Raw genomic sequence first — 144,179 nt, 5'->3', positions numbered from 1 at the left:
ACAGGGACAAAAAGACACACAAGACTGTCTTCAGGCAGGCACAGATTCAAAATTATACCACAGACATACAAAGGATAAAAGATGCAGGAAGTGTGAAGTAGAAGATTCAAATCTAAACTTGCTCTTGGTTAAATGACTCCAAGGGGAGGTCTTTATATTTCTTCCTTAAATCAGCACTGATACATTATGAGTGAGTCAGAGTTAATCACTAATATTTTAGTCCACACATATAAATATGCATGATGTCTTGCTGTGCTAAATACTTGGTCCTTTACATGGGAAACTGCTTCAATGATTTATTTAGGTTTATACATAACTTTTTATTTGAAGACAATTTACATCTTTGGTTTCCTGTGAATATTCTAGAACTGCCACTACGTTTAGTAACTCACAACAGTTTTATGAAAAGAAAAAAAACTTTCAGAAATATTTTTCTAAAATATTTAAATCATTTAAGTGAATGAAAGGAGCTTTACAAAAGTTTGTCTTCCAAAACTGCATACCAGATATGAAACAGACAAAGCCAACCACTAAGAAAAACCCCCATGAAAATAGAAAAACATAAAAAGATTCAAAAGTTCACTATTTCCATTAACAAAACCAATACAAATATAATAGTGAATAAAACAAAATGTTAGTTTTTCCATTTGGAGCTATTATGTTCCAAACAGATGTAGGAGGGTATTCAGGATGAGCAGCTCACTCTTCCTGTTAACAACCCACAGTTAAATTGCAACACAATATGACAAAATATAATAAAAATATCATCTGAGACAGGAATACAAACTTAATTTTCATAAGTTACAACATATAAGAACCTATAACAATGTCATTTGTATATAACTAATAATTACTAAGATAATTCATAAGAAGATAAATTAGTCTACTAAAATCCCATCAAAATTATACCCTTCTGAACCATACCTATACCTAAAAAAAGAGATACACAAGGATGAGCATCACCTTTCATACCCAACCCAAGTAACTAAAAACCAACTCTATGCAGATTAATAATATCCCTATAGCAAACAGTAGGGAAAGGGGGCATAGTTTTCTTAAGATTATTTCATGCTGAAATGGGATGATGATGACACCATGGGATCCAGTAAGAAGTAAATTTTAAGCAAAAAAAGAATCTCGAGGGGACTAGCTGTAACATTTGTTGCTAGTCTCTGTGTGACAGGAAATGATTGAAGTTCTATCTGAAACTCCTGCCAGAGTGCAATAACAACAGGTGCACCAATTCAGCGAGCTAGTCTGGAGTTGTCTTGAGAATTACAGTCTCAAACCAGTTTTAAAGTGATGTTTGTAGTCCAGATGCATCAGGTTGAGTCAAGTGGAAATAATGAAGTAGGGCCCCATCTTTCTGGAGAGTTCAAAGATTGCTGTTAGGAATTGTGATTGTTCCTTGTGGAGAACATGAATATCAACATAAAAATTTCAACCTTTATAGGTATGCACATTGGGAAAGGCAACATTAAGCGTGAAAATGAGTATGAGGAAAATTAGGATTTCAAAGAGAAAACCGAGTGTAGGCAATTGACAGTCCCCAGATTTTGTTTTCCTGTCTTACAACAATTGGTTTCTTGATATAAGGCAGAAACTGTGAATTTAATTTTAACAGCATGCTTGAATTTAGAGGAGGAAAGCCAAATCCAACTCCAAAGCCGTCTTTGATTTACTTGACCTTGGACTAAAGGAGTGCTAGGAAGTAAAGAGAAATAGATTTCTGTATAGAAATAGGTCACTAGAATTAAATATTGGAACCACATATCAGATTCCTCTTCATTAGATCGTTCTTTCTGGAAAGCTATCTTCTCTTCTGTAGGTACCTTCACATTCAGTGTCTTCTGGATGTTTAAAGATGGGTATTTTCCATTTCCTTTAAAGAGATTAAAGAACACTTCCCCTACCTTTGAGAGGTATCCAAACACAACTCTTGGGAACTACTTTGGCAGATGACTCATCATTTTCCTCATTAACAGGTTTCTCTTGTTCAACTCCGATGTTGATCAACTTAGATGGTATCCAAATCTTTTCTTCTCCAGTACATACAAAGGCTAAATCTTTACCCCAAAGTAGCACATACTATGGTTTCCATACTAAGGTCAACATATTCTTAAGGTACACAGCCTGGTTTAGTTCAGAAATTTTTTTCTATTGTCCAGTGTTTTTCTGTGGCTGTTTATCCTTTCTCATTAAAATTAAGAAAATTTAATGTTAGTAAAATATAATGTAATCCGTGTTTGGATGTCTTAGTTCCCCATGCAAGTTTATAGAGAATTTCTTTTAAAGTACAATTAGATCTCTGAACTACTGCTTGTCCTGTAGGATTGTGTAGTATACCAGTTATGGATTTTGTAATATTCAAAACACAAAAATTTTGTAGATATGACCATAATGGCAGTTGTCACCATTAGGTGTATGATAAACAAATCAGGCTTTATAGAGCTCAGAGCAGTGGTCCATTGAAAACCTGAAAAATGTGTCTATAATATAGTTCACATATTTTAATTTTCCAAATTCTGAAAATTGAAACATATCCATTTGCCATATTTCATTCCTATTTATACCTTTAGGGTTACTGTCTGGTGATGGAGGAGCTTGGTTACAGAATGAACAAGTAGGGCATTTCCTTACTATTTCCTTAGCTGGTTGCCAAGTGATAGAAAAAAAACCTCTTTTAAACCTTTGCTATTCACATAATATTTCTTATCAAATTCTGAGGCCTCTAGCACACTTCCTGCTAATAACCAATCAATTTCATCATTGCCTTGTGTTAAAGGACCTGGCAGACACATATGGGATCTGATGTGGGTTATATACATATGATAAGTCCTATATCTCATAGCATCTTGTAATTTTATAAACAATGAAGTTAATTTCGTATTGTCAGAAATAAATTCTGCAGTCCCAATGTGTAAGATGACTCTATCATCATATTGTGAGTCAGTAACTATATTGAGAGGTTCTGTAAAATCCATAAGTAATATGAGGATAACATATAGTTCTGCCTTTTGTACAAAATTATAAGGGCTTTGACCTAGTTTACTAATATTTTCTGATTTATATCCTGCCTTATCTGATTTGTTTGCATCAGTTTAGAAAGTAGGAACTCAAGAGATTGGTGTTTTCTTACAATATGTGGAAGGATCCAAATTGTCTTGTGAATTTGATTCTCTCACTTTTGTGATAATTGTTGTTAATCATTCCTCCACAAAATTACTGCAAGCTCTCTGTTAATATTCATTATCTTTCCATAAGGAGGAAATTTCCTCATTAGTTAAAGGTACTATAATTTCTGCTTGGTCCCTTCCTGTCAGTTGATGAAGTCTTAATTTACTTTTTAAAATCAAGTCAGAGATGTTTTCTATGTATGATTTTAGTGTATGTGGTAGATATACCCATTCTAATATGATATCTTCCCTCTGCATCAAAATCTCTGAAGGATATTCTTCTCTACATAGTAATATATCCAGAATACTGTCTAGTTTTGGATCCACAATGTCCACATGTGCCTCTAGTATCCTCCTTTCTACCCAATCTAATTCCTTTTCAGCTTCAGATGATAGTATTTTTTGTCCCCTTTTAAGACCACTTTCAAGTTTTCCAAATCATGCCTTTCTACTCAAATAATGTTCTGTATTTGAGAAATCTCTCATAGTAATTTTTGAAGATCATTAAGTAAAATAAATTCTTAATTTAATTTAGAATCAACCTTATTTTACATATCAATCCCAGTTCACTTTCCTTCCTATCCTCCTATACTCCCCTCTGACTCACCCATCCCACTCCCCATCCACTTACCAGGGAGGGGGAGGCTTTCCATTGGTTATCATCAATGTCTGTCACATCATTTGGGGGAAGACCTATGACCTCTTCCCTGTATCTGGACTAAGAGAGTATCTTTCCTTTGGAATGGACTCCCAACATTCATTTGTCCACTAGGGATAAATACTGGTTTCAGTGTCAGAAGTCAATTAGACTTCAGGCCTCCTAACTGGTATCAACATGCAGAGGGCTTGGTTTTGTCAAATGCTGGTTCCCCAGATTATTGACTGGGGTCCATGTGCTATTACTTGGTCAGACCAACTGTTTCTGTGGCTTTCTACATGATGATCTTGACCCCTTTACTTATCCCTCCTCCCTTTCTAAATCTGGATTCAAGAAGTATGACTCAGTGCTTAGCTCTGGGTGTTTGCTTCTACTTCCATCAGCTACTGGATGAAAGCTCAAGGATGGCATTAAAGTAGTCATCAATCTCATTATAGGGGAAGAGCATTTAAAATAGTCCCTCCACTATTGTGTAGATTCTTAGTTGGGTTCATCCTTGTGGATCTCTGGATGTTTCCCCAGTGCCACATTTACCTTTAAATGTATAATGGCTTCTTCTCTTAAGGTATCTCTTTTGTTGCTTTCCTCTATTCTTTTCCTGGCTCAAACATTTTTATCCCTCATGTACTTCTTCCCTCTCTTCTCCCCTCTTCTGTCTCCTACCTTTCTCTTCCCTGGACTCTTGGTTCCAATTTTCTCAGTAGTTCTTATTCCTTTCCCTTTTTCTGGGGGACCATGTATGTTCTCTTCATGTCCTTGTTTTCTAGCTTCTCTGGAGTTATGTATCATAGGCTGATAGTCCTATCCTCTATGTATAAGATCCATATATGAGTGAGTACAATCCATGCTTGTCTTTCTGTGGTTAGATTACTTCATTCAGGATGGTGTCTCCCAGTTCCATCCATTTGTCTGACAATTTCAATATTGCATTGTTTTATTTAATTATTTTATTTTATTTAATTTTTGCTGAGTAAAATTTCTTTGTGTAAATATACCACATATTCTCCATTCATCTTTTGGGTGAGAGCCATCTATCTTGCTTCCAGGTTCTGGAAATTACAAAAATGCTGCTATGAACATAGGTGAACAGATGTCCATGTTTCATAAATGTATATCCTTTAGGTATATGCCCAAGAGTGGAATTGTTGGAACTTGTGGTAGACTGATTCCCATTTTCTTGAGGAACTGCCAAGCTGATTTCCAAAGTTGCAGCAGTGGAGGAGTGTTCCCCTTTTTTCACATCCTCTACAGTAGAAACTGTGTTCATTGTTTTGATTTAAGCCATTCTGACAGGTTTAAGATGGTATCTCAGAGTTGTTTTGATTTGAATTTCCTTGATGGATAAAGATGATCAGCAATTTCTTAAGTGTTTCTGCTCCACTTTAGATTTCTCAATAGAGAAATATCTATTTAGTGGTGATTATAGCCATATGAAACTATTGGCAACAGTTGGAACATCCACATAAATTACATAATGACCTAAAAACTTTATAAAAGCAATAGAAAAATCTAGCTATATAATTAGAATAAGTCTTACTGAGGTAAAAGTTTTGTGTTTAAGACTTTTCTTATACTATTTCCTAATATGGTATTTTATTTTAATATGGGATATTCCATTGGATTAAGAAGGATAACTAAGATGTGGGCACAAAACTTTTCTGCATGTTTTATAGTCTTTGATGATAATTATGATAATGATTTCATACAAAATTACAAAATAAGATCTTGGGGAAAGAATATCAGGTAATTACTAAATCAAATTCACAATAACAGTTCATTTCTCATATTTGAACATTGCAATATTGAAAATCCTGCTGGAAATACTAAGCACTAAAACCAGACTACTTTATCCTTGTTCTAAATATTCAAAATGCTTTAAAAATATTCTCCTATTATAACAGCACTTATTTCTCCAGATATTAACATATTATTTTCTATATTCTTGTATTCAATTTTTAAAGTTTTCATTTACCTTGATATCATTATTCTCATTATGCAAATGAAGAATTGGGACTTAAGACTATTTTCTTAAAATCATAATGTGTAGGAGAAATATAACCACAATGTAGACCTTACTTATTTAATAATATATATTTTATCTTCTCTTTTGTAGGTACACAGCTTTAGTAGAAAAGACATCAGTGAACATATTGGTAGTGTCAACCCAAGTAAAATATAGCTATATTGTTTTTGTTGACATGTAACATATGCCTGATAAATTAAGCAGATCCCTATCCCTAACAAATGCCATTATCCTCTGCTTTGTGACTTTCATCCTCAGCATTGGGATCCCTTACTGGAAAAAAAATGTTACATCAGGAAAGTAGTTTACTAGTGTTTGGAAGTCATTTCTTGTCATCACACAGAAGTTATATAAAATAGTGGCTCCTAAATATATCCAAAGATATATTTTATTATTTATTTATTTATGTTTAGCTTTTTTGGGAACTTCCATTTCTATCTTTTAAGACAAACTCAGTTATAGCACTGAAAATCCTACATTTCATATTTGCTTCCAGTGCAAGCATTGTTTCTAGCTTATTACTACTGTTTAAAGGTGAGGACCCAGAAATGATTCCATATTGGCTCTTTATCTCAAATAGATCACTAGACCCCTTCAAAGAGTCTTTGAGAGATGGTTATGTAATCTTTAAGGTAATTGTGCTGAAAACCAATTGATAGATATCCTGAAAATATATTATCATTACAGACAGATATTTTTCTCCTATATATGCCAGTCAACAATTTCAGGTAAATCAATATTAACATGTGTCATGTGAAGGAGATCAAGGAAAGAGATAACTTAGTAGAGGTAGTTATTATAGGCATGAAAAAACTTACACTAGAGAGTTTAGCGGGAATTCACAAGGATGACCCTAACTAAAAATCTAAGCAATAGTGGAGAGGCTACCTTAAATGCCCTTCCCCTATAATGAGATTGATGACACCTTAAATGCCATCACTGAGCCTTAATCCAGTAGCTGATGGAAGAGAAGATTCACAGCTAAGCAATGAGTGTATTCCTGGAATCTAGTTGTAAGCGGTAAAGACCATTCTTTGGAAATCCACAGAAAGAGCTGACCTGAGCAAGTGGGAATTCATTGTCTGGGGAATATCTGTTTGATATCTGGGGAATCTGTATAATATCAAACCAGACTCCTTGAATGCAGGTGTCTCTTGGGGTCTTAGGCAGCTTATGGGGTCTCTGACAGTGGAACCAGTATTTATCCATAGTGTATAAATGGGCTTTTGATCCCATTCCTTATGGGAGGATTTTCTTTCAGTGTTGATACACGGGGAGAGCTTTGGTCCTGAACTAAATGATGTGACAGGCTTTAATGATCCCCCATGGGAGGCCTCATACTCCCCAAGGAGTGGATGTGGGTGAGATGGGGGATAGATGGTAGAGGAATGGGAGGATGAGAGGGAGATGGAATTCAGATTATTATTCAAAATAAGATTTTTTTAAAAAATTTAAACAATTAATTTTAAAAAAATGTGCCATGTGGTAGATTGAATGGGAATGCCTTGAACAATTCCAGATTTTTTTTTAATATTTGATGCAGTCAGTCTTTGCTTGGGACTTTCAGAAGTATTAGAATAATGCCACTGAAATGAGTCTTTGAAAAGTTAAAGTCTTGAAACTGCATTTCAAATTTGCTCTATGTTTTTGTGCCTGTGATTCAAGATGGCAACTCATAATTTATTTTACTATCAATATTTCTTTTGCCTGTTCACATGATGTTCTGTCATTGTATACTTTAACACTGGAACCGCATTCCAAAGTAAATTCTTTCTCCTGTTAGTTGTGTCAGTTAAGATGTTCTACCAGAGCAACAAAAAAGAAACTCATGCAAGGTAGTCCCATGTATCAAAATATATGCATATTTTTAACTCAGTATTTTGTAATTTCATGTTTAAGAATAATTTATTCACTTTTATATTAGTATTAATTACCTGCATCCAAGATATTCAGTCAATCATAATCAACAATTGATTAGAAAATATTCTCTTTTAAAGTCTATCAAACTAATATTTGTTAACATTTATTTTTTAAAAATGCAAAAACTATTTTCTCTGAATCAATAATATAATTGTAGTACTTACACTAAATATTCCATATGAAGAAGTTATGATTTTGTATTAATCCATACCTTTATGTGAGACAGCATTTTCTAAAAAATAATTTCTAATCCATTCTCAAGAAGTTAGATATTTTCCTTTAATGTCAAATAAGTTAAAAAAAATTTTAAAGGTTATCTGAGTTAAAACCATAATTTGTAAACATTTTGATATTTCCATATATGTAGTTGTATATGTTTGAAATGTATATGTGCTTATGTATTAATATAGATACAATATATATGGAATATATATGTGTGGAGGAACGAGAATACTTTGTTGCTAACAACAAAAACAAGTCCAGTGGTCATATTATATGTTTAAAGCTTTAAATATATTAGAATTATGCTTTGTGGCCTCTGATTTCATGCTAAATATAGTACTATCATGGAACAGATATTAACTTCTATTTCTCTATGTTTGTTGGTATTTGAACACCATTACCATTTCATATGTACTCCCATATAATCCAAACAGATACTAATGTGAAAAGTCATGAATTATTTACAGATTCTAAGAAAATACCAAATGATAGATAAATAAATATAGGAAAGGCTTCAATTAAGGATACGAAAAGGTTCCTAGTGATTGGAAAACTATAGATTCTGGAAAAAAGACTAGATGGATTAATATATTTTCTTCATGTTTTCTGACAATTATTTTGAAAAAGGAAGGAATAAACCTACTGTTCTACAAAGACATATAATTTTATATAGACTTTTAATAAACATTTACACTTATCAGTAAGATGAATTACATAATCCACCCCCTAAGAAATATTAAACATATTAAACTGAGTGGTCCTCTTTAGTAGGGGGAAATAAACTATTTATATATGGATAACGATTAATGGATGGAACTATAGTGGACACTTCGAAGGGGATAATAGAGGGAATGTGTGGAGAGGCAACTAAATTTTATATATATATATATATATATATATAACCAATAAATGGAGGAGATAGAGGCTCAGCTGAACATCTCTCATCACCAAATGAAACTTCCAATACCAGAACTGAGTACCAACTAATTGAGTTGATAGTCAACGGGGTACCATAGAAACCCCCATATAACCCAGGCTATTTTCAAAGTTATTATTTTCTCCACACCAACTGACAATAACGCCCTACAGCACCACCAACACAAAATTCAGACACTATGGAAAAATCAAGCTTTTTGCCTATCTAGATCATTCATTATTGCAGACTTATATTCCTGTTTCCAGAAGATATTCTGCACAGTACCAACACAGAAATATTAAAGAAAACCATGCCAGTAAGAACCCCTGGATCTACAATGGTGACCATCCTGCAAAACATTATGGTGAGATAGTGTTATAATGGTATCTTGAAATTAACAGGCAAGTGGATGGCACTTGAAGAAACCATCCTGAATGAGGTACCACAGTTACAAAAAGAGGAACATAGTATGTACTCACTCATATATGGATATTAGACCTAAAGCAAAGGGTCACCAGCCTATAATTCACACCACCAGTGGAACTAGAATACAAGCTGTATTCTAAGAGATTCATATAAAGTCCCTCACAGTACCGGGAAGGGACAAGTCCCTCAGAGCACAAGGAAAGTTGGGGGGGGGGATGTAGAGAGAAGTAGGAGAAAGAGAGGGGGAGGAAAGGAAAACATGTGCGACCAGGAAGATTGAGTCCGGGTAGGAATAGAAGACAGGAGAGAGACAGAGACACACAGATGAGAGAGAGAGAGAGAGAGAGAGAGAGAGAGAGAGAGAGAGAGAACATAAAAGAGGGAGACAATATTGGATGGAAGATAAAATTGAATCCAAAGAAAGGAATAGAAACCTTCAAGTCTGCTGCCAACTAACAATTTGAGCAACCCTGGAATGGCTAACATAAATGCCCTTCCCGGATAGTGAGATCAACAACTAACTTATCCATGGAGCCCTCATCTAATACCTATTGGAAACACCCATACCTAAACACTGAGTCGAACTAGAACCCAGATGCAGATAGAGAGGACAACACCTGTCTGCAGAAACACATAGAGACAGCTGACCTGAACAAGAAGGAGCTAATGGGCCCCCAGACTGATAGCTGGGAAGCCAGCATGGGACTGACTCAGCCCCCCTGAATATGGGCCTCAGCCAGAAGGACTGAACAGTCTAAGGGACCTCAAACAGTGGAACCAGGATGTATCCCTGGTGCACAAAAGAACTTTGGGAGCACATTCCCACTTGAAGGGATAGATATTCCCTTAACCTAGAGGCAGGAGGAAGTGCCTAGACCCTACTCCAAATGACTTGACCTATTTTGATGATCCCTTCTGGAAGTTATCCCCCTCCATGTGGAGTGTGGGTAGGGATGGGATGGGCGGGTGGTGGGGGAACATGGGAGGGAGGGAGGGAGGAGTGGAGGGAGGAAGGAAGAGGGAACTGGAATCGATATGTAAAATAAGGAAAAAAAAAAAAAAAAAGCATTCTTGGTTTCTCCCTAACATTTGTACCACTATTATAACACTGTATCTTGCAGGTAGGTCACTGTTATAAGTAGCACAGTTTGTAGCTGTGTGATATTGGTGATAGTCTTTTACAACTCTAGTCAGATCAATTGAAGTGGTATTAATATTTTAAGTTAAAAATACTGTTACTGTTTAACAGTTTGATATTGACAGATACTAATCTAAGAGAAAAATATGTCCACTCTATATTTATACAGTTTTACACAATAGTAGATTATTCTAAAATGGTGGACTCTGCAAAACCATATTCCCCTTATTTTATTTGACAATTATATAAGAATAAGGGGAAATTAATTTAAATCAAATAACTTAATGGATTTAAAACAAATTGATTGAAAAATGGCATGAAGATATATAGATTTACACTCATAAAATTGTTTTGAACAAGAACCAAATTATTATCTTGTATTGGTCAGTTCAAACTTGAAATATGTTTTCAATCCAGTCCTACAATTACTATATTTTGGCACTTCTAATATAGAGAATATTTTTCTCAAAATCATTTAAATAATTTCCTCACATTTACATTTATTCATTGAATAAAATTTTACTCATCATTTAATATAATAAAATTAACTATGGCTTGTCTATAGAGAAAATGTCCATGAGACACTGAATAGTGGTTTGATGCATGAAAAACAAATACAATAATTAACTACATAATAGGTTCATTGTCATTAAACTACTCTTTATTTCTATGCTACCAGATATAATAATTCTCCATGTTTTTTTCCAAAGCACATATTAAATTTCATCCTGACAAATTTGGTATAAGTTGAAAGGCTGTTTTTTAACAAGAAGTATACATTCCTGAATTCTCATTTTGCTTTGTCATTTTAAATCATTTTCATAAGCTAGCACCTTCTCCTTAGGAAAAGCAACAACTTTTAATCTACAGAATATCTTCACCGCTCTGCTTCTGTTATTGCAAAATCAAATCCTTAGGAATGGTGCTTACTATCTAAATTAAATATATTAACTTTACAAATCAATGGAAGTCATTGTGGTATTTTTATATTTTATTGAAAATAGATTCTTCTCTCATACAAATCATCTTCACTACATTTTCCCTTGGCTTCACTACTCCCATATTTCCCAATCTCCCACATTGCTTCTCACCAAATCTATTCGTTTGTGTAATTATTTTAATTTTTTAGTTTTATTACATTATGTGCATTCTTATTTTACCAGGAAGTTTGTCTGTAGCACAAGTAGGGCTAATGATACCAGAGCCTGGGAATTAAATATGGGTCCTATTAAAGATCATTTAATATTCTTAACAATGGTATCTTTTCTCCATCATGATAATTGGGATGTTTTTGAAAATATTTTATTGTGTTTAGAAAACATTCTTTGATCATGTTCAATATTACATTACCTTGTCTTTTCACTTGATTCATTCTTGTTTGTTATATACCAGTTTCCTAAAATATCTTTGTTTTACTACAGAATTATTGTACTTTATATTACAGAGGAGGAAAATGATACTTGTATTCACAAATCTAGATAATATGCTTAATGTGCAATAAATTTTCTTTCATTGAAATTTTAAAAATATGGTCTTTGTGGATGATTAAGACTACATAATCTTCTTTAACTAGTTAACTATTTACTAGAATCAAAACATAGAAACTAGAGATATGGCTCAGCAGCTAAGAGCTCACATTGTGCTTTCACCCGTGTCTGAATGCTCACAGCCACCTTAATCTCCAACATAGAAGAAAATGATAATCTTTTTTGATTTCCACAGTTCCTACACAATATCCCTATTCATCATTTTGTTACTTTGTATATCCTATCTGATCTGTTTTGGTGGGTTTTATGTATCAAAGGATAATAACATTTTAAGTTTCAAATTTGTTGGAATACATTTTGTGAACATAACTTAGCCATGGAATGTCTCAGTGGGACCTGATAGATTTTATAATTTTTAGTTTAAAAATACATTATTTTGAATTTTTTATCTTGGTAAGTTTAATTGTTGCTGTATAAATGCTGTTTACCTTACCAAATAACATAGTCTTGTTACATTAATATTTGTAATGATATTTTGGTTTTCACTTCATTGATTTCAATATTTTATTTAGAAGAAAATTTATTTTACATATCAACTCCACTGTTCCTTCTTCTTCCCATCCTACCATATTAATTTTAGAATTTTTTCAATTGATTCTGTTTTAGCTTTTTGAAAACAGCATAGTATATCATTAGGACGTTAAAATGCATGATTTTTTTCAGTATGAAATTTAATTAATATAAATTAATTTATTGTAAGTATATTCAGTGTACACACATTTTCTAGTGCATGGTGAATTTATATTCATTCAATCATACAATGCATTTATTTCCTATCCCTTTATTTCTATTGTAGCCCACTGATTGTTTAAAAATAAAATTTACAAAATTATGCATTTGTACAGTTCATCTAGTTTATTTTGCTATTGGTAGCTATTTTTATTTTGTTATATTATAAGATACAATACTTATTAACTTGGTGACATAAATGTAATCTATGTTAGAAATGTGTTATTTTTACCACTGTGCAAATTTATGGCTCATGATATTATCTAGATTTCAGAAAGTCCAAATAACTGAAAGAAATTTTTATTTTGTATCTGATGTACTGAATATTCATTAAATATTTATTATTTCTAATTGACTTATGAGCCAAAGTGTAATATTGAAATTTCTGTAACAATTTGTTGTCTATATTATTTGTCTTTTAATGAGATGACCTAGTAAAAGTATTTACTGTTATTGTATCTGGACCTGGTCCATGGGTCCCTGTAAGTGTGACATAGTATTTAGTGCATAAATGTTAAACCATTTTTTTTTAATTTTAATCATTGAAATTTCTTGACAGACTTACCTCTATTTAAATGTAGATACTTTCCGCCATAATTTTCCCTGAGGATTTTTTGCTAGCTACACATTTTAATAGTAGTGCTCTCTGAGAGTCTACTTTGCTGTTAGTATCATTTTCATCCTCATTTTTTCTGTCTATGTCCGTCATTGTTATTGAAGTATTTTGTTGTTTCCAGACAGAAAAAATGTAGGATTTTATCCCATCATCCTATCTGAGCATTTTTATCTAAAAAATGCTGTATTTTTATGTAAACATATTCTTAGGTTGTAATATAAATATTTTTCTTGCTTAATTTGAGTACTTTACGCACTCATCTTGGATTTCTGATTTCTTGAGATGGTAAGTTTTAAATCATTTCTAACTCTCATAGGGCAGGGAGATGGCTCAGGTGGTAAATGCACTTCCTGCTAAGCCAAGAGGCATGAATTTGATCCCCAGCTACTATATGGTAAAAGGTGAAAACCAACTGTTACTGGTTTGCCACTAATCTCCACATTTATTACATAGCACGCACACACACACACACACACACACACACACCACACTCACACACACAACATAAATTAATTAGGATGTAATAAAGTGTAAAAATTCAAGAAACATTCTGCTGAATTCCCATTCTCCAAGAAATTATAGTAGAAACTTTTACATATCCCAAGATATAAAATATGCAGGAAAAAATGAGTTGTTAAAAAGATATAGGGAAATCTTTGTCAAACGAAAAAAAAATGAGTACTTTTTTTCTAATTTTGTGTTATGTTGCATAAAAAATACATTTTGCTGATATGAATTCAGTACAGTATGTAATGGAGTTTCATAGAAAACCATAAGTTTTATATAAAGATTTATATTATTGTAGCAATGAAAAAATAATTTAAAGTTACATTGCAAGAAATAATGAATGCATTTGTATCATGGTAAATACTAGGTTACAAAACTGTATAAGCAAATACTGTAATCTTTTTGAGTAATGATGGTAACTAGAAAGCAACATATAATGTGTAATAAATTTGAATGAACTCATATGCAGCATACAAGGCAAGGTAAATGTGAGTAAAATTTCATGTTATATAAACAGCTAAACATAATAAACTTTAATAAAATTTTTATATAGTTAGCTTCAGTGCATGCAGACAAACAAATATTTCAGTAAAAAGATTTCAAATGAACTAAAATAATAATAACAATAATATATTTTAAGGAATTTCAATTCAAACACATATACTGTACCCACTGATGATAAATACTAGTAAATGTTAATATTGTTTAAGCAGGAGTAAACAAATAAATTGATATCTAAAGTAACTGTTCATAAGAAATATCATTTTTAAGTTGTCAACATGATACTTTCAATACTGTCTAATATGTAAATCTTAATTTCCAAACCTTAAAGATAATCTAGGAATTGTGAGTATATATATATATATATATATATATATATATATATATATATATATAATCAGCCTCTGCAATCTTGGAATTTTTAACAGGTTATATTATAGCCCATCCTAGGCAGAAGCCCTTAGAATCCTCTGCAGACTTCTTATTTCAGAGCAACATCTTTTTATTCACCATTGTCCCTCAGTGTATAGGACTGGTGTTAGGGAGGATTACCCAGATAACCAGATAAATGTGAGTAAAATTTCATGTTATATAAACAGCTAAACATAATAAAATATTTGTAATAGCAATTTGAATATAGTATACATTTTATCCCTTTCTTCCTGACTCAGACAAGATTCTGTTTTGGGGGATGGAGGATTAGTTGCAAATGACATTCTTAACATACCTCTCATAGTTTAATATTGACCCATTTCTTTTATTCAAATTTAAATGCTTAGGATATAGAGAGTAAAGGTGTGTGCCAACATGTCCTACCCAGAATTTCTACCGTTAATTTTTGCACCACAATTACTTATGTTTCACTGAAGGAAATGTCTAGATCTTAATATATGGAAACATTTTTGCATTCTTCCTGTGATGGGGAAAAGGAGAACACTATTCATGTCATAATACTAAATAACCTATAAAGATTTCAGGAACATTTATTCTTTGAATTTAGAATGTGTGTGTGTGTGTGTGTGTGTGTGTGTGTGTGTGTGTGTATTTGATAAGGATAATTAAGTACTAACATCTACTGTCTAAGCCCTTAGCACTCTGAAGTACACAAGTTGTTACTGTAGAACACCAAGATCAGCACCATTTTGCATATTATGTATCTGCAACATTTTCATTAAACCTACAAATTTCTTACTCTCTATTTCTATGCATTTGCTTTCATATCCTTTCTATACTTTTATAATTAAAAGCCAATATTTTTCTTTTATATACCTATTAAATGTTAATTTATTCATATGTCGGGATCCAATGGACAGAAAGACATGTTGACAATCCATTCTCAGCAGATGATGCCTGAAGTTTGAGCTTTTATTTTACTTTTTTTTTTTCTGTGCCCTTAAGTTTTGATAATCTAGAAATCAGGTTCGCAAGAAAAACAAAAAGCTCTGGAAGAGAAAAGTCAATCTAATAAATTGGATTAAATTGTCCCCGTCACATTGGAATTTTATTGTCATCGAACCAGCAGAAAAATAAAAGAAAGTGTGATTATAATGCTTAGATGGTTGATTCTTAGAAAGAATAAATGGACCTTGAACAACCAATGCACATTAAGCTAAGAGCAGTTTATCTGGAATGTAGCATACTTTCTTAGGATATCTGTTGTAGTCAGTATAGGCAGACAAAATACAATGTCACAGATATGGTGGTTTTGTGTAACGAACAGTAATTTCTTACATTTTTTGGAGAATAAGAAAACCCTAACCAAGATCATAACAGATTCAGTTCCTAAAATAATTGTCTTGCTTGGTTCTCTTATGAGTAGGTAGAGTGACAGAAGAAGACATGCACACACACACAACGCAAACACAGAGCAGTAGTGAGGGGGAAGGAAGTGAGGAAGAGAGAAACTTTGAGTTTCTCTTCTTCTACAGACATGAACCCTAATTTCATAACCTCGTGTAAACCATACAGAAATTAGAACAAGTGTCTACATGCATTAAATCCATAATCAACAATTTTCACTTCAAAAATGTTTGTAAAATAAATAAATAAAAAAAGAAAAGAAAAAAAAAGTCATAATAAAAAAAGTTTGTAAGTTTGAGGTTCAAATATCCTACAAACATGTGATCTTATAACATACTGTTACTACAAAGGTTTCCTAATGGGATGAACAAGAGAGGGTCACATGATGTACTTTTGTTTCTAGAGAGAGATAAGAGAGGTTCATGTTTGTATCCTGCTGTTTGCTTATATAACATGTGGTAGTGTCCTAAATTCATAATTACTTTTTAAATATTTGACATATATATAACTTGGTTATATACCCTTTGCATCTAAGTATGCTTCTTTTATATCTTGGGTTGGAATTCTTTTATGAATACACTTGCTTTATAATTCTACACTAAATATATATATGGAGAGCTGGCAACTTATAATAGATTGAACCCATTGAGGTTTATTAGATAGACCCACCTGTGGGAAGCCAAAGCCCCAAGGTGGCACCTGGTTGGATGCCAGGTAGTCTGAGTTTAGCTATAAACAAGCCTTATTTGGAAGTGCTTGATCGATCTGGCCCACTACCTCTTTCTGTGGCCTATCCGGGATCGCCAGGTGGCATGAGCTGATTGGGCAGTGAGCGCACATTTAAGGGCTTACTGGGGCTTGCGGGGGGGGGGGGGCAGAAGCTGATGTACAAGGTTCCTGAATAAACTGCTTGAAGATTGAAGAAGAGTTGTGGTCCTGTTTCCTTGCTAGCCCAGGTAGATGTGATGCCCGCCCTTGTGTCTGTGTGGAGAATAGTAAACAGATGGGACTACCCTTTTCAAATTTCTTCCTTTTTAAGTAAGCTGGCATGATACTTCTGGTTCATCGGGATTACTATTAGATTTAATGGTAACTAAATATGGAAATTTACCTTTAATTCTTCTTATTGAATTTCTGAGTCCAAATGAGGTACAGGTATGTGAAAATCTGGGGTTATTTTGATTAAAAGTTCAGTGAAAAGTTATTTATTTATTTGGGACATCATTCATTATAAGCAAAATAGTTACATATGTGAAAAGAGCATCATTATAAGACGCAAGGTTAAAATAAACTGTAAAACATTTCTGTCTTTTCTGCCTCTGCATGACCTCTTTATTCATTCTAGTGGCATTGAGTGCTATGGTGTGTCAAGCATTGTACCCTTTTGCTCAAATGTTCATTGTTAATAAGTTGGTGGTCTGTTCCAAGACCTCTTCTTTCCTGTACAACGTCAATATTGTTCTCTCACTATAAGTCCTCTCTGGTAGTTTGCTATAGCTCCAAGTCACGGAGATCCTGTGTTTACGGTTTTGCAAGAGCAATCCCTTCCCAAATGCCAGCAGGTCATAGATAGATAGGGTGGGCCTTGAATCAAGGCCTTGAATGTGTATCACACAGAAGAGTTATGTGCTGTGTTTATTAGTTTGAGCAGTTTTGATTCTTTTTGTTGATTTAATTAATATTCATTGTTTTGTTTTTAATTTTCCTTTGTGGGGGACACTGCAAGTGAGAAGGGTGGATATGGAAGGACTGGGGTATGAATGAGATTGGGACATATGTAAAATTCCTTAGCAAAATTATTAAGAAACATGTTAAAGCAAACACAGACAAACAAACCATAAAATCCAAAAGAAAATTGGAGAAAATGTGGAGAAGAAACTTAGAAAATTAATCTATCTTCCCTCTCTGAAAGAAAAACCTTCAGCATGTTCTTTTCCCTGAACTCCCATTGCCTTCTTCCCTATCTGCCTGAGACTAAACCCCAGAGACTGAAAAAAAAATAATATCATTTAGATGGGGAATCCGTTCTTCAGGAAATTTCCCTAGAGGAGGAATATGGAATTAAATTTATAGATGACAAGTGATTAAACCTATGTGAGAAGATTAGACTATATATTCCAAGTTCATAGATTTACCATTCAAGATTCCCTTCACAAGCAGCATAACTAGAAAACTGCTGGAGCAAAGGATTATTGAATACCTGGTAGAAGATAGTGTAGGTGCAAATATATCTGTACTGTAAGTTATTGCAGTAACCACTTGAAAAATTAGATTTGCAATAGTGGAAATAAACACATACACACACACACACACACACACACACACACACACACACACACACACACACACCACTGATTAAAAAAAAATCACAGTGTCATTTAATTATATACACTTGCAAAATTCAAGAAGCATACCTTTCCATCCAGTCTTGTGATTGGAAATTCATCTGGGATCAAGGGATATCTTACAGGTCAATATGCCTATGCTCTTTCTGATGTCATAAGTTTAAGACTTCATTTTAAGAAGTACTTCAAAAAGCACTTCATTGGTCAATGATATTAATCCATTCATATGCATCTTCTATACATATCTTCTATAATCAAATAACTGCTCAGAGACTTTAGCTTGCTTATTGCTTCAGACTATATCTAATCCTTTCAATAATAGGGGTTGTAATAGTATAATTAACAATAAAGACATTACTAAGAGAATCAAACCTGTCAAATATTTGGAGCTGTACTTAAAACTCTCTGCTAGTTTGGTGTAGTACATCAGGATTTTCATGGGATAGGCAAGATCCCAACTAAGGTTCAGGAGTGGCTTGGTAACCCATAAGCAGTCCCCATGCAGCCTACCCTGCCTCAGGTTTTTTTTCCAACTACCCCAAGTGAGATATTTTCCTTCATTGTATTTTACTTTTTTAATTTTATATTGGAACTGCTTATTGTGCATTGTCACTGAACATTCTCTTTTATTATCGGTGTGAAGACAAAGGCAAAATGTTTGTATTTGTCCTTTGCTTTATTGTTTTTCCTTTCTCTCATGGCATTTATACTAAAAGCTATATACTATGACCAAAGGGTATGGATGTTATTTTGTCTTTAAACATATATGAAGGACTGTGACCCAATTCAAAATTTACATATTGCTTTGAACAACTGCAATGGTATATGTGGCATTTTCTAGGATTTTAGTTTAAGAGGAAAATATTTAGGGAAAAAATGGAAGTCTTTCATCTTTATGGAAGAAACTTTTTCTTTAAACAAAGCAATGTATCATTATGTTCTCTAGGGAAAAATAATAAAGATATAATGACAGGTGTTGACACTATGAAGTGCTTTATGAAAATGATAATTTATTGCCATATCTAAATAGACATTAAGCTCTAACCAAGTTCCTTTACCAAGCTTTTAGCCACTTTGAAAAATGACACAAATGCAAAAGATGTAATAATTTGTATAAGTAAATTTTCAATTTGATTGCTTTTATTTTTTTATATTAGTTGAGACCCATGACACTGAGAGGTAGCCCACGCCCTATATTACCTGGATGGCCAGGAACAGAAAACTCGATAGCCCAGATATCTAGAATAAAAAAAAAATACTCGAAATAAAAAACTGTACCAAACAGCAACATCACAAAAAAAAAAAAGAAATGGTTTGTAATATTTTACTCATAGCTGGGTGACTTTGTGCAGTCATCATCAGGAAGGTTTCTTTTGTCAGAAAACGGGAGTGGGTACACAGACTGACATTCAAAAATGATGTGAGATAGAGTCTAAATATCTCTATTGGGTACCTACCCTCAGAGATTGGGGTACTCCGTGGAAGAGGTAGAGGAAAGATTGTAGGAGCCAGAGGAGATGGAGGACACCAGAATAACATGAACCACTGATCTACTCTATAAAATAAACCTCTGCCAACATGAAAGTTGGTGCAAAATAACTTTACCAACAGACCCAGGCAAAGATTCACTTAGTTGTCCCCTAGGCTCCTTTTAGTTCTATAAAGTTACCACACAGTTTTAACTCTAACATGCATATAATATCACTATATACAAACTAATCAATATTTCCCTGCCTAGTTTTTCTTTCCTTTATTTAAAACACAGGAAAAGTGTTTTTATCATCTTCAGTAGCTGAGATGCTATATAGTTTTTTTTTTGTTGTTTTTTTTTTTTTATAATGAACACAGCTTAAAGTTTCTTCTCATCTTAACTTCCTCTGATAGACTCATTTCTAACTTTGGTATAAAATAAGAGAAGCACATATAAATCAAATTAAATACTTTTCAGTATTTTTCAGCAGGTACTTATTATTCAAAGAATCATATGAGCTGCACTTTCTTCCTTTCCCTTCATTTTTTATTGGTATTTTTGTGTTCAAGATTGTTGATTATGCCAAATTCACAACTCTCATTAAAGAAAATAAGAGAAAATTTATTCTCGAGCTATTTTGAGTGATCATGGCCTGGAAACAAATATTTGGGTAACCCTAAATTCCATGTTCCAATACAGAAGTAGTTTCATTAACTTTTTGTAGTTTTACAATAATAATTAAAGCCTCAACATTACAAACCATGCAAGTTTAAAATTCATTGTTACAGATACAAGGTAGAGAATGCTCTCCTATGGGCACAAGTTACTATCTTAAGACATTCTTCGGTTGAGATTAGTGGAAGCTAACAGTCAGCAAAATTAATGGATTCCAAATAGTTTCAATCTATTAGTCACAATATATTAGCACCTAAAAAGAGGTGGGTAATGAATGGCTATTCTAGAAAGCCAGAACTAACCCAAGATAAGGTAATCAGTCTCTGGACCTGCACAAGTTCAATCACTCCATAGTTCTAAAATTATAAATAAGATAGTCTTCTAAGTTACAGAAGTTTCAATTCACAAGTTTGACAATAAGGCATCAGATGTGCTAAGCATTTGTTCTACCACTGAATTCCAACCTCAGTCCCTTCATTCCTTTGGAATAATAGTTATTTAATGCACTTTGGAATTTCCAGTAGAGAGAAAAAGCACATCTCTTACTTTGATACATTCTCTTCACAGTGTTTCATCAAATTAATTAATATTCCTTATTTAATTTGTTAATATATAAGATGGTTATATTTAATGTAATAAAAGTTTAAAAGATAATCCACAAATATATTTATATTATACAAATGTAACATCAGATAATACAAAAAACTATTTATATATTGTAGCTGAATATGTATATATTTATATATAGCGATACACCTGGTAGTTTAGTGGCCCAAAATGAGTACCATAAAAATAGTAATTATATTAATTATTATTGTAGATTTCTTCATTATTATTGTATGTTTCTACATTTTTACCATTTGTGTTATGTATTATTTATTACCTGTTTTCATAGGTTATTTATATAACCTACTAGATTTTTTAATATTCAAAGACAGGAGTCATCAATTTTTCTTGGTGCTATTGAATCAAATACATATCATAATATTAAAGTAATGGGTGGGCATTCCTAAGCATTTCATAAAAGTCAGATAGAGCTGTCATTATTTCTTATGAAACCACAAAACAAAAAGGATCTGAAAGGACATGAAAATATTTCTAATTGCATTTAGTGTTTTATGCATAATATTTAACTATGTGTTAGGTTGCAAAACATTTTATTTTGATTTTCAAATTTTAATATGTATTATAGTTAAAACTACATGGTTTGTTGAAGGAAAGTCAATAATAGCTTTAATCAGATAAAGCACACATCCTTTTTTATTTGCATTGTTTTAGTGTGTGCCCAGTTAGTTTGTCATCTATCATAACAACATGTTTGACTATTTGTATTTTTGAAAGCCAGCTGTGATTGAATATAGAATGGTACATTAGAAGAAAAGACAAGCAAAAGATTGCTATTGTAGAATTCAGGACTTTTTCCAGGGGTTATCTTGTAGAAGTTACTGATTGGGCCAAGGGTTTTTGAACTCATAGCAGATATATTTAACATTAAAAAAAGTTACTAATTGCTGATATATTGTTTCTTAAGTAAAGTGTGATGCACATCATTCCATATCAATTGGATGTTATGTAAAATACATGATTTATTTTTCTTAGAGTCATTTCCGTATTTTCTGAAGTAGCTTTAGATGAGGAAGAGTTTAACTGTCTTTAGAGAAATCTAAAAACTTACAATCTTGGATTGAAATCTACAGCCAAAAAGTCATCTAGTATCCTTTGTTGAATCAGAAAAACAAAATTTTATGTGGCAAGTTGTATACTGCTTACAGATACAAAATGTAATCATAGCCAGTATTTTGCTGATTACAATGCAATCAAAGTAACTTTTTATTTGAAAATTGATGATTGATTTTGATATTCATTGTGGCTGAATTTTATTGTGTCTAATAACTTTGTTTACAAGATATGCTTAATGGAAGATTTTTTGCTCAATAGTCGACAACAAGTGATCTATTACTTAATAAATAATTGGGTAGCAATTTAAAGAATTTATTTATAATTAAAAATTGACTTTAAAATCCATATAAATTATTTTAGTTTACTACACTGAATTGAACATTGACTGAAGTTAAAAATGTGAGCAACTTAATTTATTTAATTATGACATTGAATAGGTCCATGAGTAAATCTGCTTTCATATATCAAGACATGTGAATTCACTAAAATTGTTTCATGTAGAAATATAAGTAATTTATCTTCATAAGGTTAGATAAACCAATTATTTATTAAGTTTCTAAATTATTTACCTTTATGAAATGAAGATCAATATATAAGTGCAATGATATAACCACAATCATATAGGTATTTTATTTTCTCCAGCTACTGTAAATGGTAGAGACAATTTTACAAGTTGCTCACAAAGCTCGATTTCATTTGTGGTTTTCTAATGTAACTTGATTTTTTTTTTAATGTAGTCTTTCAAGCTCAGTAAAGTCTCTCTTTCTCACTGACTCTTGTCTCTGCAACTATTTTTCACAGTAAATATTCTAAAACCCCAGGATTAGAAAGGACAAATTCTCCAAGGAAATCTGGGGATTTTAGCTAAATGCTTTTATTTAAAATTTTAATTAATGTATAATTAAATAATTTTCTTTTCTCCTCTCCTCCATTAACTTCCTCCCATTTCTTTTTTCTCAAATTTGTTAAATATTCAGACCATCCTCAAACTGATAGCCTTTCCATGGTTATTAATCATATATATATATATATATATGTCAGAGTATCTGCTTAATAATCATGTTCATAGCTATAGAATTTTCCTCTGACTATATTTGGTCAGAATTATTTCTTTTACAGTGAGTAATGTAGGCCCATGTGAAGAGTCTCCTAACAATTCAGTGTGATAAAATTAAATTTCTGAGATAAGACAGCTATATTAATATAAATACTGTTATTCAGCCCAGTAACTGTCTGAGATTAAGGCAGATAAACAAGCAAAGTGAATGTAGGAACTGAAAATAAGTAGGAGTGGTACAAAATTATGTCTTCTCAAATGACATGTTATTACACATAGGATCTCACAAAAGCCATGGTTACCATCTGCCTTAGTTAGGGTTTCTATTGCTGTGAAGAGACAACATGACCCTAGCAAGTCTTAAAGGAAAACACTTAATAGTGGTGCCTCACTAACAAGTCAGAGGTATAGTCCATTACCATCATGGTAGGAAGCAAGTCATCTTGCAGAGAGGCATGTGCTAGAAAAAGAGCTAGTTTTTAGAGCTTCACTCAAGGTAAAAAAGAACTGGTCAGAGACATAGGACATGGTTTGACCATATAAGAGGCTCCAAAATTTACCTCTATAGAGACACATTGCGTCCCAAAAGGGCGTATACACCCAATACAACTATACTTCCTAATAGTGTAAACCCCTTTGGGGACCATTTTCTTTTCAACCACCACAACTTTATGAAAACTACACAAAATAAAGTCCGTTATAAAATCCATCATTGAGCCAGTCAGTGGTGATAAATGCCTTTAATCCCAGCACTTGGGAGAGACAGAGGCAGGCAGATCTCTATGAGTTTGATGCCAGCCTGGTCTACAGAGTGAGTTTTAGGACAGGTTCCAAAACAATACAGAGAAACTCTGTCTCAAAAAAACAAAACAAAACAAACTAACAAACAAAAAATCCAGCATTGAAGGTATCCTATACACTATTCCTTAGCTTGTTAGTTGGAGTCATCCTAATAGATCTAGTGCTAGATTTCCCTTTAAACCTATGATGGGTCCTTCTATTATGGTAACTCTTTTCTTTTTTCCTCTATTCTACCCTCACTCTATCTTCCTGTTCCCTTATGTCCTCCTTTCCCTCCTATTCTCCCCTCCTTTTTCTCCTAACTCCCTCTCCCCTCATCCCATGCTCCCAATTTGCTCAGGAGATCTTGTCCCTTTCCCCTTCTCAGGAGGACCATGTATGTCTCTCTTAGGGACCTCCTTGTTTCCAAGCCTTTCTGGCATTGTAGATTGTAGGCAGTGTAACCAGGATGTATCCCTTATGCAAGAGTGGACTTTGGGAGCCCATTCCCCTTTGAGGAATACTCCCTTAGCCTAGAGATGAGGAGGAGGGCCTAGACCCTACCCCAAATGACTTGACAGATTTTGATGATTCCTCATAAATGGCCACACTCTCCCTGGGGCGAGATTGATGGGGGTCATGTGAGAATGGGAAAGAGAGAGAACTGGGATTGCTTATGTAAATTAAAACATAAAAAATAACTTGCATTTGAAAGACATGATACTAATGAGTCTTAGTGACCATGAAAGGAGATTAGGATTTTAAAAACCAACATCAACAACAAAAAAAGTAAAGGAGATAAGTTGGAGGAGTGTAGACATCTGAAGATTCTGGTATGCCTGAAGTGGGAGCTTGTTGATTCTTTTAAGAGAAATAAATAGATTCTCTACTATGTTTTAATTAAATTGCTACTTGCAGTTACATACTTAGACTGTTCTGAGTATGTTGTGAGTCATTTTCCTCTCAATTAAGACTTATATCTTGATTGCTGAGGAGGCACACTTGACAAGGATGGTAAAAGGGAGATAAAAAAAGGAAGTGTTCTACAGAAGCGAAACATTCCCTCTTTCTGTGAAGCTGCTAAGCTAAAGTGATAAACAAATCAAAACCTTCAAAAGTTACCCATACTGACAGAACACACTAGGAGTGTTCCTCACCAAGCTTATATTTGCAACGAGGACTTAGAAGCAATTTCAGACAAGGTTAGCTGCCTAGCAGAGCCTCAAGAATCAGAGCTAGTTGAGGGAAAGAGGAAAAGATCAGATGAGCCACCTAGAGGAAGAAGAGATGAGTTGACCTAAGTGGAAGAAATTTGGAATACATTACTTGCTGAAAGAGATAATCCCTAACATGTTGAAATGTTCAAATTTTTTTAGTGAGCTCAAAAATTTCAGCTTTGTCAGTTTTTACCCATAATCTGGTTGGCTTTTGGTGTTACAGCTTTTTTGAGTCATTTTTTGATTGTTTCTTAAGTTTGATTTTATTACCCTTAATATGATGTACCATCAGTCTCTGTGTTAGTTAAGATTCCACAGCTATAATAACAGCTATGTGCAAAAGCAAATTGGTGAGAAAACTTTGTTTAATTCAGCTGATAAGTGTAAATTCTCATGAAAGTAATTCAGGTTAGCAAATGAAGGCAGAACATTGAGGCAGGGAGTGAATCAGGGACTATTAAGTATCAGTGCTTTCTGGCTTAGTTATTATGGCTTACATAGTCTTATTTCCTATCAGCCCAGAACTACTAGCACAGGGGGTAACACTGCTAACATTTCTTGGAATCTCCAGAGTTGTGGCATCTCACCTTGCCAGTGAAATCTTTGTTAGTGCCTACATCCCCTTTGGGTGTGGTTTTAGGTAAGTAATGATTGAAAAGTGGAGAAACATGGGGTGGGCTTTCTGTCTCTCTTGGGTTGTGGATCTGATCTGAAGGGCAGAGACTGCATCTTTTGGAGCAGGAAGGCCATGCCAGTTCTTTATTATCTGTGTAAGTTGTTCTCAAATAAAACACTCATTTATCTTGTGTCTAGTGATATAAACCATTAATTAATAAAATGACCCACAGACATAGCTACAGACTAGGCTTATTGTGGCATTTTAGCAGTTGAGAGTGTAACATTCTAAATGACTATGGCTTTTTACAAACTGATAAAAAGTTCTCAATCTGGTATGTAAAGACTTTTGTTTATATTTCTCCAGAAAAAGCATCACAAAACAGACAGTAATATATAAATTTCTTACCTGCAATTAGTTGGTATTACGCAAAATATTCCTTGTTTTTCCCATTTACCACCTACTATAAACATGCTCAATATCTTTTGCTACTTAGCACTTTTAATCTTGACCTCAACAATGTTTACATGAAACTGGTCATTCAAGAGAATAGACAAATCTTTCTAGAAACACTCTGAAGAAATTCATCTCCTCTTTTTCTCTATATTCTCTAATGCTATCTTACTCTGCATATCATCCCCTTAAACAGAACACCTAGAGATTTCCCTTAACTTCATCCTGCTTAAGAAAATTTCATCTTATGAAATTGTCTACTTTTGTCCTACTTTTTTAAATATAATTCCCAAAATTCTGAAAAACTTTCATGTGTCTTGTGCTTAGGCAACAAAGAGGTTATATTTCAATATGTTTACAAGAATTTGTTGCTTTCTGTTTTTCCACTGCAAACTCAACATGACCTCCTGTTTCATGCTCCTTTGACCATGACTTCTCTACATTGATGGACTTAAAGTATAAACCAGAACAGTCCTGTTTCACTTAAATTGCTTTTGTCCTGATGCTTTCACAGCAACAGGAAAAGAATCCAAGACAACTGTCTCTGATTAACTCTGATTTGTCTAGTCTATGCAAACATTAGAGGCTTCAAATGTTGTTTTTATAATAGTTCAGGATATCAAAGCAGATTACTAGATAATCTAGGCGAGGAAGAATTATATAAGGTTAAAAAATAGGCAAGTAAAGCCTGTTTCTACAGTATGTTATAGTGCATTTATAGAAATTATAATAGTATTTGACATATTGATGTTTTACATTTAAGTACAAGTTTTAAAAAGAGCTGAGAAAGCAGATGCTCTGTGACATCTCCATTCTTTTTGTGTTCTCTACATCCTGGATTTTTTTTTTAGAGAATTAATTTCAAAGACATCATATTTTGTCTCCTTAATTCATAACATTTACATCTATATTTACAAGAAGATTAAAAAAACATTTTTTTCCATGTAAATCAGGTCAGTTCTCAGAGAACACTGTCCACAGTACAGCACACCTGATTGTTCTCTTAGTAACAAGCAGGGATTACAGGTGAAGGCTTGATAACATTGAAATTTTGAAATGTGTTTTAGGTGACCCTGCTTGAATACCCCTTGTGGGAATGGATGAGAAGAAGCAGAACCAAAGACTCAGGCACTCCGAGTACGTGAGTAGCAGAGTACACTGCACATGCCTTTATTGTAGCTGATGGAAGTGGAAGCAAGATTCACAGCTAAGCACTGAGAAGAAATCCTGGAATCCAGGTGTAGAGAGGAAGGAGTGATGAGCTGGAGAAACACACAGAGACAGCTAGCCTGAAAAAAATCAGAGCTCAATTACTCCAGTCTGACAGCTGGAGGACCAGCCTGAGACCAAACAGGATCCCTGAATGTGGGTGTCAGTTGGGTGGCCTGTGCAGTCTATGGGTCATCTGACAATGGAACCAATATTTATCCCTACTGCACGACTGGACTTTGGGAGCCCAATCCCTATGGAGGGATACTCTCTCAGCCTAGTACCTAGGGAAGGGCCTTGGCCCTATCCCAAATGATGTAACAGACTCTGATGATCCCCTGTGGAAGGCCTCAAGCTCCCTGGGGAGTGGATGGAGTTGGGATGGGGGTTGGTGGGAGACAAGGGAGGATGAGAGGAAGAGGGAACTGTGATTGGTATGTAAAATAAGATTGTTTTTAATTTAAATGAACATTTATAAAAAAGTGGAACTTAGGCCTGTCTTATACCCCTTCCAAGGTCCCATTGGCTCATTCTGTTGACTTTGCAATGTTGTCCTTTCTTCATTGGTTTCTCCAGTCACCCATCTCGTCATCAGCTCTCTCTGCACATAGAGGCAGGCACTTAGGGAGGAAGTGCCTGCTATGCATGCTCATGCAGGCTGGTCTGAGCACTTGGGCAGTGCATCTGCAGTTTGAGTAGGCTGGCTGGAAGTTTCTTCTACAAATATGATGTAATATAATGATGTTAGGTGGAGTAAGGTATACTATGTATTGAAAGCAGAGTGCGTGGTCCATGCAGTATGTATTAAGCCAGTACATGTACAGAAAAAGAATACAAGATACCATGTACAAAGTTGTCAGATGAATTTTGAATGACAAGTGATTATTGTGTCAGTGATGCAAAAGTTTGAGATAACAATAGCAGCTGGGGATATCAAACACTGACAATTGTTAGTGTAATTTGAAAGACATAGAAATAAATCTGAAGCTCCAACTTTTGATAACCATATATACAAGTGCCAATTTTTACCTGAAAAGCCCAGTGGTGGTGGCCCATGACTTCACCAGCACCCAGCAGTGACAGTCAGTGGATTTCAGTGAGTTCAAAGTCATCTTAGCCTAAAAACAGAGTTTCAGAACATACAGAGCTGTTGCTCAGAGAAACCCTGTACCTGACTTGTGTTTACCCTGCTCTCTCTCGAATCCATTGCTGCTCATCCCACATAATGTCACCTATTATTTTTTAATAGTTTTAATGTTACTTGTTATGTTCATAGTTGGGGCTGACCATTATGAACTAAATACCAAGAAGAGCATGTCTTTGTCCAAAGTGCTTATGTATCTCTAAGAAGCCATTGAGTCCTTCTCTAAATGTGGAACCTTCTGAAATTTGTTCTAATCAAATCAATATGGCTACTGGTGTTATCCTTATTCATATCTTATTTAAAAAATAATATTGGTGATAATTTATTGGCTTATCTTTTCCATAATGCCAAAAAGAAACTAATTAACAGCTGTCCTGGTTCTATTGCTCCTATATTGTTCTTGTCCCTTCAGAGATTATTTTCCTTTGCTTTGTTTGTGGGTTTGCATTGTAGATGTATCCCTTCATGCTATCAGCACGTATTCTCTTTATTTTGACCAGTTGTGTCTGTAAGAGTCCCCATCTCCAGTAAAATGAACTTTATTTTAATGAGAAGTGATCTGTAGGTATAAAGATAAATATTTAGAACAAATCTAGCTTTGGGTATAAAGACAAGTATTTAGAACAGATCTAGCGATTATACTGAAAATGGAAGCAATTTATTTTCTACTAGGTCTCCTGATGAGTCTTCAGAAAAATATTCAAATATTAAAAGGAATGGTTACAAAAATCAATTTGCATTGAACCAGTCTCTTCAATAACTGTTTTCATTCTTCAATAAGTGTTTTCATTTCCATGCTTTCTCAACTGGAGTGTTGAGGTATGTTGTTTTGACAATGCAATATAAAGAGAATTCAACTTCATGGACATTTAGGTGAGAAATGCGGTCCATTTCAGCCATCTGTGGAATATTCTTGGAATTTATACTACAATTAAGCAACTACTGGTTCCTTTAAAATTTAGTTGTAAAGCAAACTCCAAAACATATGAACTTTCTAAATACCATTAAATTTAAATCCATAACTTCATGTTACACATATGAATTTGCAAAGTTGTACAGTGCACATTGGGAAACTAAATGCTTACTTATATACATGTGGATAAAGTTGATGTATATTGTATGAGAACTTAAAAATAACAGAGAAAGATATCATTACTAACTCATTGGTGTTGTCTTTGAGTTTGTTGAAGCATGACTGCAGAGACATTTATCCAAAAGTCTAATTTCACAGGACTGGCTTATTTCACCATTTGAAAACAATTGTTTTGAGATACAGCGTAAGGAATGGAAAGCTAATGTGGGTTATTTTAAACAAAACTCTGTTCTTTGCTTAAATTTGAAAGCAGTGTTTCTAGACGTTGTTATTGCAACCAAAATTGCTTTACAAAAAAGATAGCAACCAATTGTTTGGTGAATTCAAAGAAAGACCTTATATTCCTGAATAATCAAAATATATTTTTTGTTTCAGGAAAGGTACCTCTCTACCAGTTTATTGCATAGTATAATAGAATATAAGAAACCTATTATCCAGTTGGATGTAATACATATATATATATATATGCATATTATATACATATATAATTTATTTATACTGTATATATATATATATATATATATATATATGCACACAATGATTACTTCAAGAACAAAACTCAATATAACTGTTTTTGTCTTTTTTTGCTGGTAGTGGTTTGTCTTCTCTCCAGTACCTGTTCTTAGAACTAAAAAAAGTCTATGATCAGTATTCAGCTTTCTGAAGTGTTAAACATCTTTGCCTTTCTATTCAGTTACAAGCAGTCCTACATACTGATATTTTGCCTCATAGGTGACTATATCAACCTGATTACACCTGAGCAGTTGTAATATGAAAGCATTTTGTATCACACAACACTGCTGAAATGGCAAACATGTATGCAAAAATTTACAAGATACCTTTAGAAAATTGATACTTGGTTGTATATGCAGTCTACTAATTGTCAAAGTAGTTTACTCAAAATATCATATTGAAGGAGAATGATTTTGTTTCATGTGAATTTTTTATTTTCATGGATAAATTTCTTAAACAAAGACTGTTCTGTACTTAAATTTCTACTGTACCTGAAGTTTGGCATATCAAACAGCTAACTGCCTTCTATTTGGACTGTGTAATTATGTGTTAGGAAATCCTACACATTTAATTTTAATTAGTTTTATTTTTTTTTACACGAAAATGGTAGAAAACCAAATATTCTTCCTATAGGAAGAAATGTGCTAAAGAAAGAAACTTACTTTAGGAAACAATTATTAACTTAAATTTTAGAATTACATTTCTGAAAAATCAAATAATCAGCATATCTTGCAAATACTGATATAAATACAAACATGTTTAAAAGTGAAAACACAAATGTAGTCTCTGATATAACTGAAAATGATAATTTATAATATCAAATTGATAATCAGTTAGTGAGTCCAACTCCATAAGTTGTTTTATATGATAGGCAATGAAAGGGTTGTTTGAATAATATGTTTGGAATTTTATATCCTAATTGATGTAGTATATTTATTCTAATGTATATTCATGCATATGTGCTTTTATAGTTTGATTTTAAACAGATGATTTTCTAAGTAATATAGAATGACATTTGCAAGTAAAAGTCTTTTATTTATTTTTATCTACAATAGAACCAATTAAATCAGCATTTCTCTTTAAATATTCATAAGTATTCATCTCTGAGCAATACTGAGAAACAGAACATATCACAGGATGATTTTATGCAGCTCTACAATTAAAATAGTTTTCTCTGTTTTCACAAACCAGGAATCTTACTACCTCATTCTTTGTAATTTCATCTAGACCCCTAGTTTAGAGAAGCAAGACACCTTTACTTTTTTATTTAGAAATAACATAAGGATAATAAAAACAAGTTTACATTAACTGTAAAGTAGGGTCAAATCAAGATTAATGTGATAATAAAGAATTTGGAGAAATAGTAGTGAATTCATGTTTTCTTTTGTATTTGCTGTTCAATGTAGTTATTTCTATACCTCAAAAATAATTTGAGTTTGCTGTTTCTCTACTGTTCAAATTATCATTTGAAGTTAGATTTCACTAAAATGTTACCAATACATGAGTAACATTATTTGTATTTTATCTGGTAACCTCTGAAAATTTTATATCATTAATACTTGTCAGATTTTTAAAACCTTGCCACCATATTTCTTCTTAATATTTTACTATTAATATCTGATTCACAATGACAACATAAAAATCCTATTCTCAACTATTTTAATTTAAATTAAAAACTCATGAGTATTTAATAGCAAAATTATTAATTTTTCTTTCTTCTACATTTAGGAGGCATTGAGAGAGGATTTCTCTCCATAACAGTCTGGCTGTCATGTAACTCTCTCTGTAGCCCAGACTGGCCTCAAACTGATAGGATCCTCCTAATTCTTCCTCCTCAGTGCAGGGAATAAAGTCATGTGCCACACCAACTGATTTTAATCTTTCTTTTCAACATTTTATGGGCAGGGAGTAAAACATGAAAAAAATAAAATAATTTTTTCATGGTGCTTTTTCATTAAGTGGCTATTGAATTCCTACTTAATGTCAATTTCTTGGAATATAATCGATAGTTAAAAACATAATGGAAAACCATACTCACAAAAAATAATGGTAAGAAAACACATTTAGAGAAAAAAGCTATACAAATATAGGGAATTAATACAAACTTTGACTTTGAACATCCCATTTTTTTAAGTCATATAAAAGTGGTGACTAATATTAGCTTGGTTGATGTGTACTGAAAAGGATATTATCTTCTAAACCTAAGCACATGGGACACATTTTTTAAGGTAATTAAACTTTTAACAATGTTTTCTTCTTTAAGAAAACTTAAGATTCTCTCCAAATACTTTTGATGAAAGTTACAAAAAGCAATGATTGATACTTCACTAAACAAAACTACCATACATCGGGTAAATAAACCAATCAATGGTGGTTAATTGTGCTATGTCAGGACAATAACAAGAGCAGCTACTCATCAGATTGCTGAGCCCTTGAAATTTAGCCAAGTGTCAAGAACCCATGCAAATTCCTGGCTTTGGAGAATTTCACCATATCTGATGACCTCAAAACTTGGAGCAATGTTGATTTTTAGCATAGAGTAGTGTCATAGGTATGGATAACAAACTTGTATTAAACTAAAAAGAAACTTTTAAACATTCAATATTAAAGAAAGTTAGAGCTAAGAAAAAACATATTAACATTGGGAAAGGTACATGAAAAGCATTATTTATTATTATGATTGCAGGGAAAATAAAACAAAACCTGCTATCTTCAGCAGACTTATTAGTCTTATTTTCCTTGCAGATTTTGTGAGTTTCATAGGAAGAGCTGAAAATCATAAGGAATTCTGAAAGCATAAACCCAGGAACTGAATGTTCTTTCTCATGCTTCTGAGGTTAAACACTTTTTGACATTTTCTACTTTGGAATGTGGAAACCTTAGAATAATGGATGAATCCTATTTACACTGGGTGGAGAAGATTAATGAAATAGTGTTTCAGAAACAGAAGGTCAGTGAATATCTTTTACAACTACACAGGCACAGGCTTCATTTTCCAAATATAAAATGCATTATTTTGTTATTGTTTTATACAAAAGAAAAGTTGTGGTAAATAAGAATAAGTGCAATTATCTAAAGAGATAAAAAATATTCTAGTGTAATAATATATGTGATTTATGAAAGCTATACATTCTGAATTAGTAAGTTTTAGATGTATAATAAGACTCAATGGAAACACAATTCTAATTGTCTTCTACCACTTATGAGAGGTAATGGATATTTATTATTTATTAAATGAGACAAAGGATTGTACAATTTGATCTGTTATTGCTTTGTAAACATGGTCTATGACATTTAGAATGTGTTAGACAAAACAAAACAAAAATTTAGATATAAATAAAAATTAATATATTCACTTGCTAATTTTAGGAATATATCTATTAGGGTGCAGGATCATTTCAGTTAATTTTGTTTCAAAAATATTAACTCAAAATATAGCAGAAAATGTATGTGTGCTTATAATTGTGTTTATGTACAGTTATTAATACTTCATTAGGTTTTTAAAAGTTGTTAAATAAAGCATTTTCTTTGCATTCAAAATAATACATGAAATTGATGGTTGTACAAATATACAGAAGTAACCCATTATATTGTGTACATGTGTTGGGACATCATCCCATAAATCAAGAACAATAAACTAAAAAAAGAAATTTCAGAAGATGTATACTCTCTATTTGTTTAAATCAACAAAACCACAAGCCGTTTCTACTTTTATAGTCTTTCAAAAATTTTGAGAGTCTTGGATATTTACTATATTTAATTGTATATTTTTCAGTGCTATAAGAATTTATAAAACTAGTTCATTGTTAGGAGTTGAAAATATGTGTTTGCAATTAAGAACTTAGGTTGGTCTCACAAACAATCTTGGTTTGGTTTCCTGCAACCACATGGTGGCACATAGCCATTTTTAACTATAGATCCAGGGTATCCACTTCTTTTTCCCTGCATGAGCATCAGATACACAGATGGTGCAAATACGTAGAAACAGGCAAAGGTCTCATATACATAATATAAAATAAATAATCAATTAAAAATCAACTAGTTTAGTGTCACAAATTTTGCAGATCTGACCAATATATACCTTCTAGAAGTCAATATTTTCTTCACTATTTTTAATGCATAAATACCCTTAAAGTCAAATTAATCAAAATTTTGACACATATCCACTATGTAGCTTTAAGCTAGTCATAAAACAGCCACTAAGTTTGGAAGAAGGAATCAGCAATTTCAGTAGCCTGATACCGCCAAATGAATATATAAATTCAAGTATCAGTAAACAAGAAGTCAGGTAAAATAAAGTGTCCTGATGACTTTAACATAGGTACAAAATTTTCCTTGTTTTCATATTTTCTTTCTTACTTTTGCAAGTCTTTATGTGTAGATGTGAAACAACATTAAAATATATAGCCCTACCTGGCCAGAAATTTATCAATCTAATATCAAAAACATGCTATCTTAAGAGATGTATTTATGTATTTAAGTTATATATAATCTAACCCCCATCCTCCAGTTACTCCAAAATAACTCCCAAATCCACCATTCTTTTTAACTCAAAGAACTTATTTAAAGATCTCCACATGTGCATGCATATATGTCATTAAATTAGTTTGTGTTTCTATTGCTGAAATAAAACAACAGGACCAAAAGTGTATAGTGCATCATTGTGGAGGCAAGCTTTGATGTCTCATATATGTTCAAGGCATGCCCTGTGACTCAGACTACTTCCTGTTTTCTGTGCAAGGTACTCAGCTTCCTCTCCAGTATCATGTCTGACTGTACATTTGTGTGTTCCACCATGATAATGGATTAAAACTCTGAACTATAAGACACCCCATTCAATGTTTTCTTTTATAAGAGTTACCTTTGTCATCTTGTCTCTTGCCTGTAATACAAACCCTAAACAAAACAGATGTTGGTACTAGGGACTGGGATATTGCTGTGACAGACCAGGAGGACTGTAGAAGGACTTTCAAACTTTGGGCTTGAAGATATATTAAGTGTTAAGAAATCTATGAAATGTTCTGTGGAATTTGGATGATAACAATGTTAAGAGTAGTGCATAGGATGAACACCTGGCTCGTGAAGTTTCAGACAGAAGTTTTAAAAATCCATAAGGGCCATTTGTTATTTTGATTTAATATTCGGTAGCTGTGCTCAGCTGGAGCTGAAGAATCAGCTGTGATTAATTTGATACCAGAACTACTAAAGCACAGTTTTGTTTTGCTACGGTACTTTATGTTGGTCACATGGAGCTAAGAATTAGTGATGATTGACAAGAGAATACCATTATGAAGGGGAAATCTTTTGGCAAGTGTTTCCTGTAAGGACAGGGAAACACTTTTCCAGAGATGGTCAAGGTTGTTTATTGTGCTGGTAGCTGGATTTAATAATATATATGATTGTTATTGGTTTTCAAGGTATGAAGAGGTTGGCACTATGAAAGGTCTAAAGAGGTCATTGGTAAATGTACAACCTCAGAGGCAGTTGAATGCCCAGAACTTAATGGCCATGACAAGAAGTTGAAACTTGGCAGCATGAAGAGAGCCTATAAGAGGATATTGGTGAAAATGCAGCCTAGTTGCAGCAGAAGATCCCAGTATTTTTGAGATGAAAGTATCATGGGATGACTATAATGACGAGATAGTAGGATGGAGCCAACTGGAGCCTATAAGACAAACTGCTTATTCTTGAAAAAAGCAGAGATAGAGAAGTGACCCAAGTCCTTTAGAGGAATCTGGAAGATTGAATCTGGATCCCAGATAATTAATTGAGCTATTTACACTGTAGGAGTTTAGCTTTTTGTTTGTTTGTTAGGTTAGTCATTTGAGTATGTTTTCTTTGTTTGTTTTGTTTTTGTTTTTGTTTTTCTGTTGTTGTTCAGATTTTGACTATTCCATGTTACTTTCCTCTTGAAGATGCCATTTAACTTAATTTTGATCTTTTAGATTTTTATTATTTCTTTGTAAATTTCCTTTTACATTCCAACCAAAGATCGCCCCCTATCCGTCCTCCCAGCCCCATTTGGCTTCTAACCCCCCATCCCCAGCCCAATATTCAAACACTTCTTCCAACAAGTAAGGGCTCTCATGGAAATTTGACAAAAACTTCTCTGTGAGAAGACACCATGCTCAAACTTCATGTGGGTGTGTGGGGGTGGGAGGGAGAGGTGTGGTCCTGCCAAATCTTAATTTTGATTTTTAAGCAGCTCACTGATAAGATAGTTGAAGTTTTAAAATAATGAGACTGAAAATTTTAATTGTTTGCATTTGTAAATATTGTTAGACTTTTAAAATTATTTATGATTTTAATGTGAGAATTTGAGAATGAATAAGAAAGAAAGGATTGTGATTAAGTAGTGATGTGTTTGTGTCTCAAGTTGACAGGCAGTCAGTTGGTTATACAGGCTGGTATGTCCACTTGACACAATCTGGAGACATCAGAGAGGAGGAAGCCTCAGTTGAAGGAAATGTGTCTATGAGACCCACCTGTAAAGCAGTTTCTCAATTAATGATCAATGTCAGAGGGCACAGCCTATGATGAATGTTGGCATCCCTCTGCTGGGGGCTGGTCCTGGGTTCTACAAGAAAGCAGGCTGAGTAAGCCAGCTAGTAAGCAGCTCTACTCTATAGCCTCTATATCAGTTCCTACCTCTAGGATTCTGTCCTTTTAGAGTTCCTGGCCTGACTTCCTTCAGTGAATAATAGCAATGTAGAAGTTCAAGTTAAATAAACCCTTTTTTACCTAACTTACTTTTTTGGTCATTGTGTGCTGGGAACCATGGAGTTGGCCTGGCCCAGCTGCCTTAAGAGGTATAGTGTTGTGTTTTGGTTTGGTGTGTTTTTTTTGTTTTTTGCCTAGAAGCCATGACTTCTGGGGCACTGTGTGCTTCGAGTTCCTGAGAGAGTAATGCACTTCCTCTGGCAGTGAGGTGTTCAGTCTGCTTTGTGTTTCTCTATTCCCTTCGTAGTCAAATAAGAATGGAAACTTGATAGGACAATTGGTCTTAGGTAGTAACCTTTTATACCATTGATGGCTTGCAAACTTACCTGTATCCTAGCAACTACAAATGTATTGACCTTGACAATTGCCATTCTATCCTGTTTCTTTTTCATTTTATTTTTTATATATTTTTTCTTATTTTCCATATCCATCCCAGTTCCCTTTCCTTCACATCCTATCATGCCCCTACCCCAAGCACTGTCCCATCACTCATCCACTCCCCAGGGAGGGTGAGGCTTTGGAGGAGGGATCATCAAAATCTTTCAAGTCATTAGGGGTAGGTTTTAGGCCCTCCCTAATGTCTCTAGGCTAAAGGGGGGGTCCCTCCATGGTGAATGTGTTCATGAAGTCTTTTCATGTACCAGAGATACATCCTGGTTAGACTGCCCAGGTCTCCTAACTGAGATCCATGTCTGGATCAGTCCTAAGCTGGTTTCCCAGCTATCATTCTGGGTCCAAAATCTCCCCGTTGTTCAGGTCAGCTGTTTCTATGGGTTTCTCCAGCCTAATTTTGACCCCTTTGCTCATTTCTTCTCCCTCTCTTCAACTGGATTCCAGGAGTCCTGTTCAATGTTTAGCTATGGGTGTCTGTTTCTGCTTCTATCAGGTTCTGAATGAAGGTTATAGGATTTAAGGTAGTCATCAATCTCACTATCAGGGAAGGGCATTTAAGGTAGCCTCTTCACTATTGCTTTGATTGTTAGTTGGTGTCATCCTTGTAGGTTTCTGAACATTTCCCTAGGGCCAGATTTCTCTTCAAAACCAATAATAGTTCCCTCTATTATGGTATCTCTTTTCTTTCTTTCCTCTATTTTTCTCCCTACTCAATCTTCCTGTACTCTCATGTTCTTTGCTCCCCTCCTCTTCTCGATTTCTCCTAACTCCCTCTCCACTCACTACCCCCAACCCCTGCTCTCAATAAGCTCAGGAGACCTTGCCCTGTTACCCTTCTGTGGGAGACCATGTATATCTCTCTTAAGATCCTCCTTTCCTAGTTTCTCTGGTGGTATGGATTGTAGGCTTGTGATCCTTTGCTCTATGTCTAAAATCAACATATGAGTGAGTACATACCATGTTCCTCTTTTTTGAGACTGGGTTACCTCACTCAGGATGGTTTCTTCTAGTTCCATTCATTTGCCTGCAAATTTCAAGATTCCATAGTTTTTTGTTTGTTTGTTTTGTTTTTTTCTTACTGAGTAGTATTTCATTGTGTAAATGCACCACATCTTCTTTATCCATTCTTCAGTTAAAGGGCATCTAGGTTGCTTCCAGGTTCTATCTGTTACAGATTTTAAAAGTCTGATTTCTCTCAATTAAAAAAAATATGTCACTGATTTAGTTGTGCAGTGACCCCTCTACCTTGGTCTGATTTCACACACATACTAGGTGACTCGACCCAGGAAGTAAGGAAATAAGTTCAGATGCTTTCACTGGGTGTTTTGTTGCAATGAATACCAATTGGTACCAAGAGTCAGGTACTACTTTGATAGGACACACCTTGTTTTTGTTTATAGTAACATGGACATTGGGAGTTTGGATTAGGAGAGAATTGGAATGCTTTATGTGATGCATATTGAACCATCCTAGAAGAAGCAGGGAAGATAGTCGTGCTGAGTGTGATGTGCAGAGTGGGTACCCAGAATAAGAGGGTTCCGAGTTAAAGAATGACAGTATATGGCATTTTACTAATATTGTTAAGTTCTGGGGAAGAATATGACTGAATTTCCCTTACACAAAGTCTGGCTGTGGCTAAAGTGAAGTCTGGTATTAATTCAAATTGCAGAAGAAGTCTCCAAACAGCCTAGTATAGACTCCCTCCTGTCATTATTAGTGACAAATCTAATGAAGACATGTAATGAAAAGGAGCAAGCTAAGCAGGATAAATTACCAAATGAAAAATCTGAGGAGAAAAGAAGCACCAAGAGGTGGGATGGAGCTTAGTCCTATATTCTATAGGATACACAGACTAAGAAAGGGAATAATAACCTCAGGGCAATAATCCAATCAGCTATATTGCCAACTTGGAAAAGGAACTGAAGAAATGCTTAGAGAAGAGTGTGGTAGTATACCTTTAATTTCAGAACTCAGAACACAGAGGCTGGAAGATATCTGTTTTTGAGGCCAATCTGGTCTACAATTAAAGTTTCAGAACAGCCACATTTAGGGAGTGAAGGTAAACATCGAAAATAGTAACTTGTTGAAGATGTAATTGAAAAAGGGTGTTTTGCCTCAGCCACAACAAGAACAGAAGTTAGAAGCTTTGGCCACATGGCTCTGACTTTAGCATTAAGGACAGAAGCAATGAGCTATAGAACTTGTATGCATGAATAAGGAAAACCCCTGAGGCTAGACATGTGTCAGTGGTGTTTCTGAATGGAGGCCTAGAGAGGCCATTGAATGAAACTGTGAATCTGAAGATTTAACTTTCTTGGAAATCCTAATATGTTTGAGAAGCCAGAGCTTTGGGATACCCCCTGAGGAAAGATACTAACAGGAAGAGGAATCAGTCCAAACAAAAGAAGCATGTTGTAGTTAACAGATCTGAAAGGACTTTTAGTTCTGAAGAGTGTTTTAACATCAGACATGGAGATGCAGTTTGGAGTTTATCAAGCTGGTTTTCAGTCTTATTTGGTTTAAGTATTTCCTCACTATACTCCATTTCTTATATTTTGGAACAGCAATGTATACCTTTTGCCATTATATGTTGGAGGTATGAGATTTGCGTTTTGATTTTGACTCTACAGGGGATTACAGTTAAAGAGATCATATGAATTTCAGAAGAGATTTTGACTTTAGACTTTTTAAATAAATTTGAAACTCTAATAGATTATGGGGGAATTTCAAGTTTGACTGAGATCATTTTTGCATTGTGATATGACTATAAGATGTTAGGTACAAGGGAGAGGAAAATGGTTGTTTGAAAGAAAATGTCCTTCCAAGGGAATGTCACTGTTTGGAGGTTTGATCTTGTTGGATTAGGTGTGGCATTGTAGGAAGAAGAATGTCACTATGGAGGCAGGCTTTGAGAACTCATATATGCACAAGCCATACCCAGTTACTGAGACTATTTTTAGTTTCCTGCACGAGATGTAGAGCCCACAGCTACATCTCGACACTCTGTCTGCCTGCATGTTACCACATCACATCATGATGATAAAAGACTGAATCTGTTAATTATAATCAATCCCATTACTTGTTTTCCTTAATTAGAGTTTCTGCTGTCATGAATTCTCTTGTCTGCTATAGAAATCCTAAGACAAATACAAGTTGGGGTTGAAAGGCTTATGCTTTCATATCACTGCTAATTATTGAAGGGAATCAGGACAGGAATTCAGGCAGGTCAAGAACATAGAAACAGGAGCATAAGTAAAGTAAATGGAGGAGTGCTGGTTACTGGCTTGCTTAACCTGCTTTCTTGTAGTACCCATGGCCACCAACCCAGTGTTGAAACTGGTTGGATGAAGATGGACCATCTTCATCAATCATTATCTAATAAAATCCCTTACTGATGATGGATCTTATGGAAACATTTTCTCAATTGGGATTCTCTTCTGTCAGATAATTCTAATTATCTCTGTCAAACTGATATAAGTCTAGCCAGCACATTGGCCACTTTTCAGCTTGACACACAAACACATAACTATTGAGCCACACCTTTCGATTTGTCATCAACCTTAAATTTTCACATTAAAAGAATAAATAACTTTATAAGTCTTACAGTCTTTAAAAATGTAAGCATATTAAAGTTTCAGTCTCTTTAGAAAATTCCATGTCTCCAAAATTCCAAAATCTCATTAAAAGTTTGAAGTTTTTAGCTGTGGAGCTCTGAAAAAAAATCAATTTTATATTAAATACATTTTTCAAGAGGGAAGAACCATGGCAAAGTCAAATCTGAACCAAGATAAACCAAATTCCAACAGTATAAATAATTCAATGACCCATTATCTAGGATTCTCTCAGAATCATTTTGGCTTGCCCAAATGAGCTTGATTTAGGTCTCTAATCCTACCCCTGTAGCACCCAGTGTTTCTTCTAGACTCTGGCTGGCTCCACTCCCATCTGTCCCTAAGTTTCTTGTTTGGTGACACATGACACTGGAATTTTAGAAATGCCAGTGTCTTCTGATGCAAGTCAGCTACACTTCCACAAATAGCATCTTATATAGAGTCACTTCATGCTTTGATTCCTCATTAGTCCTGAATTTTTATCTGCCACCGAGATTGAACTTTCTCCAAGGTCTCTCCAGAACTTGAAAGTGCCACTTCTTAGATGCTCTCCATACTATGTCATTCCTTCAAAACTAGTGCCACCTGAGTGCCTCATATACTATCAAGTTCAGCTGCCTGAGGGAGGCCCAAACTTGGTTACCTCTAGGAAAAGAGCTTCTATGTGCTTACTATCAGGAAACAAATCCCAGATGATTTCACCTTGGTGATGCTTATCTCTTCATAATCACCACTAAATTCTGTTCTCCAGGGGACTAGGATCATGCATCGAAGTAAGGTAAATAATCCACATGGGTAGTTCTATCAACTTGTTAATCAAAGATAACTAGGACATCAGAATCTTAAATCAAATAGCAAATGGCCCTCATTTAGATTTTACAATTGTTTCCAGAACATCACAAATCAGGACTCCATCTTCCAAACTACTCTCATCAATGTAATCAATCTTTCAAGGTCCCATGTGACATCCCAGTGAGCTCTCAACTCTCAATATTTTTCTAGCACAATGTTCAAAATTCTTTCCATAATACTACCCTAAATATGGTCAAGTGTGTAAGAGAAATACTCCACACTCCTGGGACCAACTTGACTCAGTTAGGGTTACAATTGTTGTGATGAAACACCATAACCATAAGCAAGTTGGGGTATATTTGGCATACAGCTCTATATTACTATTCCTCATTGTAGGTAGATAGGACAGGAACTCAAACAGGCAAGGAAGCAGGAAGCACGGACTGAGGCAGAGGCCATGGAGTGATGTTGCTTTCTGGAATGCCCCTATGTGTTACTCAGCCTGCTTTTTTTTTTTTTTTTTTTTTATAGAGGCTAGGCAGTACCACCAGTCCAGGGATGGAAAACTCAAAAAAGCTTGGGTCCTCCCCTATCAATCAATCACTAATTAAGAAATGGCCTCACAGCCAGATCTTATGGAGGCATTTTTAAATGGAGACTCCCTCCTTTCAAGTAATTCGAGTTTATTATTTCATCTTCTCCACTTCTCAACACCTACCCATTATTCTATTTCCCATTTCATATCAGCTATATCCTGTTATCCTTCTATTAAGTCCTCCATAACCATGACATGATTTCTTCATATGCACATGGTTTTTGTTATTATTCCAAAATGTTGTTGTGTGACAACATTTCCCTGGAGTTATTTAATACACCCAATTATTCACCCTAGACAGGGAACCAACTAGATTAAGGCCAAAAGTGTAGATACTTAAAAAATTCAACTTGGTGAACAAACAGTTTTATTGAAGTTACTTACAGTAATAATGGTGAGTGCTTACTTACTGAAGCAAAAATGATTCAAAAACAGTTGCATCACAAAAGCACACCCCAGCATTAGTGACAGCTCACAAAGCTGGAACCTAGAACATAACTGCATGGAATTCAGGAAGCACAACAAGTTGAAGAATGCCCTTTCCAGGAGCCTCACTTGGTATATAATTTTTCTAGGAAGCTCAGAGGGTTTCTGCTTCTATGGTAGCTGGTCTGGTCTCAAACTTTTTTGAAATTTACTTATGTAAAAGACTTCTTTATAGCTTGGAGGAAACTTAGCTTTTCTTGCTTACTGTGTCAGGCAGTGGCCTGAAAATTCTGGTCAGTTCCAGGAGCTTCTGAAGAAATTTTGAGATTTTGTCTTCCAGTTTAAAGAAATTTTATTAATTCAAAAACTCACAATGGAACACTTTAAAAATATATCACAATAAATTGAGCAAACTTAAAGAAATTCTTGAATTTATAAATAATTTGAGTCACCAGAGTTTAAACCAAAGTATATCAATATTTTAAACAGAACCATAGTTTACCAAGAAAATAAGTGAGGATAAAGTGTGTTCAAAATAAAAAATAAACAAACAAGTAAATTCTATGTATAGGGAGATTCAGAAAAAAAATTTTTTTTCTAGACTTTTAAAATGGTTTCAAACAATACTTCTCAAAATTTTCCAAAAAAAAATATTAATAGAAGAAACACTTCTAAACTTCTATTCAAAGGTGATATTACTCTATTACCAAAATGAGTTACAGACACAGCAAAAAAGTAATACTTGTCTAAAACAATATCCCTGACCTGCAGATATACAGCAAAATGCAAACTAAGTATGGACATACATTGAAAAGAGGCAAGGCACTGAGCACAGCTCTCAGAGCTGTTAGTGCTGTAACACTGCCATTTTGGAAACCTGAATTGAGTGTAGCCTGTGGTGTCTTTAATCGTATCCAGATAGATTATACACTCATGTGGTCAGAAAAGGAGAGCTATACAATAATGATAGATTCAGATGAAGAAAAGCCTCTAAATATTCTTCAGTGTGTTTAAGAATATATGTAGGCTTGGGAGAGAAAAGAAAAAGGATAAAGTCCTTAAAAAAGAATTAGAGTAGCTGGGTGTGGTGGAACAGGCCCTTAATCCCAGCACTTGTGGGCAGATATAGGCAGATCTCTGTGATTTCAAGGCCAATCTGGTTTACAGAATGAATTCCAGGACATCCAAAGACACATGGGAAAACCTGTCTCAAGAAACCAAATGATAAAAGTAAAAGTCACCTTATTACTACTACTACATAAATATCAACCTTCCCACATATTTAGAGTAAAAGACAGGTCACATTCATATCTACTCAGTTTCTTACCAATTGAGTTAGAATTTCACCCATTTGTGAAAAATAGCATTGGATTGTTTTAAATTCTAGTAGTTGTTTGAAAGAATTATACCAATCCTAGTGGATTGAACAAGGAAAATGTATTATTCAATAGTCCTATTGGCTGTATTGTTAAAACAAGTTTCTAATTCCCTGTATTAAATTCACAGAGAGTGTTTGTGTTTGCAGGTTTCTTTGGGAGGAGGTTCATGCCCTTGCAACTTTTGTAATTTCTTTCAGTAGTTCTGACTATGATATCCATATCCATCTCTGTTTGGCAGAATCTTTACATTTTTCTTAGATTCTGATTCTTTTGTCAAATCTATTTTTCTGACTCTTAAACCCATGTTACATTATTGAGTTGACACACTTAATCTAGAATACTAGGTTTTTAAATTATTCTCTAACATCACTTTTGCTAAAGTATCTAGTGAATAAAATGCCAGGATTATGATGTAAGCATGTTTAGAAGGATATTTTTCTGTATATCAGAAGTATTACATCATTTTCTGTTTTAATGTAACACATTTTGTTCCTAACATAAAATAAAATTATGAGTGAAAAAAAGGGCTTATGAATTTTAACACCTAAGTAATGAAATCTCATTAACAGCATACTCATTATCACTTTTTCTTTAATAGTCAAATCTGTTTTTCATTTGAGTACCTTGTTACTACCTCTTGGTATCATTTTAGCACCTTTAAATGAACATTTAATTTGACTATGCATACATGTATGTGCACATAGATGTAGATATACAGACAGATGCTGATAGATTGATTGACAGATTCATAAATAGATACATAGATACAATGATAGATACATAGTTGTTGGGATCCAAAGAAGTGGCTCTGTTCCACATTAACTTCAGAGAGTTTAAACCTATCCTTGTTCTCTTAATGTTAAAGGCTTAAGGCAAAAAGGTCTAAGTTATGACTACTGAAGGATGTTTGGTTTAAGGTGTGATCACTGGATGTCTTGCCTAGATGGCAGAATACTTGATCTAAGGTGAGCTTATTAGAGGTCTTAACCCTCAAGACCAGATGACAAGATGTTTGATCAAAGGTGTGTTAACTAGATGTTTTGAGAATTAAGGAAACAATTTTTGCTTCCTTGTATCATGGTAAAGAAGACTTTTGCACTTCCCACCTTTTGGTTGGGTGATATAAGAACTTTGAACAACAAATTAAAGTCAGATCCCTGTATTCCCTGGAAGCCCTCCCCACTCTATCTTCCATCTCTAGTCTATTTCCTTTTTCAGACCCACTAGCCTTCACAGGTGTGGAACAGACTCATATTGGATAGACCTGACATGGAGAAAAATACATGGAGAGAGAGAGAGATGCATGGATGGATAAACAGATACACAGATATAAAATGATAGTCATGTGTTCACATATTTCAAGTGAACAATTTCAATTTTTTTTACAACATTTTCCTTATTAATCACTGGTTCACTTCATGATATACTGATTTGGGGTTTCTACTGTTCAGCATACTCTGTTATATGCCAAATAATAATTACTTTTTCAGGAATCTCTTTTCATAGTATTGGTTATCTCATATTAATCTATTTTAGTCTCTTAATGTGCAAATACTTCTAATTTTCTTCCAAACTTATCTTATATCAATTTGTATTATCTTATAAATTTATAAGGAGGCATGAAGTACATACCATTATGTTCAAAGCTTCTTGACTTAAAATAGTAGTACCATATTATATGGAAAGGAGTTTGCCATTTAGTTATGGAAGATATCCATAATCCACAACAATAGCCTATAATGTATGTTGGGTCATTATTAAAGCAATATTAATAATTTATACTCGATGGGCATGAACTTGCATTCATCCCTCAAGGTTCAGTTCATGCAATAAAGCAAATAATATTAGAGTAACCTTTTAATCCAACTGGAAATACTAGTTAGGAAGCAAGGGTGAAAACCATGAACGGGCTTCTTAACATTTTTTTCTAGAAAAAAAATACAAGATCTGATTCAAAACTAGTTCAAATATGCCACCATGCAAATGCCAAAATATGCAACAAAATGATATTTAAGGATCATTATTTTGCTTGTTATCTAGATCTGCATAAGTAGAATGACATTGCATGAAGTTATCATTTTTAATTTATTGCACATAGAAGATTGTTGTATTTAATTGATATGTTGCTATTATAGACTGGAATATACTTTTAAAGAATCTGCATTTTACATTTCATAGGATATCAAGAGCACTTCAGTATATTTTAATTATTATTATTATAATTGGTTATGGTGGATCTGCCTGATTTCCAAACACTTGATCACTACTTTGAACCTATAAATATTTAAGATTCTGTCAAATGTATCTTTCACAGTTGATTTATATGTACTTACTTTTCTAGGTCTGTGGTGTGTTGGGAAATTCGTACTTGTGCTTTCTGATCAACAGAATAAATTTCATGAACTTTAAATGTTACTGGTCCTCTGATTTTATACATAGGATTTTCAATGAAGTACATATTTGGGCTAGGTGATCTAGTCTTATATAGTATGTCAGTTTAGCCATGAATATATCTCTGCAATATATATATATATATATATATATATATATATATTGAATATATCTCTGCAATATATATATATATATATATTCAATATATATATTGAAAATAGAACATTGAACCTTTCAAACTTTCATTTAGAGAGATAAATAAACTATTACACTCCCTCCTAGAAAACTGTTAGAACTCTATATTTTTATAACATGGGAGAGATTATACTACAGGAAAAATAAAAGAAACTAATACCTCTTCAAATTTGCATAATACTAAAACAATTTAGATATCTCATCTTAGAATTTTCCTTAAGACAAATTTTCGAGATCAAGAATTAACCAGATACAAATAAATGCACAGTAAGGAAAAGAGACGGTAATTGTTGGCAATCACCCTGGTTTTACAAAGTGTTTGTTAAATAGCAAAACAACCAAGAAGGAAACCAGATTATGATAACAAGACCAATCATGTAACTTGCTCATGAAATGACTTGATGTGAAGGAATTTCTTAATTTGAAATAAAATCTTAAAAGAATGAAAATATAATGTGCATTGTCTGGCAGTGTTTTTACCACACTGGAAAAGGAGATTGGAATGTAAAGAAGTTTTAATCAAAACATATATCAAGAAAGTGGAGGTGGAATATTGTATAGTAAATATTGCTAATGTTTACAAACAATTAAATAGAACTTTCTAATATTTCCTACCAAACAAAAATGGTTTCCATTGCTAACAAATACTTTGGTATGAAAAATAGATGATTAAAAAATATATGAACAAAAGTCTCACACAAAAATTAAGAGAGATTGAGGAGATGGCTTAGTGAGTTAAATAGTTGATTCTTAAGTAGAAAGACTTGAGTTTGGATGCTCAACATTAACAACAAATGTCAAATCCAATGGAATAAGTGTGCTTTCCTAATCCCAGCATGAAAAGATCAGGAAAGATCCAGGCTCAGTGACACACCCTCTCTCAAAAACTGAAGTAGACAACAAGAAAGAAAATTGCCTCGTGTTGATTTGCCACATGGATATTTCACACACACACACAAACTCACACTTATTCTATCATGAATTGGAAATGTTAGTTAAGATAAATTTCAAATACCTATTTTATATGGATTTATGTTCTTTCAAAAATTTAGGCTTTTTATTTTTCAAATCAATTTGAGAAGAAATATTCCCAATGTAAGTGGAATGAAGGAGGCAGTTATCAAACCTAAACTATACAGTTGGCAGAAACATAATGCACTGAGACCTAGTACTTGCTTTACATATATATATATATATATATATATATATATATATATATATATTAGTGAAATCTCTAGCCTTTGTTTTAGTTTTAGGCAAAACAAAACCTTCAAGAAATGGACTAATAAACATAGTAACATTTATGGGAATGTATCATTGCCAACAGTTATTTGAAATATTCCACAGGAAAGCCCTAGGTACAATGAATATTCTATATTTTATTGTTTTAGGCAATGTGGACAACTTCACTACATAGGAGCATCACATTACACAAGCATCTTGTAGTTTCTGCTGTTTATATCTTTCATAAAAATCAATGGAAAATCCGAGTTTTACTTTCTGTATATTGTATAAGTTTGAGAAATAAAGCGTTTTCTCTATTTTGAATTAAAATTGGTACAAAGAAAATGCATTTAATAATGTAAAGTATTAAGTATCAGGATCTTAGAAAATACAAAATTTTTACTTCATAAATATTGAACACCTTGGAGCTTTCCATGTAATATCTGACAAGTTTTTCTACTTCTGTACTTAGATGGTACTATTTAATTCAGGGGGAAAAATCAGTGCAATCCTATCATGGTATATTACAGTAGAGTCTAGGCAAAATTAATGATGTCTTTCATTTGAACATTATTTTTACTTTAAATTTTAGAAATTGTGTATACTTTTTCTGTCTTTCTACGAGGATATTCTTTTTTATATATTTGACTATCATTTAAATTTGAACTCACCTAATGTGGCAGTGTTCTTTAAAGGCCCTATAATAGCACTGCATTTCATTATTCTTCAACATGCAAAGAATATAAAGCACAGAACAGATTTTAAAAGACCTGGTGTTATCAATAAACAAATAAGTAGGGTATAAAATTTAACAGTTGTTTGCATTACTCCACCTTATATGTTATAGCTGTAGAAATATGTAAGTCACATTGGCATATATATATATATATATATAAATACATATATATATATATATGTATTTATATAGTGATCATTCAAGTATGAGGTGAGAAGAATACTCAACAATGAGATGTATAAGCACCATTTTCAGAAGAGACCAGAGCAAATGGAACTGGAACTGATGGGGAAGACTAAAACTAGAGAATGTGATCTCTGTTTTAAGGACAAATGCTATAATTGTATTAATTAACAGTAGAGGTAAATTCCTGATTATAGACCAAAATGGTAGGCAGCTCACACTTCAGAAAAACATTTGGTGTTACTGGCTGAGAGTGAATTTTTACCCATAGAATGAGTATATTGAAAATAAACCAAGAGAATCAGAGGTTTTTTTTTTTCCAATGAAGTGTCACATTATACATTGAGCAATTAATAAGACACATCAGTTTGCTTGTTCTTCATTCTTTCCTTCCTTTCTTCCTTCCTTTCTGTCTTCCTTTCTTTCTTTCTCTTTTTGAGTTCTGTAAACATTTTTATTCCAACATCTCATGCTTACTAATTAATGGTTGGGAGGATGGTATTTTTAAAAATAATATTTTATTTTACATATAGTAATTCAGTTTTATATTAAATAATTCTCTAATTGTGTAATTGAGTACACTTTTTCAAAAAATATGAAGAGTGAAAAATATTTAGGTTATGATTCCCCAAAAGAGAAGTTTTGTTTTTTGTTTACCCTTTGATGCTGTGGTGTTGTTTGTATCAGAAGTTGTTTGTGTATATATATTTCACTAAAGAGATTATAAAAGTTTTCTCGTGTCCACCTGTCTCTTCTAATATTATGAGTTTTATGTTTAGTATAATTTATTATTCTCATAAAATTGCCTTTTAGAATCAATAATTATATTTAATTTTGAAAATATTAAATTTTACCCAATATCCAACTGTATGGGGAAAAAGTGGTAAGACAAATAACAAAATAATAAAATCAATTACTCTTTGAGTAATTGCTTTAAGTATTATTTTCCATGTATTGAGAGAACACTTTAGAAAATAAGATAGCTAGGAGTTTAAGGTAGCTCTTGGAATCCTTTCTCTTTGAGTAATTGGAGTACTACCCCAATAACTTATTTCTTAGACAATCTTCTTGCTTGCTTCACAAACCAGACATGTTTAAAATACAAAGTACCGAGAGAAATACTATTACATCCTTTTCAACAAATACTTTATAATTTCACAGCAGGCTACAGAATTCTACTTATGAGTCATAAGTTCCTCCCACTATTTAGCGTGACAACTTTATAAGATAGGAAAAGGTATTCTTTTCAGGATTCAACACATTTTCATACATTTACATTATGTTTGTGTTATTTGCGTACCATGGAAGCAAAAACACTCACAATATGCCCAATACATGCAAACGTGCATTTCCTGATAAATAATTAACAAACTGGCACATTTCATAACTACAATGATGTATGAAGAAAATAAAACAACAAATAAAGTATCTTAAGAAATACTGTTTGAGGTATAATAAAGTTTGGATATTTTGAAAAGAAAACTTGAACTATGCAATTGCATATGTCAATGTGTGTAAAGTTCCTGTTATTTATGAGAATCTGTAGTTTTTTTTCATTTCTTGTTAATTCCTTATGACAGCTAAGAGTTAAAATATGGATTTGTTATTATATAATGCCAGGGAACAGCTGCAGTGCAGTCTGCTTCTGCTGATGATCTTGACAATGTGTCTCCTAATACCCTAAAAACAGCCTCTCCTTGCATGGTTGTAACTTCACAGTTTCAGGCTCCAACAATTGGCAAAGTGAAATATTCAAGTTACAAGCTGAGGAAAATCCATTTCCACCCATTACAGATAAATCTGTATAAGGAAATTTGCAGTAATGACTGAGAAACAATTGCTGACAGTTCTTACTCTCTCCTTGACTACTTAAGCTAAAATTTAACATAGGAAATTTATCATCTTAACCTAATAGATATTATAAGGATAAAATTACTAATCAGGTTATTCCACAAAAGGAAATTACGTAGGACTTGAGAAGTTATCAATTTATGGCATCATAGTCTCTATTTCCCCTGGTGATATTATAGCTAGTTCTCAAAGAAATTTTATTTACAAACATACTTTTAGTTGAACAGATTTATTTCACTTCCCTCTTCTATTACATCCCTCCAGCCCCTCCCAGAAGCCTTTCTCAACCCTTGCCTTGTATCCTCTTTCACTTCTTTTCCATTTCCCTCATTCTCAATTTGATAGCCTGTTTCTTTATTATTTTTCCATACATGCTTGCATATATAAATATGTAAATATACCTGCTAAGCCTATTTTTGTTGTTTGTGTGTATTTCATTTCTACGGCTAACCACTATGCATTGGACAGCTAGTGTGGGAACTCATTCCTGGAGTGAGTGAATTGTTTTTCTCTAAGCAGTCATTAGTTACCTGTATTTCTGTCTATTTGTAAGACATTGCATGATTTTTCTGTCTTACATGATATTATGTCCATTGATACTGGCATTGTCCTGGACTTGTTTATGTGAACTATTTTATAAAAACCTTTCACAGTAGGGTTTCTGATATTCTTGCTCTTGCAATCATTTTGCCTCTTGTTCTATGATGTTCCCTGAAGCATAGATGCAGAATTCGTGAGATAGATGTATCATTTGGAGCTGTGCTGCCACTGTCAATTCATCAATTGTTTCCAGTTGTGGTTTTCTATATTTATCTCCATTTGCTGTAAAGAAAATCTTTGATGTAGGGTGTTTTATACCATCACTTCATGAATAAGGATAATATTTAAGATACAATAAGGAATAATGCTGGTCTGGCAAAGTGGTTGCAGAAGATTAATTTCTATTTTCTATGACATCACTAGGTCTGGTGTGCTGGCTGGGGTCCTAATACCAGGAATGATATCTCCCATGTAGAATGTGCTTTAAGTACAATTGGATAGCTGTTGGATAGCTGTTGGTTCCAGAAGACATTTGAGCTCAATTTATTGCATATCTATGCATAGTTTGTAATACTGATCATTGTTGCGGTTAGTTGGTTTTGATGCTGACTAGAGTTGTTTAATTCCTTTACTCCTTTAGTAGCTTGTATGTTATCATCTGGTACCATGGAAATGATGCCACAAGTAAGACACTTTTAGTACAAAATCAGATTGCAGAGTCTTGTTTCCTAAATGCCTCCTTATTTATCATTTTATTTTAGTCTTCTATCATACAATACATCTTGACTGAAAGCGTCCCCTTGGTGAAGTCCTGAATTTTTCCCCTACCTCTTCTTTCCCTCAGATCTACTCATTTTCCTTTTCTGTGCAGAAAAGAGAAAGCCTTTCAGCTTTATCAAATAAACAGAGCATGAAAGGATACAATGAGACAAGACCAAGACCCTCATATCAAGTCTGGATGAGGCAACCCAGTAGGAGGAAAAAGGTCCCAAAATCAGGCAAAAGAGTCAGAGACATCACAACTCGACTGTTAGGAGTGGCACAAAATACCAAGCTAACGAGCAGAATATATATAACAAGAACCTAGTGCAAACCTATGCAGGCTTAGCGATTGCTGTTTTAGTTACTGAGCTCCTGTGAGAATTGGTTGGTTGAATCTGTGGACTGTGTTCTCCTGGTATCGTAGATGCCTCTGGCTCCTACAATTCTCCCTCTCTCTTCTGTGGGGTTCCCAGAGCACAAAGGGTAAGACTGATTGGAGATCTTAAATGTGGGCTGTTTGTCTGTTTGGCTGCGGATCTGTGCATCTGCTTCCATCTGCTGCTGGAGGAAGCCTCTCAGATAATAACTGGGCTAGGTGCCAATCTATGGGTAGAGCAGAATATTATTACAACTAATTTTATGGATTGTTTTTGTATCTTAGGTCTCTGGGCTCTCAGCCTCTGGTTTCCGGTTATACAGGCAGTGTCTGATAGGGTCTCCCTATAATTTTGTCTGACTAATACACTTTTCTTTATGTTTCTTTCCTAGTACAATTAGCTCATAGGCTAATGAATATCAATGTTTGGTTCACTGTGCAAACTCTCATGAAATCTACAAACATTCTTTCATAACTTATATTCTTCATAGTTACTGAAATTTCTCAAAACCTTTCCCACATTCGGTGGTGATAAAACATCCACTGTAGAACAACTAGAACTTGATATATAATCTACCTTTGCCTCTCATGAACTAGTGTTTCAATATGTCAATATATTGTATTATCACTATTTGCCTTTTTATATTTGCTTCCCATTCCTAGTAACCATTTTCCTCCTTTCACTGTTATAACCTTTCTTTCCTGTTATAACCTTCTTCTTCTATGCCTTCCTTTCACTCTCTCTTTCTCTCTCTCTCTCTCTCTCTCTCTCTCTCTCTCTGTGTGTGTGTGTGTGTGTGTGTGTGTGTGTGTGTGTATCTGTCTGTCAATGCTTTTAATGTTGCAAATTAACCAGGTCTATTTATTACTCCAATCCATTGTGAAATGACGTATTTTGCTTACTGCTTCAAATTTTCAAACGATAATTCCTAATGGTTGTTAACTGCAAAAAACAACCCTACACAAGGTTTAAAATAAGTTGTATTTCACTCTCTAATTTTCTGATTGATAAAAACTCAAAGTAATTTGCTGCCCATTTATAAATAGTGGAATCTTCAAAAAATTATTTTTGTATCAGTTTTTAAAGATTTATTTTATTTTCCCATTGGGCATATATATGTCTATTTATGTGAATGTTTGCACTATGTGGACTGGTGCTTGCAGAAACTAGAAGATGGTATTGGATCTCCTAAAGTTAGGGTTACAAGTGGTTTGGAGCCCACCTTTATAGGTGCTGTGAACCAAATCAATTTTTTTGGAAGGGAGTGTGCTTAAACAGTGAACAATATATCCAACTCCAGTAGTATTCAATTTAATGTATATAATTTCTGTAATACATAGATGTTGTTCCTTTTTTAATTTAATTTTTTTAGGGGTCAGTTTTCACTTGGGATCTCTGGGAATACTGAAAGGAGGGACAGAGTTATATAGGAACATAAACCAAAACACAAGATTACAGGTACTCTGTGCACAGTGTCTGAAACAGTAATGATAAACTTTGCAAGAGGACAGGTCAGGAACAGAAGCTTCTGAAACATACCTATGATTTATTTGAATAGATAACATTAGGAATTCTCAAAATAATGTGAAAATGTGAATAGACAAAAAATATATTTTGTCTATACTGTATTTCATTTTTCTCCACAGTTCTTTCAAATGTAATAAATAAAATTATATTCACATCCATGTGCTTCAGACATTGATATGTCATTACTAATAGCAAAATAGCAAAATGCTAAATTTAAATTAGTTGAATTTTGATTTATTATACATTTATTATTAGTATGTTTTCTTAAATAATCAATTAAGCTACATACCATGTTTGATTTAATTTAAATTTATTTTCACTATCATGTCTTTACTACTTAACAGTAGGTACTAAGTACTTTGTTAGAGGGATAGCTATGAATCCTCTATTCTTGCCTATTTTACTATCATGTGCTCTCAGCTTTATCTGTCACATTTTCCCACTACCAACATATTTAATCCAAACCTATCAAATAAGAAAATATGTTCTCAGTCCTCTGAAATTTTCATTTCTTATTTACAATACCAAGAGTTTTATACTGATAAAAAATTAACATTATATTTTTAAAACATAAAACAATTCTTTGGATCTATATGGTTAAATATATGCCAATATGTTGCAATTTGTAAGTCCAAAGGGCGGGTAAAGAGTTGGAAAGAGTTTTGTTGTAGGGAAAGTAGGGTTGTTAATAGGGTTGCTGATTATTTAATATCATTGTTATATATTATAATTTTACATGTGTATATTTGTGTGTGTGTGTCTTTATTTGAGATTTTTCCATTATTTTCATTTGTTTAGAAATAAAATGAGCTTACAGGTATATTCACACAACTTATTTGCAATTAATTTTTCTTTATTAATTAGTAATGGTACAGTATGAGGTTGACATTTATTTTTTTAATTTCTTACTAGATAAGCAACACAGACACTGTGGAAAATGTTTTCAAAATCATACATACATAGACTTTGTATCAATTCTACAGTTGCAAAAAAGTAAAGTTGGTATTTAATGTTTAACAATTTGTTTAAATATTAAATAGAAATTTGTCCTCTGATTAATTAAAATGAGAAAAAATGCTAAAATCCTGAATTTTTAATGCATGCAAACGTCTGAAACACAGCATGAAATATACATCATTGGTATGATGACAGTCACTAGATTGTTTTCTTCATTGTATAGTTTTATTTTTCATTCTCTTAAAATGTATTCCTATCACAGGATGAAAAATGCTTATCATTCAGGATGCTCCCTGCTCTCTGACAAGCAGAATGAAAGTTAAGGACTTTGCTTTTTACAATTCAGTTGGTAACTGGCTCTGGTCTTTATTTGTCCTTGGTCAGGATAAGAATACTAAAGACACGAAAGAAGAATCCTTTGTACTCCAATGTCTCTGAAGGGTTCTTTAAGAAAGCGTCATACTCCATGAGTGTTCCTTTTCTCTGTTTTGTGTAAGTTTTGTCAGCTCTTTCATTCTTAGAATGTAGTGAAGGCAATAATTTATTATTTTTCTTTTTAGTTGAGAAGTATATAGGTGAAAATGTGAAATGCAGAGATTATGGAGCTGGCAAGAATTTACTTTTGTCAGTTTAGCTAAGAATTTCTACTGTTCAGTCTTCTTAATTGTTTTTGAAAAACTGTATCTCTTCAATCTTAATCTAGGTTGTGTGTGTAAGTAGAATTTCATATGACCAGAGATATTTGACCATTTGCATAGTCATTAACCTATAATTATGAATATTTATGTGGTAGATAAAGATAAATATATGAAATACAAATAAATCTATGTATGCACAATATGGTCAAAACCAAAAATCATTTAACTATTTTTGCTTTGTTTAGCCCCAGATATGGAAAGTGAGTCTTTTTTTTTTTTTTGATGAAAATATAATTTACTACAGAAACACAGAGATCCCTATAGCTGGAATTGATCTGAATGTCCCCTCTGTGAGTACTAATATTCATGATACCAAATGTGTTATGCTAGTTACAAAGGAGAAAGGTAACCAACATTCATACCTATCTGTAGTGCCTACTAAACATCAACATCCAGCATGGTACAATAAGCCAAAGGCTGTAGCAGTGACACTCATACCTTGATGGTAAACAAAGGCTCTCTAATTAGACTTAATACTTGCTCAGAAAAAAGAAAACATGTCTGGTGCTTGAAAAGTTTAATAACTTTTAAGTTGCTGTTTCCTCCTGACTTGAGAAAGTCTGTCATGCAAGGAAAACAATAACTAGAACTCAGTAGAGTTTTAAAGTACAATACATTTGAAATACCTGAGCTTTCCATGGTTACTTGTCAGTTTTTAGTTATCCAAATGAAAACAAAAAGTTATAGTGATTTAAAAATTAAATAATAATTCTTTAATATATCTACATGAAATGATTGATTCGATATATATACCATAAGCATTTTTTTTTTTTTTTTGCAATAGAGATACTTAAAAACCCATTCCTATGCTGGTACTGAGTCAACTATCTACACTTGTTAGTACAGCCATCATACTAGGCTATACATCTCATGATTCCTCTTTTCTACCTGAGATGTTCTCATTTATGAATATTCCTCCTCCTTCCAATTAAAACTATATAACTATCATTTTAACTTTGGACTTCTAATTCATCATTTTAAATTCTACATATCAGCAGACTCTTACAATATTATCCTTTCTGGTCTGTTTTATTTTACTTAGCATCAAGTCATCTACATCCAGCAGTGCTGAATATGAGAAGAGTTCCTTTCTCTACAACTTAAAGGTATTGTATTGTGTATGTATGTTGTATGTATGTAGGACACTTTATTAACTTATATATCCTTTGTTTTCAAATTCATTTATTATCTATAAGGAGTAATACAATGAACATAGTAGTACAGAGAGATATGTACTTTGATGACTAAGTTTATTTTACTTATATAGCCAGCAATGAGATTCTGAACAAAATTGTGGTTCAGCCTTTAATATTTCCAGAGAACCTCATACTGCTTTGCATGATGGCTAATTTAATATATATTCTGCTAAAGGTATTCAAATACTCCCTTTCTCACCATGTCCTCACCAACACTTAGTAATGACTTTTTATAAAACCATTGATGCCACATATAATTTGGATCTCTGTGCTTATCTCAAATAGATTTGCATAGTAGAGTTAAGATCCTAGTAATTCCTTCCCTTCCATTTAGGAAGATATGATCATTGATCAACTTATATATATAATCCAATGAAAGCAAAGTGAAATATTCATCTTGAATAAAAATCATGAAAACCTGAAAAAAAATTAAAATTAATTTTCAGCAATAGAAGACAATCCAAAATTGTCTTGAATACTTATAGGCTCTCTTCTTGAAATCAATAAATTCAATTTCAAGTGGTAATTATATTACTTCAGACATTTGAATAAATAGAATCCCTATAGACCATGAGGATTGGGTGGTTTGAAGTTTTTGTCATTTCTATGCTTTTGAAATTATGATGTAATTACATTATTTCTCCCTTCCTTCTATCCTCCAAACCTTTCTCTATATCTTTAATTGCTCGCTTCCAAGTCTGCAGTTTATTAAATTAGTTGTTTTATATATTGTTATCGCTATATATATGGCATGTTTTATTACTTAAAAACTTAAACATAATTTGAATAATTTATAAAATGTTACTAATACTTTCATGTGTATTTTCAGGACCAACCATTTGGGATTATATAAGCAAGGTTATTACGGGAATAATTTGAGTCGTATTTCTCAGGGAAGATGACTTCTCCCACTCTCATTATCCTCAGTTAACTGAAGTTCTTTGTATGGAGTTGTCTTCTTGGACTTTTCCCTTTCCATGTTTGAAGGTTTATTACTGTTGTAATTGTTCATATCATGTTGAGCAGTCAAGTTGTTGAGACTTAATTGGTGTAGCTTCTTTCATCCTTCCCTTGATTCTCTCATCACCTGAATTTTGATTCTTTAATACAGAAATAAATTATGTGGTGATAAATAACGAAGGGCAATAGGAGACTGATGCAAATGTGAATTTGGATGATTCCAGAAAAGAGAATAGTCAATTATGTTTTTAGAAAATTAGGCTTAGGTAATGTAAAAGGAAATTAGGAAAAGACTATTAATATTTGGGAACTAAAAGAGTTTTGCTAGTAATGGCAGAAAGTATTCCTTATTTTTAGAAGAACATATGTACTAAACTTTATGTAGCTATGGAAATTTTTAGGCAAAACGTTGAAGCACATGCTTTGTTTCTGCATACAACTTACAGTGCAATGTGACAAAAGAGATAAAATAAAAGGAAATAAATATTTAAAAAGAGAGAACATACCTTTATTAGACACTTCAAATTCAAAGGAAATCTAAATAAAATTAAATATAAAGCAAAACAAAAAACTGCAAATTTTTCCTTTTGAGATGAGATCTATTCCTTAATAATAGGATAATCAAAGCAATTATTCTATCCAAGTCTAGGATTGTAAGCCACGGTAGTTGGTTTATTTACCAGATATTAAAGGTAATGTTATTGATGAATTATGAAGGAGTTATGTATCAGGGCCTAAGTAATTTAGAAGGGGACATTCTACTGAAATCTCTTTTTCAGCCAATGATACCCACCATTTTGGACTCTATTGTCAGGCAGCCAGAAGATAAAACTATTTATTTGAAAATATGTGACACATTTAAATACATAGGATGTCTGTGAGTGTAGAAGTCATATTGTACAACTCACTGCTAAAAGTAAAAGAAACTTATTCCTAGGATTTAAAACATAATTACAGTATCCACTACACTTGTCAAGTTGCATTTTCTAAATGTTTGAGAAAAGTAGAACCACTGCTTTCCACCATTTTTAGCTGGAACATTTTGTAGCTTTTATTTCACAACGTATGTGTGCTTGTATGAAACAATGCGGGAGAAGTGGAGTATGGAAAATACATCTAAAATGATCCCAATAAGCTTCACATATTTCAGAAAGTATTCTACTCATAGGGCTTAACTTGTTTGTAGGCAGCATTCTGTTGGTATGCCAAAAGCCTCTTTAGCATTCTGCCTCTTAAATCACACATCCAAGTTCAAACTACATTTCTTACTGAGTATAGCTAACAGGTTTTCATGTAAGCATTTTTTGAGAGGGTTGGGATTATTGTTTATCCTGAAACCTACTTGAATATTTTAGCCTGTTCATTGCTATTTGCATACTTAGTCTTGACATTTTCTTAAAATGGTATTTCATTTTATAATGTTTAAATATCTGAAGGAGATACTGTCATTATTAGCATAGCTATATTATCACTCTTCTTTATGTATTTAAACTATATTATATATATTGTTTTTGTTTTTGTTGGTTATTCGAGACAGAGTTTCTCTGTGGCTTTGGAGACTGTTCTAGAACTAGCTCTGTAAACCATACTGGCCTCGAACTCTCAGAGATCCCCTGCCTCTGCATCCCCAGTGCTGAGATTAAAGGCATGTGCCACCAGTGCCCAGCTATTATATTTTATTTTTTAAATTAAACTATAATTCCATTATTTCCCTCTTCCCTTGACCTGATTTATATTCTTGTATATATATCCTCTGTTCCTGCCTTTCACATTCAGTGTTTCCATTTCTCTAATTATTATATGGATATCCCTAAATAATGTGTATTTCCAAACATATAATAAAACATGCTTACTCCATATAATGATGTTTGTATGTATATGATTCCAGAGATAAACATTTGGTTTTCTGTGACTCACATAGGGGCTCTTCCCTGAAAAACAAAAACAATTTTTTTTTCTATAATCTCCATGCCTTTATTTCCTGGAGTTTTTGTATAACTTTGACAATATGTGAGATTTCCTCTTTTTATGTTGGTATGTCTATTCATGTGGTCTTTTGTTCACTTCTTGTTCAGGCAACTATATTGATCAGAAGTTATGGGTTTCTACTCTGGCATTTCTAGAAGATAATTTCTACCAGTCTATGTGTTACTTCTCTGCCTCTTACAGTCTTTCTGTTACCTTTTTCCTTCTGTTATGACTGAAATTAATGGTAATGGAAGCCTAGCTAAGTACTTGAAATTAGTGAGTTCATTGTTCTTGGAGGAAAAACTAGAAGAACTAATTAACTTAACCAGTATAATCCCTAACTACATTCTAAATATTTAATCGTATACCCATAAATAAGTAGAGCTTTCACCTCCACCACAGAAAAATCTCCATGCTAATCAACATAGAGGAATGAAGATTGTTTTAGCAAACAAAAGCTAATCAAAATGAAGCTAACAAGCGACCATGAAAAGCACATCCCTCCTGACATATCTCCTTTACTTCTTTGGGATCAACATTCCTGTAGAATTACAAGCCTTTTTTATAGAATCCTTTGTGATAACTAGGATTATATACAATAGATGTTGGGTTGAGTGCTTCTGGTAGATTCTTTCTGTCAAAATATTTTACATTATTACTCAGAAGTATATTCTAAATTTGAAATTGTAATGCAAGAATGGTGCTTATGTTAGTGATAATAATTAGAAGAGGTTATTGTTTTTGTTTGTATCTGTCTTATTTCTTGGGATGTTTCAGTCCATTTACCTGGGTTGACAACTTAGTTATGTTCCTCAAATACCCTTACAATGAAGACTGTTTATATATAATTTATACCTAAATAGTCATCATGGGCCTAAGGATAACACTTATTATTTATTTGAAATGGGAAAGAAACCTTGTATTCAATTTACATCAATGTGGTGACCAGCATACACTTTTTTTTTCAGAGACAGAAAATAAGTTAAAATTATTTTTAGTACTTCATGATATATTCTCAAGGAAAATGCAAGACTCCAAATATTGTGTTCTTGGTCTGCTTCCCCTTGATAAAAACAGTATTTTGGTATTATTATGAAAGTTCAAAAGCTTTATATCTTTCTAGCTAAATATTTGTGGTTTGGGGGAAGAAATTTTCAAAGGAATTGGAGACTGCAAAAAGAATTCTCTTAAAGACATATTTAAGAGACAACACCATATGCAATTTAATATCTTGGCTCTTGTTTAATTTACTATCAAATTTAAAACTTAAAATAATAGCATGAATTGAATCATGTTCCCACCAAATTCATAAGCATTCATTTCATTACATTTGAAGATATAGTCTTTAAATGATAGGTAAATAAGACTGGGCTTTTCCTAATGATGGTGACTTAATGTCTTTATTTAATGAATGTTCATGCCACCACTTGAAAACTTAATCCTCTGTAAAAAGGTAGTGGTGGATGTCACTGTTGACAATTAGTAAATGTATATGTTGCCTTGTGAATTGATAATTTACTGTTATAAAAGGGAAAATATTTTCTCTCTTTTCCATCATGTGAGTACATCCTCCAGTGGTATCAGTTTTCAACTATAAAGAAACTCCTAATTAGAATATCACCCTAGTAAAATATGCATTCATAATATCAAAAGTACAAAAATTTTGGAAATAAATTTCAGTTCTTATAAGGGACTTATTTCTAGGTGACAGAATTTAGAATTTTTAAAAGAGATACTTACAATGTTTCTATTATGCCTGTCAAAGGAGTGTTTTTTTTTTTTTTGTTTTGTTTTGTTTTGTTTTTTGTTCCAAATTATAGTGAGCTTCTAGAACATAATTTTAACTACAGGTTTCTGCTTATTAAAATACATTGAGTATGAAATAACTGTTGACACTCCACAAATAATCAATTCAGAATAATCAGTATTTCCCAATGTAGGTAACAAATAAAGTGAATTTCATGTTTAAGAATGTTGTGGAAAATTATTATTTATCTTCAGCAGAGTAGTAAATATGCTGCATTCTGTATATACCCTATGTCTATTATGATATGTTTGTTAGAAAAGTGTGGGTGGGTCAATTATATACTTATCTCTAAAACTGTGTGACACCTTTTGATTTAAAAATTTAGATTGGTTGAATGTTAAAATAGTGCATCAGCTGCTCAGTTTATATCATAAGCATATACATTAAATATTTATGACAGTAGAAATTTTTTTTGTTTTGTCTTCAGTAACATCATCTAAGCATGCCATCAATGAGGCAATGACTGAACTTTGTCAGCTGTGAGTATTCAGTGAAAATGGTTCATGTACTAAGAAATTGAAATATATTTGAAAACATATCCATCATCAGAACTAGAATATAATAGGGATTTCCTACTCTACTCTAAATATTAGGAGATGATGTGTCAGAGAACAGCATCAGTATAAAAATTATGTCTTATTAATGGTAAAAAGGCTGATGAAATGAAACAAATATGTACCATGAAAAAATAAATAAATAAAAGAAGGAAATTCAGGTGACTTTTGAAGGTCTTACAATAAGTGAGTCCAAATAAAACAAAAACAGAAAAAAATATCCTAGTAAAGGTTTCCTTAAGAAAGTAAAGTATACAGAGACTGAAGTAGCAAGCATAGGGCTGGCAAGGTCTCTATCTTGTTCTCTACATTTTGATTATGACTTCCAATATAGTATTTTTATGAGGTTTCTGTGTGTACATGCGAGTGGGTGTCCGATTCTAGTGCCTTGTCTTGGGCTTTTTTTCCCTCAATGTTCGTTTGTTTTGTCCAACTTCATAGCAATAGATTTGTTTTATCTTACTGTATTTGATTTTCTTATATTTTAATATCATTTCTTAGAAGCCTGATCTTTTTCTGATGAAAGCTAAAAAGGGAGTACTTTTGGATGAGAGGGTGTGGAGAGCAACTGGGAGTAGCAGAGGGGAGGGGAATCATGATCAGGATGTATTATTTGAGGAAAGAACTTACTTTCAATAAAAGAAATAAAAGAAAAATATTTTTAAAAAATCAATCTGATGAAAAGCACATGAGGAAAAAGGGAGGAAGGAGCTAATATTAAGTTGTTATGATACCCTGTAAAATAGATAATGATGAAAAAACTTTGATATGGGATGACTTCTGTGCTGTGCAGTTTTAGTGAACTAGCTGGTTATAGGAAGAAAAGGCAGAGCAGTACAACCTAAAGTTACAGAATAATATTGTGGTGGATATCTTGTGTGTACATTAAAAAATAAATCTTGTCTGAAGATCAGAAGGCAGACCTAATAATTAGCTAACCATAGAGGTCTGGAGATCTATACAGACAGTCAGGAAGTGAGATGGCTGGGCAAAGAGAGCAATAGTAGCAGGAGGAGACAGGAGCTCAGGTACTTTTTGCCTGGGTAGTTGAGGCAAGATGGCTGTGGTATGCTCCTTTATCTCTCTCATATTTGAGCATTCAAACCTGTGTCTGACTCTGGGCTTTTCTTATCAAGACCTATAAGAACTCATGCTACATATTATGATATACACTTAAGGAGAAAGTTAGTTAACTACATGTTAATATATAACTTTAAGTAAATCCAAACAACTTAAGAGAGGTTTTGATTAAAGAGCCTTGTTGCCAACTATGTTATACATGTATGTGCTCATTATTCATTCTCTATTTTTTTTTCTGTTACTGAAGATAAGTTTTAATTGCTTACAAAGAAGACTTTCTTGTTAGTTGTAGCTAAGAATCATAAGATCACTTTAAAAACAACAGGATATGATCTAATTCCCCTCCCATGTCACTTACTCTTTACTAACACCTATGATTCTATGAATTGTAGTTTGCTTATCAAAAATTTGATAGCTAACATCCACATATAAGAAAATACATACCATATTTCTCTTTTTGTTGTTTTCTCATGGTTTTTTCAGATGGAGTTTCTCTGTGTAACAGTCTTGGCTCTCCTGGAACTCACTTTGTTGGCCAGGCTGACTTCACACTCACTGAGATCTGCTTGCCTCTGTCTCCCAAGTGTTGTGATTAAAGTGTGTGCCACCACTGCCTGGGCAATTTCAATTTTTAAAAGCTGAGTAATATGTCATTGTGTAAATGGATCACAATTTACCCACCCTTCCATTGATGAACGTCTAATGTTTTTCCAGTTTCTTCCTTTTATGAATATACCAGCAATAAACATGGAAGAACAAGTCATTATGAAGTACTATGTAGAATCCTTTAGTCATGTATAAAAAAAACGACATAGCTGAATCTAGAGGTAGATCGATTTCCTGCTTTCTGAGGACCAACCATACCACTTTACATAGTGCATTTACAAGTGTGCACATATACCAATAATGAATGAGTGTTCCCTTTATTGCACATCTCTGCTAGCATAAGCTTTCAGAATTCTGTGTTTTCACACTTCTTATACCTTGCCAGTGTTTCAAAGTTCTTTACACAAACAAACTACAGTACAAATTCCTCTGATCTAGCTCTTGTAGCAGCTTCTTGCCAGTGAACTTATAATGGTGCCCTAACTCTTTGGGTGTGGTTTAAGGTGGACAGAAGTGGAAAGAGGGAAGTTTGAGGCATTGAATCCCTTGCTTTGGTCTCATTCTCTTGGGTCAGCTGATCTGATAGGAAGGGCAGAAACATTATCCCATAGTTTCTTATTGTTATCTGTGTAAGTGTTCCCCAATAAACACCTTTTTATTATTTATCTTGGGTCTAGTGAAATCACTACACCATTACCTTCAAGCACTGGCCAGTTGCTTTGAGTTTTCTCCCTACATAAGACCTCAAATATTTGAACACGGAAACCTTGCACGAAAATCCCAACTAAGTGCTTTGTGTTTCAGAGCTGTAATATACATAACACGGACATGTTTTAACTATTTTCTAAAAAACTTATCAGTAAAACAAAAAAAGGAAAGAAATTATCAATACTGGACAATGATCTGTGTCTAAGAAGGGTAAATCCTGTTCACAATGGAAGTCTCTAGCAGTGAATATAATCAAACAATAGATACAATAAATGAACAAATACAACACACAGATCAAGTGATTTCATGTTAATGGTGGCACTATGGGTTATTTTGATAATAAATGAATTGCAGGAATACATGAGAACCAATAGGAAAGAGGAGAGATGCTACCACTGAGAAGCAAGTTAGTACAGCTAAGCAACAGATAGAAAAGCCAGGGTGATACTGTTCTGGTCAGGATAAATAAGTTCCAGACAGTGGTATTTGTGCTACTACTTTGTTGAAGAGAACATTTATTACTATCTCCCACTCAGGAATGCACATAGCATTTAAAAAGAAAAGTGTACTAAAGTAAACCATATTGAATGATATTCTTGAAAAAAGAAATATGGATTGTGATAAATAAAATTAGCTGCAGTAAACAAAATTAATATTATCACTGTGCAATTTACTCAAATCATTCATTATTTAATTGTGACATAATGTTTTAATTGTGTAAGAATAGCAAAATAAGAAACAAAGTTTCTCACAAGGAAAACAATATTAGGCAAATTGATTTTATTTTAATTATGATTAAAATAATTTGAAATAACCCTCCTTATCCTATAATTTGCATATTCTTCATATCCCCAAAAAATATTTCATCTGAGCACATTTGAAATAATACAAAACATATTTTCCCATAAGTTGACATTTAACTTCAATATATTTCACATATACTCTCACAGATATTATGGCATATGGTCTTGATATAATTGAACACATATCAGTCATAATTATGTCATGATAATGTCAATTTGATTTGAATGTGGTCTAGCTTCCTAAATTCAAATTTTAAAGACAGATTCTGTCAGTTGCTAATGTCTCCTGCCTTCTGCTTTACAATAGGTATAATAAAATTTGTCTCTTTCTTTTCATTCACTCATTCATTCATTCATTCACTTACTTGATGAACAAATCATCCAATCAGAAGTACTAAAATAGTACTTTATAGTGGATGAATTGACAAGTATTAATTCACAAGAATTTAGTTTGAATCTCTCAGACTAATAAAGACTAATGAGGCAACAAATAATTAATTGAAGATATAATAATTATTTGTCAGTGTAATTAAAAAATATGAAAGGAAGAAAATTGATTGTTGAGAGTTTGTAATTTTTTTCACATAATGCTTTCTTTATAAATGAAAGATATTGAATACATTCATAACAAAACAGTAATTTGATCACTATGTAGTTTAATGGTGTTTATATTACTTTAGCTTGATTGTTAAAAATGAACAATGATAATTTGTTTTGAAATTTTAAAGCTCTATTAATAGATATTTTTAAAACCATAACAGAGTTAGAAGGATGAACTTTTATTAAATTTGTCATTCCCATTTCTAAATATTCCTGAAAGCTACATTTATTTACTGTTATTTATCCCAAGTTTATAACCAGGTGTAGTGGTTATTTTATGTAGAGCATGAATATACAAACAATCATTTTTATAAACAAATAAACATAGTGTGATATTTTTTAAAGATTTTTAAAGATCAGGTTTTAATTTTAAAATAAAAGCCTTTTCATTTCAAAGTATGAGTAAAAGGACACTTCTGCACAATTCCACCTAATTAAATTCATAGTAAATATGTATTGTTCACAAAAGACAAACTCAAATGGAAAGATTTTTTGTAAGATTTACTTCAGTTTTTTATTTTATGTTTATGTTATTGTTTCTGAATAATTCTATAATATGTATGTAGGTGCCCACAAAAGCCAGAGGATATGGGCAGGAGGGCATCACCAGGGATCTGGAACTGTAGGAAGACATAAACTGGATGACTGGGTGATCGGATCCAGACTTAAGTTCTCTATAAAAAGAGCAAATGTTCTTAACTACTGAGCCATTTTTCTAGGCTCCTAGAAAAAAAAATATTTATTAGTATTTAACTATAAGGTTTTTTTTTCCACTCTAATTCTTCTTATTTCCTTCATTTGGTAATGGGAGATGTCATTCTGTAAATATGTTTCTCATACTGGTTCCTGAATAAAGCACTGTTGGCCAATAAGAAAGGAAGATAGGCAGGACTAGGAGACAAGAAGGATTCGAAGAAGTAGTAGGGAGGAGTCAACATGGAGAGATTGGAGAGTGCAGAACAGCTGCTGGTCCCTTCTCTCCAGTAAGATAAGACCACATGGAAATACTTAGATTAATATAAATGGGTTAATAATTAAGACAGAGCTAGCCCATAAGAAACAAGTAACAGGCCAACAGAACTATATTGGGGCTGGTGCTGCAGTGGGTCCAGGCCAGCAGGAAAACCTACTTGTAAGAATATGGCGCCACAACGTGGCCAATAAGAACTTCCATTTAAAACTTAACAAAAGCTTAAAAAAGGGTTTAGAAACAAACAAACAAAAAAAACCCCACAAACAAACAAACAAACAAAAAAAAAAAAAAACAGACAAAAGCAAGGCTTCTTGGTAGCAACATTTTTCTCAGTTGGACTCTGTTTTGCTAGAGACAAGCAAAGATTTGCATGGCTTCTTTAAGGGAGGTTTCCTGACTTAGCATAAGCAGCAAAAAGCTGCAGAGCTTTTAAGAAACTCTGCTAACAATTCATTAATATGTACTAGAGCTGGCAATGGCAGTGACCACATCTGCAAGCTGGCACCATGCTGCTGGATGGCAGTGGCGGTAATGTTACCCGCCGCTATCTTGGATGACTTTCATTTTAGCAATGTTGTTGTTTACCAGATAAAAGACTTATGGCAAGACAGATTTAGATTAAGAAAAACCAATAAATGTTTGCAGTGTTTTAAAATATACGTAGGCTTGGGAGAGAAAAAGAATAAAATGGTTTTAAACAGACAGAGAGGAGCTGGGTGTGGTGGCACATGCCTTTAATCCCAGTACTTGGGAGACAGAGGCAAGCAGATCTCTGTAATTGCAAAGTAAATCTGGTGTGCAGAGTGAATTCCAGGACAGATAAAAGTTACACAGAGAAACCCTGTCTCATAAAAAAAAAAATCAACTAACAGAAACAGAGTAATTAAAAAGCCATGTAAAGATGAAGAGAATCTGGATACTGTACGGTATTATATTGTCTTTGTATCATTTGACTGCTGAGGAAATAGCAACAAATGTTAAATGCTGCTGGATCAATCCACTTTATCTATTTTAAAAATACTTTGATTTCAAAATTTTAAGTCTAAGGACAAGTTACTGGAGAAAAGGATTTCTATTTTTGTTTCTACAGAAAATAAAAAGCTGTGGATTTCTTCCAGACTAATGTGGTTTGATCAAGCAAGACCCCCTGAAACAACATCCCAGGTGATCCAATATTCAAAACAGTTGGGACAAGGCAGCCTTGCAGACTACAGCCAGGATTTCTGCATCTTCTTAGGATCTCCATGACAGCGTCCCCTACCAGCAGGAAGCAGTTTGGACAGAACAACGCCCAAATTCCCAAATATTGTTTATAAATGTTTGTTTTCATTTAAATGGACTTGGTTATATATGTTTAATGTATAACCAACTAAATGGTCAAGACTGATGTTGTACTTATCTCTACTCTTCTATATTTCTTTTCTACACAAACTGTATTTTCTGAGATTTCTACTCCTTTTTTGATCTTAGGAATAACATAGTAAGCAATAACCATGACACAGACTTAACTGGTTCTGTCTTGAAATTTATCCAGAAAGAGTAACTCCTTGTTGTGAATTCAACCTCACTTATAAATTTACAATATTGCCAAATATTGCTCAGTACTTTAACAAAATGTAGTACAAATGACTTCCAATAAAATTACTGAGTCTCACTTTTCCCTGAAATCTCATGAGTCACTCTTTGCACTTGAATTTCAATTTTCTTTTTTTAAAACTCCAACATAATTTTCCATTAAACTCTATGTACTATTGCAGACCTTAACACTATACTTCCTTTCTCAATCAGTTTTTACACTAACAAATACATTCTCTGTTTTATCACAGTAATAACTCCAATTCTGGTAACAATTTTCAGCTTTAGTTATTTTTTTTAATTGATTTGACACCATACTTGAGCAAAGCAACTTGTGAAGGGATATGGTAGATGGGTTTTGTCCAGTATAGCAAGGGTTTATGAAATTCTTGTTTCTAACTTGATTTATGAAGCAGAACGCTTGGGTGGTGTTAAGTCGTGCCTATTATCCGTAAGCTCTGATTTTGGTTTTATATTCTTGCAAGGTAGGCTTTATATTATAAATGTCTCCCAACCTATCCAAAAGAACTGAAATGCAATAATAAAATAATTTTCCACAAAAACCAGTGAGGTTAATTTTTGTTTGATGTGGAAACCAATTTTCACTCATCATTTTATCTTTAAAAAAATAATATGCCTACTAGAATTATATACAGGAATATGAATAAAGTTATAATATAAAATACAGCTCAGAGATGGCTATATATCAAAACACCCTCTCTAATTTTCCACCCACTCCTGGGATGTGTGAGGTCAACTATGAAGTCATGTTGGGAAGGACACTCCACAGGTAATCATTCCTTGCTGCATGTATAACAAAACCTGTAGAATTTTTCAAGATGTATATTCAATTCAGCTACTGATAGTCTATACATGTTATTTTTAATTTTCCAAAGGAATGTTTAAGGTAAACATTACTACAAGCAGAGTCCATGTCAGATAACTGCATCAAGAAAGTTAATATCTGGAATAAATTTAACCTTTTGAATATACAATTTTATAGACTCTAAGTGATTCCTACTATAATGTTGCCTCACTTCATCTATAGCATAGGAATCCTTGTGGCATCATTTCTTGAGGTTCATCTGCAAAATAAGTTTAAACTTTCATCATTGATTGCAAAGTTTGATTTTAAGAGGTTTTCCTAACACCATAAAATCTGAACACCAAGAGTGGCGCATAACTACCCTGTTGTTAGCTATATACTTCAGTATTCAAGTTCAAATACAAACATTTACAAGTCATAAATTTAAGCTGAAGGGTTTTTTTGTTTGTTTGTTTGTTTTTTAACTTGCTGATATATATGTCTCCTTGAAAATACTTACCAAAATGCCCATATAATATTTTCAGCAGTTTCTGGGAAATATAAAAGCTTCCAAGATTTGTACTTTTTTGTAAATGTTTAGTATTTCCACATTTCATTATCAGAATTTCACATAAATTATGAGTTGTTCTGTTTAGGTAATAAATGTGTATTAAGCATTTAGTGGGTCAGGCAAAGTTCTAGGAACCAAAACTGTTTCACGGAATTGGAGACTTGATTTTACAATGCCTTCTTAACACCAAACACCAATACAAATTTCACCAATATAAAACTCTGTCAGTACTTTATTTAACCAAAGTAAACAATGTCACCCATCTTATTTCTCTAATAAAAGTTAATCAAAATGTACAAATTACCTGGGACAGAATCACTGGTAATTCCTCAGACATTTGCCAATATTTACTGTTGTTGTCATTACAAAATTTTCAAACTCAACAGTTATCTACAATACTTAATTTGAAAAATTGTTATTAATTACTAGCTGCATATCAGTCAAGCTGAGTGACATCCAAATTCTCATTTTCCTCAGAATAGCAATTCCTTAAATTAATATTTGTGAAATAATTGACAATAAATTTACTCAACTTTAGGAGTCTATAGGGAAATGGTCATTGGCTCTAATATCATAGTAAACACCCACAGCACCCCCAGGTAATCACCAATAAGATTCTCAATTTCTTCATAAGTTAAAGCAGATTATTTGTGTGTGTGTGTGTATATACATACATATATGAATATATTATAATTAATATAGTGTCTCATGTTATTAGGGGACTGAAGCAGCAGTATGACCCAGGTGGCTGGTAGGAAGGAATATATCTAACACACAAACAAAGGCAATTGTTTGAGTTTGAATTTCTCATGGTCAATAGGCAGATTAAGAGCTGTCCCTATTGACACTGTCAGCACTTGGACATGACATACCACTATCTTTGAAAGTGTTTGATGTGATCTATAAGAAAAACGCCTTTTCTGACTAAACTAGAAAAGAATTTCAGGAAACTGACTTCTAAGTTTTATCTCAGGGAAAAAAGCAGACATTTGACTGTGAAAACCAAGGTTGTAAACTGTGTGACTTAATTTCCTACAAGAGGCCACACAGAGTGGAAGGTAAGTGACCCAATATACAAATACTTGGGAAAAAATGTGCTCAATAATCTATTTACTGCTGAATCTTTTTGGTGCAAGGCTTGTTTAGAGAAAGAGGGTACTTACGGCACCAGAGATTTACTGTAAGAACGACCCTTATACAAAGGGTGCTAGGCCTAGTGTTTTGCAACTGGGTTCATCTCCACCAGAAGCCAATCATTCTGGGGTGGCAATCTTCTGCTTTATCAACTTAAATCTCACTGATTAATTCTTGTAGACTACAGCAAATCTGTCGACTGTGCATTACTGTGCTTAAATGTAAAAGTTACATGCATCTGTGTTATATATTGTTGGACTTCATTGTGCAAACTCACAGAAGTGATTCACTGAATGGCATAGTTTTGAGAGGTATTGTGTAGCATGTGGAGAACAGTTAATAGTGATGCAAAGGACACATCAGATCTCATAGCTATATATTTTAAATGTCCACTACCCAAACTACTAAACATTTAAAGTAATTGACTAATTTATATAATTGAATAAATATGTAATGTGTTGAATTGTATATGTTATGATATAATCAAATTGTTTAAAAAAGTAAATCAATACTAATTATCTATATGTTAAAATATTCACTAGTGAAAGAATAACACATTATTGGTGAATCAAATAACATTCCATTGAGAAATAATTATCAGTTTTTGTTTGCTTTTATCAAGTTTCTTTATGTAATACCTTTGGGTGTTCTGGTACACTATTTCTGTAAACCAGAATGGCATTGAACTCACAGAGTTCTGCCTGCATCTGCCTTGTGAGTGTTGAGATTAAAAGCATGCACAACTACCTCCTTCCTAAAAACTGTTTTCCCAGTTGGTGGCACTGTTTGCAGAGTTATGGAACATTTTTAAGGGTCAACTAAACTAAAGGTAGAATGTAACAGAGGATGATGGTGTTAGGTATTGTATTGCCTTGCCCCCTTCCAGTTCACTCTTGCTCCTTTTCTTTTCTGTGTATGATTGAAGAGATGATCCTAGTGATGCTACCATCCCTGCCCTTGCAGCCATTTTTCCTGTCACAATTATTTCTTAATCCTCTGCAACCGTGAATTTACAACAGTAAATGGTTCTGGTTACGATATTGTGTCACAACAGAAAGTAAATTAGGACATCTCTCCTTTTAAAGTATTTCCTTCCTGAATTCAATACTGAGAATATCTTCTGACTTGCCATTTCCTTTTGCTTCTAATGGAGCAAACTTGCACAAATACTTTGGTATATTAAAAACTTCAAAACTATTTTCTATAATTTAATCCTTTTTAGGAAGGCATCTCTTATATCAATATAACAGAACATTCCATTCTGTATGTGATTACACTACATCACATTTATGAGTATAATATAATTATTGAATATTATTAATTTTCAAACATTTAATTACTTTTGTCAGGAGGATTTATTCATTTGTTTACTTCTGAAAGGAACAATTTGCCCTACGCTTTTTATCTCTTGGAACTTTAAGAATCCGTGCTCATTGCTTTGTCTGCTGTCAGTTTGTATGAATGTTACCTCCTTGACTCTGAATATTATAATTACATAAAAATTCTACATTTTAAAATAATAGAAATTTGGAGTACATTCAGAGATTATAGAGACACATAAATGTATTTTAAAATTCTCTGGACTTTGAAGACTTTGAATGTTCCTTTCCATTACTGACTTTTGCTTTGTTTTTCTTTTTTCTTTGCTTTTCTTTTCTTTTCTTCTGGTCTGTTGAGACTGGGTTTCTCTGTATTGTTTTGGAGCCTGTTCTGGAACTAGCTTTGTAGACCAGGCTGGCCTCTGCCTCCTGAGTTCTGGGATTAAAGGCCTGTGCCACTAATGCCCAGCTCATTACTGACTTTTTATACATATAAATGAGCAAGATTGTCTAAACAGCAAGATGAAGTGGAGCAAACAGAAAAAGCAGAATTTTGAAAAATAAATTTGTTTCTATAATATATATCATAGCCACATAGTCCAAAATTCTATGGTAAGCAAATGGACATGGTGCAGAAGTCAAACACACCCCTGAGAAGATGATTGAAATTTGAATTAAATACCCCTAATTTAAGTTATTTTTGATAACCTATAGAAAATTGAGAATGGCTACAGCAATCATAAATACCTAAATAATATGAGCATCTCTTTATATTAATAATCTTTTTATTATAAAATTAAACAATATGTGCAAGACATGCAGGGAAAATTTATTAAATATTGACCCCAAATAAATTTTAGTATGTGTCTAAAAATAAAAAAGACACTCTTAGGCTCTCTCTCTCTCTCTCTCTCTCTCTCTCTCTCTCTCTCACACACACACACACACACACACACACACACACACACACACACACACACCATAGTCACTGGTTTTAGTAGAAGGTTAATTCACATAACAGCTAAAATAAAAATTATACAGATGATACTTATCAGTCAGAAAAAGTTGACAAGTTTTTCTCCTTCTTCTTTCTTTTTCTTCTTTTTTTCCTCCTCCTCCATCATTTCTTCATTTTTTTTTTGAGTCAGGGATATCTGTTTAGGTTCGTAAACCAGGCTGACCTCAAACTCATAGAGATCTGCCTGCCTCTGCCTCCCGATTGCTGGGATTAAAGGTGTGTGCCCCACTGCCTGGATTTGGATCAGGCTGGCCTCACAGAGATCCACCTTCCAATGCCTTCTGAGTGTTATAATTAAAGGAATGCACCACCACACCTGGCTAAATAAGCTTTTAAATTGTTATAAAATCATTTTCTATTCACCAACACAAACATTTGTAAATTTAGTTCATTAGATAATAAGTATTTGAGGCAACTATGTAAATTAATGCTCAATTCTATTCTCTAATACAGCAGCAGAACTATTCAAAAGAAAATGAGTAAAGATTTACTCATAATAATTAAATAAAAATTAATATAAAATTACATGAATTAGTGTACAATTAGAATGGATAATAATAACATGAAATAAAACTTTATGAAACCATAGTATATCAAGTTAAAGCTATAATCTTTTTTTCATCTTCATTATTTCTGAGTCATTTCATCTAATTGCAATATTTCATGTGTACTACATAACTACAATATGAGTACAATTATGAGTGTACTTGAGTGTATGTGAATATTTATGTATGCCTATACATGATTACATGTTTTGTATAAGAAACTCATAAATATGATACATATTTTGCCATTATCATACTACTGATAAGAAAATTTTACTTTAAAATTATCTTACATAATTAGATTAAAATATATGATGAAGATAGTTTCAATGTATAGATAAATTTCCAAAATTATAAATAAATAAGTTATATAGTATACCCTAAAACTATATATTATGAGAAAAAGAAAGTGGAGCCAGTTATAAAATTATAGAAACTTGCCTTCATTCAATAATCACATGTATCATTAGAAACATGAACTTCCAACTAGACTGTATTGGAATACTTGCAAAAGGATACTAAAATTCTAAAGATCATGAATTTCTCCTTCTTTTATTTAAAGAGTTCTCCAAAATATTTCTAAATGGTAATTCCCTAAAATAATTTATGCCTAGTTATACTTCTCTGTCTTGCAAGTGATATTGTTTTTCTTTGCTTATTTTGATTCTCTTATATCATTCTTTTGTTACTTATTTTTCAATAATTGAGTTGTAATTCCTTTAGACACACTTGATTATTGAACCATAATTCAACTGGTCACACAGCCCTCAAGGTTTTAGGGTGTTACATCTATTAAAAATTAGTCCCTCTAATAAGTTACTGAATAATCTTACATCTATCATATAAGTATAAAATAAAGAATGAGCTGTTGACTTGGTGAAGACAGTTATAAACCATGAGAACCAATATACTTTTCTATAAAGCGCTGGAAGAATTTGAACAGAGAGTCTCCAAATGGTATTATATCCATAAGATTTGTATAACAACAGAAAATAGGGTTAGAGTGACAGACAGATATAGGTAACACATGTCAGAAATCAAAGTTAAACTACTATATCTTATATTGTAAAAAGAAAAAAAAAAACAAAAAAACAAAAATAGGCATTAGTGGCACACACCTTTAATCATAGCACTTGGGAGGGAGAGCTCTGTGAGTTCTAGGTTAGCCTGGTCAACAGATCTAGTTCCAGGACAGGCTGCAAAGCAATAGAGAGAAGCCCTGTCTCAAAAAACAAAACAAAACAAAACACCCAAAAACCACCATAAAAAAGGACAAATACAACTTGCTTGCTAATATCAAAATTTGCAGGTATTTCAATTTTCTTTATAGGTGAAAATTTTCATTATACTGTATCTTTATTATCTATTCATCATTTGTTGGACACCCAAACTACAACCTTTTCTATGCCTTTATAAACATGGATGAGTATGTGTCCCTGTAGTAGAATATGGAAACCTTCGGGTATATGCTCAGTGGAGATATAGTTGTGTGGATCTAATCTGAGTTGTGAGGAACTTCCATAGAGTTCCACATTGTCTAAACAATTTTGCACTCCCTGAAATAGCACAAGCACTTTCCCCATTTTCTACATATTCAACAATTGTTGTCTTAATCTTAGCCACTCTGTTACTTTTAAATATAAAAGTTTAGTGTTTTGATTTCCTTGTGTTTTCTAGACATTGGTGTTCTTTGAGATGTATAGCTCTTGTTAGGTGTGATGGCTAGTTTTACTTCAACTTGGTACAAGCTAGTCATTTGCAAGGCAGATCAGTTGAAAAATGCTTCCATACGAGTGGGTTTTAAGAATCTATGACATTTTCTTAATTAGGAATTGATGTGGTAAGGTCCAGTCAATTTTGGGTGGTGGTGGTGGGTTACATTAAGAAAGCATGAGGAACATGCCCGCAAGCATCAACCTTACTTTGCCACTGTATCCAGTTCTACTTCCAAGTTCCAGCCATATTTGATTTCCTCTCCTGATTTTCTTCAATGTTGGAGTCCAGTGTGGAAGTTTAAGGCAAATAAACTCTTTTTTCTGTAACTTGCTTTTCATCATGGTGTTTAATAAGGAACCTAACTAAAACAGCTGTCATTTTTTTTTTTTATTTTACCAGTTTGAAAGCTGAATCTACAGTTGATTAGTATTTTTTTTTCTCGTTAGAAAAGATTTTTTTTTTAATTTATGGAATCACAGTTGTTGTCATAATTTTCTTTCCTGTGTATCGTGGGAGTTCAAGACAGACAGAACTGATATGAACCTATACCCTAAAGTACACTCCTATATGTCACTGGAGTGCTCAGCCAAAGAAAAGAGGAAATCTGTAGCACAACAAACATACCAAGGATAAAGATCTTCTGAAAAAGAGTGTGTAGATTACATGAAACATGGTTAGAGAATATTAGAGGGAAACAATACTCAGTAAATATCTAGGCTGTTGAATTCATAAACTCTTAGAACTGTGATTGCCTTTCTAAGGTCTTCACTATATCAAGTCAGTCAACAGTAGGATGAAAAAGGGCTCAATAACTTCCCCCTCTGACTTCAGAATTAGGTACACTGAGTGGTTTGTAATAGAAAGGAGTCAGTTCAGTGTTTCTGCTAGGAGACAAACAGACATTCAATGAATAGCACCTCACACCCACAAGTAAATTGTCAGTGAAAATTTGACTTTAGGCGTTATTGAGATATTGCTGAGGGTAGGGAAAGAGTAGGGTTTGGGAAATGCAGGGCATATGTATATAAAAATACATTATGTGAAATTCCCAAAGGAGCATTAAAATATGTTTTTAATTCAGGATAAAATTCATATAGTCAAAACCAACTTAGTATTTCAAACATCGAAGCTTCAGAACATTTAAAGCAATGACATGATTTCTTTGCTTCACATGTGTTCTTGAAGTTAACTGTCCTTTCAATTTTAATGTTTGCAGTAACCCACATTGTTATGGCATCTGTCTGGCTCTCTGGCTAGTCTGCTGTGCTTGGAAGGATTGAGAAAAGGAATTAGACAGGAACAGGAGATAGAATCAGTAGAGCATTCAATGAGTACTGAACATTCCATGTTTAATTTTCAGTCTTTGTATAACCCCACCAATAGAGGTGAGACAGCCAAAGCCTTTCTTACCAAGATACAAAGAACAAGCAAGCTTATTTACTTCTCAATATCCAAAACATCAAGTAATCCTATCCTGAGTTGAGTAGGCAGGACATGCAGTGACCACTTCCTAGCTAAAACATCCTGTTGCATTCACATATTAAGCGAGACATTCTGCTCTCAAAGTAAGTCATACAATAGTCACACTTTAAGACAAACATTCTGTGGTTTGACCTTGAAGAAGCAATAATAGTCTCAAACTCTCTGACATTATGTCAAGATGGAATAGAGCCATTTTATGGGCCACAACTATTTCCCTGCAGTCTTTTCATTATGCACCAGAAAGAAAATATTGTGACTTGCAAGGTTCACATACTTCTTTTCTGGCTAAATATTGGTATCCCTTTGCTTTTTGGTTCATATTAAAAGTTATAAAAGAAAATATATTATTATCACTTTCAGAAATTCAACAAATCATTCAGGATATTTTTTAAAGTTGAGAATGACCTTGAATTACATAATCAAATTCTGTCTTAAAATTTTTGATATGTTCAATTCCTCGATAGTAAGTATATAAGTCAATGTTCTGACAAGAATATTTAAAAGAAAACGCCTTTCCTTTCCTTTAATATTTGATATTTCCCTTCTGTAATTCTAGGGGAGAAAACAAATATTTAAAGCCTTCAATATATTTTCTTCCACTTTTATATTTTCCTCAAAAGGCTACATGCAAAATAAATATAATCATGATTCCCATCCTAAAATTACACACAACCCAATTCAATTTATTAAAGAAGGAATTTGACAAGTAAACATCTTTGTTACATTTCAAGTATAAAAGAAATAGAAAAATTTCTGCCATCCAAAATGTTTGGTACTAAGCAGTAAAATTTAATCTATGTTTATAATGATGACATTAATAAAAATGGGAAAACTAAAGTAATACTGTTTTGTATGTTCTTTCTACATTAATCAATATATTTTAATATAATGTAATCATATAAAATATATATGTAAAATGATATAAATGTAAATAAGTCAATATATATTATTGACTGATTTTATCCAGATGTTTTAAATTGTATTCAAATTGCAGTAATACATAACACACTCCATATTAGCCCACAGATATGTTGCGGTCATTGACTTATTATACAGATTTTATACTTCAAATGTTTGACTTCTGATATGGTCAAGAAGGTAAGAATGCTGTTCTTGTGAACTTCTCATCCATGTGAATAGAGGTATAATAAATAAGGTATTTTGCAGGTGTCATACTTTGCTAAATAGAACTAGGCAATAAACAATTCAAACTTTATTTTAAAAGAGAAAGTGCTGAGGCAATTGTTTTGAAAATGTTATTTATCCACAAATCAAAGAATCACACTAGAAAATAAGTTTAAAAATTAGAAATCATGGAAACTTGGGTTATTACTCCAATTTATCTTTTAAAAATATTTAAAACTATTTAATATATAAATGTCAAGCATGATAAATGAGTATTATGTATATTCCATTGATAAGGTTGTTTAAAATACTTAAGGGAAAAAATAAATATTGGCCAAGAGCAATTTACCTGATGAGTACAAGTCTTCAACATTTCTAAATCTAGATGTTCATGTAATCTCATTACAATATTGTAGGAATACAGAAAAGGTCTGCTCTAAACATTTTCCAGGGCTTTGAGTCTCCAGTGAACAGTTTTTCATTTTGCAAGGTTATTTTATTTTGCTGAGTATTGAATTCTCTTTAGTGCCACTGATGTGAACTCTGAGATTAGTAATAAAATATATTTTGAACTTCTGAAGTTTCTGTGTTCACATTAATTTATCTCAAGAACTAATGTTTGAGAAATATACTCAAGATGATGTCCAGAGGTGCAATATATTTCAGTCCTTGTGGATGAGGTGTATGGCTTTATTATGAATAATGTCTGAAAATATAACTTCAAGCAAGTATTTAAAAGGGAATTAATAAAATGTTCACAAGAAAGAAACTCAGACTTTGTGAGGATTAAAGCTACAAAAGCACAAACATTTTGTCCTTTAATATGATTCCTAACTTGAGTATACTGCACATACTCTTCTAACAGTGAAGAAAATCTAGGATTCACTTGTCTGATAATCACAGCAGTGGAAATCAATCTCCCTATTGCTAACAGTTTAATACATTTCTTCATGTTGTACTGATCCCCAACCATAAGTTCATTTCATTGCTATTTCATAACTATAATTTGCTACTGTTATGAGTCATAATGTCAACATCTGATGTACTACCCCAATAGGAATTGCCAACCCAGGGTGAGAAGTACTACACCATTGACAGACAGACAAATGGGTGAAAAAAATATCTTAGATCAAAGAAATTTGAAAGCCAAAATAAAGTACCTTTTCCACTACTGTTTTATTAAGGCAACACAGCTGTTGACCCTGATGAGAACAGACAGATGGGTTCTGTTTATTTTTGTACAGAGAAGTTCACATGCTTGATGAATTTAAGAAAAATAATTTACTGAAGTTTCTTTGACAAAGTGAGAAAAAGGGATTCACAAAGGACAGAAAAGGCAGAGAATAGTTTGTTGTTGAAAGCACTTCCATGGAAGATCAATAATGAAAATACTACTTCTAAAATAAAAATTAGGGACAGTTGTTGCTGTTTATATAATTATAATTTTATATAGAGCCAGTAACATCTCATGCTGGAAGCCATAAAATGATTGTGGTAAGGTGAAAAGAGATAGTTTTATTGTTATGTAGAAATACAAGTTGTCCAGATGTAACATTTGTAGATTTATCATTTCTTCTTTTCTGTAATACTGTATTCCAGTCTTTGAAAATAAATATGTCTAACAGAAACTATACATCAGCTAATAAAGTAACACTTACATATATACATTCTTTGAAATACAGCTACAAATCAAAAAGGAATCATTTGCTTTTCAGCAACAGAAAATTAAATGTTCAAACTTAGCCTTATATGTGGATTTCAAAAAATACATACAAGCAAAATATTTATTTAACGTTATGTCAGGAATCCATCTTATTATTGAACTAATAATAACTAAATCATATACAATAATAATAAAGCACATATAACTTTTATATTGTTAAGTTATTCTATTAGTTTTACATATAGGGAAGGAACTTTATTCATAATTTGAATAACTAAATTTCACTAATGCACATGTCATGGAAAAGACTTTTGGAAAAATGTTCCTCTTGTGGCATTTCTAGTGATATTTCAATTACTGGAGGAATAATAAACAAAAAATCAAAATATTATAATGACTCTTGAGGAATAGGAATAAAAATAATTATTCTTCTACTTTAAAAGATATGAGCTATATCAAGGAATAGACTAAACTAAGGCCCTACAAACTGAAAATCTAAAATATGCTTATTTTATAATCCAGATCTGTCATATCTTAAATTTTAAATGCTTATGCATTCTTCATTTGGTAGAAGTCTTTTCTAGTAGTATAATAAGTTCATCTCACTACAAGCAGGTCAAAATAATTAGAAATTAATATTTTAGATACAAAATCTGCAGAATTTCGTCAGTCTTAGTCAGTGTTCTTTTGTTATGGAACACATCATGGTCATGTCAAATCTTATAAAAGAAAGCATTTAATTGGGGCTTGTTGGCAATTTCAGAGATTTAATCCAATATTTCTTGACAAGCATGATGAAATACAGGATAAGACTCTGGGTTCCATATCCTGATCATGAACAAGTAGAAGATTGGGACTCTGACTTGGAATGGGCTTTTTAAAACCTCTGACCTATTCCACAGTGACAATTTCCTCCAATAAGGCTACACCCAAGGCTTTCAAATAGTTCCAAACCCAAGTGATCATTCACTCAAATCTATGAGCCCATGGAAACCGGTCTCATTCAAACCTCCACTTGTTCATTTTTACTTTTGTATTATTTTGAGATTAAATTTGCATCATTTTTCCCATTTCCTTTTCTCCCTCCAAATCCTTGCCTGCGTCATATTGATGACGTCTTTTTTTATTAATTTTGGTTATATGTGTGTGTGTGTGTGTATATATATATATATATATATATATATATATATATTCCTAGATACATAAATGCAATTTGCTCAGTTCACCTAATGTTACTTAATTTGTATATTTGTGACTGTTCAAATAGTTATTTCTGTCTCTACATGAAACCCACCCTCTACCTTTTACTTCTTGACAAATGAATAATGTAACAAACTACACCCAAATGGAGTATATGTGAAGAATAAATATAAGACAAACTTTTAATTTGCCTGAACTATAGAAATAGTAGACAACCATCCATATCAAATGCATGTCCCTTTCATTAGAAGTCTCATGAGTGATGTATTCATCTGTTGTATATAACTACCTTCTGTCTGGAGACTAAATTTTTTATGAGGCAAATCACTTCATAAAAATTTAGTGTTCTCAGTCATCTAAATAGTTCATTGAACACATCAAAAGTAATGTTTACAAAACAAGTACATGAATAAATGAACATGTTTGTATGAATTTTTTCACCATCCTAAAATAGTGACTCTTTCTTGTGAAATACATCCTCTCTCTGGTATTGACTTGGTAGCAGCTTACATGTCCTGTCATTTCCACCTGATTGTCAGTTTCTCTTGAGTTTCTGATTTTCTTTTAAATGTGAAGCCAGTTTCCACCTACAAAATCTGTTTTCAATTCCTGTACAAGAAAACAAATCCTTAAAGGATGAATTTGAAATGAAAACACCAGTGAAGATAGACGAGGCCTTTAAACCTTTGCATCAAAGCTTGAAGGGGAAAAATGTATTCTTTTACAGAGGAATACCTTCAAGTCTAGAAAAATGTCTCATTTACTAAGTGTCAGGCTTGGTACATTCAGATAAAATGACTGAGAGTTATCCAAAGACAGTATCAAATGCAAAGTGTGTCAGAATTTGAGCACTTCATACTTTGTTCTCTATAGGAGTTTTAAAATAAATGTTGTTAATGAATTTTTACACTATTACCTAACATAAAGTGATACTCTTTGAAATTTTATTATATCCATATGAATCATTCATAATCAAAATTATGGGCCTATATTTTGAAAAACTATTTATTAGAAACTTTAAAATTATTCAACACATATTTCACTATCTAACAATATATAATTTTTAAATATTCCTGTTATCTTAAAATATATGTTATGCTATATTTTGTTATCATTAATTTGACTATAAAACAGAGATGAACCAAAAATAGTCAAAGTAAGAAATATTGTTTTAAATGTAAAATTAAATAGCATGAATATTACAGAACTGGGTTTCTAAAAGTAATTAGTTTATGGGTGCTTTTGTGAACATGGGCTCTGAGTCTGTAGATCTTCAAAATGAGAGGAATGTACTATGTCCTCCAGAGCAGAGGTGAGCTAACTAACCTGGGTGCTGAGAACAAAACTAACAGTTAAATTAAGAGCTAGGAACTACTGCTCCAGCCAAGATTGTACATTTTACATGAGATACATAGAAGTTCTTTTGCAGGTTCATTGTCAGTAATACAATTAAATGTGCATATGCTGTAAATTGTACTGAAGCAGCATCTTTCATCTTGAGTAGATACATGAAGCTAAAATTAATTAAGTATAATCAAATTTAATTGATGGAATTTTCTTTCAGAGACAATTTAGCAAAAGTTTGGGAGTATAATTTATCCTTCATATACCCCAATTGTAATGGCAATTGTGAATTTATTATCATATACTATGGAAGATATTACCAACTCTGTGCTCTCTTTGTATACTCATATCATGAAGAACATTTCTAATTATCCCCTTTGGGCATAGAGGCGTATTATAGTTATCTTATATACTTTAACATAAATACTAATTCCTTTTGGAAGCTGAGTGTATCCCACTCTGTATCCCAGTCTCCCAGTCTTGGCTTTCAGAGTGATGGAGTCAGGTTCTATAACAATGGCTGACAAGGCCTGGTGCCCATGATGGCCACTTTTCCCATTATCTTATTCTTGGACCCATATTATTAAGAAGGTTTACTACTATATTTTATTTAAATGTTAATTATTTATTACTTTTTTGCTTTCTTTTTGAGACAGGATTTCTCTGTCTTACATCTCTGGTTATCCTGAAACTATCACTATAAACCAGGCTGCTCTTGGTTTCAGCTAGATACACCTGCCTCTGTTTCCCCAGAGCTGGGATTAAAGGCATTTACTACCACCACCTGTACTTCTTTCTGTATTACCTATGAAATAAAATGTAATTAATTTTAAGACAAATACTTTTAACACGGAGAGATTAAATGTTTTTTTCTAAATGCTAATAAAGTCAAAATTACTTCTGCACTTTTTTTTCTCTCTAACTCACATTGATTTTTTTATCATATGCCTTTTGCTCTAAAACTAAAACTGGGACTGTAATCTTAAAAGCCCATGGAATCTTAATCTATTTCAGCTGACAAAAGGCATGTGTCAGGTGACATGTCTGGCAAAGCTACCAAGACTGGACTAATTAACATTTTAAAATAAAGTAATCTTTGAATAAAGAAAGGAAGAAAAGATAGTAAATTTTTCATGAAAAGTGAAATTCCTTCATTAATGAAATCAGGCAAGGAGGACTGATATTTATTGTACAAATATTTGATAGGTGAACATGAAAGAGCCAGACTTTCTGGCTTTAAATATTACACAAGAGAATGCTAAGATACTTTATAACCACACACATAGTTCATTGAATTCACAGTGATCTTTCAATGTTTTCCATCATTTCTCTTCAAATAAAAAGGTTACATGGTGTTTTATGTTATTCCACTCTATTGTTTCCAGAGTTTTTGCAAACTTCTAGGCAGTTTCATGTATATGTCCCCTTTGACCATGTTGGGTTTTGTTGATGTTGTTATTGGTGTCTATTCTTTGTCCTGATTCTCAAAATGTATTTTCTATACTCAGTGTTCAGGCTTAGAAATACAATGTCTAAATTGTTATTATTTTAACAATTTTATGTGCTTTTCACTCAAGTTAAAAACCAAAGATTAGCAGTAACTTAAATCCGAACTTGCATCTGCCTATTTTCATTGTTACATGCAAGTACTACATGCATTGATCTGTTGCATTCTAGACCAGTTGTTCTCAACCTTCTGAATGTTGTGACACTTTAATACAGCTCCTTTCATTGTAGAAAACCACCACCATAAAATTATTTTGTTTACACTTCATAACTGTAATTTTGTGGCTGTAGTGAATCACAGGTATAAATATTTGCTACGTAGGATATCTGACATATGACTTCCAAAAGAGATAGTAACCTTTATCGTGAGAAGCACTGTCCTGGAAGAGAGTCAGAAGGTTTAAATTTTATAACCATCTGTCACTCACGATAATATCTTAGTCGAGTACCTTTGCTGCATTTGAACATTCTGAGTACACTGTGTTCATCTAGAAAAGAGGCAAAAAGTTTTTATGGTCACGCCACCATTCATATAAGTGTGATTTTTTTTTTCTCACATACTTTGACAGTGATGATTTCTTCCATCAGAGTGGGAAATTAGGTAACATTTCACTATTTTTCTTTTATTATTATTATTTAATATTTCACTGAGGCTTCCAAAATGCAAATAAACATGTGCATACTTCCTTCAAAAAACTTAGTTGATCCAAATAAATAAATGCAGGCTGTTTACCAAAACAATAGTAGATTGTTAAGAGATTTAAAGAGAGGGGCTGCTCTAGATGAATTCATTATTGTTGATAGTTTACTTCTTTGGGAACTTTTTATCAAGGAATATTTAAAACGAGATCAACTATGAGTCAACACATTACTGTTGTTTATGTATGATTATAAAAATGAGTTTGTAGATGGAGTTTCTACTTTGCCTGATCCCACAACCAATTAGCATCCAAATAAACACACTGACACTTATATTCATTAACAAACTACTTATCCAATGGCTTAGGCTTCTTACTAAATAGCTCTCTTAATTATTAACCCATTACTATTAATCTATGTAGGTCTACATGGGTTTATCTTACCAAAGAATACCTGGATGTCATACCTTCCATGAAGCTACATGGCACCTCCTTGTGGCTCCTCCATGCTTCTCCCTTTTCTTGGGTGACTGTCCAGGCATCCACCGATTTCTGTCATTTCTCACATTTTTGGAAATTGCTTGCTTGCAATTCGTGTTTACTCAGTAAATGTTATTTCCTTCTTGGGTCTCTCAGTTAGCTAAACATTAAATAGTGGAGTTATAGATTTCCCTGTTTACGAGAATCAGTAAAGAAACTCACTATAGATGTATTAAGTGTGTATTAAGTGCAATAGGTTTAAAGGCATTAAAAGATAATTTGATAATGCAAATTAGAATGGAAAGTAAATTAGATACAATACTTTGAACTCATCAAGAAAAACAGAGATAATGGAGTATTTTCTCAGAATTTTTCATATGCTTATGGACTAGACATTGTTAATGCACTTATTGCCATGTATATATTGTATATCATTATTGTTATAACATTTTTAAATTTTGGAAAAAAAGGGGCATATGTGTTAATATCTTGTACAAATAAAGCCTGTCTGTGGGTCAGAGAATGGAGCATGCCACTAGCTAACCATGGAGGTGTGGGGTCTGTACAGACACACAGAAAGTGAGGTAGCTGGGCAGTAATAGGACATAAGCAGCAAGAAAAAGGAAACAAATCTCTTATCTACTGAGATGCTAAGGATATAAGGTGTGCTGTAGCTTGTTCCTTCTCTCTTGTATCACAGAATTTCCCTCTATATCTTACTCCAGCTTTTTATTATCTAGACAAATTAAGAACTCCATTCACATGAGTTTCTTCTTAATCATACTTAAGTGATTTTATTATTTATCTTTATCAACCCCTCTACTCTTGTTCCTTATCTCTTGCCTCCCCCCATGCATCTGTGTGTGTGTGTGTGTGTGTGTGTGTGTGTGTGTGTGTGTGTGTGAAGAAGTGAGAGATAGAAGATGACTTACACACCTGCAATGGCATGAGTGAGTTCCGTGAACAAGCCTCCTTTCCACCACAACTCCCATGTGTGTTTTTTTTTTTTTTTTTTGTTTTGTTTTTGTTTTTTCTGGTTCATTGTTTTGAGATAGCATAGATCTCTGTGTTGTTTTTTATACACATACCATTCTAACTGATCTGTGATTTTTTCTGAGTATTTTCCTGTATCTACCTTCCATCCCCCACAGACCCTCTGGGATTATAAGCATGTTCTTTTGTCTAGCTTTTAAGTGAGTTCTGAAGATTTGACTTCTCACACTTGGACAGCAAGAGTTTCTCCCAACTCAACCACCTCCCCAACTCAATCTGTCCTTTTTTTTTTATTAAATGACATCAAGAAAAATGTACCTTTTTTTTTTTAATTCAAAATACAGGTGACAGAGAGAATATATCATACTAAATATATACAGAATGGCTTTTGCTCCTATCACTATAACTGGAGACCTTTTTCTGTGTTCAAACCATACATTCTTGTTATTAAGCATTTGACTCCAAAATCAAGTATTATGGGTGTAAGCCAAAGGATGCTTTGACTAAGTGGCTGCAGTCAGAATTATTTTGCTATTAAGCCACAAAATGACTATGCTTTGATTAAAGAATGTTTTCTGTAGTAGAAAATGTGTCTAGAATTTTCTTAGTTATTTTAAAGACTGTAAAGTAGACAATAGTTCTTGAGAAGAAAACATTTAGCATCTTTATCTATAGAGGACATTGACAGAGATTTTCACATTCTAACAATTTGAAATTAGTAAGATAATTATCTCTGCTTATTTTTGATTAGAAAAATCATGACTGTTGCTTTGGCTTTCACCTCTCCATTATGTAGAAAATAAAATGACATACGAGATACTGAATCACATTTGATTTCCTTTCAGTGATTTACGTGAGTTAGTCTTGATTTCCAATTAACACATGGTTACAATGATTAAATAATTATAAAATTATTTTAAGCAATTTGAAATTTTATCCCATTTAACATATCTGTATTTTTCAGTATGAATCTAAAATCATTAGTGTTATTGAAAATAGATCTGGGAAATTATTTAGGTTCTTCTGTAATAATACAAAATAATACAACTTTTTGGAAAGAAAACCATTTTGAATAAATGCTAGAATTTACTTTGGCTGTTAATAAAATCATTTACCTGAAAGATGGAGAAAATTGTTGTGATTAAGCATATTTTTCAAGAAGCTCCAGTAGCAGTCCATTCAGAGGTTATCTGGTTTAATTATCCTTGAGGGAATAAGTGAAGGCTTGATTAATTAAGGAAGGAGATAGTGCTTGTTTAAGTAATTATTGCATATTGGAAATGCTCTCTTAAACACTCTAGTAATTTAAAGTGAAATCATACAAAGCTGAATAATAGCATGTTGCTAGAGAAATCAGAAGTCACCATTTTAAAATTAGTAAATTTTGGTTATAGACACTAAATTATCCCTTGGTCATTTAAAAAGTCATTGGGAAGTCTGCCCCACACACATTTTATCTTCCTATTATTCATATAGTATTGAAAGTGACAGCCTTTGCATCCCCTTTGTTAAAGAACTATATTTTTAAAAATACATACAAAATAATTCAACATTTAGTTATCTGAATAATTGGATGAAAACAGATTAGTTTTATAATTATATATATATATATATATATATATATATATAATGTAAAATTTTAGTATATTGTGTGTGTGTGTATGTATGCATGATATTTTCACCATTGCTCACAGGGGCCAGAGGAGGATGCTAATCTCATGAACCTGGTAACAGGTGGTTGTGAGGTATAACAAAAATGAAAACACAAAGATGTTGCAGTTCAAGCTGAAGTTCAGAAAAGCAAAGTAGCCAGTCATCAGGGAGTTCTCACATCTCCCAATGCTCAGAAGAAAGGGATGATCCACTGAACCTCTGTCTGAATCTCCAAATTGCATTGCTCCTCAGACTGGCTACACTGCTATGCTCCCCACCAAAATCCTCAAATATTCTCAGACTGCACTGAGCTCCTTATCTTCTCTCTAGTGATTGGAAGTATGAGCTCTGTTTCTCTTTTATACTGATCCACTCTGATGTAGCCCAAAATGGCCTTGTACTCATAGATCTCCATCTGCCTCTGCCTCCAGATTCCTGGGATAAAAGGTATGTGCCAACAACATCTGGCCTCTAAGGCTGTGACTAGCTTTGCATTCTGATCTCTGGGCAAGACTTAATACATCATAAACAATGTGTTACCATAATGAGGTACCTAACATGGTGTTGGGAACTGAACTCAGGACTTCTAGAAGGACTCTTTAATACAGAACCATCTTTTTTCAGCCATGCAAATTCTTTTATAATGAAGTAAGAAGCACATATCAGTTTCTCATTGCTTCAAAAGTATTCCAATGATCTGAGGCATTCTATATGAATTTCATATTTCATTCTGAGATTTCTCATTCTGAAACCTTTAAATTTAGCTATTGATATGTTTATATGTTACAGAAACTGTTTTTATATTAATAGTCTGACCTCACTACTAAAGCCATTATATAATATTAATAGCATGAGTGCTAATTGTAATGTTTAAAAATACATAAAATATTCGACTAATATTTTACCTAATAATATTACTGATACACTTGCAATATACAAATGCATTATCCAAAAATGTCTCATTTAATTTTCATATTTTCGTAAAATCATCTGAAGTTATTTTCATTTTTTTTAGTGACATTTTGACAAGTTCAATAGGAGTTTTAGGTAATCTGTTAAATAAGAGCTGAAAATAATTTTCTTGTTGTAAACTTATTATAAATACAGTGACTTTAGCATCATTACTGAATACCATGAATTTCTTCATTTTAAGTTTCTGACCTCTATAACTGAAAAGAAATTATGCTACTCAAGCTCTAAATTTAAAATATTTTCATTGCACCGGTGTAAAATTAATGTAATTTGAAGAAATTCATTTTGCTTTGTGTATAAATTTCTTCAGAAACTTAAAATGAAGACATTCATGGTATTCAGAGGACAGTGCTGTCTCTGGAGCATCCAGCCCTCACTTCACCAAACCTCCAGTTGATGCCTGTGTAGTGTTGATTAATTGGTATATCTTTCTGAACTTTATTTCCTTTGCTTGTTTTCTGCCTTATATCGTTTTAATTTTCTATAAGGACTTGTGTTCTCATTCTTTGTCCACTAAGATCACCAAATATAATGTCCTCAACCATATCACATGAAGGTAATGATATACATAGTCTTAATTACCATGAAAATAATGTGTGCGCAAAGTTTAACATTAAAAAGCTGAGGAATTTGGAGTAGTTTAATATATCATCTTGAAAAAGAAAAGCAGAAAAGACTTCTGTCAATGCAAACTTGGGATTTGGTTTGGCTCCAAAGTCCCTTATTGTCTAATGGGTGACTTTTGAACTTGTGAATCTTCAGGAAACAGTTTTCCTTCACATTTTCCTGTCTTTACCATATCTATGCTATTCCTTCCTCCAGTGAAGAAAGTGCTAGTGAATGGCTGGAAAGTTCTTGTTTGATTATTGCACTAGTGACATGTGTGCTGATCTGTTTTGGTATGTATTTCAGGGAAGCTCTGTTCTGCTGAAGTGTGTTTTGATTCATGAGTTTTTCTTGTTAACATCACGTGATCATCCATTACTAAATCAACAAGTGGATGGGTGTTCCTGGCTCCTTTCTATGGTTCTGAAACTGTTGATGTAATTATTATAGTAAAACACTTTATATGATATCTACATAGGTTTGATGTTACTCTACTGATATCCACTGTGTTTATCCATCCGTTTATGCATACACACACACACACAACACACAACACACACACACACACACACACACACACACACACACACACACACACACATATATATATATATATATATATATATATAAGAATATAGACCAGGCCAAAGTAACCCATTCTCTTTATTTTTATTCTGTTCATCCTTTCTTATATCTGAATGCCCTTGAATTTCAGCAATCATGATCTAATCCTTACTTTGCTAATAACTTAAGGCATTGAACCTCAACACTGTCTTTACAATTTCTCACTAAATTTGTATGAATCTGGAAGATTTTTATTCCTGTTTTATAAGAGATTCAGTGTAGAGAGTTGCCTTTATCCTTACATAGACTCATACCTTTATCTTTTCTACATTCTCTTATTATAATATTTTAAGAATAAATTAACCATTAAGTGACTTATTTGACCTTGATTCATTGAGACAGTCCCTTACAATTTGGAACAGATGAATTCACACACCTGGTTGTCCTGCATCTAGACTTTCACACACTTCGGATGACATGTATATAGCAACATATTCTGTGCATTTTTATTTTCTAGAGCACCACATGTAGCTCAATGTTGCAAAAATCAGAATTTACATCATAAAAATGAAAGATATTTTATATTTGAATTTTACTATGATGAACTCAGAGAGATTTCAAAATTGAAGTCCACATACCATCATCTTCCTTACCATCAACTGTCTGTTACATAAAATAGAAATCTGGGGCAAGAATGTTTGTTCTTAATCATACCAAGTTGCTAAGTTATACTTTAAGATAATGGGAGGTTATCGCTTCCTTTTGCATAAGCTATAATAAAGACCTGTATTTGTTGTAAAATTTTGTAATATTTATCCATGTGAGTTAAAGTTACTGGAGTCAGGTCTTACATATAAAATCAAGTTACACATAAACAATTTAAGTATTTTGACAATCAAGTCTTTACAAAATATTTTTATTTTTCGAAGTAAAGCACTGAACTCTTCCTGTAGTAAGTACTCATATTTTACTGTGAATTGTTTCTTGCTGGAAATTGATTTAAATAAAAATGTAAATCAAGTTACTCATCTAAATTTCTAAATTAGGTCTATTTTGGTGAAATAGATATGGCATAGAAGGTAACATTTAAATGTACGAACAAAATGAAGCATTTAATTAAGAATGCCATAAATATGTTATCCCATATGCTAATTCATTTTTAATAATTCAAATAAATTATTCTTATTTCTCATAGCTTCTAAATATTTTATTGATTTTATGTTTTGAAATGAATAAATGAGTATTTACATGTGGATATTCACAACATATTATGTTATGGTTTAGATCTCAAATGTTGTGTAAGACAACATTCAAATCTCATAGCTTAGAAGAACTATAGCGACCTCTGTATGGTATTATTGTATTCTATTTGAGTCACAGCTGAATAGTGAGCAATATCCATGAATGTTTCTAAGGAGGATCTTTTCTGTGTTGGTAATCCCCTATATGCACCTCATTATACATACACCTTTGAAAAAATGATTAATTTCACTAACTCTTTTTAAAACATATTCATGTAATACATTAAGTTAATAGTAGTTTACCATAAACAATATGCAGCCGTCATGATTATTAATGAAATAATTGTGTTGATACATTCATAATAATGAATTCTAGTCATGGTTTTCCTTTATAGTTCATAAGATATAGAAGTGCAGTAGAAAATAGACAAAATGGAAGATAAGAATTTTGGGGGGGTATATTTTATTCATTTTAGCTCTCCTTTGTAAAGCTAATTTTAAAATTGTATCAATATTGTGGGCTGACTTTATTTAGTGGACTGTTATGTGCAAAGACACCTTGAAAAACTCCACATAAAGCATTGATTCTGCATCATTTAATGTTGTCACATGATGATCCAACTCCTGTTAATGAAATGATTGTTACATATCTTCCTCTTTCATTATCACTTCCTTGAAGGCAGCTATTAAACTTTCAGTTTATTACCCTGAGGAAGCAAAATTAAACAGGAGCAGTTTTACTCAGAGTTTTATTCCTGAGTTTGTGTGTATAGATATTTGTATTTAAAATTTAATAATATTGCTAATTAAGTGAACAGTTGTTTATTTTTCCGTTCACATTCACACTACTTTGTCTTAGGAAAATTTATATAACCACCCTGATGATTTTCTGTTAAGTTACTGTCTGTACCACAAACCATAATCCACCAAAAGTGATATTATGGAGGTTTGACTTAAGCATAATTTAGTCACTATTGCTTAGTTACTGATTATACACATGTAAAATATAAGCAGTAATTGAATAACTTGATGATGCTACTTGCTGGAATTATTATTCGTGTGCTTGCACATGTTTTCACCTTTGTAGGCAAGTGTCAAGGCCAGAGGTTAATATTTATATACCTTCCACAATTACTTCACCACCCTAATATTTGAATAAGTGTGTCTATACACTTGGAGGTTGCAATTTTAGTTAATTGATTTTAGACAGGAACATCTTTGTATCCAGCTGTGTAGATCTAGCATTGGTGTGGATTATTTTGTCAGAATATTCCCATTAAAAAGAAAAAGTGTGAAGAAAAAATAATATCATGTGTTATATCATAGTAAAGTTGTCCAAATCCCAAAACAAAGAGAATAGTTGTAAATCAGGCAAACCCAAATGATAGCATTCATCCAGCATTGCTTCTCTTACCAGCCCATTTGAGAGGGAAAAGCATAAGAATTTTGGTTATTTGATTCCTTAGCTAAGATAGAAAGACCACTCTGGGGAAGCAGTGAGAGAACAGAAATAAGACATAACAATGAAGGAGGTAGTACAGGTCAACTCCCAGGATGAAAGTGCTGTTCTATTTTGTTTTCACAAAATAAACTTCTGTAACCTTTTATTGACCAAAATATTGAGAATAAAGAATGACTCAACAGTTAAGGATTCACTGCTCTTCCAAAAAAACAGAGCGTATCTCCTAGGTCAAGTTGCTCAATAACCAGCTTCAGGATCCAACATCTCTTTCAGACCTCTGTGAGTGTATACATATACATATACATATACACATACACATACACATACACATACACATACACATACACATACACATACACATACACATACACATACACATATAGATGCACACTTATATACACATAGATACTAATAAAAATTAATACCATATTTGAGATGACATTGAGACATTTAATATTTCGTTTTGTTTATCAACCTCTCTTTGACATTTTCATACATGTACAAAAGGCAGTGAGCCACTCTTACCCTCACATGTGTCAATTACTTTTCCAACCTACAAACTTGTTTCCCCATTACTGTCTTGTTTTTGTTTATGACCTACTCACCTTGTGCATGGCCACTTGTGTGACCCTTCAATAGGAAAATATACTACTATGCCATCTGAAATTAATTTCAGCTGTCACAGCATATGAGAGATTCTGTAGAGTAGAACACGTAAAGTTCATAAAAATCAATAGGCTATTTTTACACATTAGAAAGAAGAGTATCAGTTCTCATCCTGAGTAATGCAACAGCACACCAGATGCAGCCTGCCCTCACCCTTTCCTACATCTCTTATGGATTCCATAGGACACAACTCTAGTAGGTAACCCCTGCTAAAAAAAAGGACCACTCCTTCCAAGGCAAGTAAGGTGAATTCAGACTCACACCTCTCCTATCGCTCCTAAGATCCAGTACACCCCATCCCCACCTTTGTTGTTGAAAACCTGTGGTAGCCTCTATTTCCTATCAGACCACATGCCCAATGGATCATAAGGACCTTCTACTCCAAATTCCCTTTGCCCAAATCATCCGAATTATCCAGGAACCAACATCAACAAGCATTTCCTGTGAGCACGCCAGCAAAATCAACCAGAAAAGCATGTAACAAACAGCCCTCACATTCTCTAAAATCGAGAACAGGTCTAAACAGATAAATCTTAATAAAGGAATGTCATATACCTTAGAAACACTTAAAGAAATTGTCAACACCCTTAACCATCAGGAAAAGGCAAATCAAAACTATTTCGAGTTTCCATCTTATACCTGAAAGAATGGATATGATCAATAAAGAAGTGACAGCTCACGCTGGCTAGGAAGTAAAGCAAGGAGAACACTTTTCCATTGCTAGTGGGAGCACAAACTAGTACAGACATTTTGGGAATAAATATATAGTTATTTAGAAAATCTAATCAATCTATCTCAAGCCACTGCCATACCACACTTGAGCATATACTCAAATCACTATTATATGACAAGGTCACTTGCTCAGTTTTGTTCACTGTGGCTTCTTTTATAACAACAAGAAACTGGAAACAACCTACAGTATGTCCCTTATGAAAATAATAGATAAACAAAATGTGGTAAACTTACACAATGGAGTATGACTTAACTGCTAAAAAAGATGACTCATGACATTTACAGATAGATGGATGGAACTAGAAAAAAAATATTCAGTGAGGAAATCTAGACCCATAAGGATAAATATGGTATCTATTCATATATATGAGGATATTAGCCATTAAGTAAGTGAAAAGCAAACAACATTCTATAGATCCAGACTGTTAGGTAAAGAGGTTTCTAGTGAGATTGCCAAAGGATGTCCTCTGAAGGAGAAAATAGATTTTGTTGGTGGGCTTGTGGCAAGAGGAAAAGGGAGTGGGAGCAATCATTTAGGGGTAGACAGGCGTGGAGCTGATAACGTGGGCATGGTTAGCTGTAGTTCGGTGCATATTGGGGTCGTGGTGGTGTGAAAATCTAGTTCATGGAAATTTGCTGGAACCTGTAAAGGTGATTGTATTGATGACTCCTAGTACTCTAGGATAGAGTCTCAACTGACCATCTCTTTTAGCCAAGAAAGGCTTCCAATGTTGTGACTAGATTACATAATGAATTAAACCGTTCACCAAGAAGGTTCAATGGAAATTCCCAAACACCTGAAGCTGTAAATTACGGCAAAGGTTGCTTGAAGTGAAATGACAACAGTGCTCTATTGTTAAGATTAATCAAGAGGTTGAACTTGTGTCTATGTGGAGCTGCTGTGCTCCAGTTTCTATGGTGCAGCGAGGTAATTTGACAGCTGCTGAAAGAGTCATGTGAATACCAGCCCAGCCACAAAACTTTTAAACTACAATCTGTCTGCCTGAAATGTATGCTCAGGCAATTGTGGCATGAACTTGTTGAAGCAGGCAACCCGTCTCTGATTTGACTTAAGACCTACTGCATAAGAAAGAACTCATGTGTAACATGACTTAGTGTAACAGCAAACACTATTTTGTCCAAAAATTCAATAAACTGATTCTTAGTGATTTTATGCTACAATTGTCGATTTAGTTCCTTGTTCATTCATCATCAAAGAGGCTTCCTCTTGCAGAAGAAACATATGCAGAGATGCAGGGTTGTAAGATATGCAAAGAGTCTTAATTATAGGTTTCCATAAATTCCCTACTCTCTGAACTCAGAAAATCCAAAGGAAGAGAAGCCAGGAAGATTGTAAGAGCTAGAGAGTATAGGTAATACCAGGAAAATAAGATATTCTGTATCAACTAAGAAAGGTGTATATGAGCTTACACTGACTGAAATAGCAGGTACAAGGCTTACACTGTCTGCAAGAGATTCTCTGTGTAGATATTATAGCTATTAGCTATAGGCTCTTGAATATGAGAACTAATTGGTCTCTGACTGTTGTTCCTGCTCTTAGGATTCATTTTTTTTTCTTTTTCCCTATTGGGTTGTTGTATCTAACTTTGAAATGATAGCTTTTGGTTTACTTTACTATTTACTATATTTTATTTTATCATGTTTGGCTATTATTTCTTAAAAGCTTATTCTTTCTAATGACTGACAGAGAGAGAGTGGATCCTGAAGGGAGGAAAACTGTGGAAAAAATAGAGAAGTTAAGGGAAAAATATCTAAAATCAGTATATATTGTATGAGACAAGACTCTTTTAATTAAATACAATAAATACAAATAAAAGAAAATGTCTTCCAGAAACTGGGAGTGTATAGGGGTCATCAAAAAAATTAAAAGTTTTGTAGCATGGTCATGAGGGGCCATGAGAGTTACAGCGTGTGGCAACTAATATTTAGATGTCAATTCTCCAGAGGCATGGTTATCTAATGGAGGATGAATCCCGTCCAGAAGAGGTCTGCAGGACCATTGGCTCTGAAAACTAGTGTTCACTTTTGCTGAAGTAGCTTGATGTCTCTCCAATACATTCGTTTTAGCATGTAATTTCATGTGATGTGTATATGTAACCTTATGATTTTAACTGAATCTATTGGCCACATTTTACTATGTACTGGTATATTGGGACACTTTCCCCGACTCTGTGGGACCTCCGTCAAGAAATTTATTCTCTCAGTCCTTGGTTACCATAGTAGAATCTCTGCTTCTTTCCATAAAATAGACTTAGAGCCCGCTCCCTGAAATTATCTTCTATTTGTCGGGACATTTGTTCAAAAGAGGTGTCATTCATATGGATCTCATTTCAGACCTTCAAGATAGGGGTGGCCCTGAAAAATGCAATTCCTGTAACCTGGCAATCACCAGAGAGGACTGCCTTTGTTTGTGTGTGTATAAAAGCTAGAAACTTTACAGCATGAGAAGAAAAAGAAACTGATACAGAAAAATACAGTGAAGAATTTATTTCACCTTCAGATCCTTCTAGGCCCACACTTTCTGTAACTATTCTTCTGATGCCTGAGGGGACATTGATGCTGGTCATGTATTTCATACAGTAGGATATTTAATATTCATAGCACAGAGATAATAAACACTTGTGATGATTGCTATGACAGTTCTTTTTCTTATACAATGTATTGTGCATATAGTTATTAAAATATCATATTGATCTCATAGGAGGGAAGGCTACACATAAAAAGAAAGAAAGAAAGATAAATATACTGTCAAAAGGCAGTTTGTTGGAATTGCTTAATAAGTTTAAAATCTTATTAATTATCCATTCCTAAAAATCTAATATGTCAAAATTTCTATTGGAATTACTTGGAAAATCATTTAATTGAAAACCCAAGAAATAGATCTTTCTGAGGGAACAATTACCTCCAATTACTTCCTTTACCTCCTCCTCATCTTTCACTCAGTCCAAGAAGCTTAGATCTAGTCATTGAGGAGCAGCCCACCTCCCTATTTTTTTGTTACTGAAATGTCCTTTTCTAAGTTTTACTAACACATGACAGTTAGTCAAATTTATGGGGTAAAATGTAATTTTTTTTTTCAGAATGTATATACTTCGTGCCATGATCATATGTGCAATCCTCTTTTATCAGCTATCTCACTCAGTATGAGTGACAGCTCACAGAAGTTTGAAAGTTAGAGAGCACTGCTCTAACTACAGACAAATCAATAAGATGAAGGATATTTTTTCTTTCACACTGATTCATTTGCTATGAATCTCCTGACATAACTTGGTTGCTCTTGTTTTTTCTAGGCAGTTTAACTGCTCTCTGCTTCTTTCAGATGCTCATCTTGTCTTCACCTTTTGATCTTGTCTTTGTCTTTTCTCTGATTCTCTCTTGCTCCTTGACCTGAGCCTCTTCTAAAAAGCTAAGCTTGGCTAAGAGTTATGCTACCCAGGCTTTACACATAGCTGCTTGGAGAAGGGGTTCCAGTGAATAGGGCCAGTTGCATAGATTCCCTCCAAATTGTTAGTTCATTGTATTTACCTTGTCCTTAAGAGCTTTCCTGAATGGTGATGTGTTTCACCTTCTTGTTAATGTCTTGTCATACAACATCTTGTATTTTCACTTTCGTTTAGGCCTTATGTCTTTTTGTATGTTCAGTAATAGGATCGTTCATTAATATGGTGGCCTTTTTATAATTTTTAAGCTATTCTATATAGCTCATACTTATAATTATTCTTTTAATTTACATTACTACTGTTATTTTGATCTTACACTTAAAATTTCACAAAAGATTTTGTTGTAAAAGAAGGATCCATTTGTATATATAACAAATCATATTCTTGAATCCTATGTTATATTCTGTTAATAATGGTAGGTCAATATGTATATATATATATAATAAGGAAATATGGAAATTGTAATGAATCTAATGATTTTAATAAAAACATGAAAAAATATTTTCCCATATTCCCATTAAAATACTTGTTCCAAAATTCGTGGAACTTTTTGTGAAGGTAAGGTGGTGCACTGTTGCTGGATGGAGTGTTTCTTTAGAAATGGGATTCAAACTTAAAAATCTCCTACCCCATGCAATTTCCTCTCTGATTTTTGCTTGCAATTCAACCTGTGAACTCTCAGCTTCCTGAAACTGCCAGCATGCATGTTATTTGTTCAAATGTGTCCTTGTCAACATGTGGACTGTAAACTTTTGGAACCATAACCCAAAATATATTCTGTCTTGTACAATTTTCCTTGGCCATGGTGTTTTATCACAGCAACAGAAAAGTAACAAAAATGTATAAGTAAAGAGAACTACAAATCACTTTGGTACTGGAATATGTCATAGTTATGTGGCTATTTGCACATAAATACTAAGTAATTTTCTGTACTAATAATAAACTTTTGAAGAAAAATCAGTGGTGCATTAGTTTAAATTAGAAAGCTGACTTTGGATCCATTTTCTTTTGTTCTTTTAGGGGAACTCATTATACATTCTCATAGGGAGTTTAACAACTTGAGTAATAAAAACTTAACACTGCCAATATCTACAACAAATCCTAGACATGCAAATGTAACCATGGTAGAAAGGTAGAAAGGAACCTTGATATAATGAATACTTTTTCTGTATGAACAACACATTGGTTTGTTCTCTTTAAGGTGTTCAAAATGTACTATTTCCAGTGTTTTTACTGTGTAGACAATAATGAATTAAATTAGTTTACACTTAATAAAACCATTGGCAAACTGAATGCTTTATCTTAGATACCTCTTATACAATGAAGAACAACAAATAATTATTTATAACAATCAGTAGAAGATCTAAGTGATTCCAGAAAGAAATTGAGTGAATCTAGGAAAACTTTAAGGGAAAGAAGTGGTTCATTTTAGCCTGACTCCTAAAATATCTAGATTTACTTTTAGGTATTTGTCATATTTTTTAAAACTAAATGTGAAGCTCAGTGGGAAAAAATGTAATTTTGTCATAGACAAGTATTTCCCCTGATATGTTATATGGCAGGCAATAACAGCCTGGATTCAATTATGTTTATTAATTGAGCAAGACACCTCCATGCAATGCAGTATCTCTAGATATACAAACGGCAATAAAAATACCTCATAATAAAAGGGATAGGACCGAATGCATTGTTAGGGCAAATTCTCCCACAGGCTAGTTGTAAATCAGGCATTTTTGAAACTAGATTATCTCTCCTAATACTGGTGTATTAATTTCTATGGGCCTCACAGGAGTATGATTAACACATCTTTGGTAATTGTTCTTTGTCAGCCTGCTCTAATCTGCTTATCTGCACTGCCTGCTGATTATCTCTGTCAACTCTCATCACTGTCCCATCAGGCCACAGATCCCTGGAGCAGACGTCCTGCTGTTAAATATTTTCTCTGTTTCTAGCCTACAAGCTCTGCCTGACTGCTGCTGCACTTCTAGGATGTCAAGAGTCTTTTAGAACATTATTAGGGGCAGGGAAGAATCTGGGTGATTCATTGGGCCAGCAACCTCCTTCCTATTTGCTCCATAATTTGTCGATGCTGTATTTGTGTCTCTCTCTTGTCCATTTGCCAGTCCGTATCCAATTGTTCGAGATGCCAAAGAGGAAAAAATTCCCTCTCATTGGAAGATAGGCTTCACTATCAAATTTAATTTCTACATAAAAACTTTTATTTTTATCTTCAAAGCAATCTTATTTTGCATAACAATCCCAGCTCTCTCTACATCCTGTCCTCACACACCCTCCCAACATCTCTGTATCCCACCCCTTAAGCACTCTTCAGAGAGGGTGGGGCCTCCAATGTTAAAAAATCAAAGTCAGTCTCATCATTTGGAGCAAGACCATGGACTACCCCCTGTTACCTAGGCTGAGAAGGGTATCTCTCCATAGTGAATGGGTTTTAAAAAGACAGTTTATGCACTAGGGATGAATACTGGCTCTGCTACCAGAGGTTCCATAGACTTCCCAAAACCCCCAAGTGACACCAATGTACAGGGAACCTAGTTCGGTCTTACAATCTTATGGAGGTTTCCCAGCTGTCAGTCTGGAGTCAGTGAGTTCTACCTTGCTCAGGTCAACTGAAAATGTGTATTTCTCCAACTTGTCTTTATCTCTTTGCTCTTTTACACTACTCTCTTTCTACAACTGGACTTCAGGAGTTCAGCTCAGTACACAGCTATGGATCTGTGCTTCTGCTTCCATCAGTTACTGGATGAAGAAGGCTCTATGATGATAATTAAGATAGTTATAAGTCTTGCTCAGCTTCTGAGTTGGGGTTATCCTTGTGAATTGCTGGAAATTACCCTAGTGCCAGTTTTCTCATTGACCTCATAATGGCTCCCTCCATCAAGTTATCTCTTTCTTGCTTTCCCTCTCTGTCACTAGACCTTTTCAATCTCTCATGTTCTCCTCCCCCATTCTTTTCTCACCTTCCCACTGTCCTAACTCAATATTCCCTCTCCCCATGTTCCCAATTTATTCAGAAGATCTTGACTATTTCCTCTTCTTTTGGGGGTGTATGTGTGAGTACTTGTATGTATCTCTTAGGGTCCTCCTAGTTTCCTGGCTTAAAGGTAAGAATAAATTTCTTCTAATCACCTTACACTACTTTTTCTAAAACTGTTCAAATTGTCAAAATTAAATCTTAATAGATATAAGTAATTGAAACAACTCCAGGCATACTATCAGACTACCTTGGATTAAAGCTGGATATAAACAACAAAAACAGATATCTTATGAATTTATGGAAACTGACAAGGCTATTGAAGGAAAAATGGGTCAAAGCATAAACAAAGAAAGAAATTAAAGACATCCTAGAATTCAATAAAATGAATGCACAGTATACCCAAATTCATTGGTTCATTGGACATAATAATCATTGTGCCAAGAGGAAAGGATTTCATATAGACTGACAGACTGACATACACACACACACACACACACACACAAATAATAGAAAGAAAGAAAGCCATTAATGGCAAAAGTCACAAAAGCTTGCAAACAAAGATCTCATACAAACACCTTAACAGAAAACATGAGTAATCTAGAAGAAAAAAGAAACAAGTACACACAAGAGACATCAAAATGAAAGAAAAAGTCAAATTAAAGCTTAAATCAATAAATTAGAAACAGAAAAATACAAAGAATTAGTGAAACAAAGAGTTGGTTTTATGAAAAAATAATCAAGATAAACAAATCCAATTTATTAAAAGATGAAGGGAGAGTACCAAAGTTAATAAAATCAGAAACAGAAAGGAAGTGCATAACAACAGACACAGAGGAAATCCAGAGAATCATAAGGACATACTTTGAAAACGTAAACTCCACTAAAATGGAAAATTGAAAGAAATGTTTCATTTTCTTAATAGATAGCACTTACCATAGTTAAATCAAGATCAGTAAATAATTTAAATAGTCATATAACTCCTAGTGAAATATAATCAGACACTAAAATTCTCTCAACAACAACAATAAAAATGCCCAGAAACAGACAGTATTAATGCAGAATTCTATGAGATTTTAAAGGAAGAATTAAAAGCAATACTTAAATATTTACAAAATTGAAACAGAAGGAACAGTGCCCAATTTATTTTATGAAGCCACAGTTACTCTGATAGCCAAACTGCATAAGAACTCTACAACAACAATAAAAGCATAGACCAACTTCATTTATGAATATAGAAGCAAACTTACTCAACATAATACTAGCAAAAAAAAAAAGTCCAAGATTATACCAAAGGGAAAAAACACACATAAAAAATACTGTGATCAAGTAGGCTTCATCCCAGAGACAGCTCCACCATATAAATCAATTTAAGAGATTATCTCATTAGATGCCAAAAAAGGCCTTTGACAAAAACATACAACCATTGTGATAAAATCTCCTGGACAGATTAGAATATATACAGTGGAAAAATTACCCTCAACAAATGATTCTTGTCAAACTGGATATCTCAATGCATATTGACCTATATCTATCACCATGCACAAAACCAAAGTTCAAATGGATCAAATACTTTAATATAAAACCAGAAACAGGGAACCTGATAAAATATAGAGAACAGCATTGTCCATTAACACAGGACATGCTTTTCTAAACAGTAACACTGATAGTGCAGATCAACAACTAACAAATGGGAACCCTCAAACTGAAAAACTTTTGTAATGCAGATGACAGTTTAATCAAAGACACAGCCTTTAGAATGGAATTTTTTTTCTTTTCTTTTCTTTTCTTTTCTATTTGTATTCCAATTCTGCATTTGGATAGAAGTCTAATATCCAAAGTATATAAAGAACTCCTGATATTAGAAATGATTTCTGTTGGTTTGTTCTGTACAATTTAAATACAATTTAAATGTTTTTGTTTATTCTTAGAATATGCTCATTACATGTTTTGCTACAGTTAAAAATTAATGATTGAATGAATGAAATATTAACCAAAATATTGATGTTGAGTAAAGAAAAGATCACCAACCTAAACAAATTCATAAAAAGAATGAGATTGAAACAAATAAAAAATATGCCCAACTGACCAAGTACATAGATTAGAATGGATTAGCATAGAATTCTACCAAATTTTAAAAGATTATCTAAAACCAATGCTTAAGTTATTCAATTAAACAAAACATAGAATACTTCCAAACCCTTAAGAATCCAGTGTTAGTCTAATGCCAAATTATATAAAACACTACAAAACTTAAGAACTTTAGGATGACATTACTGATGAACATTGACAAAAAAAGTCCACAAATATGTGCAAAGAGAATACAGGAAAAGTATAAAAAAGATCATCCACCATTGTCAGTTTAGATTTAACCTGGAAATGAAGATTTGATACAATGTATTTAAGTTAATAAATACAGTAAGTTGTACACATGGACATAGAGGAAAAAATTTACATGATCATCATAAATAATTCAGGAAAATCTTTTGACATGCTCCTGTATGCCTTCATGATAAAAGTATCAGAAAGAGTAGGAATAGAATTTATTATATAAACAAAATAAAGATATTTATGATAAATTCATACTAACATCATCCTAAATCAGAAAACACTGAAGGCAATCACATTAAAATGAGAAATGAGCCAGTAAAGTCCACTATTTTTACTCCTTTTCAATATATTGTTAGAAGCAACAGTTAAAAATAATGACAACAAGCCTGGCATTGGTGGCTCATGCCTTTAATCCCAGCAGTAGGGAGGCAGAGGTAGGCGGCAGATCTCTGTGTGTTTGAGGCCAGCCAGGTCAACCACGTGAGTTCTAGGACAACCTCCTAAGCAATGCAGGGAAGGACACTCTGTCTCAAAAAAAAATTTAAAAATGACAACAGAAGACAATGAAAGGGACACAAATAAGAAAAGAAGTCAAATTAACCCTGTTTTCCCATGATATGATTTATATGAGACCTCAATAATTTTACACAATATCTTTTAGAAATGATATAACAATTTCAACAAAGCGGCAAGACAGAAACTCGGCTTTAAATCGCTAGGCTTTATATATGATAAAGCAAATATGCTAACAAAAAGACATTGGAAATATACTTAACAATAGTATCAAATAAAATGAAGTATCTCAGAAGAAACACAAACAAGAAGATGTACTGGAAGCCATGAGAGTATTCAGCATGTGACAAATATGAATCCACAGGCCACCCTACCAGAAGTGTGACTCCTTTGATGGGGATCACCACTTGGCAAGGCTTTGGCATCCCTGCCTACAGATAACTGTCTCTGTCTGTAATTTTTCTCATGTGTCAGCTATGGATAGTATCCCCATTGCTTGTGTGCTTTTCTTATGAAAATATTCCATCTGCTGAGTACACATATATATGATCAGGAAGATGATTTCTACTTAAGTGGTTACTTCTGTATAGAAATAATATTAGGATAGTTTTCATTATTCAGACTGAGGAATGGATGTAAGGGAAATAGGAAAGTATCAAGGGAGAGGGAAATGGGATTGACAAGTAAAACAAGCTTGTTTCAAATTTAAATAAAAAAAAAGAAAAGAAAAGAAATATGTCCAATGAAGGACAACAATAAATAGACTTTTCTAATTAGAAAAAAATAAGAAAGTGGTAGTATTTTCAGTCACAAATACAGCTAATTTTAGACTTCAGAACAAATTCAAAGAAAACTGGTTGTCATTTGGGCTTGAATATCAAGTTGCCCTGGATTTGAATATATGAGTTCAATTTCACAGCTGTTTATTGCTGATTCAAGATCAGAACATGAAGCAACTTTAGTACTCAGAATTTTCTGAGCACTTGACTTTCTGCATGTACTCCCCAACTTAAAGTTCAGCAAACTGTTTATTTTTTAAGTCCTGAATTTCAGTGCTACTCAGAGCTAGCTACATGCTTACCTTACTCACTGCAATATTGGCATATCCTGGTTAGCCTGAGAAAAACTGTTTGATTCAGTTTCTTATTGTTTACTCAAGTAGTTCTATGACCATGAAAATATGATTCATATATATGCAGGGATTTTTGTTATGACAGGAAGCAGGAGAGGTGCAGGGAGGATTAGGAGATAATTGTGAGAGAAGCCAGGCAATGGTTGTGCATGCCTTTAATCTCAGCACTAGGAAGGCAGAGGCAGGCAGATCTCTGTGTGTTTGAGGCCAGCATGGTCTGCAGAGTTAGTTCCAGGACAAGTCTCAAAACTAGAAAAACAAAAAAAAATATGTGAGAGAAGTGTGTATGTTTGTGTGTCAGTAGGATGATGTAACTGAATGTGCAGAGATAAAAATGTGAATGAGGAGTAGGAAAGATGTGAGGTGTGTGTGTGTGTGTGTGTGTGTGTGTGTGTGTGTGTGTGTGTGTTCTAGGGGAGATGTAGTTTAATGTGCAGAGTGAAGTGAAAATGTGGACAGATGCTTCTGAGTGAGTAGAGAGAGATAGAAGATGCAGCAGTATAGAAGAGAGATGCATGTATAAGAGATGTATGTGAAGGAAGGAGCATATGGCTATGTGGAGAATGAAACTGTGCGGAGAGAGAGGTGGCTATGTACAGAAAAAGTGTGAAGCTATGTAGATGTGTGAAGAATGTGTGGAGAATACTGTGTGAAAAGAGATGTGTGGCTATGTAGAAGGTAGATGTAGTTGTGGAGAAAGAGAACTTTTTGAAAAGAGATGTAATTGTATGTAGAGATGTATGGATTTGTAAAGTAAAATGTATACATGTAAACAGATGTATGCAACTGCATGCAAAGAGATGTAACTGTAGTAGAAAGATTGTCAAAAAAGAGGTTTTTCAACTTGAAGTGAAAGTGAGGTTTATCATCAGGAAAGTGATTGTTTGTTTGTTTGTTTTTGTTACAATCAGAAAGCATATGTATCCTCATTATAGAGAAGACAATTTTCTAAGTTCTTTGCTGCTCTGCAAAGGCATTCTTTTTGCTACCTTGGGTCCAGTCCTCAGAGCAGACTTCCCTGACTTAGACAAAGGAAACAGACCTCAACAATGAAAACTTTGTAACTGAAGAAATATTAAGAAAGGCATTAGAAAATGGAAAATCTTTGTGCTCAGGGATTACTATTTTGTGAAAATTAACATTTTACCAAAGTTATTTATAGATTTGATTTGATTCCAATTAAATCCCCACATATTTTGTCAGAAAAAGAAAAACATTAAATTCATATGGAACCACAAGTTTCCAAATAGTCAATGCAATTTTATACAAAATTAAAGATGATAATGGTACTAACATTCTAGATTTCAAGATTTATTGTAGAGTTATATTAATAAAAATGCTACTGGCAAGGAACAGATGTCTAAAACAACTGAACAAATTATAATGTCCTTAGATGAGTACAAACATTTACAGATACCTGATATTTGAAAGAGATTATAATAACATAACTGGTTGAAAATAACACATCTTCTATAATTGATGCTGGGAAAGTAGGTTGTTCACATACAGAGAGATGAAATGAAACCAAGGTCAATCATTCTGCACAAAAGCTAACTTCAGGTGCATCTAAGACAGGAAATTGAAACCTGAAATGCTTAAACTGCCAGAAGCAAACATAGGCACTACCCTCCAAGAAATAAGCGTCTAAAACAAGTTTTTAAATGGGACTCTTTCTGCTCACAAAATGAAGCCAACAATTGACACATTGAAATTCAGAAACCTAAAACACCTATACACAGGTAAGAAAAGAGTGAATTAAGTGAAGAGGAGGTTCCTTAACTGGTTGAGAATGTTGGCCTAATATATCTAATAAAAGATCAAAATTCTAAAATTGTGATTAATTGGAAAAAAATCAAGCAAACAAAAACCTCTTTAAAAATAAGAAGTCCTTACCATATATATTGTATGAAAAAAACTTTTAAATATAGTTATTTAAAAGTAATAAAAATGTTTAAAAAAATTTAAAATGACTTGTGATATGGCTATGTTCTAAAGAAGCAGGGTTTGATTACCAGCACTCACATAATAATTAACATTTTGTGATTATAGTTTCAGGAGTTCTGGTGTCCACTTCTGGCATCCCCAGGAAACTCATTAACAAAATGCAGATACATGCAGGCAAAACATTCGTATGAAAATATAATTGAATTAAGTTAATAAATTACAATGAAAGTAATATAAACTACCATATGTCTTATGTAAATATCCAAATTTATTTCTAAATATAATATGCAATATTATCAGTGATGAGAATGTAATAAAATGACATTCCTAAATGTGATTATAATTGAAAGCAGCTTAAAATGAATAGTCATATTTACATTTGATTTTAATCACATTATAATTATATAACTTAAATCAGTATTTACTCATTTCTACAATGATACTAGAAACATTAATTAATTTTGGTTAAACTTTGATGAAGCTTATGAAAGATAAAAGATGGAAGCCATTTAAAATTGATATTTTCATTAGCCTATTAATAAAATAATCAGTAAAATTTAACAACTTCTTATTTATTTTAGTCTTCTTAGGTATGTTTTGTTTTCTTGATATTTGATATCAGTTTGCCAATGAAAAAAAGTCATAAATCATTCAAAATAATTATCTACATTGTCCTGTTAGATTAAGGAGCTAGTATTTTAATATGGGAACATCCAGCATGAATTCTAGTTGTTCTTAATAAAAACTCAGATCCAGCCATTGGTGTTAAAACTGAAGATCAGAGAAGCAAACAGCCAGCCACTAAAGAGATCTCACATCTACCAACATTCAGACTAACAGGGCAATCCTGTCCTCATACTTTTTCTCCATACTGAATTGGTCTCCACCAATGCACTGCTCCTCAAAAAGCTGCTCAGATTTATTGAGCTCCTATTTCCTTCTGCCTTGTATTCTTCTTTCTGTTCAACAATATTGCTAGTCTCCATGTCCCTAATCCTGGGATTAAAAGCATGGGATTCTGATTGCTGAGATAAACTTCATGAACTCTGTTCTTCATTTAGACAGATCCAACTTGCATAACCTAGAGTAGCCTTGAACTCATAGAGATATAAATGTCTCTCTCTCCTGAGTGCAGAGTTTGAAGGTGTTTGCCAACACTGCCTGACCTCTGTGGCCAAATAGTATGTCTAGCTTTGAACTCTGATCTTCAGGCATGCTTTATTTGTTGAATCGTTAACATTATTTGACCTACTAAGCACTAATTCCTGCTAATCCTAAATGTATATGATTCTTCACATCATAATATGGATTATTGAATATTTTGATATCCTATGAAATAAAAAGTCAAGTTTTGAAATGTTGTTTGTGTCCAGGCCATAAGGAAGCAGGTAGCTTTCTTTCCTATAGCTGGGAGCATAGGTATCATACATTAAGAAAGTAAATGCCAAGCTACTGACAAGGTGCAAGTGACCTTGACAAAGTGTTCAGTAAAATCCCAGATGTGATTTCAGTTGCCATAACTACATTGTTATTATTGCTATCTACAAACATAGTTTAAATAACGTCTATGGCAAGCACACTTAGTTTATTTTGGTTATTATTATCTGTGATTTTATTTTTCAGTAAAAATAAACAAATGAACTCACTCAGATGCATGTTTTGTTCAAAATATTCCTTCACCATGCCCTCTCAAAACAAATTTGGACATTAGCAAAAGGAGATTAATTCTGTTCAGTCTGAAACATTTTCAGTAATATGTTAACTCAAACTCGAGTATAAGGTATCTGACCTCTTGAAAATCATTGAGTTAATATAGTTGTGATTTAATAATAAGCACAACTGAGTGAACAGTGGTGGTCCAACAGTAATTCAAATTCAAGGAATTTGCAATTCCCTAAATATCCCTGGAAAGAAATATGTGATAGAACAGTCTATGAACACTCAAGTACTAGAATTCCTTCCTGGCCTATTAAAGTCTCATTTAAAATTCTTCCAGATATAAAGCATCCTGAGAGTTATATCTACCATTAGAAGAAGCCAACTTTAAGCAATGCCTAGGCAATTACTCCAGGGCATTCTCTATCAAGGAGGGTGGGAGGTTTGTTTTCATTCGTAATAGTTTAAAGTCATTTTAACATATGAAATAATTTTCTCATTCAACTTTATACATTAAAACATTATGTGGAATTAAGTTTAGAATCTTTGGAGAATTAACTTGTCAAATCTAACCTTGGCCTGCTTTAATTCAAGTGAACTTATCTCTTCTTAGTCTTAGTTTGAGAAGCTTTTTTTTCTTCAATATGGAAAATGATATTCACAGAAGTTATTGTACGTGTTTGTTCTGCTTTGTGAATAGTTATTCAAAACAATATATTTTTCAATATATTTCTTAAGTATATATTTAACTTCTTTTTTTATTAATTTATATTTTACATTCCAATCTCAGTTCCCACTCCTTCTTCTGATGGGAGATGTTATTCTGTATATGTTTTTCATAGTGATTAATGAATAAAGCACTGTTGGCCAATAGGAAAGGAGATAGGAGGGACTAAGAGACAATGAGGAAAGAGGAAGTAGTAAGGAGGAGTCAGGATGGAGAATCTGGAGAGAATAGAACCTCTAGCCGCCTCTCGCTGGTAAGTCCATGTGGAAATACATAGAAATGGGTTAATAATTAAGACAGAGCTAGCCGATAAGAAACTAATAACTGGCCAACAGCATAATATCAAATACAGAGTCTCGGTGTGTTAATTGGGGCTGGAGCAGTGGCAGGACAAGACCAGGCAGCAGGAGGAAAAACTGTACTCCTTACACTCTTCTCCTTCTGCTTCCCTTAATCCACCCCACAATCCCATCTGCTCCTCAGAGCAGGTAAGGCCTCTCCTAGGAAGTCTATTAAGTCTGTTCCATCACTTAATTGGGGCAGGACCAAGGCACCTCTCTACCCTCAACACCCCTGTGTCTAGACTGATCAAAGTATCTCTCCATTAGAGTGAGCTCCACTAAGTGAGTTTGTGCATTAGTGTTAGATCATGGGCCATCTGCCAGTAGCCTCATATGTTGACCCAGTCACCCCACTGTCATTCATATTAGAATGTCTAGTTCAGTCTTATGCAGGTTCACCATTTGTCAGACTTCAGTCGGTGATCACTCACTAGCAAGGGTCAGGTGATTCTGTGGGTTTCTCCATCATATTTGTGACTCATTTGTTCATATTACTGCTTGTCCCTCACTTCAATTGTCCATTGATTAGTTGTGGATTTTTGCATCTACTTCCATTTGCTTCTGGAAGAGGGTTCTAGATTTTCTCAGGTTGTAGAATGGAAGCTAGGTATCTTTTTGCTTTATGTCTGATATCCACTTATGAATGCATACATACTATACTTGTCTTTCTGACTCTGTGTTACATAATTCAGAATTTTTTTCTAGTTCTGTCTATTTGCCTGTGAATTTTAGGATGGCACTGTTTCTTACCAATGAGTAGTACACCATTATGTAAATATACCACATTTACATTATCCATTCTTCAGTTGAGGTTATCTAGTTTGTTTCAAATATCTGTCTATTACAAATAATGTTGCTATGAACATATTTGAACATATATCCTCATGTTGTGAATTTGCCTCCTGTGGGTATATGCCCAACATGTTATTACAGGGCCATGAGGTAAGTTGGCCCCTAATTTTCTGAGAAATTGCCATGTTGATTTCCACAGCAGCAGTAAAAGTTTACACTCTCACCAGCAGTGGAAGACTATTCCTCTTTCTCTACATCCTCTCAAGCATAAGCTGTCATTGTTGTTTTCTATCTTAACCATTCTGATAGGTATAAGATGGAATCTCAAAGTGGTTTTGATTTGCATTTCCCTGAGGACTAAGAATATTGAATATTTCCTCATGTGTCTTTCTGTCATTTGAGATTGTTCTGCTGAGGACTCTCTGTTTACATCTATACTTCATACTTTAATTGGATTATTTGGTAGTTTGATGTTCAGTTTATTGACTTCTTTATATATTTTGGAGGTCAGACCTCTGTCAGATGTAGGGATGGTGAAGATATTTTCCTATTCTGTAGGGAGCTACTTTGTCTTGTTTACTGTTTTCTTTGCTTTGCGTAAGCTTCTCAGTTTTAAGAGTTCCCATTAATTGTTGCTGACATAGTCTATGTTACTGCTGGTCTATATATAAAATGTTCTCCTGTGCCTATGCATTCAAATATTTTTCCCATATTCTCTTCTATGTGGTTCAGTGTGAATAGATTTATATTGAGGTCTTTGATGCATTCGGACTTCAATTTTGTGTGTGGCAGTAGATATGGATCTATTTGAATTTTTCTGCATGTTGACAACCAGTTATATAGCACAATTTGTTGCATATGTTTGCTTTTCTCCATTTTATAATTTTAACTTCTTTGTCAAAATTTAGGCATCATAAGTGTGAGGGTTAATATTGAGGGCTTCATTTGATTCCATTGGTCCACCTGTCTATTTTTATTCCAATAATAAGCTGTTTTCATTACTATTGCTCTACAGAAGAGCATGAAGCCAGTGATGGTATATTTCAGAACAAACAAGAAATGTCCACCAACCTAATATAATAGAAGCAGTACTTTATTTTTTATTAATTCCATAATTCCATTTTGAATAAAAAAATGAAAAAAATCCTCCTGCTTCTTACTACCATTTTTACATAGCATATTACTACTTTGATTCAACAGATTTTAAATCAATTTTTTATAGTTAAGAAAAATTTAAAGATTCATCCCAGTGATCCTACTGAAATCAATAACATACATTGCTGAAAATTCATGTTGGTATTTCTTGTGATTTGAATCAGAAATATTCACCATATTTCCCTGTGTTAGACCACTTAGTCTGTGTCTGCATTTTCTAAAGCAATAGAATGATTAGGATATGACCCTAGTGGCAGAAGTAGTTCACACTAATGCTTTTGATTATTCACGTTCCATTAGCTCATGTTCTTGGTGTCTGTGATAGCAACATCTCCTGGTTAGGCTCCTACCACCATAAAACTCTGAAGATGGATGTTTCTGTATGTTCAGACCCTCAGCTTCTTTGCTCCAAGTAAACACATGAATGCTATATTAATTATAAAACTGTTAGCCAATGGCTAGGACATCTTACTGACTATCTCTGTCTTAATCATTATCCCATTTCTATTAATCAATGTATTGCGAAGGGGCTGTGGTTTACCTGTTATCTAGCATATTACTCCTTTGGCAGCATGGCATCCCTTCCAGACTCAGTTCCTTCCTTTCCCCAGACTTCTTCTCTCCTGGAAGCACCTTTTTTCTTCCTCTCTGGCTACTAGATAATCATGTTTTATTCTTCAACCAATTAAGAGAAACATATATACAGAAGATCACCCTTGTTTGCCTTAGTTTATGTCTACAAGGAAATTTGGTTACCGAATCAAAGATATCTAAACAGTTGTACATTACAGACATAATATAGACTATTTACCTTTTACAGATGAGATAAAACAAAAACTAGAGAAATAACATTGATTACAGGAAGGCTATTTGATATTTAAATATTTTGAAGACAAGGAGATTTCACAAGACGTCTAAATGATATTGTTGAATTAACCTATGAAAAAGAGGTATTAAACTAAACATATTTGCATTAGCAAAAATGACATGGCTTTGGTCATAGTGATGATTTTTTATTGACATATGTTCTCAAAGGTGGAGGATTCTGTCTTAAAAAAGAAAAACAAATCTGGGATTGACATGTAAAAGTATTAATATTAATAATAATAATAAAAGGAATCACATTGGGGGTGAAGAATAAAGGATAAGAATTTAAACATATGGATATAAAATTCACAAATAAAGAAATCAGAAGAACGAAGTTTAGCAGAAAGATGTGAAGAAAATTTTTTGCTTTTGCTGTCAGATTTTCAATATCATGTGGTACTTTGCCAGTGACAGTGAATGCATGGGTTATACGTGCAAACTTCACTACAAACCCAAGGCATTAAACAAGAATGCACCATTGAAGCATTATTTAACTCCATTTGCATTAAAAATGTCTAGCTTACAGCCAGGCATTGGAGGTCCATGCATTTAATCCCAGCACTCAGGAGTCAGAGTTAGGCAGATCACTGAGAGTGCAAGGTAAGCCTGGTCTATAGACCCAGTTCCAGAAGGAGAGGCTCCAAATCAAACCAGAGAAACCCTGTTTCAACAAACCAAAAGCAAAAACAAAACAAAATTAACAAACAACACCACCTACAACAAAAAATCTTGATTTAATTGTATTAATATAGACATACATTTTTTCCATATTCTTTTTATTTATTTATTTTATATAACCAAGTCCATTTAAATTAAAACAAACATTTATAGACAATATTTGGGAATTTGGGCGTCGTTCTTTCCAAACAATTTCCTGCTAGTAAGGGGTGCTGTCAAGGGGATTCGAAGAAGATGCAGAAATCCTGGCTGTAGTATCTAAGGCTACTTTGTCCAGCTGTTTTGAATGTAGAATCACCTGGTACTCTGTTTCAGGTGGTCTGGCTTGATCAAACCACATTAGTCTGGAAGAAATCCACATCTTCTCATTTTCTGTGGAAACAACAATACAAATCCTTTTCCCCAGTAACTTGTCCTTGAACTTAAATTTTGGAGTCAAAGCATTTTTTTAATTTATTATTTTACATGTCTATCCCAGTTCCCTCTCCCTCTCTCCCTCCCTCCCTCCATCCCTCCTTCCCTCCCTTTTACCCTCTCTGCACTCTCACATGCACTCTAACCACCCTCACCTCCCATCCCCCCATGCCAATCACATATGTAGGGGAATGCCAACCAGTTGGAGTCATGCAGATCTGACAGGTCATGTGAAGTAGGGACTAGGGCTTCTCTCCTGTCTCTAGATTAATGCAGTTATCCCTACATGGGGGATGTTTTCCTAAGGTTCTTTTGTGCTCCAGGGATACATCCTGGCTCTACTGTCTGAAATCCCTTAGACTGCTCAGTCCTTCTGGCTGAGACCCATATTCAGGGGGGCCTGAGTCAGTCCCATGCTGGCTTCCCAGCTATCAGTCTGGTGGCCCCTTAGCTCCTCCTTTTTCAGGTAAGCTGTCTCTATGAGTTTCTGCTGCCTAGTCTTGTGCTCTCCCTCTGCATCTGAGTTCTAGTTCGACTCAGTGTTTATGTATGGGTGTATGCTCCTTTCCAACAGGCATTAGTTGAGGGCTCCATGGATAAGTTAGTTGTTGATCTCACTCTTCAGGAAGGGCATTAATGGTAGCCTATCCACGGAAACTCAGATTGTTGTCAGCAGCCTTGTAGTTTTCTACACCTTTCTTTGTGTTCAATTTTATCTTCAAACCATCATTGGCTCCCTATTTTATGTTCTCTCTCTCTCTCTCTATCTCTCTCTCTCTCCCTCCCTCCCTCTCTCTCTCTCTCTCTCTCTCTCTCTCTCTCTCTCTCTCTCTCTCTCTCTCTCCTGTCTTCTATTCCTAACCAGGCTCAATCTTCCTGGTCGCACATGTTTTCCTTTCCTCCTCCTCGTTTTCTCCTACTTCTCTCTCCATTCACTGCTCCCCCACTTCCGCTGTGCTCTGGGGAACTTGTCCCTTCCTGGTTCTGTGAGGGACTTTATAGGAATCTCTTAACATACACCTTGTATCCTAGTTCATCTTGTGGTGTGAATTATAGGCTGGTGATCCTTTGATCTAACGCTAAAATCCATTTATGAGTGAGTACATACTGTGTTCCTCTTTTTGTGACTGGGTTACCTCATTCAGGATGGTTTCTTCAAGTGCCATCCACTTGCCTGCGAATTTCAAGATACCATTATTTTTTTTTTCTGCAGAGTAGTATTCCATTGTGTAGATGTGCCATATCTTCATTAACCATTTTTCAATTGAGAGGCATCTAGGTTGCTTCCAGGTTCTTGCTATTACAAATAGTGCTGCTATGAACATAGTTGAACAGATGTCTTTGTTGCATGGATGTGGATCCTTTGCGTATATGCTTAAGAGGGGTATTGCCTGGTCCTGTGGTAAAATAATTCCCATTTTCCTGAGGAAACGCCATACTGATCTCCAAAATGGCTGTATGCACTCCCACCAGCAGTGGAGGAGTGTTCCCATTTCTCCACATCCTCTCCAACATGAGTCATCATTGGTGTTTCTAATTTTTGCCAGAATTCAAGATGCAAAAATACTGGCAAACCGAATTCAAAAATACATCAGAGAAATCATCCACCTTGACCAAGTAGGCTTCATTCCTGGAATGCAGAAATGGTTTAACATATGAAAAATCTATCAATGTGATCCACCATTAGACGTACATTAAAAAAATACATATATATATGTATATTTTTTCTTATTTTACATATATTGTACCCAGTTCCCTCTCCCTCACATGTCCCCTGACAACCCAGCCCATCCCATCTCCACCCCTACTTCAAATGGAGGGTGATGCCTTCCAGGAGAAATCAAGAAAATCTGTCAAGTCATTTGGAGAAGGGTCTGGGCCATCCCTCCTGTCTTTAGGTTAGGGGAGTATACAACCATGAGGAATGTGCTCCCAAATTCCTTTCTTGTACAAGGGATACATCCCAGTTCCACTGTCAGAGATCCCTTAGACTGCCCAGGCCTTCTAATTGAGACACAAGTTCCAGGGGGTCTGAGTTTGTCTAATGCTGGTTACCCAGCTATCAGTCTATGAGTCCATGAGCTCCTTCTTGTTATACACAGCTGTCTCTGTGGGTTTCTCCAGCCTGGACTTGACCCCTCTTCTTATCACTTCTCCCTCTATGAAACTGGATTCCAAGAGGTTGGCTCAGTGTTTAGCTGTGGGTGTCTGTCTCTGATGGCATATAACTTAGTTATCAACTTCATTAAAATGGGAGGGGGCATTTAATGTAACCTTTCCACTATTGTTCAGATTGTTAGTAGGGTCATCCTTGTAAGTCTCTGGACATTTCTCATTTCTCTAGAGTCAATTTTCTCTCTATACTGGCTTGCTCCATTATGGTATCTTTCTCTCTCTCCTTTCCTTTTCTTTCTTTCTTTTTTCTTTCTTTCTTTTCTTTTTTTTTTTTTTTTGTTGATGATGTTGTTCTTGTTTATTCATCCACCATCTCAATCTTCCTGGTCCCATATGTTCTCTCTTTCCCTTCTCTTTCTCCTTACTCCCTCTTCACTCACTGCCCCCACCAACTCCCAAATTGCTCAGGAAATCTTGTTCCTTTCCCCTTCTGTGAAGGACTTTCTATGAATCTCTTAGGTTCCTCCCTGTATCCTAATTTCTCTGGTGGTGTGAATTATAGGCTAGTGATCCTTCACTCTATGTCTAAAATCCATTGCAGTTCTTATTATTCATTAAAGATGAGAACTATAGAATGAATTAAGAATATTGGATTATTTATTTACTCTAAGATATCACTCATTTCCTTTACTTCAGTTATTTCTTTTTCCATGTGAAAGAAATTATTAGAAATATTGGCAGGTAGGTGTTTTATGGTGTTGGTGTCTATACAAGTTTGATTGTAACACAGAGAAGTGAAAAATGGCACAAATATATGAGTTATCAAGAAATAAACATTGGTCTCAGAGTTAAGAGTACTTATTCTTGATGCTCCTCAAAGTGACATATATTCAGCTTTCAGCCACTGCATCACAGTAGGTATTAAATGTCTATAGTTCAGGTTTTAGGTAAAGTTATACCCCTGGCCTTAGCTGACACCTCCTGTCAAAAGTACATACCCATATGCAGATACACAGACAACTACACATAATGAAAAAGGATAAAATCAATCTTTACAAGTATGAACATTTGAAGCAAACATAAGATGAATTTTTAATGATCAATACAGTACTAGGAATATGTAAGTTATTGACACTGTGAAATATAGGATTATAGAGAAACTGCCAACTCCTATGTTGACAACCTACAATCTCAAAAAAAAAAAAAAAAAAAAAAAAAAAAAAAAAAAAAAGAAGAAGAAGAAGAAGAAGAAGAAGAAGAAAAGTAAAGAAAATAGAGTTGTGGGCAATTTATAATGCAATTAAATTCTGTAACCTGACAGAAAACAGCCATCATTGAGTTCGCAGCTCTCCAACTGAACTTTAGACATTCAATCAGCCAAAACTGTCAGCTTACACATGTTTTTCTATTGGCCAGAAATAAAGAAACTTTCAATATCTTGTGAACAGCAGTGTCAATGACCCTAATGTTATATTTCAATATAGTAGCTGGAAGATGGAAATTGCAAGTTGATATAGTTCACATATATTCAATAATATATTCAGTAAGGACTTTTGTAACTAGTTATGAACTTTGGATCCAATTTTATAATAAATATTGTAAATCATGAAGAAGGATAAACAGTCATTATAGTGCTAGATATCATATTAATTCAATGACCTTGGATAATGTAATTTAATGATAAATAATAACCACTTACTTAAAAAAGAATTCATGGTAAGTTTCTTTCTTGGTAACACATGGATTGCTTGCATACATGAGAGTAAATGTGTTGCTTTCTCAAAAGAAAAAAATCACTATCAGTGATGCAGAGTGAATGTTAGCAACACAATTTGATTACCTGATATTTATATGTATTATATAATCTTAGAATGAAAATGCTATTAAATATATAGCACACAATTTAATTAGTCATTAAGCTATTTATGTAAGGTAAATAACTCTAAGAATATCTTGCTGAAATTCAGAATGATTTATTTAAGGTGGGCCATGGAAACAGAAAATATAACAAACAACAATATAGATTGTAAACTACTAAATTAAATCAAGCAATAGGTAACATACAGTTCATGTGCTGAATCATAAAACCTAGTTAAACATTCTTACTGACAAAATTAAATTAAACAATATTTTGGTTCTGTATCAGTAATTCTATGAAAGGCATTTATTGTTATAAGCTACAATTTAGTAGAACTTCATGTTAAATTGATTTACAGTCTATGACAAATATAATGTCAAAAATAAGTATGTGAGCAAAGTTTGCAAGTTCATAGTTTGCTATTTTTCATATCACCTCCCATGTGAAATCATTTTTAAGAAAAATAATTGAAATCTAGGTAATTGCATTTCTTTATAAATTTATAATGATAATTTCCCTGAAAATCCTTCCCTACCTAAAGACTGCCTATAGAGATGTTCTCTATCATGAATTTCTAGACATAATGGGTCCCCTTGTGCTTCATGTTCTATTTTAGCTCCCTAGGTTGCCTAGACTACTTGTGACTGCCTTACCTTAAAGACATTAACAGTTCTAATATTTCAATCATATGTTTCTGTTTCTTCTTTTCAGAAGAAAATCCTATTAAAGAGATTGTAGTCAGAGACACATGTTGGATGTTGGTCAAAAAAACACCAGTGAGTGGCATTTCTAGCTTATGGTAAATATTCAATCTGTTTTTGAACACATGCTCTAACAGTACATACAAACAAGATCCATCTCTATGATAGCTTGTAATAATCGCGTGTGCAAGTCATCATTTCAAGACAAGTCAATTAAGTAGTGGAATAAATATGTATTTTAATAAAATATTCAGAAGATCATTGCTACATTTTAAAAAGTTTTAACAAATTCTACGAGGATCTGCTCTCAGAACATACACCGAATTCAAGGCAGTTTCACCACAATCAATACAATTTCATGTAGAACATTTCTAACTCAAAATGACATAGTTTCTTATCTAGTTTCACAAAGAAAACAAGGTGCATCAAATGTAGGTCATCTCCAGTTTATGGCATGTTAAACTAAATCAAACTTTCTTCAGACTGAATCAATAGAATGCTTTCTTTCTCATTACAAAACACTTTTTGAAAGAAAATAGTACACTTGCTTATAGCCTAGTGATTTTCAGACACAGTAGTGTTGGTGTTTTAGAGGAGCAAATTAATGCATCTCTGTGGAGGATATATGTAGCCATTGATGACAACCAAAAGCCTTCATTTAAAACATTTTCTAGGTAAGAAGCAATTACTCAGAGCTTAATTGAGTGCTTTTGAATGAAGTGTGTTTGTTTAAAGAAAGTGTTTGGGGACAATATGTAACAGAATATAAGGGAAGGAGCCATGCATATGACATTCTTTGTTTCATGCATCTTATGCACATCTAAACTTAGAAAATAAAAATGATTAACTTAAGCTTCTATGAAGTTACCAAACTGAACACAGATTCTTACAAGTTTAAAAAAAAATAAGATATTTTGTCAATTACAAATTAAACTCTCTGGTATGTTATCTATCTACTAATTTGATAAAATATGTGAGTTTCCTTTAAAAGAGAAAAGTATTGCTTGGTTCAGGTTGCTGCAGTGTCAGTTAATGGTTGCTTGGTCCCTCTTGCCAGGGCCAATTGCAAGTCATAACATTAAAGCAGAAAGCCAATGCTGGATTGAAACTACTTACCTCATGAGATCGGGAAACATGCAAGAAGTATGAGAAAAGTCAAAGACAAATATACCCTCAAGAAAAACACTAGATCTGGACATAATGTAGGTCTTTAAACCTAGCAGTTTGGAGACAGAGACAGGCAGATTTCTCTGTGAATTTGAGATTAGTCTGGTGTACATAGTGAGTTCCAAAACATCCAGAGCTGCATAGTGAGACCTGGTTGTTGTAGGAGGAGCATACTTATATGACCTAACTTCTGTCCAGGATAAACCACCACATCTCTAAAGTTTCTAAACTGGAGGTGAACTCATTCACAGAAACTTTATGGAAGAAGATTGAAGTCTTAACCAGAGCAACATTTTACTGTCATATTTCCCCTAAAACATACATAAATACATTTATTTTTACCATCTCTAAGTTACATTTTCAGTTTAATGTTAACTCAAAAAATACAGTTATTTGAAGCAGTACAGTCTGTCTAGTTATTGGTTTCATTTCTGCTGACTCCATTGTGACTCTACAGCAGTCATTGTTGGTTTTCATTTTAGCCATACTGATGGTATGAAATAGCATCTCAGAGTTGTTTGATTTGCATTTTTCTGATGGTTAATGATGTTGCATAATTTCTTAAGTGTTTTTTTTATTTATTTTATATAACCAATGAAAACAAACATTTATAGAAAATGTTTGGGAATTTGGGCATCGTTCTTTCCAAACTACTTCCTGCTGGTAAGGGGCGCTGTCATGGGGGATTCTAAGAAGATGCAGAAATCCTGGCTGTAGTCTGTAAAGCTGCTTTGTCCAACTGTTTTGAATGTAGGATCACCTGGTATTCTGTTTCAGGCGTCCTGGCTTGATCAAACCACATTAGTCTGGAAGGAATCGACAGCTTTTCATTTTCTGTGGAAACAAGAATAGAAATCCTTTTCCCCAGTAACTTGTCCTTCAACTTAAATTTTGGAGTCAAAGAACTTTTTTAATTTAATTTAATATTATACATGTCTATCCCAGTTCCCTCTCCCTCCCCCCTCCTGCCCTCCTTCCCTCAGACCCTCCTTCCATCCATCCTGCCCTCCCTCCTTCCCTCCCTTTTACTCTCTCTGCCCTCTAACATGTACCCTAACCACCCTCCTCTCCCTTTCCCCCATCTCAATTCCATATGTAGGGGAATGCCCTCCAGTTGGGGTCATGTAGATCTGACAGGTCATGTGAAGTAGGGACTAGGGCTTCTCTCCTGTGTCTAGATTAATGCAGTTATCCCTCCATGGGGGATGTGTTAGCAAGGTCCTTTTGTGCACCAGCTATACATTCTGGCTCCACTGTCTGAGGTCCCTTAGACTGCTCAGTCCTTCTGGCTGAGACCCATATTCAGGGGTGCCTGAGTCAGTCCCATGCTGGCTTCCCAGCTATAAGTCTGGTGGCATGTTAGCTCCTCCTTGTTCAGGTAAGCTGTCTCTATGTGTTTTTTAGCCATTTTTTATTCCTTTATTGAGAATTCTCTATTTAGTTCTGTAGCCCACTTTTTAATTGGATTATTTGGTGTTTTGCTAACTAGATTCTTGAGTTCTTCTTGAGCCCTGTGTCAGATGTGGGGTTGGTGAAGATTTTTTTTCCAGTCTGTGGGTTGCCATTTTGTCTTATTTACTATGTCCTTTGCGTTAAAGAAGGTTTTCAATTTCAGGAAGTCCCACTTATTAATTGTCAATCCCAGTGTCTGTGCTACTGGTGTTACATTTAGGAAGCAGATGATTGTGCCAATTTGTTCAAGAGTACCTCCTACTTTCTCTTCTGAAATGTTCAAGTAGATGGATTTAAGTTGAGGCCATTGATTCATTTGGACTTAATTTTTTGTACATGGCGATAGATATGGTTCTATCTTCAGTCTTCTACATGTCCACATCCAGTTTTATGTCAGCACCATTCATTGACGATGCATTCTTTTTTCTATTATACAGTTTTAGCATATTTGTAAAAAGGTGTTCCTAGGTATATGGCTTTATATCAGTGCTTTTGAATGGATTCCATTTGTCTACATGTCTGGTTTTGATGCCAATACCAAGCTGTTTTCATTACTATAGCTCTATACTAGAGCACAACGTCAGGGATGATGATTCCTTCAGAAGTTCCTTTATTGTACAGGGATGTTTTGGCTATCCTGTTTTTTTTTTTCCAAATAAAGGTGAATTTTGTCTTTTCAAGGTATGTGAAGAATTATGCTAGAAATTGCATTGAATCTGTAGATTACTTTTGGTAAGATTACCACTTTTCTATGTTGATCCTACCTATTCAAGAACATGGGAGATCTTTCCATTTATGGTATCTTCTTTATTTCATTCTTTAGTGGTTCAAAATTCTTTGTAATACAGGCCTTTCACCTATTTGGTTAGTGATATGCCAAGATTTTTCATAATGTTTGTGGCTATTGTAATATTGTAATATTTCTCTGATTTCTTCCTCAGCACTTTTATTGTCTATATAAAGTACAGCTACTGATTTTTTTTTTAGATAATCCTATATCCTGCCAATTTGCTGGAGGTGTTCATCATTTGTAGGAGGAGTTTCCTAGTAGGATTCCTCAGGTCAGTTACATAAACTACCCTATCATCTGCAAATAGTGAAAGTTTCATTTCTCCCTTTCCAATTTGTATCCCCTTGATCTACTTTTGTTGTCTTATTGTTGTAGCTACAACTTCAAGTACAAAATAGAACTGATATGGAGAGAGTGGATGACATTGTTTTGTTCCTGAGTTTAGAGAAATTGTACTGAGTTGATCTCCATTTTGATGTTGGCTTTGGTTTGCTATGTATTGCTGTTATATGTTTTGGTAGTTTCCAGTTATGAATTATGTATACAAGACCTTCATCATAAAGAGTATGGTGTTGAATTCTGCTAAAGGCTTTTTCAGCATCTAGTGCAATGACCCTGGGCCTCGGGTTGAACCACACTAGTGTCTATGATATCTAGGACCTTCTGGGGCTCCAGAAGTGACTCATTCTGTAAATGACACTTTCAAGATATCCAAGACTTGACAGGGACAGTATATCCCAGAAGTGTTCTGGTAATTATCCAGTGAGGATAGTATACAAAAAAAATCTGAGGCAGTGAACAAGACCAGTGGCTCATTGCAATGAACATTTTCTAGTCAAGATGATGGGACAAAGAGGTATACTATATGACACAGTGAGGCCTTTTATGTTCTTGGTGTGATTTTTGTTCTGTTTTGGTTTATTGTCATTTTATGTTCTTGCTTATGTGTGCTTGCTTGCTTACTTTTGCTTTTGCTTTTATTTTCTGGTGTGTGTGTGTGTGTGTGTGTGTGTGTGTGTGTGTGTGCGTGTGTGTATGTGTGTGTGTGTATGTCAGGATGGAAGGTAGATGTGGGTGGAACAAGAGTGGAACAGAATTGGCATGTATGATATGAAATCCCCAAAGAATTTTTAAAAATTTAGACTCTAGACAATTGTTTTCATATTTATGGTCTCATTTTAATATTTTAAAAATATTATGTATATTTTTGAGATATGATTATATCATTTCTCCATTGTCCTCTTTACATCAATTATACCCATATACCCCTTTAATTTTATTGTCTTTCATTTCCTTATTTGAGTATAGTATAAAATTAACCAAAAATGTACTTGTTAAAAAATATTGTATGATCATTTTTAAATATTATAGTTATTACTTGTTGTGAAGATCATTCAAATGAAAAACAAATTAGGTAAAATAATGAGATATGTAATCTTATAAAGGAAGCCAAAAAGCTATTTTTTAAAGAGTTCTTGATTCAGATTCAGGCAAACTATCAAGAATGCTTTTTCTTCCCAATACTCTTGCCTGAGATGGTGATTGAGTGAGGCAGAAAGTAAGATATTTGGCTTTGTGTCTTCTTAATAATATAAGACTTTTAGAAAGCATCCTGTCATTCTTAGCTTATAATGTTTGATTAGAGTGTGACATATGCCCCAGACCTTTCACATAGAGGGAAGGATGAGCCCATATCATACACATCAGAAATTTTTTCTTTAGATTCTCAAATATTTCTGTTTCTACTGAAGTGTATAACTACATTCTGTTCTAAGTTATTACAAAAATATTAATGATATAAATTTTCATAACTTATTTATGTCACCCTAGCTAATGAGCCTTACATTTTGACCTTCAATGTCAAATTCCATCCAGTTTCAACACTGTTGCTTTCTTTTTCAAGTAGTTTTCATGCTGCAACATGTTGTCAAACAATTGTACTGAATAAAGTAGAACAAGTTTTCTATATATTTCTTCGCATGTCATAATATTTCTCAGAGTATAAAAGTAATGTCTTGACATTTACAACTACTTAATTTCCCAAGTGTTTTAAATTATGTGAAGAATAAAAGAGTATCCCTTGTTTTTACATGGTGTGTCAATAGATGAGAATGGACACATAGAAATGCATTGATTTAACTACTGAATTGTCAATGGGCAGAAATATTTTCACAATTACATTTGATCTCTATTTCTGAAAACGAGCTGCATATGAGGCCTGTTGGAATATAATTGCTTCCCTTCTGGCCCTGCTGGTTGACTGTGTATTCTGAATTATTCATTGTAGAATCATCTTCATTGTAACCATTTTCTTCAGAGTACTCTTTAGACATGTGTTTTCAGACACCCTTAAAATCTTCCTGGGAAAGATTAAAATATCATGCTGAGAGTAACAATTCCCAAGATGAAAACAAAAGTCATGATGTTTGGAAATAAATAATCTTATTTTGGGGAAATGTCAGTATGCCTCAGCATCAAATTGTATCATCTGTACTATTCATTCACTCTCAATAAAACAATTTGAATATTTATGGTACCTAACATGACTGTATCAAGGTTTAGTGATTTATTAACAATTGTGTATTTCTTAAAATCACACCACATATAAAATGTATACTATACATCATAAAGAAAACAAAGTGTTTGAAAGATTAACAGATTTTACCCAAAATTTGTGTTTTTGAAAAGAAAATATTATGTTTGGAAAAATCATAATATCTAAGTATTTACTTTTATCTGAAAAAAAATTTAACAGGATATATGTATGTTGGATGGATCATTTGCAAAACACTAAACATGTTTCAAACCCTTTAAAAAGTGTGTGGATGATGTCTTGGATGGTAAGAACAATTACTTTTCTTTCAGAGGAACAAAGTTCAATACCTAGCAATGTCTGACAGCCACACATAACTCACTCTAGGGATACTCTGAATCTTATGTCCTACATAGACTTGCATATGTTTAACATACATTCATGAAAACAAATAAATAAAAATGATTAAAACAAACTTAAAAGTCACCTAATGAAAACAACAAAGAATTTGGATGTATTCATGTTATCATAATTTTATCATTCTAATATCATTTAATTGGATAAAACACAGATGTGTCATCAGCATTTTGTTGCATATTTGTTAATAACATATATATATATATATACATATATTTTATATATGTTTTCCTTTTCATAATGTGCTCATATCTTTCATATACCACTGTAAGCAATGTTCCACTGTTCTGTAGTTTTGACTGTTTTGTCAATAAAGGAGTGAAAACACAGACATTTTAATAAATTCTGTTGTACAGAAGTTAATTCAAATACCAATATGAGACATCGAAGTTTTAGACATGCACAATCAACACGTGAAATAAAATCACAAAACATCATTTGTTTACATTAATATGATGCTGCAATATGGTTGCTAGGTGAACTATACATATTATATATATATTCATGGTATGAAAATAAGAAACATGCAAAGAAGAAAAATACAATGTGTAAATTTTATTAGAAAATTAAAGTCAACAATCTATATATGAAAATACTGTATTCATCAAATATTTGCACAGCTATACTTTTAGGAATAATTGAAACATGGAATTTTTAATCTGACTTTTTCATTAACTTAATTTTCTGCATCTTTTTTGAGTCTTATTCATATTACATTGTAAAGTGCTATTTTATGGTGTGTGTGTGTGTGTGTGTGTGTGTGTGTGTGTGTGTGTGTGTGTGTGAGTCTGTAGGCTTGCACATTTGGATATAGCAACCACAAAGATCAAAAAAGGGTTATGTATTCTGTTGAGCTGGGTGGTAAACCACTAGATGTGTGTACAGTGATGAAACTAGGGTGTGCAGAAGAGCTGTACATGCTTTCTCAAATATGGAGTTATTCTTTAGATAATATGTTTTTTATACTAATATTTTCCTCCTGTGGTAATATTGGCAGTTTAGCAGTTTAACCTTTTTCTGAAATCCGGCAAAATTTAAATAAATGTGCAGATACATAACAGGTTTGAAATTAATATTGTATCAAAGAACAAAATCTTGCTTTGTAACAAATGAATATGTTAGACAATTATCTTTAATTTAAAATTATTATTGAATGTAGGATTGATTTAGGATTAATATGCTAAATAAATTTGTAAAGTTATTATTATAGCTATATCACTTATAACCACAGGCAAAAAGGAAGTCATTCATCAAAATTTTAATTTGTTGTAAACATGAAATTGTTATCATTTGCAAGAAATTGTCATAGCCTGTATTATATTTTAACTTTATCTTGATAAAGTAATATCAAATGATTTTTCCACTAGGAATTTGGTTAAATTTTAAATATATATATATATTTACTATGTGGTATATATTAGAATTGTCTGTCTTATTTTTAAAAAACCTAGTCATGTCTAAAAATGTTTTTATGTATGATTACTGTAGAATGTAAAATAGAGCAAAGTTTATAAACTAACCTAAAAAAAAACATAACTCAAAATGTTTGACTGTCTTAAAATACCTTGTCTGGATGTTTTAAAACATCAACTTAATCATCGTTTTCAATATTATCCCAGTATGAATAAGAACATAAGAAGAAAAGATACAAAATTTCTAGGAAAAAAATTACACTTCCTTAAATTGATTAGGGCTGTTTACTTCTACTAAAAACATTAAATAGTAAAGAATGAAAACAAGTGAATGATATTGACAAAAGACATGTTACCTAAGTTCTTTTTTTCCCATGCTAAAACATTTGACACAAATTAAAGTAAGTCTAGATATTTTGTGAAAAGTACCTTCAGAAATTTCATTCCACAATAATTTAGCTACACTATTTTCAGCTTGTGGTGACTTTATTGTGTTTTATACATATTATCAAATGAGCACTTCTTCATCTAATACTGACCAGGAATAAAATAGAGAAAGGAAAGGCTAGAGATTCTTTATTTCATTCTCAGTCTCACCAAAGCACAATAATCCTTTAACAGAGAGATTTTAGAAGATCAAAACTATAACTATCTGCTTTACTATTCCACATTTCATTCTTTATTTGAAGACATGGTTACTAATCTGACACAGATATATTTAATTTATCTTTGTATATATTTCTTTTGTTGTTTCAAAGTTGTTCCTAGTAAACATGAATGTTTGAATAATGTGTCTTCAGAGATAGGTGTTATAGAAATGGCAAATAGGTTAAACATCAATAATTAGGATTCATAAATTCATGTATTTCTTAATAAATAAACTTGCATAGTTTTATACAAAAGCATGTATACTTATTTTTTCATTCCTTCATTTTATTTGTCTAATATGAAAAAGCAGACCATGTAGAAGACACATGGAAATCAGGGTTTTATAATTGTTCACTTGATAGTAAATTGAAAACCTACCTAATAAACATAAAATAGATTGATAAGGCTACCTACCCAAATTTTGGAATTCATTCAGAACAAATTATGTGCCTGACTTAGAAATAATGAATAAATATGATTTCTCTGTTTTACAATATAAAGAAATACAGGAATGTAAATACTGTATAGACCTATTATCCTTATAGAAGAAAATCTCTGATGGTAAACTAATTTAAAATAATATGCTCCTTCTCTCTGAGTTTTTACTTTACTTGATCTCTCATGTAATACACAGAGAACCTCAAAGCCATGAGTCCTTAGATGGAAAGAGTACATGGAACTGAAACAATCATAAACAATATTCCTAAGTTAATTTATCCCAAACTAGCACCAAAGAATTGGAATGAAAAGAGTTCAATTTAAATAAAAACATTCCTTATTATTGAAGACATTCTTCAAAAAGCTTTATTTACTCATACTAAACACCATGCCTTCAATTTTGTATGTGTAAATGTTATTTAACTATCTGATTTTCATGAGAGACATGAAGCAAAACAATGACCAAATAATAATGTATGAAGGTCTCAAGGACATTCCTTGTCCTTTTTTATACTTCCAAAATTATCACAAATTATTATTACAAAGTTAATCTTTTTTCAATGACTTCATAATTATGTATACATTATAGAAAATGTAATTTCAGTATCAGTTATTCAGTTCATAAAAATAATATCATGCAATTATATCATCATAATCCAAATGGAGTCCAGAACAATCATAACTCACCAAAGAGTCTCTAACGTGTTTGGACAATTGTTTTTAGTATTGTCTCTGAATGTCACCAGATTCTGAACTAGTTGTACAATGGTGACATAATTCTTTGTGAGTCTTTTGAAATATTTATGAGAGTGAAGAGAGTAGCGGATACAGACCAGTCCATCGTAACTAACTCCCATAGTTGCATATGAAATCGAGAACAGTGGTCTTTTCCCAGAGACTATATCAATATAAAGACTCTTTCACTACCAGTCATAATATTGATTAATCTCTCCTTGAAAGCCCTACAATTTGGAATACAATGAATATAAGAGAAAATGGAAAAACTGTAAATTTTTGTATTCAAATTAAAAAAAATTCATAAGGAATAGAAAAATTATTTCAATGACCTTGCTAGATTTCATAAACAAACCATTTTAGAGAATGAACAGGGATATTTTCATCAAGGTGACATTAATGTCTTTTATATATTTCTTCAATGATTATGCAAAAAAGATTTTAAATTCTAAAAGACTGCTTTATAGTCAAACTAACTCATTGACAATATACATTAGTTCCAAATATTAAGCATAAATTAAAATATGATATATCCTAAAAATACCCATTTTATGGAAAATGAAGACAGATGAGATTGAGCGTGTTCAGGGTAGTATGGCTATAGACTAGAGTGGAACCAGGATGTATCCCTGTTGGACAAAAGTACTTTGGGAGCACATTCCCCATGTGGAGATACATCCTTAACCTAGAGGCAGGAGGGAGGGCCTAGACCTACTCCAAATGACTTGATAGATTTTGATGATCCCTCCTGGAAGGCATTACCCTCCCTGTGGATTGGGGGGGGATGGGTGGCAGGGAGTTCGGGAGGAATGGAAGGGAGGGTGAGTGATTAAGTGAGGGAGGGCGAGGGAATTGGGATCAGAAAGTTCTAAAATCAAATATATTGTATTTAATAAATGTGTGCCCTTGGGATTCTGAAACACGTAATGTTCAAGTCACTTAGAAAAAAAGTTATGTTTTCTCCAAACTTATTTACTTTTCTGAAAAAGTTCTAAATATTCTTTGAATCACATATAATCGCTGGTACCTATGAGTTCTTTGGAAACTCCTTTATTTGGAAAATAAGTAAATTAAAAATATATCTTTTACAACCATTTCCTTCATATTTTCATACAAAGCTGATAAAATGTATGAGTGTGTGACACGCATTTGAATACAATAAGAAAATGTTTATGTTCAGAATGTCCCATGTTGCATTCAACTGAGATACTTCTTTCTTTTCTTTTTAAATGGAAACCTTTATGGATAGTTTAGGATTACAGACAAGATTCCCACAAAAACATACACGTTCAAGAGAGTGATGTGTAAACCTATAGCACATGGAGCTCCTTTTTATTAAGAAGTAGTAACAATTTATATACTTAGTCTAAAACACTAAATAGCTCCTCAGTTAATATTGTTCCTGTAGACTAAAGTGTGAATAAAAATAATAATGTGGCATGCTTCCCTGTAATCTTAATATTCATCTGGCTTAGGCAGGAGGATCAAATTCAGGTCATACCTGGTACAAATAATGAGACTCCAGTAGTCACCAAGTTTTAAAAAACGATAAACTGAAATTGAACAATTGAGTGAACTTAATATTTTTAAACTATCTACTTGTTAGGTCATAGACATGAGATGCTTCTTTCTATAAAATTTATGACTTTTCAGATTATCTTCAAGAACATCAAATAATTGTTTTAATGCATAAGCAATGAAGAAGAAAAGTTGCTTTATCTTGTTTTCAGTAATGGGTACAGTTAATTTTAGTTATAATGGCATGGTGACTTTTCTCAGAATCCTCTGAGATGTCTCTTCTCAATAACATAAAAAGTATGGCATTATTTTTATATACTTCAATATTACAATATTTCCTACCTATGAACAAAGAAATGCATCAAATAACTATAATATTTTTACCTTACAATATGTAACATAAGGCTGGCAAAATGGCTCAGGATGTAAAGCCATCTTCCCCTAAGTCTGTATTCCTGAATTTCTTCCTTCCTTCCTTCCTTCCTTCCTTCCTTCCTTCCTTCCTTTCTCTCTCTTTCTCTCTTTCTTTCTTCTTTTTCTCTTTCTCTCTTTTTTCTCATCTCCACACACACACATGTTATATAGACATAGATGAATCCAGCAAGTTGTCCTAAGAACTTCTTGTATATACCATGGAAGATATATATACAACACTCAATTCAAAGTAAAGTCTGACAATAGCTAGGTGAATAAACATTTCAAACATTAAAGTGGCAAGCCAAAATTTATATTTTTTAAAGAAATTAAGGCTTTCAACATGAAAACTATAAACAATAACAATAGTGTTTTGTTATCACTCTGTAATTTTTCTTTATTGTTTTATAAAAGATTGAGATACCAAATTAGATTTATAAATCATTGCAGAGCTTGAACAGGTTCTTTAATGCCTTGGTACTGCTTTCCTATCCCTAGCTCTGGTATATATCCCTTATCTAACATCATATTTTGTGCAGAGATGGAATATTCATTCATTAATTTTAATCCTAAAGTTTTTAAAATATCTCTTCCCCATAGATTTACCGGCAAGGGAAGAACATAGGGGGTAAACAACCCTGACTGACCTTCTGGTGCCTTGCATCTTAGGGATTTAGAGCTGATAGCAGGAGTGGCTTCATACCCTAGTCCCTGCAATGAATGTTCTGATTGGGTTATTGGCCATTTTGAAGGCCACCAAGGGGTGGCAATGATGCTTTTATCAGCTCCTGTGTCCAAAATTCCCTGAAAATTCTTTCCTTCTATATTTAATGTTAATGTTGGTCTGGTATCAAGATCAACTGCAAGATAAGCAGAATCAAATTTATCTGAGTGGCCAAATCCTTCTGCCCCTCTGTTTCATTTAATGACCCCAAAATCTTCATGACAACTAGGAAGAATAAGTAACTGTGCTATGCGATCACCCGCGGAGATGGGAAAGATCCCACGTGGCGATGAGCACATGATCTTGAGTTGTCCCTCATAATCTTGATCTATAACTCCAGGATGGACAATTAAACCTTTTAGGGTGGTAGATGACCTTCCTAGTAATAGTCCTACTGTGTTTTTTGGCAGAGGGCCTGAAAAATCAGAAGGAACAGGTTGTACACCCATTTGGGGGGGGGTCAAGACAATTCTAGTGGTGGCACGGAGGTCTAATCCTGCAGAACCTGCAGTGGCTCTCCGTGGGGCTTCCTCCTTTCTAGGGGGGAGCTCATTGCCCCATATATTTGAGGGCCCTGAGGGCGGGGGCCCCGCAGGGTGTTTTTTGGCTCTGGCAACGGTTTACCATTAAAGTCTTTGACTGACTTACATTCATTTGCCCAGTGTTTGCCTTTTTTACATCGGGGACAGATTCCTGGCATCCTCTTAGGTCCTGACATGCTCTCCCTACAATTCTTTTGTACATGTCCCATTTTGCCACATTGAAAAGAAGTCTTGTTCTTGTCTGCCATATTGCCCTTTCTTTGTCCTTGTAAAATGGCAGCCGCCAGCCCTGCATTGGTCAAAGGACCTCCTATTTCTCTACAAGCCTTAAGCCAAGCTTGTAAGCCTTTTCCTTTCCAAGGAGTTATGGCTTGTCTACATTTCTTGGTGCATTGTTCATAAACTAGTTGTTCTATTAAGTGCATAGCCTGTTCTTGATCTCCAAAAATCCTTCCTGTGGCCTCTATCATACTTGCTACAAAGTCTGAAAATGGTTCATTTGGTCCCTGAATGACTTTTTTAAGGTTCCCTGATACTTCCCCTCCCCTCTATTAGGTAGTACCTTCCAGGCCTTAACAGCACATGTGTTAATCTGAACATAGACCTCTAAAGGATACACTGTCTGATTATTTGTCCATTGTCCTTGTCCAGCGAGCATTTCAAATGTCCAAGCGGGCTGCCCTGCTGCCGCGTTAGCATAGGCTTGTGATTGACTCAAATCATGCCATATGGCCTTCCACTCTAAGTATTGTCCCATAGTGAGACAAGCCTTCACAATGAACATCCAGTCCGAGGAAGTCATGGCCACCGTGGACAGGCTTTCTATTTGCGACAGAGTGTAGTTCGCGCTGATACCATAAGTGCGAATAGACGCTACCAATTCTTTAACCTGTTTATGCTCAAAAGGGTGATGGGTACGATTCCCATCTTCCTCGAACACAGGAAACATCCGGGTTATCTCATGTCTGGTTTCAGGTGAGCAAAAGGAGTATTTACATCCCTTCTCTGCATAAGGAGGAGGCGCAGTAGGGACTTGGGCAGCCTCCTCCTCCAAATCTTCCTCCTCAGAGGGCAATAGTTCCTCTTCTGAGGGGTGACTGGAAAGTTCTAAAGCCTCCAATTCCTCTAAAGGAAAAAGATGTTTTTTCTTTCCTCCACGAGATGGATCCGTCTCGCGGGGCCCTTTCACTTTCTTTTTATTATGTTTTTTCTTTTTACGTGCACCCATCTTTTCTTCATGTTCTGCTTCTGACATGCTTTCTTGAAAATCTGATACTGGTCTAATGCCTGCTTTTAGTTGATTATCATGTGCTTCCCCAAAACAAAACAAATACAGTAAAAACAAGCAGGCAACCAAACACAAAATAATCAACCCTTCAATGGCAGGATCAAGCCCAAACAGTAGCATGACTATCAGAACTCACCTTATTTGTTACCTTTGTGCCACAGTTCTGAATCCTCTCCAGTCTCCTGAAGGGTCCCCCGTGTGCCGTTGATGTCAGTTTCCCGGGTTTCGGCACCACTTGTAGAGCGCTATCACCTTGCCTGCAAGAATGACACTCAACAACAGGATTCTTCTGCAGCTATGTTTATTGCGGGGCTCATTACAGCAAGTTCAGGGAAGACCCCGAGGAGGAAAAAGGGCTCTGCTTATATATGCTCAGAGGAGTCATGTCCGTTACTGACAGTTGCAGCCCACAACGCTCGTAATGGTCACCCCATGACGTGGATCGTGCATCTGCACCTTGCTGGCTTATGGACAGGAAACCGGCACTATCTTCGGGAATGGCACGGGTGGCTCTCTACAATGAGTAACTGGTATAAAAGGGACGGTACAACTAATTAAAAAATTCATTTCCTGAATAATGTTGTTCTGCAGAGTGGCAACCTTTGAAAATAGAAAATCATTTTCCATCATATCCAAGGTTGTTATTTACCAGAGTATCTCCTTTTTACTTATTTGGATGTGACTAAAGACGGGTAGGTTTTATTGCTTTAGTACTTAATGAGTAATGATATAATTCATAAATTGCTTTTAATCCACAAAAATATTGCAGGTGAAAGTTGTATCTATTTTTTAAAAAAAATAATAAAAAAAGAATATTTATGATTAAAGAACCTGAGTACAGCAGTCATAGATTTTAGTATATAGTAAGCAGCAAATTTCTCTAAATTTAATAATACAATGAAACAAAATGATGAATATTTTAAATCAGAATATGTATACAAAGGGTATTCCTTAAGAATTGTGAACATAAATTCATGGTGCACATGCTTTACAGAATCTTGCAAAATTTGTAGTATTGTCAAAATAACTAATCTGTATTTTGTGCCTAGATTACTTCAGTGCAGTGAGTAATAAGCAATTTCACATATCTAGGCTGTTTTCAAGTAAATGTTAAGCAAAAATGTTTGAGTAAAGAATTCAAAGCCATACTAAGCTGCTAAATTTTCAAGCAACAGCTAAAATAAATGTTAACTTGATGAAAGTAATTTTTCTTATTTATTTTACTTGTCAGATACTCTGTGACCTATGCAATTTAGAAAACAGCTATTATGTTTTCATGATAGAAAGATAGAATGAATCTACATGGTTTACTTATTAAACATGGACAAAGTGAAATATAACCAAATAAGACAGGTAACACAGGGAATCTTTAATCACTATGTAACATAAGTCTCAAATTCACAATGCTATGTCTCAGATTCCGGAGTGCTGCTGTTCCATGCTCATACATTACACATATACATATACATATACATATACATATATACATACATACATATATTTGTGTATGTGTGTCTGTCTTGTGGCTTTTCGCAGTGAAATATGAATAACATCTCTTCCTCAAATAGGTGTGACCTCATCAACAACATGAAAGAAACACAGGTCCACTTAGTGATCCATCAGCTTGTTGATCTTACAGAATTATAGATCATGTGCTAATGCTAGGAACCTGGATGACTAAAAGACAGTTGTATCATTGGGAAGCCTTCCTCAGCATAGTTGATAACTCACAGCAACTGGATTGCTGAAGCTCTCTCCAGAGGTTTTAGCCACGTCACAGTATCAATTAGTGTCTACCTCTAGCAATTGTTTATTTTTTTTATAATCTTAGCATCTTGACATCTGTAATTTTTTAATTTAAATTAGAAACAATCTTATTTTACATATCAATCCCAGTTCCATCTCCCTCCCATTCCCCCATGCTCCCACTGACCTCCATCCCATTCCCTATCTGCTTCCCAGTGATGGAGAGCATTCCATAGGCGATTATCAAAGTCTGACATTTGGAGAAGAGCCTAGGACCTCCCCCATGTTTCTAGGCTGAGAAAGTATTCCTCTATGGAGAGAGGGCTCCCAAAATCCATTCGTATACTTGGGATAAATACTGACCCATTACCATAGTCCCATCCACTAGAAAGGCCTCCTAACTGAAACCAGCATAGGATCAAGCTCTGTAATATTTTGTACTCTCATAAGTCTTATGAGCATCTTTCCTTACTCTGAGAGAGAATGTTTCTATTTGAAGGAATTGGCTATATAGCAATATTGTGTCAGTTGTAAAGTCAATTTGGAATGAGGAAAACAATTTGTGACGTAGAAGAGAAGGTATAGGAGAGGGTAAGGGAAATGACTTTATTCAAAATAACTTATGTACTTGAATAAAATGTCATTATGAAACTCATGGGTTTGATCAACAAATGTATATGAATAAAATTTTAAAGAAAAAATTTTAATATATTTTTAGACATCAGAGTTAATCTTAATATGGAATAAGTTTCAAAATATGTAATCTTTAATCTCATATTCTTTTCACTTTTTATGTAGCATGGAGTATAAATTCAGATTGTTAAAAACCACATACATATGACAGCCCTCTTTTGGGCTGTTATTTTCCATACTATTGCATTAATCATGAGTTTATTTCTTATTTTTGCTGGAAGTATTCTACGGTATAAACAATTTATTTTTTAAGAATATTTTAATTATTTTCTTTTTTTTACATATTAATCCCAGTTTCCTCTCCCTTCCTACCTCCTTCCCTCCTTCCCTCTTTCCCTTTCTCCCCCCCCCACTCACATGCCCCCTGACCACCCCTCCCCCCATACCCCACCTCCACATGTATGCTGATGCCATCTAGGAGGGGTCACCTAAATCTGTCAAGTCATTTGAAGTAGGGACTAGGACTTCTTTCCTGTCTCTAGATTAAGTGAGTATACCTCCATGTGGGATGTGCATACAAGGTCCTTTTGTGCACCAGGAATACATCCTAGTTCCACTGTCTGAGCTCACTTTGACTGCTCAGGTGTTCTGGCTGAGACCCATGTTCAGGCGGCCTGAGTCAGTCCCATGCTGGATTCCCTGTGATCATTCTGGGGGCCCGTTAGCTCCTCCTTGTTCAGGTCAGCTGTCTCTATATGTTTCTGCAGCCTGGTCTTGTCCTCTCCATCTGCATCTCCCTGATAGGTAAGGGTATTCAGTACTTAAGTGTCTTTCACCTTTTTGATTTCCTCTATTGAGAATTCTCTCTTCAGTTCTGTACCCCATTTTTTAATAGGGTTATTTGGTGTTTTGGTGACTAGTTTCTTGAGTTGTTTGTACATTTTGAGATCAGCCCTTTGTCCATTGTAGAATTAGTGAAAATCTTTTCCCAGTCTGTGGGCTGCAATTTGATCTTATCAACTGTGTTCTTTGCCTTACAGAAGCTTCTCAGTTTGAAGAGGTCCTAGTTATTAATTGTCGATCTCAGTGTTTGTACTCCTTTTGTTGTCTTATAGCTTTAGGTTAGAACTTCAAGTACAATAGTGAAGAAATATGGAGAGAGAGGGCAGCCTTGTTTTGTTTCTGATTTTAGAGGAATCGCCTTAAGCTTCTCTCCATTCAGTTTGATATTGGCAGTTGGTTTGCTGTACATTGCTCTTATTATGCTTAGGTGTGTTCCTGTTATCCCTGATCTCTCCAAGACCTTTATCATGAAAGGATTTTGAATTTTGTCAAGTGCTTTTTCAGCTTCTAGGGAGATGATCATATGGTTTTTCTTTTTCAGTTTGTTTATATGGTGGATCATGTTGATCGATTTTCCTGTTAAACCATCCCTCCAATCCAGGGATGAAGCCTACTTGTTCATGGTGGATGATTTCTCTGATGTACTCTTGAATTTGGTTTACCAGTATTTTATTGAGTATTTTTGCATCGATGTTCATCAGGGTTATTGGTCTGAAATTTTCTTTCTTAATTGTGTCTTTGTGTGGCTTGGGTACCAAGGTGATTGTGGCCTCGTAGAAAGAGTTTGGCAATTAACCTTCTGTTTTTATTGTGTGGAACAATTTGAGGAGTATTGGTATTAGTTCTTCTTTCAATTTCTGGTAGAATATTGCACTGAAGCCAACTGGTTGGAGGCTTTTTTTGGTTGAGAGGCTTTCGATGACTGCTTCTATTTTGTCGGGGGTTATAGGTCTATTTAAGTTTTTATCTGTTCTTGATTTAATTTTGGTAAGTGATAGTTATCCAGAAATTTGTCCATTTTCTTTTAATTTTCACATTTTGTGGAATACAGGTTTTCAAAGTATGACCTGAAAATTGTCTGGATTTCCTCACTGTTGTTATTTCCCCCCTTTCCTTTCTGATTTTGTTAATTTGCATTTTCCCTCTCTGATTTTTCATTAGTTTGGATAAAGGTTTGTCTATCTTAAAAAAAAAAACTCCTTTTTGCATTGATTTCTTGTATTATTTTCCTGGTTTCTATTTTATTGATTTCAACCCTCATATTGATTATTTCCTTATGTCTACTCTCCATGGCAAGTTTGCTTCTTTTTGTTCTTAGTCTTTTAGTTGTGCCCTTAATTCTCTAATGTGACTATCCATGGTTTTCTTCATATGGGCAGTTAGTGCTATGAACTTCCCTGTTAACACTGCTTTCAAAGTGTCCCACAAGTGCAGGTATGTTGTGTCCTCATTCTCATTGAATTGTGGGAAGTCCTTAATTTTTTTTTTCTATATTTGTTCTTTGAACCAGTTGTGGTGCAATTGCACATTGTTCAGCTTCCAAGAGTTTGTAGGGTTCCTGCAATTTGGGTTGTTGTTGAATTCTAATTTTAAAGCATGATGGTCTGATAAGATACAGGGGAGTATTCCAAAATTTTGTATCATTTGAGGTTTGTTGTGCTGCCTAGTATGTGGGGTCGATTTTTAGAGAAGGTTCCATGTGGAGCAGAGTAGAAGTTATATTCTTTAATGTTTGGATAGAATGTTCTATAGATGTCTCTTAAACCCAGTTGAGACATAACATCTGTTAGTTCTTTTGTTTCTTTGTTGAGTTCTGATTGGAGTTCCTATCTAGTGGTGAGAGTGCCATGTTGAAGACTCCCACTATAAGTGTGTGAGGTTTTCTATGAACTTTGAGTTTTAGTAGCATTTCTTTTATGAATGTGGGTGCCTTTGTATTAGAGGCATAGATGTTCAGAATTGAGACTTTGTGTTAATGGATTTCTCCAGTGATAAATAAAAAATGACCATCTTAATCTCTTTTGATTAATTTTGGTTTGAAGTCTAACTTGTTAGATATTAGAATAGCCACACCTACTTGCTTCTTGGTTCCATTTCACTGGAAAATCTTTTCCAAACCCTTTACCCTGAGGTAATGTCTATCTTTGAAGCTTAGATGTGTTTCTAGTATGCAGCAAAATGATGGATTCTGTCTTCGTATCCATTCTGTTAGTCTGTGTCTTTTTATAGGTGAGTTAAGCCCATTAATGTTGAGGGTGAGTAAGGACCATTGATTGTTGATGCTTGTTTGCTTTAAGTTTGTTGTTGGCAGTGTTATTGTGAATGTATTTGTTCTGCTTTACCCTTGGGTTCTGGTGAAGTGGCATTAACTGATGCCTATGTCTTTGTGAGCTTAGTTATATTCCTTTGGTTGGAGTCCTTCCAGAACTTTATGTAGGGCTTGATTTGCAAAAATATATTGTGAAAAGTGGGCTTTGCTATTATATATCTTGTTTTCTCCATCTATAGTGATTGAGAGTTTTGCTGGGTATAGTAACCTGGGATGGCATCCATGGACTCTTAGTACTTGTTGAACATCTATCCAGGACCTATTGGCCTTGAGAGTTTCCATGGAGAAGTCAGGTGTAATTTTGAAAGGTCTGCCTTTATATGTTACCTGTCCTTTTTCCTTCGCTGCTCTTAATATTTTTTCTTTATTCTGTATGTTAGGTGTTTTGATTATTATGCGTGAGGGGTATTTTATCTTTGGTCCAATTTATATGGTATTCAGTAAGATTCTTTTACTTTCATGGGCATATCCTTCTTCAGATTGGGAAAGTTTTCCTCAATGATTTTATTGAATATGTTTTCTCTACATTTGAGCTGGGCTTCTTTGCCTTCCTTTATGCCTATTATTCTTAGATTTGACCTTTTCACAGTGTCCCACATTTCCTGGATGTTTAGTATTAAGGATTTGTTGGATTTACGATATTCTTAGGTTGATCAACCTACTTACTCTATTTTATCTTCTGTGCCTGCGATTCTTTCTTCCATCTCTTAAATTCTGTTGGTTATGCTTATGTCTCTAGTTCCTGATCATTTGCCAAGTTTTTCTATTTCCAGCATTCCTTCGGTTTGTGTTTTCTTTATTGTCTCTATTTCAGTTTTCACATCTTGAACTGTTTCCTTCACCTGTTTAATTGTTTTATTCTTGGCCTTCTGTATTTCTTTAAGAAATTTGTTCATTTCTTCCAATTTTTTTCTTCTATTTCTTTAAGGGATTTTCTCACATCATCTTTTAGGGCCTCTATCACTTTTATGACAATAAATTTTATGTCGTTCTCTTCTGCTTCATCTGCTTTGGGATGTTCAGGTCTAGTTGGTGTAGAATCCCTAGATTCTGGTGGTGTTATACTTGTCTTTCTATTGTTAGGTGTTTTCTTGTATTGTTGTCTTCCCAATATTTCTTCCAGTAGTTTAGGTGGGGTATCTCTCTCTATGGTACTCCCTATGTAGGCTCAGGTGGGTCAGAGTTTCGTTGTCTGTAGTTCTGGATGATCTAAGCTCTCTAGGATGCCTCTCCTTAGGCAAGGGTCTGGTAAATGGAGTCAAAGATCAGGCTCCAGCAGAACACTGGTGATGGGGGTCTAAGATCCCAAAGGCTGGTACTCAGGTTGTTCTGTGTGCCGATAGGCAGATTTAGCCTGTGACTGGCACTCTCCAGCTGAGGCCCCTTTAGCAGAGGCCCAGCAATGGGGGGGTCAAGGATCCAACCTGCAGGAACTCAGAGTGGCCCCATTGGGCAGATCTCTGGGAGGGGCCGGAAACTCCTATAGAAGACTGCTGGTAGGGGGTCAGAGATCAGGCAGTTGGGGTTTATGGTTGGTTCTGCATGGTTAGGCAGGTCTAGTGTGCTCAGATCAGCCCCAGGAAGTTCCTGAAAGGTAGCAGGATTTGTTGCCTCCACCCTCTTTCCCAGTGCTCAACCAGAGCGGTGGGACAGTGAGCAGGGTAGGGATCAGGGTCTGGGGAGGGCAGTCTCTTGGTGGGGTTGGTGGGGGTGGATCAGAACTCTCAGGTCACTATTGATGGGGAAAGGACACATGGGCTGTGAGATCCAGGCCAATCCAGGGAATTCCGAGGGAAGGGTGTGGGAGGGATTACACCAGAATTGGTCCCAGACTCACCTCTGGCCTAGGCCTGTCAATGGGAGTCAAAAACAATGGGGGTCAAAGACTAAGCTGATACTCAGGATGTTTCCACACCAATAGGCGGACTAGCTTTGAATTATTTGCAACATTATAAATAACTAATCTATGAACAATTTTATAAAATTGAATAAATATAATATTGAACAAAATGATACATAATTTCAAGTGTTTGAAATTTCAATATCAGTTTTTCATTTATAAAGTATTTCTCTTCCTTTTTAAAAAGCAAGAAATCCAGCCAATTTTCACATAAAATTTCTAGGATGCTACGATAGTAACATAGAGAAAAAGATTTTATAAACCTACCAATATGTAGAAATATATATTTTTATTCATCAAGATTTTATTTCATTTACATACCAACAATAGTTTTCTCTCCATTCACTCCTCCCATTCTCTTCACCCACCTATCTTCTACCCTCATCCAATCCTTTCCTCTCTCCATTAAGAGGGGTTAGGTCAACCAAAGGAATCAACAAATCATGGCATATCAAATTACAGCATTGCCGAGGTCAGCCAACTTGCATCAAGGCTGAACAAATGTATGCCACCTTAGGGAATAGGTCTGAAAGTGTCATCGCATGCATCAGAGAGAGATGCTGTCCCAATGTTGGGGACCCACAAAAGATCAAGATATACAACTATCACCCAGATGCAGAGGTCCTAGTTGTTTGGTCCCATGTTGTCTTCCTAGATTTTGGTCCAGAGTCTGTGAGTTTTCTCAAGCTCATGTCAACTGTCTATGTGGGGTTCTCCATCATGATCTTGATCCCCCCTTTTCTAAAATAATCCTTCCACTCTGTCATCAATTTGACTCCCAGAGGTAGGCCCTGTGCATGGCTGTGGATCTCTGCATCTATTTTCATCATGTACTGGATGAAGACTCTATGATGACAATTAAGGTAACCACCAATCTGATTAGAGGGGAAGGCATATCCAGGAAACCTTTACACTACTGCTAAACTACTCAACAAAATACTATCAAACTGAATCCAAGAACACATTAAAAACCCATAAACTATGATCAAGTCGGCTTCACTCCAGAGATGCATGTATGATTCAACATAGAAAAGAAATGTAATGTGAGCCACCATATAAAAAAAACTGAAAGAAAAATAACACATGATCATCTAATATGGTGCTGTAAAAGCCTCTGACAAAGTCCAACACAACTTTGTGATGAAGGTTCTACAAAAAAAACCAGTGATATAAGGAACATACCTAAACATAATAAGGCAATATACAGCAGACCAACAGGCAACATGAAGTAAAGAGAGAGAAACTCAACATAATTTTCCTAAAATCAGGGACAAAACAATGTTGTCCACTCTCTCCATATCTATTCAATGTAGTACTTGAAGTCCTAGCTAAAACAACAAGTTAACAAAAGGATATGAAGGAGATACAAATTGGAAAACAAGAAGTCAAACTATTGCTACTTGCTGAGGATATGATAGATTACATAAGCATGCCCAAAAATTCTACCAGAGTATTCCTACATCAAATAAACACCTATAATAATATGGCTGGAAACAAGAGTAACTTAAAATAATAAATCAGTACCCCTCCTATATATAAAGTATGAATGGGTTAGAAGATGAATCAGACAACAACATCCTTTACAATGGAAACAAATATAAAATATATTGGGCTAACTCAAACCAAACAAGTGAAACTATATGACAGGAATTTTAAGTCTTTTACCAAAGAAATTCAGGAAGATATCAGAAAATGCAAAGATCTCCCTTGATTATGATCAGTAGGAATAATATAGTGAAAATAGAAATCTTAACAAAAGTTATCTGTAGATACAATATAATCCCAATAAAAATCCCAACACATTTCTTCATTGGCCCCAAAAGAACAATACACAACTTCATATGGAAAAAGAAAAAACCCAGAATATCTAAAACAACCCTGTATAATAAAAGAACTTCTGCAGGTACCATCATTCTTGACGTCAATCTATAATACAAAGCTATAGTAATAAAAACAGTTTGACATTGGCATTGGCATTCAAGGGAATTGAATCAAGGACAATAATATAAATCTAGACACCTATGTACACCTGATTTTTATGAAGAAGTCAAAATTATACATTGTAAAAAAAAAAAGAAATCATCTTTAACCATCAGTGCTGGTGAACTGTGGTTGGCATGTAGAAGAATGCAAATTAATCCATATCTACTGCCCTGCACAAAACTAAACTCCAAGTGTATCAAAGACCTCAACAAAAATACAGTTACACTGAAACTTGCAGAAGAAAAAGTGGGAAATAGCCTTGAATGCATTGGCACAGGAAACCACTTCCTGAGTTCATAATGTAGAAATTTAATCATAAATAAATAGATGATGAGGAATGAATGTGCTTAACAAAGTTAGGTGTTAGTTGATAGAGATTATTTGATGGTCCTCAAATAACAAACATATCAAATATTAATATCATATCAAAGTTACGATAATACTATCTTATTTCCAGTTATTAAGACAAATCATTTGTTTATTATTTCACTTACTGTGAAAAAGATACTATGATATCAAATGATATGGTATACATAATGAATTTTAAGTGTGATATCAACTCACATATTATAATGTTATATTCCTTAGATATCACTTTTATTTTTAAAATTGAGATGATTGAATGTTGTAGAGTCCCTATGGGTGTAACTTAAGGGTGAAGGAAATAAGATGAAACACCAATGACACAGACATCAGGATAAGTTGAAACAGCAAGATCAGTTTATCCCAGAAAGGAGTAAGCCTCAATCTTTTCCCAGGCTAGAAGGACCACCGAGCTGGCATCTGCTGAGGTGATGTGGTCACCGTCCATAGATCCACTTAATCTCTCATCAGACTTGGCTGTTGCTGCCAGGGCCCTCTGACCAACACAGGCTGTTTGTCAGGAAACATCTATTGCACATGCTCTAGGCCATCTGTCAGGCCCATTGAGGCCTAATGATCCTACAGATGATAACAATTCTTTTAATTTTAAGATCTTTATCTTTTGTTTCTCAACCTAAATTATTAAGCACACCTTAAATCAATTGTGAGCACATAAGTGATACAAAATAGAAAGTTAAAATTAATTTCCAGGAACTTCACAAAGAGAATAATATTACCATGAGTGATGGGTGCTGGAATGCTAGGCAGTCCTCAGGCCAAGAATGATTGAGAATGAGAAGACACTAAATGTGTAAACATTGCAGCTATGAGATTACTCTGTGTTGTTAGTAGAAGCCCTTTGAAATAATCCCTTAAAATCAACATATATGCAAATTCAACGTAATATCATATAAGACAAACATTATCCATATAAACTCACTATTCTATATGGTGGGTTAGAGGGCATTCATTTATCCTGGCTCCAAAATAGAAGTGACCCCAAGACTCTCACATCTCTTTTGGATTAGTAATTTATGGTATATTAAAAACAATATATGTTTCAAGAAAAATTAGTCAACTACTATTTCCAAATTTTTCTATGATAAACAAAAGAATCCAAACTCAATAAGGTAATATAAGTATTCAAAATTTTGATGAGAAACACTTGTATATGTTGAGTTAAGGGATAGCTTTGGCAACTGGAGATGAAATACAGGGATATCAAAGGCTAATCTTGTCTTAAGATAATGAGGTCATTCCAACTGATGTTCATTCTGAACTAAATTAACCTGTTCTATATATTTGTAATTTAGTTGTTGTTGTATGAGCCTTTCATGTATATAAAATTTTATTTCTATAAAAAGTTACTCAATAATAAAGCTTTTTAATCTCCTCTTTTTAGATCTTCTTTTATACTTTATAAATAATTTCCTTCTTATTAACAGAGAATTTATTACCATCATGAAATTTTCAAATAAGTAAAGTAAAAAAAATCACTAGCAATAAAAAAAAATCATTTTTCATTTTTGGTTAGGGTATGTAAATTTTTCTATATTTGTGTGTTTGTTCAAACATAATAAAATGTAGGACTGCACTTGTTCAGGATGTCAGAGCTAAATATCAGGCATTTTTTTTCTCAGTCACACCCCACCTTAATTGAGACAGGTTTTCTCACTAAACACTGGCCATTGCAGGTTCAGGCCTATCAATTGGACAGTAAACCCAAGACAACCCCTCTCTTCCTCCCAGTACAGGAATTTTAGATCCAATCTTGGAGAGTTCTCAGATATTTTATGTGGGTGCTGGGGTTCAAACTCTGCTTATCATGTGCACATAAGAAGAACTTTGAATGTAAGTCAAACTCTCTTCATCATGTGCATACAGCAATAATATTAAATTCCATCTCAAATAAAACTTTTCTTTGAGTGTTCTTATATTCGTCTGATGAGTGAGTATAAACAGAAAGAAATTATGTGAAATTAAAAGCTGTCAAGATTATGATAGCCGTAATCTCTGCCATAATGGCTATATTTTCTTGCATATGATACCACATGACAAAGGCTTTCTTCTTAACTACAGTACTTCAGAGTAAACCTTTCACATTTTTGTAAAATAAACCATTTTTGATTTCATTTGATAGTAAATTTATGAGCCTATATTTAGAAAGGTTTCCTTTTACATAAATTCATTTAATGAATTCTAACGATTACATTTCCCACATCTGTGTATGTATAGATGCACAACCTATACATATGCATATCTTTAGCTTTTCACACTGTACTTTCTTGATGTGTTTTAGCATATGGTAACAGCTTCAGCTTTGATTTCACTACACTTTAAGAAGTTGATACACCTCTAAAACATTTTCAATAGCTGTAAAAAGTAGGGTTTTTTTTCTCCTGCCGCTGGTCTTGTCCCGCCTCCGTGCCAGGCCCAATTAATATACAGTGAGAGAGCAGAGATGTTGTATTTGTAATGCTGTTGTCCAGGTACTAGTTTTTTATCGGCTAGCTCTGTTTTTAGTATTAACCCATTTCTGTTGATCTATGTATTCCACGTGGTCTCCTTACTGG

This window comes from Phodopus roborovskii, unplaced genomic scaffold (assembly GCF_943737965.1).
Source record: "Phodopus roborovskii unplaced genomic scaffold, PHOROB, whole genome shotgun sequence".
Taxonomy (NCBI): domain Eukaryota; kingdom Metazoa; phylum Chordata; class Mammalia; order Rodentia; family Cricetidae; genus Phodopus; species Phodopus roborovskii.
This window is presented reverse-complemented; position numbering follows the sequence as displayed.